Genomic DNA, 144179 nt, shown 5'->3' with positions numbered 1-144179 from the left:
GTCCTATCAAATTCTGTACCTGTGAACAGCAGTGTCCCCCAAGGCACTGTTCTAGCACCAACTCTCTTCATACTCTACATAAATGACCTCTGTGATATTAAGACCAATTGTGTTCTTTTCACTGATGATGTAAAGCTATTCAACACCACCGACAATATTGCTACACTTCAAAAAGACCTTGAATATGTATCAGAATGGTCAAACTAATGGCATCTTCAAATCTCAACAAATAAATGCTCCGTCTTACATATTGGCAAAAAAAATCAGAAAATAAAATACAAGTTGAATAATCAAGACCTTGTTGATCATTCAAATTCTGCCAAGGATTTTGGAGTACTCATCTCAAAAGACCTAAGTGCTAGAGCCCACTGTAAGTACAGTGGCCAAAAAGGCACTAAGAGTTGTTAACCTAATCCTACATAGCTTTTTCTCCAGTAATATCACACTACTAACTAGAGCATACAAAACATTTGCTAGACCAATACTTGAATACAGCTCATCAGTCTGGAACCCACATTATGTATTTGATATTAATACAGTTGACAAAGTCCAGAAATATTTCACAAGAAGAGTTCTACACTCCTCTACTTGTTGTAGAATACCTTATGCCACCAGACTTGAAATTCTAGACCTAGAAAACTAGAACTACGCCGCCTTCGGTCCGATCTAAGTATAGTATATAAAATTATATATTGCAATGTCCTACCTGTCAATGAATACTTCAGCTTCAACCATAACAATACAAGAGCAAACAATAGATACAAACTCAAGGCTAATTGCACCAAATTTGATTGCAGGAAATACAACTTCAGCAACAGAGTAGTCAATGTCTGGAATACTCTACCTGACTCTGTGGTTTTTTTCCCCAAACCCCAAAAACTTTAACCTTAGACTGTCTACTATTGACCTCACCCCTTTCCTAAGAGGTCTATAGGGGGCATATATAAACGCACCAACGTGCCTACCGTCCCTGTCCTATTGTTTCTTTTTATTTTTCTTATATGTATCCATTTCATGTATTCATAATCATGCGTATACTTATACCCGTTATCTTATAATTGCTTGACAAAATAAAATAAAAATAAAAATAATTTTCTAATCATTGATCTTTCTCACCAAGTAATCACTATAGTATCAGATAATTTGTGGTTCTATTATTCCATAGTTTTCCAAACTATTTTTTCCTCTTTTTGTCTTTTGAAATCACTTCATATCATATTTAAGTTAACATCATAGTCAAGTAAGCCTACAAGATTAATTTGAGTTGTGGAGTTGATTATCTGTTTCTGCACTTCAAGCATCCTCTATAATTGTGGTACCTTCTATTTTTCTATGTTATTTTGAGAAAATCTTCATTTCCTTTACTCAAAGAGTCATGAGAGAGCAACACATATCTTTTAAGTTGCAAAAGTAAAAAAAGAACAGTGCCCTGATCCATGTGGTTCCCCCCCCAATCATTTTTATGGGCTTTTTTTGGAGGGGATACATAAAAGCTGAAAGAGAACCGGAACTTATCCCTAAGTTATTTATTGTACCTCATTGCATATATGTATGTATTTGGATGTGTGTGTGTGTGTGTGTGTGTGTGTGTGTAGATGTAGATATATTTGCATAAACTATGTAAAGTAATGTACTGTATGTGTATACATATATTATTTTACATATGTACAACATGTGAATCACAAAGAATTGTGTAGCTACTTCAATTATTATAACATATCCATATGTGGATCCAATATGGATCTATATAGATGTTCTCTGTAGCCCCTTGTTAATAGTGAATGGATCATCCAATCAGTTTGCCATCAGTGCCGCTGCCACATTTCATTCCCATTCACAACACAAGATATACAATGCTGTAAGAGAAGAGATCGTACTTAGAACAAATGTCCATTACATCATGGTGAACTGTAGCTGTATCTATAGGGAAAAATTCCCATAAATGACTCTTCACAATTGCTGTTAATGACAGCAGTTTGCCAGAATGATTTGTATCTGTTATGAATACTAAAACTAAGAAATCATCATCATAACTAAACTATATTCTAAAAATAAACACATTTGAACTTATTATGTTATTTAAAAAAAATTAACAATGCCTAAGACGTAATACAGAAAATTTTCTGTAACATTACCTTCCTCACCACAACAATTACTTATATTGGCATAATGTAATTGTTCAAGGAGAAAGAAATTATTCACTGTAAAGCTAAGGTTCAGCAATGTGGTACTTGAGTCACAATGTACTTACACACTTCTCCCATTGCCTACCTATCAGCCTCACTCAATACTTTGCAATTAAAAGAATGAGAAAAATGACACAATATAAACAAAAGCCAGTTTGTCAAGAGCCAGTTTGGCTACACTGAGCTGGTTTGGTTTAGTAACTAAGGCAGTAGGCTAGAAACTATGAGTTCTAGTCCTGCCTTAGGCATGAAACCTGGATGGGTGACTTGGGCTCACAGGTTGTGGGGAAAGGGGGAAAAGAAAGGAAAATTAGTATATTCAGCACCTTGAATTATTTATAAAAATAATAAAGGAAGGATTTTTAAAAAATCTTTAAAAAGGTGTTGATCACAACAGCATATTTATTATGAATAACATAAGAATATAAGCCATACCTGCTAGATCAGTTCCATGGCCCATCTAATCTAATAGTATCTTTTTATTGGGCCCAATCAACTGCATGAGGACACCCATTAATTTCCTTGCTGCTGGTCTTCGGAAGTAGACAATTGGTCCCTATGACTCCATGAATCTAATAGTTCTTGGTCCACATGATTTCCTCAAACAGGTCAAATCAAATGCAGCCCAGTGTTTGGTATCCCAAGTTAGTATATTCCGGGTATCTTGTGTTACATTTTGCAGAACTGCAAATATAGGATTATTAAATTGCAGCTAAAAGAATGAACAGTTTTTCACATATTTGAAAAATAATAATTTGAAAGCAGAAGTTTCGGTAGCCCAAGCCTCCCCCTGCCCCCTTTAGATATGCATTAAATGGTGTCTCTAGGAGCAAAAAGAAGCTAAATTTTCCTCATTTTTATATACAAGCCTATATAATAAGGTTAGGCTATTATTATCTACATTGTTATAAATCTGTTTTATTACTCATGACTAGGAACATATGTACTTCATATACTATCTCCAGAGAGGTTATTTTGAGGATTCATAGTCTTAACTGATTAATTATAAGTGTACAAAGTCTATTGGTATCTGAATCCACTTAGGAAGTCAATGTTTAATACATGTGCAATGTTATAACTATTAAAACTGATTGTAGTATATGTGTGAGAGGCAGTTTATTGAATTTTCAGTTCAGGCATTAGTTCTTCTTCGAAACACTGCCTTTATATTCAAAGAAAAAGATCAAGATTAGGTAGATACAGAGTCTTTCTTGCAAGTAATCAATACATTGAAAAATGGATGTGTGAGAAAAGATGTCAAAACTGTGGCTTGGGATTTTGTTTGGAATATATAAAGCTATTTTGAAAAAAATACTGAAACTTGGAAGGACAATAACGGTTCCACTGTCCCTTTCTATCCCTTATAGCTTTCTGCTTCAGCTGCATAAGATAGCAAGAGTGTTGGATATTTTTTTAAAAAAGGAGTAGATTATGGAGTGATATTAGAAGATTTTAGAAGAAAGGGACTAATGATAACATTCAATTCTAGCCTTGAATATTTAGAAATATTATGTATCTATAACAATTATAATAGAAAGTGTATATGAAAAGCTTATAGGGAGAAAAAGTGTCTCTCAGCTGGAAAATGATATTGAAAAAGAATAAATTTAAATCTAGTTATGTATCTAGATTTAAGCACAAATTGCCATTTTTGTCAGTGCCCAGTAGAATCAGATTATGTACACAAGTTTTCTTTTTGCAGTTTATTATTGATGGTGAAAATATCTGGCCAAGAATTTGGATCAACTTTTCAGAAATTTTACAGAAAGTAAACGATACACTGACATTTTTAAAAAAATATTTGAAAAATATCAAAATAAAATTAAGGCAGCATGTTCATAGAAAGGCAATCCCACAAAGAAGATATTAATGAAGCAATAAAACAAATTGCAATACAAAACCATCACCTGAATAAATTTAAAAATCCCAGCAAATTAATAAGCAGTTAAAAAAACTATCATAGCCTGAAATGAAATAGGTCCTCTATAAAGACTTGTTGCAAAGCTGCCAAAAAGAGGAGCAAATGCAGGCTCCTTCATCATTTAAGGCCTACTAAAATAAAATTTTCAAAATGTTGCAAATGTCAGAAAGGAAACCAGCAAAAAGGCACTTTGTAAATGCATTTCAGAAGCTGTAATGGATTTGACCCCACATTGATCTTGTGTATACCCAGAGTCAATGGTCAAGGCACAGAATTGAGTATTGTGGAAAGAACACTAGAAAATGTGTCCTGAATTCTAAAACATGTGATGAGCACCTCTGTGAAGAGATGAGAGTCTCTATTTACTAGATGGATTTGAGTCTGCTGTATGCTATTGTTCATGTAATTCTTCCAAATGGAATGTAATAGGTTGGATCAAGAAAGAAAAATAGACCTATTGAAATATCAGGAGAATAAAGTAATGTTTCTAAATATTACAGTTTACACATTAATAGAAATATCAGTCATATTTGTTTCTCATTCTGATAATTTTTTGGGGAAATGTAGATTCTTTCCAGTGTCAAAAATGTTTTATTAGTATGACTTTTATTCATGCAAAATACTGTTATAGCTGCTTTCCATTCTTTACCTCAACAGATATTTTTGTTGGGTTATTTTCAGTGATATAGATTTATATAGTTTTATTCACACAGTTTCTTCCTATGGCTATTGGTAATTTCTTAAACAAAAGTCACAAATATACATTTGCTAGCAAATAAATCAGTCTCTAGAGCAGTATTTCTCAACTTTGGCAACCTGAGGATGTGTGGACTTCACCTCACAGAATTTCCCAATCAGGTCTCTGTTCTAGAGACCTGAAAGTAAATTCCATTGAATTCTCAGGAAGATAGTTAATTAAGACTTCCAGAATCGCCAGTTCCAGCATTAGAAAGCACCAGAATGCAGAAGGAAGAATTTCTTTGAGACGGATATAGGTTTATATTCAACATACAGATTTATGTTTTTACAATTGAAAGATCAATTGTAACATTCTACCAACGTTCTATCAAATATTGTAACCATGGTAGATATCAGTGATGGGATTCAAATTTTTTTACTACTGGTTCTGTGGGCGTGGATTGGTGGGCGTGGATTGGTGGGCGTGGCAGGGGAAGGATACTGTAAAATCTCCAGTCAGAGATGGGATTTGCCGGTTCTCCAAACTACTCAAAATTTCCACTACCGGTTCTCCAGAACTGGTCAGAACTTGCTGAATACCACCTCTGGTAGATAGGACTTGAACCCTTTTTTGAACTGTCTATTACCTTTCTAGACAAAATGTTTTTTAAGAATCTAAAGTTGTGCCCACAATATTTTTACTTTAACTTGCATAATAATATATTGTTCAATTCATGCAGGTATTGCAGTATGGAACTTAGCTCCATCTTGTGTCACCTTAGCAACCTTCAGAGGCATACATTTCAATTCCCAGAGTTATCATGCTGTCTGGGGAGTTGAGAACTACTGATCTAAGCTATCATTATCAGATCATTCCACGGAATCCCAGTGAGCAGGTCAGTACTAGAAGAACACATCTTGGGTTAAGTTGAACAAGTATGAAATGCCACCAACACTCCCCCCACCCCCCCAAAAAACACTATTTGAAGCAAGTAGCCAAGATTGCTTTACGTAACTTTTAAAAATGTGGGGTTTTACAGACCCACAAAGAAATCTTATTTACTACAGTGAAAGCAGTCTGGGGCAATAATCATCAAAGTAATATTTACCCCTTAATAACTGTCTATTTTTATACTGGTGCTAGAGGTTAATAGCACTGTTATTTACTTCTCTGCCAAGAAATACTGAAGGATGTGAAATGTAGCAGTCTATAAAGCAGAGCCATCAGATAAATAACATTCATATTATTCCCTGACAAATTCTTTTGCAACACAGGGATATAAATAACTCTAAGAAAGCAGTTTCTGCATTACAAGTTTACTGATGTGTAAAATGTAATTTTAAAAAGAGCCCAAAGCTCCAGAAGCATGACACATTGCAATCTGATATATAGGAGGAGACCTATAGCATATTTACCACCTGTGAGGGGAAGAACATGGGAAAGTGAGACATCTCTGCAGAAATATTTCAGCATGGTGGGTAAAACTGCACGGAGAGATACAACTGTATTGGTGCTTATTTTGGCTAGCAGCTTTGTTGGCTGATGGAGATTTTGTTTATATTTGTTTAAAACCAAACATAAATAAAAGTTGTGGCACTGAGGCTTCTATCACACCATATTAGGGTAATTGGGCATATGAGTTAATGTTAGCATGGCACTAATAATTTGAAAGAATCAGAGAGATGTTTTATATATATATATATGGTTTATGAGCAGTACAGATGGTCTTCAATTTATGATTGGTGGTTTAATGACCATTTGAATTTATGACAGGAAAAAGTGCTTTACAAGCTGTAAAGCAGAGGTGGTATTCAGCAGGTTCTGACCAGTTCTGGAGAACTGATAGCCAAAATTTTGAGTAGTTTGGAGAACAGGCAAATACCATCTCTAACTGGCCCCACCCCCATCTATTCTCTGCCTCCTGAGTCCCTTCTTTTGTTGCCCTGCAGGAGAACAAAGCTGGAAAGCAGGTTAGTGGAGTGGAGAGGGAATAGAGATTTTGCAGTAACCTTCCCCTGGAGTGGAGTGGGAATGGAGGTTTTACAGTATCCTTCCCTTGCCACACCCACCAAACCACACCATGCCCACCAAGCCACACCACGGCCACCAAGCCATGCCCACAGAACTGGTAACAACATTTTTTTAATAAATTTTATTGGTTTTTAAAAACAAACAAAACATAAAAACTTCAAGCTATCTTCCATATGTATACATACAGTGTGCCGGTTGGTTTACAAATTGTTTTGTGCTTCCATTTGATAGTCTTCAATTACAATTACATTACATATGATCTCATATTGTCAATCAAAAATTAAATACCTTAGTATCATTATTAATCAATTATTTGACTATTATTCATTCATGTTTTACAGGATAATCATAATTTACTTAGTTTATTTTATAACAGTTCATATTATCACCCCAAATCTATCCTAAAATCATTTTGTAGATATAATAAGAAAAAAGTACATCTTTATATATTTATTATTTTCTAAAAGTCTAGGTATTTCATTACTGTATTTTATTGTCTAACCATTGATAGAAAAGATCCCAAATTTTTTAAAATTGTTTATCCTCTTGTTCTCTAATTTCAAATGTCAATCTACTCATTTCAGCACATTCCAATATTTTCTTAATGATTTCCTCCTATGATGGTATTTTCTCATTTTTCCAGTTTTTAGCAAATACAATCCTAGCCACTGTTAATACATTTACAATCAGGTATTTCAAGTCTTTACTATATATTTCAGGTAAAATTCCCAATAAAAATATCTCTGGTTTCAAGTCTATATGTTTTTTTGTCATTTTTTCCAACCACATGTGGATTTTAGTCCAGTATTTTTAGCATCCGCACAAGTCCACCACATATGGTAATATGAGCCAGGTGTCTGATGACATTTCCAACATTTTTCGGATTTATTCTTGAACATTCTTGCTATTCTTGTTGGGGGCGGGAATGCCACCTGTAAAACATCTTATACAAATTTTCTTTATATGCTGTTGACATTGTCATTTTATAATTTTGAGACCACAATTTTTGCCATTTCTCTAAATCAATCCCATATCCAAAATTCTTCCCCAAGCAATCATAGTTTCTTTAATTTGTTCTTCTTCTAGTTTAATTTCTAATAAATATCCATACAATTTTTTAATCACCTTTTCATCAGTACCTGTCAAAATCTTATCTAAGTCAGTCAGTTTATCATAGAAACCTTCTGTTTTAGAATCTTTACCATACCTTGAATTTATTTGCGCATATGAAAACCAATTCATCTTTATACCTTGTTCCTCTAATTTTTGCATAGATTTAAGTTCACCCTTTTCATTCAATATTTCACCATATCTAACTGTTTGTTCCTTTTTGTATATTATAGGATAAGAAAAATGCTTCAATAGTCGATAACCAGACTGGAATTTTCAAATAGCATTGTCTTTTAATCTTCTCTCAGTTTAACCACAGAGACTCACGTATATAATGTCTTCTAAAATACCCCTGTGTTTTAGTTCCTTTGTACCATAAAAAAGCATGCCACCCCAACAACAAATCATGTCCTTCTAATGTCAACAATCTAGTATTTCTTAGTATTATCCATTCCTTAACCCACATCAGATTTGTAGCTTTATAATACAACTCCCAATTAGGCAAACCAAATCCTCCTCTAATTCTAGCATCTTGCAAAAGTTTTAACTTTATTCTCACTTTCTTACCTTGCCATATATATTTCAACACAATTTTATTTAAATCTTCAAAGTAGTCTTTCCAAACCTAATTGGAATTGTTTGAAACAAATGTAAAATTCTGGGTAATATATTCATCTTGATTGTTGAAATTCTCCCTATTAATGACAGTTGTAAATTTTCCCATTTCGCCAAATCTAGCACTATCTGCTGTTTAAGTTTGATATAATTATTCTCTTTTAATGTACTACATCTTGTTGTCAAATATATCCCCAAGTACTTAATCTTATTCGTGACCTGAATTTTCAATAAGTCTGCCAGTTCTTCCTTTTGTCTTAATAGCATATTCTTTGTCAAGATCTTTGTCTTATCTTTATTTATTTTCAAACCAGCCACCTTCCATATGTCTCTATCTTTTCTATCAATTTTGATGCTGTTTCTAAAGGGTCTTCTAAGATGAAAACCAGATCATCTGCAAATGCTGGCAGCTTAAATTCTTCCTTTTTGATTTTCATTCCTTTTATATTCTTTTCATCTCTAATATTTCTGTTTAGCACTTCCAAAGTTAAAACAAACAACAAAGGTGATAGTGGGCACCCTTGTCTTGTTCCTTTTCTTATATTGATAGAGTCTGTCAGTTCTCCCTCTATCATTACCTTTGCCATTTGCTTATAGTATATAGCTTCTATTGCTTGAATAAATTTTCTAGCAAAACCCATCTGTTCCAACTGTAATAACATGAATCGCCAATTCACATTATCAAATGCCTTCTGTGCATCTAGAAATATCAGAGCCATTTGTTTTTCAGGATGTGCCTCGTAGTATTCCAAGGTGTCCAAGATTACTCTCATATTGTCTTTAATTTGTCTCTTTGGCAGAAATCCATTTTGATCAGGATGGATAAAATTATTTAAATATTTTTTAAGTCTTTCTGCCAATATTGAAGCAAAGATTTTATAATCTGCATTTAGTAGAGAAATGGGTCTATAGTTCTTAATTTGTAATGGGTTGGCCTCCTTTTTTGGAATAAGTGTAATATAGGCTTCTGACCATGATTTAGGTATCTTCTTCTTTAACATAACTTCATTCATAACTCCTAGCAATGGAAGATTCAACGATTCCTGTAATGTTTTATAAAATTCTGCCGGAAGTCCATCTGGGCCTGGTGCCTTTTCATTATTTTGCTTCTTGAGTGCTTCAGTTAACTCCATCATCGTTATATTGCTTTCTAACATTTTTTCAGTCTCTTTAGGTATCTGAGGTAAATTAGCATTCTGTAAGTACTGTTTAACTCTTTCCTCATCAATATTCTCTTGCATATATAATTTCCCATAGAAGTCTCAAATGATTTCCTTCTTCTCTTTGCTACCATGGCAAATTTGGCCTTGGTCATCTATTAATTGCAATATTTTCCTTGATTCTTTCTCCTTTCTCAATTTGTATGCTAACCATCTACCTGTTTTTTTTGCGTATTCAAAGTAGTTCTGTTTAGCACCTCTAATTTTCTGTGCTAATTCTTCTTTTTCTATTTGACCCATTTTGTGTTTAATCATATCCATTTTTAACGATGTCCTTTTTCTGTGGCATTTTCTGTAGCTCTTTTTCAAGTCTTTTAAGCTCATCCTCTAGGGCCTTAGAGGCTAGTCTTTTCATAGTATTCCTTTTCCTTGTATAGTCTATTATCAAGCCTCTAACATATGCCTTCATTGTATCCCATACATTCTGAATTGATGTATCTTCTTTTTTGTTTTCTCTAAAGAAAAAAGCCAATTCTTTCTCCATCCACTGTGTGAAGTCTTTTTCCTTTAAAATAGGATTATTTAACATCCATCTAGATCTTTTTTGTCCTTTCCATTTAATTGTCATTGGATTATGATCTGCCCAAATTTGTTTCAATATTTATTTCTTGAATGTTAGGTATTAATTCTGTTGACATCCATATCATATCTATTCTGGACCATGATAAGTGTCTATTTGAATAGAAGTGTATTGTTTAGTTTTAGCATTTCTTTCTCTCCATGTATCTTTTAAGTTTATTTCATCTACCATTTTAAAAAAAGATTTAAGGAGAGTCTTTCTGTTTTGCTTTATTGTTTTCTGTGCTGTATAGTCCAATTTATTGTCTACAATTCCATTAAAATCTCCCATCATAACTATATTAGCATAGTCCAGTTCAATTATTTTCATATGTAATTTTTGTAGAATTCTTCTTGTTTGTCATTCGGAGCATAAATTGCAATCAGGAGTGTTTTCATATTATTGTCCATTATTTCCACCATTAGTATTCTTCCATCATCATCAGTATAGATCAATTTTGCTGGGGTGGTCTCTTTAATATATAAAACCACTCCACTTTTCTTACATTGTGTCAAGGAAGTAAATATTTTCCCTAATTTTGGTTGTACCAACAATTGTTCATATTGTTTTTTAATATGTACTTCTTGTAGACAAATTATATCAAATTTTAATTTCTCTAATTTATGAAAGTTTTCCTTCTTTTAACGGCTGAGTTAAGTCCATTTATATTAATTGTAATCAATTTTTTCTCTTCCATGGTTATATTTTATAGTTAGGTTTAGCAGCTCTAGTAGATCTTAGTTCACGTTGTTCTTTGGCTTCCACCTTTCCACCTACTGCACCTTCTTCTTTTTCAGTCGCCATTTGACAGTCCTCTTGGAATTCAATTAGTGAGATCTCTTTTTCTGCCTCTTCCTTTTTCCCTCCAAAAATTCTGTATAAAATAATTCCGCTTTCTCAATTGAGTCAATTCTATGTCTCTGTTCTTACCATGTGAACATTAAACCTTCTGGAATCAGCTATCTATAATTCACCTCTTTTTTAAGTAGCATTTTAGTCAGGAATCGGTATTCTCTGCTCATCTCTCTCACTCTTCTGGGTATTTGTTTCAAGACCACAATCTCCTTGTTTTTGTATTTCAATGTTTTATCTTTTGCCACTTGCAATATTTGCGCTTTTAATGGCTTTCTTTGTAAATCTAATGTGAGCTTCTCTTGGTAAGCTATTTCTCATTGCATATCTTGTGAAAACTCGATAAACCTCATCTATTCCATCCATCATCTTCTTTTGAGTTATTTCCAAAGCTTCAGCCAGTATTTCTATCATTATCTCAGCTAAGTTTTGTCCTTTTTCTTCCTCTACGTTTTGGAATCTAAGATAGAATTCTGATCTATCCATCTCCCATCTCAACATACCACTTTTATCTTGTTCAACCACCATTAATCTATTATCAATATCTCCAATCTTCTTGTCTCTTTATTTATCTTCTTCTTCAATTTTTTGGAATCTCTCATCATACTTCAACATCATTTGTTGGATGTTCTCCACTTTTTCATCGGTTTTCCCTGTTCTTTGTTCAATGTTCTCTGTTCTTTGTTCAATGTTCTCTGTTCTTTGTTCAATGTTCTCTGTTCTTTGTTCAGTGTTCTCTATTCTCTTTTCAATATTCTCTGATCTTGCTTGAATATTTTGAATTCCTTGCTTAATCATCTGCAGAGTCCCTTTTTCTTGTTCTTTTTCTTGCTTTTAACATTGTCTATATTGAACGTTGTCCTCCAGATGGTGGAGAGGAAGAAGTAGAAGTAGAAGAACCAGGAGCTGTAAATTTCCTACTCATTTTAAGCAATTCAAAATCTTCAGGTTCTTCTAAACCTTAATCCAATTGTGAAGTAACCAATTATAGTTCAAAATAAAAATAGTAAAAAAAAGAAGCCCAATAGTAATAATAATAATAAAAAGAAAAAAGAAGAGAGGACAAAATTTCTTCAGGTTCTTGTATACCTTAATCCAATCAATAGTTAGATGAAAAAAAAGGCTTAAGGAAAAAAAGAAAAGAAAAAAGGAAAAGGAAAAATTCTTCAGGTTCTTCAGCACCTTAATCCAATTGAAAGGTCTCAAATAGAAAAAAATACATAAGAATAAACCAGAAAGGTAGATGAAAAAACAAAAATACCAGGAAAGGGGAAAAAAAAGACTTTTAAGGCTTTCCCTTTAAAATAAAAAACAAACGTAGAGATTGGACTTCCAAAGAAAAAAAGAAAAACAGAGACGAGCTCCAACAAAGCCAAAAATCCATATAGTTATTACAAAAAAAAAAAAAAAGAGAGAGATAAAAAGAAATACAATAAAGCTAGTGAGGAGAGATAGCACAACTTAGGAAAAGTAAAAAGGGCACACTGCACTTTGTTTAATTATCCAAGGCTCTTATTATAGCTCTCTTCTCCAAAAACCTATCACCTTCCCCCCCCTAAATTTCAACACCAGACTCCAGCTGTTGATAGAAACCCAGAAGAGCACCTGCAATAATACTCTCCCATGCTCTTCCCTCTATCTTATCAAATAGCAATGTCCTTGAAAAAAAGTCTCAGTTCTTTCTTTCTCAGCTTTGTCTGATCACAGGGAAATAGAATATTTTCAAGCCTCTAGTTGGCAGAGTTACAAAGTTTCTTTGCTCTCACTTTCCCCCTCCTTTTCCGAGCAGGATATAATAAGAATTAATAAAAAAGAAAGAAAAAGATATTTTTTAAAAATGAAATAACTAAAGGGAGCCTTGAGCCTAAAATATCACAAAATCAAAAAGGAGAAGAAAAAAATAGATATAAATGAAAAAACCAGTCCAGTTTCAAAATACAAGATCATATATAGAAAATCCAGCAATGAGAAAACCTTACTTTAACAAAACCTTACTTTAACATTCCTGTTTAAAATCGCCGCTAATCACTTCTGTCAAAACTTTTACAGATTCTTTCTTTTCCTTAGGGTGTCCTTTCAGATCTTAGAATAAAAAAAAAGTTCTCACCAAACCGGCACACTTTCTCTTTCTGTTCTCTTCCATTTCGGACCTGTCCCTACTTCAGCAGCTTTAATGGCTGCCTCTTTGCTGCTGGCAAGAGGAGCTTCTCCTGGATCTACCAGGGACTTTGCGGTATCCCTGGGATTGACAGGATGCGCTCTTCATTTTCACTGTCTCTTTGGGACGGTTTAGATCCGATAGGACCGTCCAGGAGCAAAGATAACGGCAGCAATCTCAGACCTCCAAGATCACAGGCTGTATCATCGCGACGCCAGTTCCGCCCTCCCCCAGAACCGGTAACAACCTTTTTGAATCCCACTACTTCTGTAAAGTACTTCCAGCCATTCTAAAACATCCTACCATGCACCTCGTGATTGTGTAATCATGATCTGGATGCTTGGCAACTTGTCATTCTTATGACTGCTTACAAGGCACCCTGTGATCATGTAATCTCTGTTCTGTATTCTGTACAGTGGTAGATTTTGTCTTCTGTACAGATGCAGATAGATAAACTCAACAAAACATTCATACAAAGTCTTTATTATTGGTTCATCAGGTATCCTCATAACTCACATTTGTGATGAAATTCTTCTTAATGTCCAATCCTTTGCATATCTGTCTTGTAGGTAAAAATATGATTATCTCCTTATCCCTTTCCTCCCATCTCGTAGTGGTAGAGGTAGAGCAGCTACCACGAGTCCGTGAGTTCAGGCAAGAGTGAAGAAACCTTCCTCAACCCATCGAGTGTCAATTTAGTGACCAATCAGGATTACAGGTGTGGTCACGTGACATGGACTACATTTCCCAGGATACCTTAACTACATTTACCATGATGCATTCCCTTAAGGGGGCAGCTCACAATTGCTGACTAACTATCCAATTCCCATACACTGGCTGGACAGCACAATCTCCATTTGTAATCTTCTCTAATGGCTTCCTCAGAAAGTCAATTTCTGGGGAAATTGGAAAAGCCAGCAGGGAAGGTTGCAAACACTGCTGCCTGCCAGGGTAACTTTTTGTCATTGGGGGGTTGACTGAAAGACCTGCCTACTAAGGGGAGCTGTAGAGTGGAGAAACAATGCTCAGAGTGTATGTATGTCTGTACATATATATATGTATGCATGCATGTATTTATTTATTTATTTGTTGAATTTTGATACTTCTATGTCACTCTCAAAGTGATTCTGGGCAGTTTGTTTATTTATTTATTTATTTATTGGTAGCACACATTTATTATAACTTTTTGTTCTTATTGAGGCCAATAGAAGGCAAAAGTACAACTTGTACTTCACTGAAACTTTATTTAGCATTTTTCCCACCCATGCATCAATTTTCAATGGGGAGGAAAATTTTAATAAAATTATCAGAATGAAATGTCGGTTAAGGGGCGTGTGAGGGTTCTGACTGTAATTGCAACAACATGGCACCAGCTTTCTGCAGTCTCCATTATTTTTCGCTCTTCAGTTATGTCTTAAAGCAGGGCTCCCCAAACTTGGCAACTTTAAGACTTGTAGACTTCAACTCTCAGAATTCCTCAGCCAGCAAAGCTCTGTCTTAAAGGAAGATGTGATGGAGGAATGCCTCATATTCATTTTTTTATGAGTACAATGCTGGAACATTCGGCAAGGCTGAAATGTGAGGGAGGTAGAGAGGATGGCCCTTGGCATTTTGCAGCAATGGGAAAAGCTCAAAAACACCTCCAAAGGAAATCAGAAAAAAAGCATTGAAAACAGGGGTGGGATTCAATTTTTTTAACAACCGGTTCTGTGCGTGTGGCTTAGTTGGTGGGAGTGGCTTGGTGGTCATGTTATTGGATGGGCGTGGCCAACTCAATTTCACTCACATCGAGGCATGCATCTCTTGCCTGGCCTCTCATGACTGTGGGGATGCTGCAACAGTCATAAGTATGAAAAATGCTCATGTCACTTTTTTCAGTGCCATTATAACTTTGAATGGTCACTCCACATAAGCAAAGTACCAGCAAAGGAGGGGAAAAAAACTCCAGAGAAGTTCCTGAGACAGGAAGTCTAGTCCTGCCAAGAATGTAATAAGGGTTAACAGAGAGGAAGTCTCTGTAAGCAACACCAGAAAGTTTCCTTCCTGCCTTTAGGCCAGTAATTTCTTCTAACAACCGGTTCTCCGAACTGCTTAGAATGTTAACAACCAGTTCTAGAAAATAGGGTGGTAGAATCCCACCCCTAATTGAAAACACTCCTACAACAAAGCAGAAAAACACGTCTATTTTGCAGGGGAAGAAAACATTGAAGCAATTAAAAGATAAATCCAATTTATCAATAAAACATTAGCAGATTGGTGCAATTCATTAGCTTGAGCAAGGACCATCTTGGGGAAATAAATGCAATAATTCATTAATCTGATCAAGCAATCAGATTATTGGGGAATCAGATTTATTTGAGAAATAAATCCAAGGTCCTAACCTACTTCAAAAATCTATTGACTTTTTAAATTTCTCTTTTTATTTTATATTTTGATAAACCAATTAAAAAGTTTAAAAAATTTTCTGGCTTTCAGTCAGTGTTAGGGATTCTTTGGCTGACTCCCAGCCTATATACCAGACAATGTGACACATTAAACTTAAAACAATAGTTTCCGAATATTCCATCACCAAGTTGAAAAGTTAAGGCCAAAAATATCTAATGATCAGAGCTGTGAAGGTTTTGCTTTTTGTTCCCAAAATGGTAAAAATGTGAATCTTAACAAAGATTCTTTGTTAAGAATCTTTGATTCTTAAAATGTCATAGCAAATGAAACTGAATGGTCTGTATTACTTAAAGTAGTGACTACAAGATTTAAGGAATGAAATAATTTAAGCAAGAGTTGAGAGTGAAATAGCTCCATTGTGCATTGCACAATGGTTGTCTTGCATCAAGAGTTTATGAGGCTCAAATGAAATTAGAGATAACAGTTCTCCCCATCATGTCTTTGTAATTCTAAACGTAAATTATATTTCTCATTTATTGCTTGTCCCCAGAGGCAGTTTTGTATTTTTGCCTTCAAGACACATTTATAATCTAATTAACAGGATCTTTAACTAATTTTCTGATTAATCTAATTACTTAACTTTAACTAATTTCCTGCTTCTTTGTCTGAATAGTTGCAGCTGCCATTAAAAAATCAGTGTAACAATAGAATATTGTCCTTTCTATTAAAAAAAAATCAGTGTAACAGTAGAATATTGTCCTTCCTTTTCAAGTGTATTTTTGTACTTAAGAATATGAAAAATTAAGGGAGGATACCATATTCAGCCTTGTTTCAAGCATTTTAAATGCAGACTGGTCTATATGCTCATCCTGTATTTAAATTCATGAAAATTCTTTTTAAACAATATCATATTTGTTGGAAAACCAGTCCACAAATTATTTGTTCTTACTTCTGAACCAACAGAATCCTCAGTGGTGCTCAGCAATAAGACAGGGAACACTCCAAATGCTTAGGAACTGAATATGTCAGAGAACATCTTCTCAAAGTATATATCTACTGGAATAGTTGAAGGAAAGAAAATAAATCTAAGAAATCTAACAATTAAACAAACTCCATCCTACCTTTTGGGTAGGAATAAAACCCAGCACATCTCATTGTCTAATTGCATTAGTCCCAAATTGACAGGAATATCTGAGGGCCAGACAAAAAAAATAAGGCATAGAAGCTTAGCAAAGAAAGATCCGATACAGAATTAAGGAGAAATTTCCTGTCAGCGAGAACAATTAATCAGTGGAATGGCTTGACTCCAAAAGTGATGGGCATTTCATTCTTGGAAGAGAATTAAGAGGAGATTAGACAGGATCTCCTGTTGAACAGGGAGTTGGACTAGAAGACCTATAAGGTCCTTTCCAACTCTGTTATTCTACCTTCTGTAAGTTAATACTCAAATCTAGGTTTAGCATTAGGAACTGTGATTAGAGGACCCTACAGGACCTTTCCACTGACTCCTTGGCCTTGGTTGTTGATGCTGTTGCCTCTTCATCTCTCCTCCTCTGCTTATGACAGTGATAAGAGTGAAGAAGAAAGGCAACAGTTTCTGTTTGCTTCTTTCCTTTCTTCTAGGAACTGATACAGACTGAGATCAGAGCAAGACGATTAGCAAATGTGGGAGGAGGGAAATGAATGGCAAGAAATGGGCCTATTCAAGGAGGTAAACCAGCAGAAAATGTTTCAATCCCATCATCAAATCTGAGATTGGCTTTGTCTGTAAATAACACGCAATGTGCTGGAACATATTCTCATAGAGTACCAAGAAGGGGTTCTTTTGGTTTTCTAGGCATTTTTTGATAGTTTGTTTGATAAACTACTCAAATTACAGTTTCCCAAAGGTAATGTTAATTGATAGATCAATTGTCTGTACCTATCTATCAATCTATCTATCTATCTATCTATCTATCTATCTATCTATCTATCTATCTATCTATCTATCTATCTATCTATCTATTTGTTTTCTAAGGTTTTCATGCGGTATTTGTATGTGGATCTTTGGTTATTCGGTTTTCTCCTGCGTTTGAAATACTTCCAATTTTATACGGGAGAAACCCGAATAAAAAATAAATAAATATATATATATATATATATATATATATATATATATATATATATAAGAAATCTAACAATTAAACAAACTCCATCCTACCTTTGGGTAGAATAAAACCCAGCACATCTCATTGTCTATTGCATTAGTCCCAAATTGACAGGAATATCTGAGGGCCAGACAAAAAAATAAGGCATAGAAGCTAGCAAAGAAAGATCCGATACAGAATTAAGGAGAAATTTCTGTCAGCGAGAACAATTAATCAGTGGAATGGCTTGACTCCAAAAGTGATGGGCATTTCATTCTTGGAAGAGAATTAAGAGGAGATTAGACAGGATCTCCTGCTTGAACAGGGAGTTGGACTAGAAGACCTATAAGGTCCTTTCCAACTCTGTTATTCTACCTTCTGTAAGTTAATACTCAAATCTAGGTTTAGCATTAGGAACTGTGATTAGAGGACCCCACAGGACCTTTCCACTGAGCTCCTTGGCCTTGGTTGTTGATGCTGTTGCCTCTTCATCTCTCCTCCTCTGCTTATGACAGTGATAAGAGTGAAGAAGAAAGGCAACAGTTTCTGTTTGCTTCTTTCCTTTCTTCTAGGAACTGATACAGACTGAGATCAGAGCAAGACGATTAGCAAATGTGGGAGGAGGGAAATGAATGGCAAGAAATGGGCCTATTCAAGGAGGTAAACCAGCAGAAAATGTTTCAATCCCATCATCAAATCTGAGATTGGCTTTGTCTGTAAATAACACGCAATGTGCTGGAACATATTCTCATAGAGTACTAAGAAGGGGTTCTTTTGGTTTTCTAGGCATTTTTTGATAGTTTGTTTGATAAACTACTCAAATTACAGTTTCCCAAAAGGTAATGTTAATTGATAGATCAATTGTCTGTACCTATCTATCAATCTATCTATCTATCTATCTATCTATCTATCTATCTATCTATCTATCTATCTATCTATCTATCTATCTATCTATCTATTTGTTTTCTAAGGTTTTCGCGGGTATTTGTATGTGGATCTTTGGTTATTCGGTTTTCTCCTGCGTTTGAAATACTTCCAATTTTATACGGGAGAAAACCCGAATAAATAAATAAATATATATATATATATATATATATATATATATATATATATATATATATATATATATATATATATATATATATATATATCTTCTTCTTCTTTTCTTCAGCGTTTGTCTCGCGCTCTGGCGAGGTCCGCTAATGTCCTTGAGTACTGCTTCCACGCCTCTCTGTCTGCCACGTATGCCGGGTCTGCCTTATGCGATCTCTAGATCGGCCTTGATCGTGTCCATCCAGCGTTGCTTAGGTCTACCGCGCGTCTCGCTCCTCCGACAATCACCTTCATCCATGGATTTGATGATGGATTCTTCCTTGGCGCGACTCACATGGCCGAACCATCGTAGCAGGGACTGCCTCATGACCGTGGGGATGGGCACGGACGTTGAACCGTCTGTGCACTTCTTCATTCCTGACGCGATCGAGTAGGGTGAGGCCTACCGACCATCGGAGCATTCGCATCTCCATTGTCTGGAGTCTGCTTGACTCGACTTCTTTGGTGCGTCGGGCCAGCACTCTGCGCCATATATGGCCACGGGCGCACCACAGAGTTATAGATTTTCGCCTTCAGGCGCATCGGCATCTTCTTGTCACAGAGGACGCCCGTGACGGACTTCCATTTGCCCCACGCTGCGTTGATCCTGGCTGCCACCTCAGTTTGTAGTAGGCCTTCTTCCCAAGAGTAGTTCCCAGGTACTTGAAGGTGGAGGCGCGCGGTAGCTCCTGCCCGTTCACGTGGATGGAGCCTGTCGTTTCGTTGTCAGTGGTCAGGTATTCGGACTTCTTTAGGTTCAACCGGAGCCCGAACTGCTCGAGGCGGTCGTGCCACTGTTGGACTAGGTGCTCGAGTTCAGCCTTGCGCAGGTTGGCCAGGAACACATCATCGGCGTAGAGCAGCGTCCATGGGGCGGGCGTGTGCAGGTCGTGTGTAATTGTGTCCATCACCAGAATGAACAGCAGTGGTGAGAGAGCAGAGCCCTGGTGTACGCCGACGGTGATATTGAACTCCTCTGATATCCCAGCTGCCGCTTTTACACGTCTTTGTGACATCTGTATAGGAGTTGGACCCATTGTACGAGTAGCTCGGGCACGCCCGTGATCTCGCAGTGCGTACCAGATGAGATCGTGGGACTCGGTCGAAGGCCTTTTCCAAGTCCAAGAAGCGGTGTGGAGCGGGATTTTCTTCTCTCTCTGTGAGCTCCATCAGCATCCGCACACCGAAGATGGCATCGGTGGTGCCGCAGTTCTTGATGAATCCGGCCTGGTTGACGCTGATGTCGACGATGTCCCGAATGCGCTTATCGAGGACGCGTTCGAAGATCTTCATAGTGTGTGACAGTAACCTGACCGGTCTAGTAGTTGGAGCAGTCCGCTGGGCTGCCCTTTCCCTTCCAGATCGGAACAGTGGTGCTGCGGTACCAGTCGCGGTGGCACTATTCCCGTGGAGACGATGTTGTTGAACAGCTCGCACAGCCACAATGCCGAGCCCGGTAGTGCCTTTTTCCAGAAGTCAGCAGGGATGTCGCCTGGTCCTGTTGCCTTACCGCTTTTCATGGCCTTGATGGCGCCGGTGACCTCGCTGGCATGAATGCCTGAGACTGGGCCTTCGACGGGGTCACCTCGCGGGGTTCGTGGGTGTGGAACTCCTCGGTGGAGATCTTCTCAAGTATTGCCGCCACCTCTTGGCAGCGTCTCTGGGGTTGACGATCAAATTTCCCTTTCGTCGTTGATCCCATGAAACTGGTCAATGTCCAGGGTCTTCCTGTGTCTGCTTTTGGCTAGGCGGTAGATCTCATTCTCGCTTCTCGCGTGTTCAGCTTCTCGTAGATGTCGTCGTAGTGGGAGCTTCTGGCTGTCGCTACTGCTTTCTTGGCTGCCTTTTTGGCCGCCTTTGTACGCATGAGCTTCTCGCTGGTCTTGTCCTGAAGAAAGGCCTTGTAGAGCCGTTTCTTCAGGTGCACGGCATCTTGTACTTCCGGTGTCCAGAGCCATGTATCTCTGGATTCGATGCGTCTCCGTCCTGGCTTGGTACAACCTAGCTGTTGGCAGCCGGCAGTGTGAACAGTGCTCTTCAGCATGGACCACGCTTCCTGTGGCCCGTCGACCATCTGCAGGAACTGCTTCGGTTTGATGAGGGGTCCCGCCATCTTCTTCTGGTTCCACCACTTGATTCGTGGCTGGTCTGCATTCTTTTTGTCAATCTTGGTCTTGGGCTTGTTGATCCTGATCTTCGCCATCAGCGGCCTGTGCTGACTGCTCGATTCGTATGCGGGTACACCTTGGCGTTGAGCACGTTTTTAGCGGCTCTTAGGTCGCACGATGATGTAGTCGATCTGTGTGGTGGTTCCCATTTCTGCTATGGTAGGTGAGGAGTTGGGGTTCTCGCCTAATGAAGCAGGTGTTCGTGATGGTCATATCATGGGAGTCGGCAAAGTCCAGGATCCTCTGGCCATTCTCATTCATATCGCCCTGTGCCGTGCCCACCGTGGCACTGGTGTCCGTTTTTTGTCCCGCCCTACATGACCATTCAGGTCGCCAGGGATGATGATGTCGTCTTCATATGGGATCTGCCTGAGTTGGATGTCGAGCAGTTCCCAGAAGGTATCCTTCTCCTCCTCGTGACATCCGGTCTGAGGGGCGTAGGCGGACAAGATGTGTAGGCGCTGCCTTCTCGGTCGCTACGACGATTATCATCAGTCGCTCTGTGAGGCGCTTAACTTCTGCAACAGAGCTTTGCCAGCTGGGACTGACAACCACAGCTACACCGCCGCGGTTTTCCTTACAGCTGGTGTATATGATCTTATAGCCGTCTATAGTCGTAGCCTTGTTGCCCTTCCAGCGAGTTTCCTGGAGGCAGCAGATGTCCAGCTTCCTGTCCCGCATGGCCCTGACAATCTCGGTCGAGCGTCCAGTCAGCGAATCCACGTTCCAGGTGGCCACCTTGAGCGTCTGGCAATCCTCTGTTCCCGCTTGCGATTTTTCACATGGATCGGGTAGTCTCCGTGCATTACCGTCAGACCCAGACGCGGCCGTCATAGCTTTCTCACACGGTGCAAGTGCGCCGTGCTTTCCAGCGTGGACCATTTCGTTGATTTTTGACGCAGGCCAATGGTCTCCTGCGCCCGCCGGTTCCCGAACGCGGTAGCATTGGGCGTGTGTTCAGTAGTGGACGTTTCCACCATGTTGATGCGGCATTTGAGTACTCCAGCCGGCCTGTCGCATGGGCCTGTCGTCGGAGGGTCTGCTCTCAGTTACGGTCAGCGTTTAACGAAGCCAAGGCATCCAGGGGACACCACTCTGGAGGTGGCAGACCGCTGTCGTCTATATATATATATATATATATATATATATATATATATATATAGTAAAAAGGGGTTATTAATGTTCACTATCATGTGGAAGGAAAGGGAAAAAAATTCAGGCGACTAACATATTGAGTAGTTGCAACACAATGCAGTAGTTTTATCATTCATCTGTGTTGTAAAGATTTTAGATTTATGTTACTTTAAAGTTATTTTCAACCTTCTTAAAAATATGGATTGAAATATTTGGCATTAATCTTGTTGCAACTTGGTGTTTTTTTTTTAAAAAAAAGGTCTCTGCTTTGGGATTACATTTAATGATGAAAAAGCAGGTTAGACTTCTCATAAATGAACAGCCCACTATATGGTTGCAGCTCCCCAATTGATCTCCCTTCCATTTGGATGACCAAAGCTTTCTTTAGAGGAATAAAGCATGAAATACAAATAAAATTATGCAACTTGCAGATAGCACAGTACAAACAAAAGGATGATGATTTCAAAGTGAAATGTAGTTTCTAAAATGCCATAGGCTATCTTATCCAATTAGAAATAACAACAGAACAATCCTGGCAATGTAACAATGGAAATAAACAACTGTACAAATTAATTAGATTTATAGGAAATACTAATTTCACATGAGCAACAATTCATTTAAATGTGTAACTGTATTATCTTCCTTTCATTCGTCTGTTTTTATAATCAGTGATCTGAAAGCTCAGTTTTATAATCTAAACATCTTTGTCTAAATAAAAGTTATAATCTACTAATATACACTAAACAAGATTGTGATGGTGATGATGATAATGATTTTTCAGCCCAAAGCACCCTACTATCTTATTTACTTAAAGCTGTGTTTTAGACACAAGGACTGCCATAGGCAAAAGAATACATTTTGCAAACCTTCTGAATGTATCCATTTGGGAAGCAAAAAACAAATATGCTGTAGACCCAAATTTTGTCATAGATAAATAGAGCTTTATGTAGCAAGCCCAGGAGTATTTAGAGCAACCTTGCAACATCCAATGAAATGTCAGGTTAAGATGGCAGAGTGATCATTTATTGTCAGCTAAGCCTGTCATCATTTACAGCCATCATTGGAAATATTGCCAATGATTGATACTGATGGCAATAATGATTACTTGTACAATAAGCTTAATTAAAATAATGAAGTACTTTTGCACGTAACTTGGTTGGTGCTCAGTCAGGATAATGTATAAAACAGTGCAAGGAAGTCACAAGCTCAGGGAGTGCTCATATTTTAAAGCTGACAAAACGAAGAAGCCAATGAGATGCTGCACGTACTTTCCATCCATTCCCCATATGCATACATGTAAACATATTTGCTAAGAAATGCACAACTAGAGAACTACATCAATATTAATTTTATCACAACAAAGCATATGAGTAGTTGTAGATTGCTGTGAACTAATGACAGTCAGCAGGTTTTCCGAGTTTCTGAGGTGACATTTTTAAAAGCAGATTGAGTGAAAACTGCTTTAGTTTGAACAGCCAGCATGCATTGGTTGCCAAAAGTACACAGGAATGGCAGAGATACTTCGTTCCTCAAGTCCAAAGTAAACATGAAGCTAATTATGTTAGTACAAGGGATTCCCAAGTTTTTCAGAATGGCTTATTTGGAATATCCAATCAGTGTTTTGGGTGACATTTTAATATGGATGTCCCGCCCAAAATATGGCAGCCTTTCTCATGCATTCATGGTCAGTATATCATTGCTATGTTCTCCTCCTGTTGAAATACCACTGTGGTGTGCTGATGGGACATCTGTCTACAAAACTGCTGTAATTGTGGATAAGAACAACCATAAAACAATATGGTGAAGATAAATAAATAATTAAAAAACCTTGCTGAAGAAGCTAATTAAACTTTACATTTATATTTCACTAAGGTAATATCAAGTAAGAATCACAACTATTTCAATAAGAAAAGTGAAATCTATAAGATATTTAACTGATTATGACTAAAATGCTATAAAATCTAAACATAATATAGGGATAGGACTGCATTAGATCTCAAGATTATCATTTCGAACACATCATTTTCTTCCCCCAACATAAAATCCATTTCAAAAACTATAGTTCAAACAAAACTATTTACTTATAGACATGGGTAAGTTACAAATATCAACCCATTTCTTCAAGATTCTTGTCTCTCACTGATGTCTGAACACACACACACTAATCTACTTATTGCAGGTGTGCAAAACTTTGAAACATTCTTTGCTTCCAAAAAAGCTTCCTGTAAAACTGTTTCAGAATTGCTCTATGAAGCAATGCACTTCTTTGCAACGCTCTTAAGGCACTCACTTGGAAGTTAAAGTGATTGAAAGAAGAAAATTGTGTTATTTTCCATAGTGCCTCATGGAGGTGAATTACTGCTATATCACAATATCTCATAATTATTAGTCATTTCTTTTTCACATACACATCCACACAAACACACACATGCAACTACCACAAGTATGCATATATGATAGAGGCAGATTTTCTCCTCACATGTTGATTTGCCTCATAGTCCCACTAACCCATATACTGTAATCGCTTTCTGTAGCAATTTGTATGGTTAGTATAGTTTTTTGGCTTTCTTCCCTCATCTAGGAGCTCGGCATCTATTTCCGCCATTTGCTATGTTGGATGATCCCAGTGTATCCCAGATCATCCACAAGTTTTGGTTGCTCTGTTGCCATTTCCAAGTTACCTCCCTCTTTCCATACAGATTGATTGCTTCTTTTTTCTGGTTATTGAGGAATGCTTCAAAGTAAAGTGAGACTTCCAATTCTAGACAATCTTTATTGTAGAGCAGGGGTGTCAAACTCAAGGCCTGTGGGCTGGATCTGGCCCATGGGGTGCTAAGATCTGGTCCATGGGACTGCCCTGGAAACAGCAAAGGACTGGCCTACAGTGCCATTGCCAGTAAAAATGGAGATCAGGAGAGTCCACCCAAGCTCCGTTTTTGCTGGCAGAGGGTTGCAGGAGGCTGTCCCAGCCAAAAATGGAGCTTGCGAGCCTGTTTTTGCTGGCAGAGCACTTGAGCCACCACAGGCACCCCTAAGACGAATGATGTCAAGATGGCCATATACACCCTGGCCAAACCTACCCTGGCCACCCCAAGGTCAAACACAACTCTGATGCAGCCCTCAATGAAACCGAGTTTGACACCCATATTGTAGAGGAATGCTTCTACATTGATGTGTGTTGTTATGCATCCTAAGCAATAAAGATGGCAACCTAAACAAAGTCATGAATAAATGCAGGATGAATAGTCAAATTAAAGAAACTAGAAACATATTTAATGCATGGCTCACAGGGTCATTACGCTGGCTACCTACAGCTACTCCTATACCTATCATCCCCAGACAATATGGCTAAATATTGATAAATATTGATAAATTAAGTCCAAAAACATTTGAAAGTCTCATGTTTGCCCATCTCTGTCTTACTTTGGCAACCCATCCTTCTCTCAATAATGCATTATAGAAATCAGTTCTCTGAAAATAAATAAAAATAAGATTAAGACCATATTTTATTCTGTTTGATGGTATGAAATTTACTGCTCATGTTCTTGACCCAGAAGTGTACTTTATGCATATGCTTGTATGAATTTAGTTAGCATGCACTATCAATCATGTCTATGCTTACATAATTTAGCAAATCAGAGCCACAATATATGTTAGATATTGATTTGTGGCCAAGTTGTTATTTATAAAATAAATTTATAATCAGTGCATATGGTCACTGGGTCAGAAAGAAAGCACTCTGATGCCATCCTGAAATTTGTTACCGATTTTAAGAATACAGAAAAGACTCTTATAAGGTGTACAATATGGATAAAATGCATCCAGGATTGGCTTTTTAACAAAACCAAAAGGATTTTTCATAAATTATAGAAAAGCTTCCTGGGAAGCTCTGTAATTGTTTACTAGAGGTGATTTAATCAGTGTTTAAATAATAAAATGTAAGAATTGAATGTTTAATATTTAAATTGAATTAATTAATTTATATCGTAAGTGATATTGCACTGTTTTAGGATTAACACTATTTAGAATAGTCATCAATATATAAAATTATTCAAATCTGCTAATTAAAACCAGTAAATTACAACAAAGGAAACAGATATAAACAGATGAAATTCAAATTGTCAACTTGTTACTTTGGGGGCAATTCTTCCTTGTAATTGCTACAAAAAGAATTAAAAGACTGAAATGGAAATAAAGATGATCAGCTTGATTACATAGCGGGCTATGGATTCCTACAGGTAACAGAGGGAAAATCTGCAGGTACAGATCAGATAGAAAGTCATGCATAGCTTATACCTAAATATTGGAGATCAATCTTTCATCTCAACTTATACATGTCTACTTCTTGAACATTGAAGGGGGAATTATTGCATGTAGGTATAGTGATTACATTATTTATTTCATCAATTCAATTTTAATGTTTTACTTTGATTTCACACATACTTTTGATTTCGCTTCACCTATCTATCAGGACAGCACATTTAAGGAAAAGCAAAGGATTTGGATATATTGAACCCAACTTCTACTATAGTTTCTGGAATAAGGAAAATTCATGGAAGTTTGTTGGAGATGAACTTATTTAAATTCAGTGAAACTGAATATAGTACTAATATGGATTGACTGGTCCCCATTATGATACTATTTAAATGGGGTTTTACAGAAAGCTAAAATTAGTTTAACAGTGCCTGTAATGAGAAGGAATTGTCCTGCAGAAAGTGGGGAGAAACTTTTGAATGGAAATGGAGATAAGAAGGCTTTTATGTTAACTTAAAATATGAGGAATCAAACATTGGGTTACAGCCTCACCTCAATATCTTGGGGCCACAGAAATTGTGTGGCCTCCTCCTCTTAACCTAGAGCATGAGCTATCCCTTATGACTTCCCATCAATTTCCAGAATTGACATTTTCAATGCTAAAAAAATTCCTGTACCAGAAAAGCCTAAAACTGGGCACATGGAAATTGGCTAGGCAAAGAAAATCTATGGGTCCAATGGACTCCAATGACTCTTTTCCTTGTGGTGGTTGCTTTCAACATTTACACTACCCATTGAGCTGTTTTAAATATATTGAATTGCTGGTAAGTGTTATGTTAGTACCTTTGGGAAAAAATACAGTGGGATCATAGTAACATACTATACTTTTGTGAATTCTGACATGCTATCTATCTGCTGATAGGGCTTGCAAAAATGTTCCACCACAAGTTTACTAGGCTATAATGTGATTGGGATGCTGCCCTCTTGTGATCAGGAGAAAAAGCAGAGCAAATAGCTTTGGTAGGGAAAACTATGCATCTAAAACAATGACGACCTCATTTGACATCTCTCTTTCAATGGGCAGGACTTGTAAAAAAAACCAGCAAGTTACTGCATATATTGGTGAACATTAACAGAAGAGAAGTTTCATAATAGGAAAAAGAATCAATCAGAAGAGAAGATGTGGAGAAATCAAAGCATCAGGGACAAAAGTGAAATCTTCCTAGTGTAAATATTTATTTATTTATTTGATTTGTCAATCGCTTACAAGATAATAGGTATAAGTATAAACATGAGAAGGAATACAGGAAATAGTTACGAATAAATGGGGACAATAGGACAGGGACGATAGGCACGATTGTGCACTTATGCACGCCTCTTAGGAATGGGTGAGGTCAATAGTGGATAGTTTGAGATTAAAGGAGTGGGGGTTAGAGGATGTAACAACAGAGTCAGGTAGTACATTCCAGGCATTGACCACTCTGTTGTTGAAGTCGTATTTTCTTCAATCAAGTTTGGAGCAGTTTACATTGTGTTTGTCTGTTGTGTCTCTTGTATTGTTGCGGTTGATGCTGAAGTAGTCATTGACTGGTAGAACATTGTAACAGATAATTTTGTGTTCTATGCTCAAGTCCAACCATAGTTCAAGGTTGTCCAAGCCCAAAATTTCAAACCTGGTGATATAGGTTATTCTGTTGTGAGCAGAGGAGTATAGTACTTTTTCTCGTGAAATACTTCTGGATTTGCTCAATTGTATTAATGTCCGATATACAGTGTGCCTTCCAGACAGATGAGCTGTATTCGAGTATTGGTCTAGCAAAAGTTTTGTGTGCCCTAGTTAGCAATTCAACATTTCCGGAAGAGAAGCTTCGTAAGATTAGATTTGCAACTCTTAATGCCTTTTTGGCAATGCTGTTACAGTGAGTTCTGGTGCTTAGGTCATTTGATATGAGTACTCCAAGGTCCTTGACAGAGTGAGGGTTGTCAATGAGGTCATATCTGCCTAGCCTGTGTTTGGTGTACTGATTTTTTTTACCAATGTGTAGGACAGAGCATTTGTTGGTCGAGATTTGGTGTTGCCAATTGTTTGACCATTCAGACACATAATCAAGGTCGCTTTGAAGAACAGTAGCATTGTCGGTGGTGTTGAATAGTTTTATGTCATCCACAAAGAGGACGCAATTGCTTATAAGGTGATCGTAATGGTCATTTATATAGAGTATAAAGAGTGTGGGTGCTAGAACGCTGCCTTGGGGGACACCGCTCTTAACTGGAGCGGGATTTGATATAGCGCATATGCTCAGCTAATAGAATATCCACTGTGATATTTCAAAAGCAGTCATAATCATAATGATCCATTGGGAGCTTTTAGATTTTAGATTTAAAATTTTTAAAGGGGGAATACTATTATTAGGAGTAACAAAATAATGCAAAAGGATATGGAAACTTTCCAGTTCTCTGAAAAGTTTTATCAAGTAAGAATACTGGAGAAGTTGAAAATATCCCCATCCTTTTTTTATTAAGCTGATGTATCTTAATTGACATCTAACATTTAAATCACACAGAGACATAGGAAAGGGTAAAAAAGACGTCCTTTGTGATAAATTGTATGCTGGAAAAATCTTGTTTAGAGAGAGCGTTAGCGGTCCAATTAATTAACCTGTAAGTGTCTGATGATAGTATAGTATATACACTGTTATAATCTGCTGCTCTATATTCTGTCTCATGTCTAGTATCCAATAATGGGTTTTAAGATAAAAGCTGTCCACTTTTATTGAAACTAATCAGAAGGCTTGAAGAAAGAAAATTACTCACATTACTGCAACAGTTCAGGTTTTTTAGCATTCTCAAAACTGCTGGGATCAGATCAAATCTTTAAAAACTTCATTGATGAGTTCAATCTAATTTTTGAAATATAGATTAGTCAGAAGGGCCTGAATTCAGCATTTCTAAGTAATGTTGCTACATTGATTTTCAGGCAAGTTGGCCTTAATTTTAGACAGATACTAAAATAAAATATTTTAACACTTTACTTAAAAAATAAGAGTCTTTTAAATCTTTCAAAAACAAAGGCTCAGCTTGCCTTTTGTTCCTTAAAATGTTTGTCCTTTTTAAAAGAACCTTGTCAACTCTCCAACTATAATGTTCTTAGTTTTCCCCTTGAGCTATTCACTCCTCTTTCCTAAATTTGTTTTGCAATTCAGTCCTTTCTCAATATATGACCAATCCACCTTAATTTACTTCTTTTCTATCGCCATTCATTTTTGCATTCTATCCACCTTCATTTGCTACCTCATTCATTCAGGAATGACTCTATTCTTCTTGAATCTCCTTCTCCAAATATATTTCTTGTGTTCCACTGCATTCAAGTTATATATCTATGTTTCTTCTGACATACCCACCATCATTTTGATATCATAACTAGGCAGAAATATTCTGTCATGACTAGTAATTTTTGCTTCTTTTTACAAATATCCGTTTTCTTCATACACTCCATCACTTAATTTTCCAGTCTGATGGAATTCTGTGCTTAGCCCTCTTTAGCTGTTTTCCAAAAAGTTTTAATCAAAAGTGTTAATTTTCAGATCCCACTGATATTAAGAACTAAGTTAATGGACTCCTATGAGGCATAATTACAGTAAATCCACAGGACTTACCCATACCTAATTTATTTTCAGTTGCTTTAATTTTTTCTACCAAATTAATGAAGTTAGATCTATCCTGCTGCATCTGTCACCATATTAAGGAGAGTGAGTGAGTGAGTGAGTGAGAGAGAGACAGAGACAGAGAGACAGAGGGAGAGAGCATACCAGCCATTTTTTTAACAACAAATCTATCTAATCTAATCTAATCAGCAAAATCCTAAATCAACATTTCATTTTTATCCATCTCAAGCCCAAATCCAGAAACACTTTCCAAGTAGAAACAAAGTTAAAAGTATTCTTTTCTTTGCTTATAAAACAAATAATTTACCTCATCACTGCTAGTTTCATCAGTTTTTCCAGCAATTAATCAAATTTTCCTTTTTAATTTTTAATGCCTGTTTTTTTCTTATCATATTTAATATCTCTATTCAAAACTTCCAGCAACCAATAAAAACAACAAGGGAGATAAGGTACGTCCACGTCTCATGCTTTTTTGAAGCTTGAGAGTTATTTTTTTGCCTGACCCATTCTATTGGCCAGTCCTGATATATAAAAGCTTTTGAGGAAGTGAACGAAGTCTGAACAGAATAACAGAGTTGAAAGAGACTTTGGAGGTCTTCTAGTCCAACCTCTGGCTCAAGCAAGACTCTATACTATTTCATACAGATGGTTGTCCAGTCTCTTTTTTAAAACCTCCGGTATTGGAACACCCACACTTCCGAAGGCAAGCCATTCCACTGGTTTATTGTTCTCCTGTCAGGTCCTTGGCAATGGGTTGGACTATTGTTCACCTGGTTGGAAATGAAAGTAAAGGCAATGAATGTTTTCTGGGACACCTCATAGCACTAGGGAAAATGTTGCAAAACAATGTTTCCTCTGGAGCAGATGCATATTTAGATAAACTACATAGCATCATAGAACCAAACAGGCAGTACCTAATATGACTCCATCATATCTACTTCTTAAAAAAATAAACCCATTTGTGTTGACCAGCAACCATGAAACAAGATGCCTGAACTGAATTGGAAAAAAAAGGGGGGAGGGGGGGAATGATGGATTCAGCTGATGAAGTTCAATCGCCAACTGCTTCAAGAAAGACTCAAAGCAAGTGAACTTTCTTGCCACATAATCCCTCCTCCAAAAGAGGAAGCAGACAGATCTTATGTGGCAAGTTTCCACTTCATGGTAGCTGGCAGAAGACATATGTTTAATTGGTGCTACCTGCTTAACTTCACCATACTTTCAAAAGCCAAGAGGCTACTGAATATTGTATATTATTCGGGCCTTCTCCATGGTTTCTCCCTCTCTCTAGAATATCATTCCCCCAGAGATTAGAATGGCCCCCACTTTAACACTCTTCTGGAAGGCACTGAAGACCTGGTTCTGTCAGTAGGCCTGGAGAACACAGAGTGAGATGGCCCATTAAATGGCTCAGGTGATGTATTGTCACTGGGGCAGGGGGTGATTTTATTATATTATTATATTAATTTATTATATGATACTCTCTTTTATTAGTTTTATTGTTTTTTATATGAGGTTTTTATATTCTTCTAAGCTGCCTTGAGTTGCCATGTGTGAATAGGCAGCAATATAAATTTCCTAAATAAATAAATATTGACTAACAAACTTAATTTTCAATGGATTAGAAAGAGGAAATTACATTATTGTTATGTTATGATTGACATTCAATTATATATTGCTTTGACCTAGTCCAAGCTGCCTTTGAATAAGGTCTCTGGCATGGGTTTCTAAGGATGGTTTCATCTCACCAGGATTTTATGCAACCTTAGTTTAAATCAGATTTATGCCATCAATAAATGAAACCTTGACTAGGGTACCTAATCTGAATTGCAGACATGTGGATCAATACTAGATATTGACAAAAGGATAAAGTCATAACTGTGTTGTCATCTAGTGGTCACTGATAGCTGTACAATCAGTAGAGTAATTCAAAATAAAGCCAGTTGAATGTTGTCCTTCTCATGTTTTATCTGAGTTGCACTCTATCTTCTCTCTTTGCTTCAATGGCTGATATGTGGTGGTTGATGACAAGTTCCTACCTGCTATACATAGTTCTTGAATTTATGTACCGTGTTTCTCCAACAATACGGCCTCCACCAATAGGAAGCCCCAGCATGATTTATTGGCATAAAATCAAATTAAGCCCCTCCCCCCAAATTAAGGCCCATATTAAACATGCGAAATGGGGGGGGAAATGGCGGGGGGCTTGCCGTTAGGAAGTACTTTGTTGCATGCCCGGATATGGTGCTGCCTGCGTTGGTGGAGCACTTCATATCGGGAGACCTTCCGCCACCGTTAATTTCCCTTCTCCCTTGCTGCCGTGGCGTTACAGCAACACCGCGGCGTTTGGCGCAGCCACGTGCAGCCAGTCAGGGCTCCTCCTGCAACCGGAGCCCTGAGGAGACACTGGCTCAGGCGCTCCTGTGGCCGCTTCCCTTTGCCTTCGATGGTAAAGTGAATTATTTTAAAAACCTCCGCTCATCCTATCAGGGCCGTGCGAGCTGAGCAGAGCCGGGAAAGCAAGCCGGGGTGTTTCCTGGTTCTGCCCAGCCCGTACGGCTCTGCCGCGCCCTGGCGGGATGAGCGGAGGTTTTTAAATAATTCACTTTACCTTCTAAGGCAAAGGGAAGGCGGCCACAGGAGCGCCTGAAGCCAAGTATACCAACAACAAAAGGCAAATCCTCAAGGTGGGCTGGAGGGAGGTGGCTACGTGCCCCCGGGCTGCTTCAATGCAAGGTCCTGACTTGCAGCATCCTGCCGTTGCGCCGCGTCCTCCCTCTCCGACTGCAAAACTCGTGTGCCGCCAAACGCTCCGAGCGAGGTGAGCTCTTTCATACATAGAGAGAGGGAAAGACGCCGGCGTGCTCTGAGAGGCTGGCTCTTTTCTCTAGCCGAGGCTGACAGGAAGTGCCTCCAGGACCGTGGCAGGCAAGCCGCGGGTGTTTCCTGGTTCTGCCCAGCGCGCGCGGCTCTGCGCCACGGCCCTGGCGGGATGAGCGGAGGGCCCGGCGGGGAGGCACTCGTTGCCTTGGTGACATTTTGGTGCCTCTGCCGCCTCCTCGCCCATTGCAGGTGGCGGGTAGCAGCGGCGGCGCTTCGCTGAGGGGAAAAGAAGACAGCGCAGCCACCTTGCTTGCTTTCCCACCTGCCTGCCCCAGATGGGCTCAGGAGCGGCGGCAGTGGCAGCAGGCGCGCACACTCCTGCCGGCGAAGGGAGGAGAGGCGAGGAAAGAGAAGAGGAGTGCGGCAGCAGCGGCTGTCACAGTATCGTCTCATAGCGGGCAAGGCTGGCAAGCTGAGGTGGTCGCACCAGAGATCGTCACTGCCGACCCCTTTTCTCTAGCCGATTCTGACTGAATCTCTATCCCGCTCCTTAATCCTCACGACGGGTCGGCAGTGACGCTCTCTGGTGCGGCCACCTCAGCTTGCCAGCCTTGCCCCGCTATGAGACGATACTGTGACAGCCGCTGCTGCCGCACTCCCTTCTCTTTCCTCGCGCTCTCCTCCCTTCGCCGGCAGGAGTGTGCGCCTGCTGCCACTGCCACCGCTCCTGAGGCCATCTGGGGTGGGCAGGTGGGAAAGCAAGCAAGGTGGCTGCGCTGTCTTCTTTTTCCTCAGCAAAGCGCCGCCGCTTGCCGCCGCCACCGCCACCTGCGATGGGCAGGAGGCGTCGGAGGCACCCGAAATGTCACCAAGGCAACGAGTGCCTCCCCGCCGGCCCTCCGCTCATCCCGCCAGGGCCGTGGCAGAGCCGCGCGCGCTGGGCAGAACCAGGAAACACCCGCGGCTTGCCTGCCACGGCCCTGGAGGCACTTCCTGTCAGCCTCGGCTAGAGAAAAGAGCCAGCCTCTCGGAGCACGCCGGCGTCTTTCCCTCTCTCTCTATGTATGAAAGAGCTCGCTCACTCGGAGCGTTTGGCGGAAGCACACGAGTTTTGCAGTCGGAGAGGGAGGACGCGGCGGCAACGGCAGGATGCTGCAAGTCAGGACCTTGCATTGAAGCAGCCCGGGGCACGTAGCCACCTCCCTCCAGCCCACCTTGAGGATTTGCCTTTTGTTGTTGGTACTTGGCTTCAGGCGCTCCTGTAGCCGCCTTCCCTTTGCCTTAGAAGGTAAAGTGAATTATTTTAAAACCTCCGCTCATCCCGCCAGGGCCGCAGCAGAGCCGTACGGGCTGGGCAGAACCAGGAAACACCCCCGGCTTGCTTTCCCGGCTCTGCTCAGCTCGCACGGCCCTGATAGGATGAGCGGAGGTTTTTAAAATAATTCACTTTACCATCGAAGGCAAAGGGAAGGCGGCCACAGGAGCGCCTGAAGCTAAGTGTCTCCTCAGGGCTCCGGTTGCAGGGAGGAGCCCTGACTGGCTGCACGTGGCTGCGCCAAACGCCGCGATGTTGCTGTAACGCTACGGCAGCAAGGGAGAAGGGAAATTAACGGTGGCGGAAGGTCTCCCGAACATCCAAGCTGTCGCCGCCCGCCCACCCGAGGATGCAAGGGGGAAATAGTCACCCCGAAAAGACGTCCTAGCCGGTTTTTCGGGGGTCAAAAAAAAATAAGGCCCGGCCTTATTATGTGAGAAACACGGTATGTATTTATTTATTGACAAAAACATTCCTTACAGTACTGCCGGTTACATACTTTTATTCTTGGGCCCATTTAAGCCAATCTCAATGGAAAACAGTTTATTTGTTTAATCATACAATTAGAATCACATACGCATTGAAATCACCAGCAACCAATTAGCTCCCAGTTATGGGCTCTGAAATAACACGCAAATGTTACCTCCACTGAAAGCTATTAATAGCCGTATTTTAAGATCAAGTTGACAGTGATTGATTTTAAGAAGGAAGCAGTAGATAGCTTTGCATTTGATCAAACTGAAAGAGGCTGCTGCTTTAAAGAGATTACTAAGGCTCTCAGGAATTTAATAATTGTCTTCAATATCATAAGAAAATCTGATACATTTGTCCAAAAAATAATTTTAGATTTTAATACTATAGATACACTTTTCCTTCTTTTTCAAATGCAAAGAGAATAATAGCAGACGAAACCAAATTCTGAAACTGTCAGGGTTGTATTCCAGCATATCTTTGAAATGCCAACATGTTTAAAAAACCTCCATCCAATAATTTCATCAGAATATGTCTGCTATGTCTATTTCCTAGAGTTGAGAGAAACTGGTCCATGGTCATTCAGTTGATTTTGTGCCGAAGGCAAGACTACTGCTTATGGTCTCTATAGTTTCTAGCTTGATGCTTGTAACCACTAAATCAAACTGGCTTTCCAAAGTAGCTTTTGAAAGGATCTCCTTTAAAAAGATTAACTTCATCTACACACACTCACTGCTGTACACATCATTGTTCTACCTGCTGAGATTTTATCTCTCCACAAAATATGTTAACTGTATTGCTGGCCAAAGAGTGACCAATCCATGCTTTGTTTGCTCTATGGGTACTATACAAAGCTCTGGTGACATTACTGGTATAATTCCAGTTTTATATAAGGTATTGATTTGGTTCCCAATTAGCAAGTATGCACCTGAGGTGCTCAATACATCTGTTTTTTCTTTTTCAGTCTATGGATCAAAAGAGCATAAACTTTTATAAATTTTCATTTCTTGTTTGTTTTATTGTTGTTCCTGAGTGTATTTAGGATTTCCAAAGATATTTACAAGCAAAGAATCATGGAGAAAAATATACAGAAGTCTATGTTTGTCATTCTCCTCACTTGCTAATATTTTGATTGTTCGTGAAATCATGTTTAGCTAGCACTTTTACTTATATAAGAATGTTAGATTTATTTGCAAATGTATTGTATACATTAGAAAGAGTTTTGTATGGTGGGCATCTGTGGTGCATAATGTAGAAATTCAGTGTATTAAAATGTGTAGTTCTTAGAAGGAAAAATATTCTGGAAATATGAACTTATGAAACTGATGAGCTATAATAATTGTAGTTTGTACCCATTGTTCTACCTTTTGGGTGGGCAAAATCATTGTCAGTCACATGTACAAATTTCCTTAGGGCAATTTTGGACTGATCTAAATGATTGGTTTTACAACCAACCCAATTGGCCTCTGGGAATTCAAGAAAAGCTGTTTCATCTACAAGAATGGCTGTTTTCACTTTGGCAGCCCTGTATCCAGATTTATGGTATTCCATTAAGGAAGAATGCATTAAACCTTGCAACTGTCATGACACCCTGATGTCAACAGAAATGCACTGCATGGCTTTGCAGACTTGATTGATGGCATGAGGTCTAGGATCTCTCAAAGAAGCCGTAGTATGAAAGGCAAGCAGCTTGATCCCCAGCAAAAAGGGAACACTGATTTTCATTCTTGGCAAATACTCGTGATATTCTTTACAAATATAATTAAATATCTCTTTTTCTGCTCAGAAGAAGAATTTACAATTTGCATGTGTTGCGTTTGTTTAATGCAAACATGAGCAATATTTACAAACCGGGAACAGATCCAAATGTCAGGGTAACTGTTCATACCACATAACCCCACTGATGGCTATCTCTCTTCTAGCATCATGCTGATCTACTTATTTATATCTGAGCTGGTCTTTGCCAGGCAAGAGATAGCAAAAGCAAAATGCCTGGTTAATTTCCATCCCAACTTTTCATTTTGCTTGTCATTATCCACCTTGCATCATTTGATGCTGTTAACACAAGTGGCCATCTCATATTTGGGGAAATTATTTAAATGCTGTAATATCCTTGATGCTTTCTAATTTGATGCTTTGCTTGCAGAAATTTCACTACCCTTATACTTGGTAACATCATTAATGCTAGTGAATGTGGTGTTTGCTCCCTATTTATATACAATAGCTTGCTCTGTTAGTGTTAGTAAAGCTATGAATGTCTCCATGGTAGTTCCTTGATTAGGATATTGTTTTCTGTTTGATTTTTTTGCCTGATGTTAATCCATACTTATCTGGATGTTGGCTGCTGGGCAGCATTATATGCTTTCTGAGCTCAGAGAAAATTTGCTAATTATTAAATCACACATTCTATTGTAAAAGTTCAGAAGCAGGACTAGACAGTCTTGGCTCAATATATTCCTACAGCATTCAGAGAATTTTGTTCATAGTACCTGCATGTTTCATTTGAATGTATTTACACTAAAACCACAATTTCTTTCCTATTTCAGCTGAACATGGGAAAGCCAACATTCTTTTCATTATTAAAAGTTTATAAAGAGAGAAAGAAATCATGTCTCTGGTTTATCCCAAACATACATTAATTGTGCTTGCATTATGCACTTGTACAAGTGTAGACACACCAGTGGGGAAATCTGGGAGTCGAAGTCCACACATCTTAAGGTGCTGAGACTAAGAAACACTGAACTAGACTGACTAACTCTTTATTTTTGAACCTCTATGACTTCACTATAAATGCACATTTTAGCTTCAGTTTCTAGTTCAAATAAATACTCCAGTAGTTCAGTGTTGCTTACTTCATACAGAAAATAAATAAGTCAGAAATAGATACCATATTGCTTAATGTGCTATAAGATGCTCTACACCATAAGACATGCCTAGCTTTTGGGAAGGAAAACAAGAAAAAAAATCAGCCTCTGCCTCCCGGTAATTTGCCTCCTTGCAGCAAACAGCCTGGTCAGCTTCAGCATAGCTTGATTTAGCATGAACAGCTGATTGTCAGTTGGATCGGCCTGAATACTGCCGATCAGCTGTTACAGGCTGTGGGATCACCACCACCCATCACCACCCGCTGCCAATTATCGCTGCCTCAGAATGTCCTATTTTTGGCCTCCACGTGCCCCATTTTTGCCTCCACTTGTCCTATTTTCGGCCTTCATGTGCCCCATTTTCAGACTCCATGTGTCCTGTTTTTGGCCCATTCACAGTGATTCACTTAACAATTGTGGCAAGAACTGACATAAAATGGGACAATATTCACTTAACAAATGCCTCACTTAGCAACATAAATTGCGAGCTCAGTTGTGGCTATAAGTAAAGGACTATCTGTAGTCCCAATTTCCTGGGCAACCACATTTCACACAAAGTGACAACCTGAAAAGAAAAGGGAAATGTGATGTCAAGCTGCTTTGCTGATTATTCTTGTAAGATTAAACTGTGGTTTATCTGTAGTTTGTAGTTATCTTTGAACGAGCCCCCATGTAATTATTTCAAACCATGGCCATCTATAGGAAATCAGGGGAGTGGGGAAGAAACACATGATAAATGTGGGCCATGACATAAGATTCCTTACTTTCATTAAATCTTTCATGCAATGGTTAGGAATGAAAGTTTATGCTTCAAGGTAGCATGTCTTATTGATCATAGTCCATCTAATTTCAGAACCAAGGAAAGGTTTACAGCTAATTTATTTTAGATAAAAACTTTGTGATGTGGGAAAGTCTACCTGCTTCAATTGCATTTTACCAATTATTACAGTAGATTGGCAAGATTGAAATGATTTGTATTTTTTATTTTTGCTTTGAGTATAATATTTCCCTTCATCTGACACAACAAATGGGTTACTTTTTCTAGTGCCTGGTTGTTGAGCCCCTTTTAATTTCTTTGGTGTAAAGTAAACATAAGAGCATTGCTTCAGCATGAAATTAAAATCATTAACACATAAACTGGGATCAATAAATTCCATTAACAATTTTGTTATTCTTATTGCCTGTTTAATTTCTTTAAGCAGAATCCATAACATAAACTACAAGGCAAAGTATGGATTTCAAATGATAACTAAATTATAGTCAAGAGACAAGATAATTATTCATTCTGAAACTCCCAAAGCCACAGTAAGAAAATGTCTTATTAGAAGCAACTAAATAGGCTCAGAATGGTAAGAAAACTCTCCATTTTTTTTGTAGTTTGTTAAAGAAAACAGGAGGAAGGGAGTAGAGGAAACTCATTAAGAAAACTGAATTAGCTGCTTTGTGTGTTTGTGCCTGAACAGATGGAAAACTAAGCCAAGCATTTAGTAAGTGTCCTCTGATCTACCAGACAGGGCAGTTGCCTTATACATCTGAGGCAATTGCCTTATATATCTACACCAGTTCTCTGAAGTGGCATCTGTAGGATGCCTGTTTAGCTGATAACTAGATGGTAAGTAGTGACAAAAGTATGTGTGGAAAGGGAGTGCACAGTGAGAAGGAACCACAGCTAATTTCCCCTTCTTCAAGTGGCACATCATTTTTCCTTCCCTGTGTGGCTGAAGCCCCAAAATGTGCTGACTATAATATTAATAATTCATGCACTATTACCAATTGAGGGTTAATTTGAAGCAAATAAGTGTTACTTTACCAACAAACAGAACTTATGTGCTGCAAGGCAAATAATAGCCAGAGGCTTCATTAGTTCTGAAGTATGTCCTCAGTATTCTGACAGACCTATGAATCATGTATCTGATGTTGTTTTATTTTCCAATCTGTTACTAATGTGCTAGACTCTATTTATAGTATATCTCTTATTGATGTTAAAAGGAAGGAAAATAAATGCTTAAAAGTAAAATGTCTCTCTATCTGTTCAGTTGGCCATATGAGCTACTTGGGTATAATAAATGGTACTTACATTGCTACAAAAATCCTGCAGCTACCTCATCTTGTTCTAGAGAACAGATGAATTATTATCTGCATAATTCTAAAATGATATTCATTTCTTCCCAGAATTAGTCTCAGTTTCAGACCAGAAGCCTAGTTTCAGACTGAAAGTAATTAAAAACTAATGACTATTCATTATACTAGAGTTCCCCAACCTTTTCGGCTTTGCAGACGGGTGGAGGGAGGGAAGGGAATGGTTCCACGTGAGATGGTGGGATGAGTGCATCCACACACTCATCCACCACTTCTGTGGCCTGGTTCTAGAAGGTACAAGGCCTGGTAGTGGGCCATGAGGTTGGGGACCCTTACACTATACATTACTTCCCAGTACTGATATTGATAGATTATACTTTCCTCATAGAAATGGAGGCAGAGGTTTACTGAAAATCAAACAAACTGTTGAAGAAAAGCATCCATTGGTTAATTACATAAAAGACAGCCAAGATCAAGCACTGATGTAAGTTAAATATTGGAACTTATTAAATGTACAGGAAAGAAAATGTGAATATTGAAATAATGTAATGAAGACAAGAACAAATTGTTGGCAAGGAAAAGTATTATGTGGTCAATTTCAAATATATAGATAAATATATATTGATATATTTATTATATAAATAATAAAGATAAAACCTGGCAATGGACCACAAGCAGAACCTTTGGAAAAAGAAACAGAAGGCTTGATTTTTGAAGCTCTAGGGCAAGCTATTCTGCAATCAAGGCAGAAATGAAAAAATGTCAAATGATTCAAAATGCAGACTGTGCAAAAAGAGAAAAGATACCATAGTGGTCATTCAATGGTTACCAACCCACTTGGTGTCATACCAAAACAACGTTGACAATCTGTACATTGATCAAAATTCCAACTGTTAATTTAAAAAAGCACACTGCATATATAGTATATATGACACATCCTAGGAAGAAGTCAATGCAAATGTGTGTAGGTGGATAAAAATGCTTCATCCAGTCTAAATATCTGGCTGTGCAACCCATCATAATAATTAAAATATGTTCCATTAGCAATAAAAAAGACTTCAGGATTTCTGGGATAAAAAAAATACTGGTAATGGTAAGTTAAAAACTCCTTTGGCATATTTTCTAACCATTCTATTCTAATAAGATTGCATCATTTTTACCAGGGGGAATTTTATTTTGATAAAATTCTCAAGGATGCATATAGATTTTTATATTTATCTTACAAGGTAACCAAGAGATGAGTGCAGGTAATGGCAGTACTATTGGAAGTTTTATTCACATTTATTTTTCATACAGTACAAATAATACAATGGAATAGAAACACATTGTAAACTATCTTTAAAAGCTATTTGAAAAAATGGTAAAATTATATACAAAACAATACAATACTTGAACATGGTAACTGAAACCATACAGTATTATATTGTCCAATCTTGACACTCTAGCAGTACAGTCAATTCAAAAGCTAAGAATTAGCCAATTTTGTTCAGAATGTCTTCAAAGATCAGCACTCATTCTTCCAAAGGTGTATTGTTCCTTATCTGTAACAAAAAGACATTCAAGACCCAATGCCCATCATAATAAATACATTTTGAAATTTTGAAATATAATTCAACATTTCATTATCCTTTCATTTATCACTCTTCAAAAGTGAAAAGTTCTGGTTCACTTTTATAAAAATATCTAATCCAAAACAAATTACTGGTGGACATGACCAAAGTTTATGGAAAGAAGATAATAACTGATATTGGGTGAGACTTGGGAATCCTCTGATCTTGTAGACATTAAAAAAGGTCAATTTGAAAGATATAGGTTCTTCTGATGTCCAAATCATCATGGCACCAAATGATAGAGCCTAGAGACCAAGAAGATAGTCTCACCCATTTAAAAAAACATTGAATCTGGGCCAACCTCACACTCAATCATGCCTCCAATAGCACAATTGACAAAGATGTCAAATTATATACATAAATACATATGCCTGGATAAAAAGAGAAACATTCCTTTGTCATCAGAATAGTTATGGGGGACTTAAGGCTGCTTCTGATATGGCTTGGTGACTATATGAAAACAACATTATTAGGACTGGCAGAAAGAAGAGATTGCTGATGCATGTTGTGCCATAATTCAGTGCAAGTAAGTGAAAGCTCTGCATCATCAACATGTACATTTATTTTTTCTTACTATCAAGTAATTATAACTGTGGTTATTTATTCTAGACTCAAACATTGTGAAAAATATCATGAAAGAGATATAGTGTTCACTGAAGTACTTACTACTTCAGTTATTTTGTTGCTTCTGGTACTGGATTACAATAGATTTATTATCTGGTTAATGTGGTGCAAGGCCTTTAAAACTTCTCAATTATCCAAGTACAGGTCATACATAACACAAAACAAAACCTTCTAAACTACTCATCTGTGTGCCCAATCCACTCTAGAGTTAATTACCATCAACAAATACTCTTGAAATAATCAGAATGTTACAGTACATAAAAGATTAAGGTTTTAACCTTTGTTGGCAGGAAGGCAGGTACCTGTCTGTTTTAAAGTAATGCTTTAGCTACCCAATTTATGGTGGATTGATGCCACCATAGTTAATATGAGAGAGAAAGAATTTGTATAGTATACTTTAAAAAGGATCATTAAAGTGAACTGAATATGCTTTTGAGCCTTCCTAAAAGTTCTGTGCTAAAATTCCCGTCTTTAAGAACGAAGAAGCTGAAATGGTTTAGAAGTGGAAACAAGCCATGTGCAGCAGTGAAAAGAGCTGTTATGGTAAATAAAGGCATAATGCTTCAACTTACAGGTCCCTGCCAATTACAAGAAAGAGGATGTCTGCTAAGGAATGTGCCTCTGCCTCCAATTTATGACTCATATGTCTTTCTTCTATCCTCCAGCACCAGTTCCCTTGTTTTGCTCTGGAGACCTGTTCAAATGAAAAAAAGAAAAAAAGAAAGAAAGGAGGGGGTCTTTATATAGCTCTAAGGCTAATTAGCCCCTTCTGTGTAAGTATGATGGCAGCTCATATATAATTACCACTATCTTCTGAAAAGTGTTTGGTGTTTCCTCTGGTGTTTGGCAAAAGCCACACATCTTTCTTCTCTATCTGTAAGCCACATTTTCCCACAGTAGTCATTTAGCAGCTGGATTACAAAGATTAGCTTGGTTTACTTTAAAGCAATTAGAAGCCATTGTTGCTGTAGAGGTGTATAACATTTACATTGGAATGTTGTAGTTAATTTCTGAGAATTTTGCATAGATTAGCAAGGACTTCCCACTTCTGTTGCTCTAATAGGATTTTTTTTTCACCCTAAAACAAAATGACTAAGATCAAGAAAGATTGTAGGGAATAAACATATGTGTGGACAGATTTTTGTTGTAATGATAATTTTTGGAAACAATTTCTAGCACTGATTGTGGACTCAGGAGCACCTTATTTTCAGGCCTGTCTCAACTACTATTTAGTTCTTGGCACCATCAGTAGAAGACATTTGAGTTCTGATGAAAAATAACAGCTCATGGAAGTAAAATATTTGATCAATCCTAATAATATCTCCATTCTTTGGACCTAACAGAGAAATAGAGAGTTCCATGAATTTCCTATCTCATCCAATGTTTAAAAGTGCACTCTCCACCCGATAAAAACTTGTTTTGTCAGCAAAGATTGTTTTCTTAAGATTGCTTTCATACACTGTAATTAACAAATTATTTTGTTTTTGTAAAAAGTTCTCTTCTAAACCATCTTGAGTTCTTTGACAATAAAAGACTTGAACAAATCGTTGCTTGAAACCTAGATTCAGACAGTCATCTAGATATCAATCATTAGAAAGTTGTGAAGTTCTGGTTTGTTCCAGCCACTGCGATTATGTTGATAGAGGTCTGGCATGGTTCTGGTTTTCTGCAATGTTGACAAGATAATTTTCAGGGAGTTGTATCCTGTTTCTTTTAAATTGAATTTATATTGTATGGTTGTATTTTATTTCTGTTTACTATCCAGATTTCTTTTAGTAGATGGAAACAGGGCTCTATAAATTTGATAGATAAATAAATAAATAGTACATATATACTTTGTCAACAGGAATTCCAGGGTTAGAAGTACAGTTAAGAATAGTAAGAAACTTGTATTCTTGCTGATTGGAACTACCTGTACATGACTGATAAATTGATTAATTGGAGAATGAAGAAAGACAAGCAGCTCTCCAGACCACGTGAGGAGGTTTGGACTACAGATAGATTTGGGGTACACCTGTGATATAGATAAGCCACACAGTAAATTAGTCTAGTCATTCTTATGAAAATTGACACTTGTTTCAATTTAGTTTAAACACTATGGATTAGATCAGGGGTGTCAAACTCAAGGCTTGTGGGCTGGATTCGGCCGGTGGGGTGCTTAGATCTGGCCCACCCTGGAAATAGTGAATAGCCACCCTGGAAATAGTGAAGGACCGGCCCATGGTGCCTCTGCTGACCCTCCTGGGATCTGTTTTCAATGGCAGAGGGCTGCCAGATGTCAAGCAGGCCACGCTTACTCTGACCATGCCCACCCCTGATGCGGCCCTCAATGAAATCAAGTTTGACACCACCTATATTAGATAATTATGCAATCACATCCTGAGCTACTTATTAGGACTTATGTTATTATCATCTGAAAGAGAAAGAAAAATAATTCATAGGTGTCCTTTTGTCTTTCATGACAGTATGGTAACCATTGCTGACATATTAAAGATGAGTTAATACTGAAGTTTAGAGTCTGGCTTAAAGTTGGAACAATGATCCAACTACAGTGGAGAATACTCATGTGAAGATTGTTTCTGTCCTTTTGCTTAATAAAAAGGCACCATCTTGAGTGGAAATTGCAATAGATCATTGACCTGCAATGACATAGAAAGAACTCTTGGCTGTGTATATTTTTTTTTACTATGCCAACATTTATATCAAGCATTTTTAACTTAGAAAAACAATGCTTCCTTTCCCCACAATACATTTCTCTGAGAATCCATACACATGGTTTCTAGCAACTGATCTGCTTTCCCACTTAAATAAATAAAATAATTTGGATTGAGTTTCAGTCACATAAAGGCTTGCTGTTTGTGTGGAAAAAAGAACCTCTGGTAAAATAAAATGTACCTTTAATTCCTTGTCAAAGTTTTAGGTATCATTAAATGCTAGTCTTTAGTTTTCCAGAAGACATGACCTCTGGCCAAGCTCTCAATGATATATTCCTCACATAATAAAAGTGTCTATTGGGATTTGACTGGCTTACTAGAAAGATGATGAAAACAAAGAACTGAATTCAATCATTCTGCACTTTCCACCTCATACACAACCGTAAAAAAAATAATATCAAATAGTCTGCTTTTCAAAGGCACTGGAAGATCTCTAGCCAATGGCTTCCTATTGAAATTTAGGGTTTTATCAATAATGTCATGTCCTGGAAAGAAAGAGGGTATGAGAAAGAGATAGCATTTCAAAATTAGTGTAGCGGCAATTTCATTTCAAAGATTTCAATTCAGATTCCATCACTGCCACCCTGCCAGTCCTACCAAGCGGTAGGACTTTTAAAACATTTTATGGCACCCTTCTCTAAATTGGCAACTTTCAAGAATCCCATCCTGCACAATCAGCATAGTAGTCTGGAGTGATGGGAGCTGTAATACTGCATAGTAGGAGGGTGTTAGATTGGAAAAGGCTATTTATGTGTGTGTATGAAATACATCTTTCTTCCATTGCTAGTATCATTTCTCATTATGACTAAAATAAAATTTCAAATGTTTCCTATTGGGAGATAAGAAATCTTCCCATCATCTTGTCCAAAATGTTCAACTACCATATGCTTAATACATTCTTTTAAAAAAAAATGAATTGTTCTGTATAATTAAAGCAAAAATGCAAACTTCTAAAAAGCAAAAATTAGAAAAACAACTCATTGAGATCATGAGTCTTTAAATAATCAATTATCAGTTTATTTACATATTTTTTAATGGAGTCTGGAGGCCATTATATTTAGCTTAAGGATTTTCAGTTCACTCAGGCAAGGAATTCAAATTCTGAGCATGAAATTATATAATAATAATGTCTTTATTGAGTAGCCCTTGGGCCATATCAAAGTGCGAAGTTCAAGCAACAATTTGTTACTAAAATTTAATAAAAGCAATTCAAAATGAAATTTGATAAAATACTATTTAAAATGTTACTTGATAAAATACAATTTAAAATGGAATCTAGACAAAATACGATTTAAGATGAAATAGTAATAAAATAAAATACAATCCAAAATAAAATTGTAATAATGTACAATAACTTAAAATATAGATAAAATATATATATTATATTTATATTATATTTCGGAGTCGTCCTTGCAATCTACCCCAATCAATCCCACATATGCAGATCTCAACCAAATCATTTTGATTTGTTTATTTTGTTTAAATAATATTATATAACAATTATATATTTTCAGAATGAAGTTTTAGTGTAACAAATAAGTTTATTCTCAGGAAAGAATGAATAGTATTGCATTCCAAACCTGCATAGGAGTGAAGTGTAGATTTTGATAAGCGAATTTCTATGCTATTTTTAGTTTGCTCTCTCACAAAGGATGTAAAAAGCCAATTTTTCTCCCATTAGGAAGGTTTTTTATGATTCCCAATTTCGTAAGTTTTTTTTACAAAAATCCAGCCCATAGCTGGATTTCAGCCTGATACCTTTGTAGTGCTTTTTAATTTTAATTTAATTTAAATTTCATTACACAGCAGTTTAAATTTCATTACACTTAAATCTTCTGTATTGCAAGAAACTTTAACAAGGTTGAAAAAATTAAAAAAATAAATGGACCATATTAAAATTTATCTATTTATTATATATTTATAAAAGGGCTAAAATACCTCAAGTATCATAAAGTACAAATCACTAAAGTCTAGAACTATGTTTAAGATCTGTCTGTTGGTTTTATTGAAATCAAATGTCTTCACCAGCACAATAACTACAGCAATTATTTCATTTAAAAGAATGTTAATAAAAGAAGCATGCTTAATTGGCATGTCATAGAAAATAGGCAAGATGCTGGACAGAGTTTTAAATTTTAACAAAATATATGCTTCATACAAGGTCAGACTACCTACACAAACTTTTAAAGAATTTACTTTTTACCCGAGTCTAAACTTATTAGAATCTGTGCATAGAACCCAAAGTGAGCAAAACCAACTAAAAAATTCTCATATTGCCATAAAGGCTAACATATTCATTATAACATACACTTTGTCAATTTTTACATAAAATCTTTTGGAATATTCTGTTGCTTCTGATACAATTTAAGCAATGCTTATATTAGGTACATTAAAACAGCAAGGTTCTTCTTAGATTGGATTTCAATTTTTCATCTTTACAGTGCTTGTTCTGAAAAGAGATGGGGCCAATATATGGCCACAGACTGCTTGTCCATGGGCAATTCCCTCTCTGGATTCCTTTGTCAAATCTAGAGAATGTTTATCTACTTATTTTAGTATTTAGTATTTATTTGATTTGTCAATCGCTTACAAGATGCAGGTATAAGAATAAACATAGTTTTGAATACATGAGATAGATACTTAAAATAAAAAGAAACAAGAGGACAGGGACGGTAGGCACGGTTGGTCCGCTTATGCACAGCCCCTACAGACTTCTTAGGAAAGGCGTGAGGTCAATAGTAGACAGTCTAAGGTTAAAGTTTTGGGGGTTTGGGGAAGAAACCACAGAGTCAGGTAGAGTATTCCAAACATTGACCACTCTGTTGCTGAAGTTGTATTTCCTGCAATCAAGTTTAGTGCAGTTAACCTTGAGTTTGTATCTATTGTTTGCTCTTGTATTGTTGTGGTTGAAGCTGAAGTATTCATTGACAGGTAGGACATTGCAATGTATGATTTTATATACTATATTTAGATCAGACCAGAAGTGGCATAGTTCTAGGTTGTCTAGGTCTAGAATTTCAAGTCTGGTGGCATAAGGTATTCAGCAACAAGTAGAGGACTGGAGAACTCTTCTTGTGAAATATTTCTGGACTTTCTCAACTGTGTTAATATCAGATATGTAATGTGGATTCCAGACTGATGAGCTGTATTTGAGTATTGGTCTAGCAAATGTTTTGTATGCTCTAGTTAGTAGTGTGGTATTACCAGAGAAGAAGCTATGTTGGATTAGATTAACAACTCTTAATGCCTTAATGGCTATGTAGTTACACTGAGCTCCAGCACTTAGATCATTAGAGATGAGTACTCCAAGGTCCTTGACAAAGTTTGGAGCCTCAACAAGGTCTTGATTATTTAGCTTGTATTTTATTTTCTGAATTTTTTTGCCAATATGTAAGACAGAGCATTTATTTGTTGAGATTTTAAGTTGCCATTTGATTGACCATTCTGATACATAGTCAAGGTCTTTTTGTAGTATTGTCTGTGGTGTTGAATAGCTTTACATCATCAGTGAAGAGAATGCAGTTGCTCTTAATATGATCATAGAGGTCATTTATGGAGAGTATGAAGAGAGTTGGTCCTAGAACACTGCCTTGGGGGACACCACTGTTGACAGGTACAAAATTTGATAGGATGCTCCCAATTTTGACCATTTGCTGTCTGTTTGACAGGAATGCTTCTATCCAGTTATGTAGGTGTTCAGAGATACCATAAGATTTTAGTTTTAGTAGTAGTTTGTTGTGTACTACTGAATCAAAGGCTTTACAGAAGTCTATGTAGATTGCGTCTATTGCTTTGCCCTGGTTGAGTTGTGTAGTCCAGTGATCCCCAACCTTTTTGACGCCGCGGCCCGGTACCGGCATCAGCTGGGCGCGCGGCCCGGTACCGGCATCAGCTGGGCGCCGCCATCTTTTTAATGAAAAAGTGCTTCCGGTGACTCACGGAAGCACGTTTCATCAAAAAGATGGCGGCGCTATCTTTCGTGAGCTTTTCCAGGTAGAAATGGCTTTCTACCCGGAAAAGCTCATCGAAAGCTAGCGCCGCCATCTTTTTGATGGCGTGCTTCGGTGAGCTTTCTACCCGAAAAGCTCACCAGAAGCACTTTTTCATGAAAAAGATGGCGGCGCCCAGCAAGCCAGCGGCCCGGTAGGAGTTGTTCCATGGACGTGCACGGTCCGCTGGACCGGTGGTTGGGGACCCCTGGTGTAGTCCATATGTTTTTGCAGTGTAAGAGTTGTACATTGCAGGATAGTTTTTTTCTGAAACCAAATTATTTATTAGAGAGTAGGTTGTTTGTCTCTAAGTGGAGGATAATGGATTGATTAATAATTGATTCCATGACTTTACAGGTGATGCAGCATAAGGAGATTGGTCTGTAATTTTCAACTAGGCTGGGGTCTCCCTTTTTGAAGATGGGGATGATTGTGGCTTGTGACCATAGTTTGGCAAGGAGCTGGTCCTGAAAGGTTTTTCAAAGAGGTGCTTAGAGGTTCGGCTATGGCAGTAGATAGCTTTTTTAAGAAGTAGGCACATATTCCATCCGGTCCAATAGATAGGGATGGTTTTAGATTGCGTAGTGTTTTTTCAACATTGTCTTATGTAAAATCAATATGTTTTAGATCATTGTAGTTGTGTGTGGTTTGACTAGGAAATACTGGGCTTGACCATTGCTGTTTACAAATACTCAGCCAAAGAATGTATTAAAGAGGTTTGCTTTGATGGTGTCGTCATTGCAGTCTTTGCTATTAGGTCCTTTCAGGGGTGGGATGGACCTTGAGACCTTTAGTTTGTTGTTTACAAAATTGTAGAAAGCACAGGTGGAATTTGTGCGTAGGTTTAATGTGATAATTAGTGCATTCAGTTTTTATCTGGTGGCATAGATTTTTGTATCGGCTTTTGAAGTTGGCAATGTGACCAGATTTGTTTTTTCACCAAAGTGATCTCTTTTTGGATTGAAGCTTCCTTATTGTAATGGGTAATCTGTTTTTCCTGGTTTTGGGAGTTGTTATTGGTACATATAGTTTGATGGCTCTTTTGATTTTTAGTAAGAATATGTTGTAATGGTCTTCAACAGTATTGCATCCAGTGAATAGAAATTGCCAATCAAAGGAAGAGAGATCGTTGATTATAAGATCATAGTTGTCTGTTTTGAAGTTATAATTGGGGATTGTCGTTGTGATGATTATTGTGTGGACGTATGTTGAGACAAAAGTCAATCATGTTGTGGTCACTGTTGGAAAAGGATTCTTTAATTTGTATTCCATAAATTGAATTCAAACTTTTGCAGAAGATGAGATCGAGGCAGTTGTTAAGCCTAGTATTGTTGGTTACTAGTTGTTCCAGTTATCATTTATCACTTATCATTTAGCCTCACCTGCATCAGCTGAATGCAGATACACCTACACCTATGTGATATGAACATAGTTTAAATGCAAGTTTACACATAAGGACCTACAATACATATAATTAGGGAGTACAATTTAAAAAGTACAATTAAAAATTAATCAGTAGGTAATCCATGGATTTCTTGAATAGCAATAGACTTATATATCACTTTACAGTGCTTTATAGCCCTCTCTAAGCAGTTTAAAGAGTCAGCATATTGCCTCCAGCAATCTGGGCCCTCATTGAATGTCGATTGCTTGCTTTTCCTCTGGGTACCACCACTATAGTCTGGTTTCTTTCAGTTTCTTGTGTGCTACATTTTGATATTTGAGGCAAAAATGCAACTGCTGTGCTGACCTGAAATCTTATCTAGCTGTCAGTTTGAGAGGAGTCCATATTATTCTACCAAGGGGACAAAGGCTGTTCTGAAGCAATTTTCTGAGTGCCACTTTCCAGTCATGTTTTTAATGAAGGCATTTTTTGAAAATAGCAAAAACTAAACTAATGGTACATATGGCTCACTTTTATACTGATATTGATATTCATCTATTGTTAATACATTAAATCCTTTCCTACAAACTGTAAAATGTGCACACTTTATACTCACATGTGCCATCTATCAAAAATACGTAACTACTATGGTTATCATATGGTGTAGTTTCACCACATTATGCTCCTTGGGAATTCCAGCAGATACATTGTCCAAATGCATTTAGTCTGAAGGACACCTATCATAGTAAGGTTTAGGATAGAGCCTCTTATGTTGAAGGAGTCAATTGGAGAGCCCCAAAGAAATGTCAAAAGAATTACATTGGATTTATTTTTAGATGCTGAAACTACATGTTATTCCTATTTCTTTATATATTTATTGTTGTAAATTTTAGACTGCTTAATTCAAAGATTGTGCCACTAATGTCCATAAGTCAGATATAGAGGGTTTTTAATCTAGATTGTCATTGTTCTACCACATGGTGCAAAAGTGAATACAAACCCTATTATATTATTATGATTCAAAATACTGGAATCACTCTCTTGTAATGATAAAAAATCTAAATGAATGGGGCAAGTTGCCATTAATATCACTCTGGATTTTCTATTGAATGGAACAAAAATATCAGCTTTTAATATTCATATTTTATATATTTTGACATTTTTAATATTTATGGGTTTATTTTAATTATATTTTTGGTTTTCCGTTTTCCTTGGTTTGATCTAATGAAAGAGAGAGGCATAATTTTTTAAAAAATCACCATGCATGTGAGCAACAGCAGTCTGAAATGGCTGAATGACAAATTTAGTAAATACTTTCCTAGTATTATTTGAGCAAGTTGAAAATGGGAGTTAGCAGCTTTTGCATCCCAGCTATTAATCTCAGCTCAGCAGGTAACCATTTTTACTTAAAGATACTATTATCACTGGAAATAATGATAGAAAGTCCCTTATTTGTAATGGTTTTAATAAACTACTGTAGACCAGTGTTTCTTAATCTCAAGAATTTTAAAATGTATGAATTTCAACTCCCAGTATTTTTCAGCCAACTAGAGTTGAATTCCACATATCTTGCTGAGGTTAAGAAACACTAAATTACTCATCTCTAATGATCTAAGTGCTAGAGCCCACTGTAACTACATAGCCAAAAAGCCATTAAGAGTTGTTAACCTAATCCTATGTAGCTTCTTCTCTGGTAATACCACACTACTAACTAGAGCATACAAAACATTTGCTAGACCAATACTCAAATACAGCTCATCAGTCTGGAACCCACATTACGTATCTGATATTAACACAGTTGAGAAAGTCCAGAAATATTTCACAAGAAGAGTTCTCCAGTCCTCTACTTGTTGCTGAATACCTTATGCCACCAGACTTGAAATTCTAGACCTAGACAACCTAGAACTACGCCGCCTTCGGTCTGATCTAAATATAGTATATAAAATCATACATTGCAATGTCCTACCTGTCAATGAATGCTTCAGCTTCAATCATAACAATACAAGAGCACACAACAGATACAAACTCAAGGTTAACCGCCCCAAACTTGATTGCAGGAAATACGACTTCAGCAACAGAGTGGTCAATGTCTGGAATACTCTACCTGACTCTGTGGTTTCTTCCCCAAACTCCAAAAAACTTTAACCTTAGACTATTGACCTCACCTCTTTCCTAAGAGGTCTATAGGGGGGCATGCATAAACGCACCAACCGTCCCTGTCCTATTGATTCTTTTTATTTTTCTTATTTGTATCCATTTCATGTATTCATAACGATGTTTATACTTATAACTATTATCTTGTAAGCGATTGACAAATCAAATAAAAAAAATAGACAGGTATGTATGAATTAATCATTCATCAATCAATCATAACCAGTTTCTACTCCAAAAAAAATGTAAGATAGAAGGAATAAAAATAAAGCAGACTTTTTAAAAGGTCTGTCATCCCATAATCTTCTGAGTGTTTTATAGAAATTCACAATACACAGGTACACAATACACAGATTCAGATTCTGGACAATTTTCCATTGTTCTTTTAAAAAAAAGACATTTATTCTCAATACATAATGGGGTATAAAGAGAATGATCAGTCCAGTTATACATTGACTTTTCATGCCTAAGTTGGATCTAGAATTCAAAGTCTTCTGGTTTTTACTCTGGTCACTTAATCATAGACCAAACTGGCAATGATATCATATACAAGTGATTTCTTGTTCATGGGTAGGGGATATAGATCTTGGTGAGAATAATGAAGTATTTCAACAATTAGAAACAGAACATGAGTTTATTTTTAAAATGTTTCCAGTTTTTTTAAAAAATCAAATGAAAAATCAACAGAATATATTTAATTATACCAGCATGTTCATTTAAATTCTCAAGTGAACAGTAGAAAAAGTAAAACTAATGTAATGATATATTGTAAATAAGATGTGAAATATTCGATAGTGTTATAATTTTTCTATACCATGGCAAGATAACTGGTATTTTTAAAAGTCCCTTCTTACTGAATCGGACAATAGCTTTTTTAAAAAAAGCTGAAAAAGTAAAATTGGGGGCACAATTTTCTGTGGTAGGTGTATTTCTTTTGCTTCTGTTTTTCAATGAAGAATATAAAACGTGCAGACTACATGCCATTTCAATGGGGAAGATAAAGAAATTGCTTAGCTTGGTTCTTTATTATGGTCACTGAGGTGACAGAATGAAACTCTGTCATTAGCTAGCTGATAGGTATGTTTCATACAGCTGTTACTCTTTGCATCAAAAGAGTTTGTCATTGTGCTAAAAAAACATATTAGCTTCTATTTCCAAATCCCAACACAAGCACAAAAGATCAAAAAGACCAAATAGAAATATTCTTTTTAAAAAAAACACTGGAACATGTGAGTAAAATGGAAAGTAAACAACTCTTGTCTTAAATATGCCTATTTAACTTTGAGTGTAATTACCTAATGGCCATTTTTAGCTGACGGAAATCTGCAGGACATTGCACAGCTTGTTGAGGCTGGCCAATAGGCTAAAACATACCGCTTTAAATAAAGTAAATCAGAGCTACTGAGTGTTTAAAACTAATCTGTTTACAAACCAGCACAGCTGGACAGGCCTTAGCAACTTCCTATTAAAGAAAAGAATCCGCTTTTATGGGCATCTGGTTGTTTCTGAAAGGGCAGTTTAACCTTGTACTGCTGCTTCAAAGAAAGATCAAAAGCATTTATTACTTCTTTTCAGGACCTAATGACCAATATATTAAACTTTTTGGTACCATGTTTGTATGACATTTTTCTGTATGTTCAATTACGTGCGTAATTTTTAAGGTAAAGACTGTAGTATAAATTTAAAGTATGCAATCTAAATTGCTAGAAACCTTTGCCAGAGTTAGAATTGTTTAAAAATTGACCTAAACTAAGTTATCTTTCATCTCTGAATCAGACTACTGTAGCAAAAGAGAATTCAACATTTAATAGCCCAGAGTCTTGGTTTTGTGCATATTTATTTTATGAAATGAATATCTCATCTCTCATCTCGTATTTAAGAATCTTTTAGATTATTTTAGAATCTAAAAGCTTCCTTCATGTGTACTTGCTTGGTCCAAGATCTTTATCTCTATATAATAATGCGCCTGGAATCTGGACTGCTCTTTGTTTCACGATATGTTTTTTCTGCTCCTTTCTCTTTCAAGAAACTATATCAGAATTGAGTTGTATGATGTCCTGAGATCCTGCTGATGACAGGAACTCAATTTAATTGATCCAAGGCAAGTAACTGGAAAGTAATTATGATTCACACTAGACAATATTGGGCTAAATTGGCAAATAGCCAGACTATCATAAAGCAAATTATACTATAATGCTGTGAAGTTCAAATATTCTCCACCACCCAGTTAAGAAGCTCATTTCAACCATTTCATTTCACCTTGAGGTTGAAGTTCAATTTAACTTAGATTCATATCAACTTGAATGTGATGTCCTTCCTGATTGAAACATATATGAAATTGGGTTGAAATGAAAACAAGCATTACTACTGTAACAATCTGAAAAAGAGTTATTGTTATTCAAGGCACTTACAACTGCTGGTTCTATGGATACAGTATACGATTTTTTAAAAAGATATGAAACTCAATTTGCACTGTCCAGTACTGCTTAATGACACTTAGCGTGAAATATAGCAGAACCATGTGTGTGTGTGTGTGTACACATTTGCACATTTTATACTGATCTGGTATCTAGATTTTCCAAGTATGATTACAAGAAAAAGGAAACCAATGCCAAGTCCTGCAAATATTGTATATTTCCCCGCTTCCCCACACTAAATTGCATTGCAGTGTAGGTGAAGAAGCATAATTCTGGTTTTTCATAATTGTGAAAAAAAATCAGAGAAATACTAATATCAAAATATTGCTGAATCATATGCAAACATAACTTATCATGCAATCCTTGTGGGAAGTTTATTTAATGATACATTATTCACAAATGACATCTCTACTGAAAAAGAAAAAAGACAAAAACTTGCTCTAACTCATATCAGAACAAGTTTTCCCATGTATCTTTTTATTTTCCTTTGAGGGGTCAGAGATAATTTCTTAACAAGTTCTCACTGATCTTTCCATTCTTTTGGCTCACAGCAGATTGAGTATCAGCCATTTCCCTGCCTGTCAGAGCTCCCCTTGTCTGTTTAGTCATATAATATGCAAAACAGTCAGATAAACAAATGTCAGCTCAAGTGGAAACCTGGAGAGCTACATTAGGTCATAAAAGCAGAATTTAACCAACCACCAGGGCCCTGGCAATAAAACTACAAAAACCACACTGTGCTGCCAAAAACAGAGCCTCAGGGGGCTTCTGTCAAATCTGGACATATTGGCACAAGGATTTGGTATCTCAGATTGCAGTCCTAGTTGGAAAGACTTTTTTCTTTTTCTGTCTGATTCACAGAATAGCCCACGTGTGTTCTCTTGCAGTAAAGAAAAAAAATAGTAAGGATCAGTTTTCTTTGTTTCAGTAGAGCGAGAGATGTAGTCTCAAAAAAGTGGGTTTTTTAAAAGTACCCTTCTATATATGCTTTAAATCTTACATACTGTTTTTAAAGAGATTACTCCTAGATAAGCAGAACAGAATTGTAGTCTTATTTTATAAAAGTCCCAGAATATATAACTTTCTAATATATGTAATCCTTGATTTATAATCATTCATTTAATGACTGTTTGAAGTAACCACAGCACTGAAAAAAGTAACTCACGACCATTTTTCACACTTTTTATTATCAACATTTTATTATCCCCATAGTCAGTTATGTGATCCAAATTCAGACGTTGGGCAACTGGCTCATATTTACGATGGCTGCAGTGTCCTGGGGTCATATGATCCCTTTTTCAATCTTTTGATGAGCAAAGTCAATGGGGAAGCCATTATCAATCATGTTACTAACTAAACAAGTGCAGCGATACTTAACAAGAAAGTGTGGCAAGTGTGGCAAGAAAGATCGTAAAATGAGACAAAAGTCACTTAACAACCGTCTTACCTAGCAACAGAAATTTGGGTTCAATTAGTTGAGGACTACCTGTATAACATTAATTGTTTATGAATAACCATTCATGTTAAAATGAATGAAAATCATTATTAAAGCTGTATAAAGTACATAAATTTAAAATATAGACTTTATGCACAGGAAACATATATTTTGTTTGTATTGAATTAGAATTTGGGAATGTTTACTTTTAGATATGAAATTATTCTGAACAACAAAGTATATTTTGAAAGCTTGGTTGTCCATTCTTCCATAGAGTACATTAAACGTTCTTTTCAGTAAGAGATATATAGTATTAATGCAACAAAGCCAATAATTTAATGTTTAAGAAAAATTTAATTAAAATAATACAAGTTGAAATGGAACCTGAAATTGATTCATTCTGGCACGAATCATTTTCCAAAACTGAGCTTTACAATATTGCTTCAAAGTATGAAGGAATGATCTAACCTGCTAGTTACATTTCTAATATTTAGATAATGAATTATTTGTTTTAGCAATATAATAATGAATGTATTAATATAACGAGAGATCTTACTGTGTTTGCCCAAAAATAAGGCCGGGTCTTATATTAATTTTTGTTCCAAAAGACGCATTAGGTCTTATTTTCAGGGAAATACCATTCTAAATGCATCCGTCTGGCTGACAATCTTAACTGAGGCTTATTTTCGGGGAAGGGCTTATATTTCAAGCACCCTGAAAAATCATGATAGGGCTTATTTTCAGGGAAATAGGGTATTTCAATTTACTTTAAATATCACATTTGGACTATTCTTCTTCAACTGAAATTCCAGTTGCTGCATATCTGTTATTGCATCTAAATTCTTTATCCATGCAATCATACAATTTTTGACTTTTTGGTTTCCAAATCATACACTATCAACAATTTATAAATAAGACTCAGCAGATGTTCTAAGTTACAGGTTATAAGATTTTCAAATCTAATACTTTTATTATGTTGTTTATTTGAAGATAATGAAACCAGTCAGTTGAACTAGACTATTGTGTCTCAAAAGACACAATGGTCTAGTTATTAACAATCAAATCTTGCAATCTAACCTATTATATATCTACCGAGTAAATTTCTTTACAAAGCAGGGAAGAGGAAACATAGACTTATTTCTTTTCTTATATTTATCCTTGGCATTCAATACCTTCCTTATTATTTCATGATCTTTAATAGTTTCTCTTTGCATTAGATATATTTATGCAGGCTGCCTGAAAGTCACTGTTTACATAAAGGTAACCAAAGCATGGGATAATTATCTTTTCTATGCTGGCTTTCCCTTTTGAGAAATTGATTTAACAAGAACTTAAGCAACTTAATGATTTCTATGTAAAATTTTAATTGAATGGTGAAAATGTGAACTTTCTTTGATTATATACCATGTATTTTGGATTTGCTTTGTTTTATTTATTTCTTGATTTTGTTCAGTTACTATGATTTTAAAATTGTACAGCTTCCTTGCTAAATAATGCTATTTATCAAGTGTGGTTGATAGGTGGTTATCAATATCATGAATAGTTTGAAGTGCTGAAGCTGTTAAATTGTTGATACCTCATAAGAAATTCTCAAATAAGAACCACAACCACAATATTTAAGACAATTCCAATGATATACAGTACTTGGTATCTCTTGGTATCAGATTAGTTTGTTCCAAATTATATCTCTTCTCCACCTGAAATCTAAATGTAATTCACATGCAGATTTAGGTTTATTAAACTGTACTCTTAACTCTCCTGCAGGATATAGACCATATAATCCCTACCTTCATTTATAATCAGTCTCTTTTTTTCAGATGTTCAATAGTCATGTGAAACAAGAGAGTGACTGACTAAAGATCCTTTCTGGTTTTGAATTTGAATGAAATCTCCTTGATCTTCCCTCTATGTAATAGTTCCCCATATGTCATATTGAAAAAGCAAGAAAATATTTGCAGAGGTTTATTCTATTCCCAGATAATATAATCTTTCTCAACTCCAATGGAATGGTTGCTGTAATTCAGCAACTGATGAGTTCACCTTTATTTTCTGTAAGATTAGGTACATTTTCTAATTACTTGTTAGTTACTCACAAAAGCCTCGCTTTTTCTAGGAACTCAAGACTTAACAAGTAGACATAACTTAATTAACTCTGACTATGTTATATTATTTGCAAGATGAAGAGAAATGAAAAATCTTTTCTTTAATTCCATCTACGAAATTCAGTAGTCAAAGCATACTTTTTACCCTATATATCAAGAAATAAACAACATGGTTAAAGAAATTGCAGAAATAAGGACTAAGATTTGAAACCTTCAATATAGTTTTATATATTTAATAAATCATGTGCTTCTGTTATGATACAATTTATGATAAATTATAAAATCAGACACAAGAGTGATAAATCTATTACAGAAATGTTCTATTTTCTGAGTGGTAGCCATTTTAAGTATTAATTTCACAATTTAGTTTAGGTTTCAAAGAGCTGTGAAGAGATTAAAGTCATCCAGTACACATTTTTATAATATGACATGCTTAAAAAAAAACTTCAGAAACTAATTGCTCACAAAATGTATAAAACTTCAGACAGAAATAAAACCATATTCTCTACACTGGGATAAACAAGATGGCATCTCCAGATATTTAACATAACAATTCACACAATTTGAAACCACTATCATGCTCAAAACAATTCTGTTGCTTTATATTGTGGATTACAGCCCTTTTTTGTGACTGCCAGCCAACAGAATACTTTGCAAATTTTATCTGCTGATTTATTTAAAATTGCCATCTACACAAACTGTTTTCATAATTAAGCAATGACAAGGGGATTTTTTTTACATATTCCATTCCCCTTTAATTCTGCCTATAGGACCATATAAAACATTGTGTGATGTTATAAAGCACTGAAATATCATTTTTGTCCTAGCATTAGTTGGTGTTCATATATCTACACTAATATTTGGGCTTTTTCAGTTTTTGTCCACCTACTTTTTCTTTAGGTAGAACCTATTGCCACAAAACTGATGGTGTTTCAATTACTAAATCGTGCAATTGCATATATTGACCTGGGATGGGAACACAGAACAGAACTCAAAGAAATTTATGTGAGTAAACATCCCAATTTACTTATTAGTAGACATAAGACTAAAAAATTTTCATGTTAAACTGTTTAGCAACAAAATCTATGCTATGTAACTAACTGCAATTATCCCAACAAGGCTACATAGCCATTTCTTTTAATGAAACAATAATATATATCAGGATTTTTTTCTGGCTCTATTCCACCAAATGGCTTTGGAAAAAAATTTCAAACTCCAGAAAAAAAAAGTTGGAAAATGTTGACTGGAAGAAGACAAACTCTTAATCTACTATTTGTAGTTTTTGTTTTTTTTATCATACCACTGTAGAAAATTAAGCACTTAAAATTTATTTCACATTTATAGCTGATTGTGTAGAATGCCTAATTATAAAAAAAATAGAAACAATCCCACGTAGTGCTTGGGAAATGAAACCTAGTACTCCAATCTAGTAAGGAATCCACTCCATGAAAAGGAAGTCTTCTATCTCTGTTCTAAGTACCTTTAATTAACAGGCTGTATTTTCCCCCTATAGCCTTGTCTATCAAAATGAAAGAGGAAGCTTCACCCATTTCATATTTCTAGCATTCTTAGTTGGAACACTTTGACTGCTTACTGTCCAGTATGTTCTATGTGTTTATGTGCGGTCTTTATCAAATCTGCCCTATCATCTGTCAGATCTACAGAACCAGCAGAGAACTTTCTTCAGTCTTTTTGACTCTATATTTTAAATCACCCAGCAAATTTTCTGCTGCCGTATTGTTCATTTTGACCACACTTAAACCCTCACAAGAGTGATCTGAAATCAGTTGAATAATTATAGCTAATTATAAAAAGGATTATATAAAAATGTATTACTTCAGTTCTAGGACAAATACTAGTTTTAGGACTCATGGTGACAGTAACAAATATGGGGAACATGTTCTAAAGGGATCCAATTCTGTTGGTAATTCATTACATTTTTATAGGAGTATTCATAATTTGTAGGTTGATCAATTGCCCTGTTAAAAGCTATGGTGATCAGGCAATTCTGATTAATGTTTATTATTTCTCTTCATGCAGAGTTTCAAGAATTACTGTAACAATAAAGAAGAATGGTCTTATATATTCTCTATCGTAGTTATCCATTTTAATAGTTTTGACTGCATTCTTAACAAACCAAAATTGAAATTTAATAACACACCAATCAACAGATCTTTACACTATGTGCTCTCGTTTAGGCAAGACAGGTCTTTAATTCTCTTATGTAGTTTTCAAATGCATTTTTATTGGTAGGACCATGAATAGAATCTGATCATAATAAAAGCAAGAGAATACCCCCTCACAATAAGCCCATATATTTCTTCTTGTGATCATTACCTTAGATTTCAAAGGATTTATTTATTTAGATGTATAATAATACAAAGATATCTGTATGTCAGTAAAGGAACTAATCATGAATCTGTTGAAAAGATGACAAAATTAAAAATATATAAAATTAGGCTATTGAGGAAAAAATGTGAAACATGTTATTTTTATTATGTTATTTTTACTATGACTTTCCAAAACCATAAGCACCAGATTTCAAATAAATTGCAACAGATTTTTATCATTAATTCTTGATTATAATATTTTTGTTTTAAAGTAAATTGGAATATTACTTAGGAAGTTCAGGATCTCTTTAACCGTTATACTTATTCAGTTCAGAAAAACTGTTCCCAAACTAGTAGCCATGTCCATTTTGCAATCCAACTTAAAATTCATGCCAAATTCATAACAAGCTTGGAAAAGGATTATTTGGAAGTAGGTAAGTAAATACAAATATACTGAGTTTTCTTTAAATCTTGCTACTGCACTTTTTAAAAAGCAAGATATATAAATTATTAAAAAGAATTCCACAGTATTTGAAATGATAGGAAACCTTGGGAGTTAGCTGTGACTTTAGAATACAGAAAATGGGTGAGATCATGATTAAATTTAACCTTTGATTAAACTCATGTATTTATTGATTAATCTGAAAGAGGCTCTAAATACATATTTTTTTAAACAATGTCTCTAGTTAAAAGTCAACAGAGATTTCACAAGTTTTCTTCTTCCCGTAAAAACTGGAATACGGATGAGAAGTCTTTTTGGGCATAACCCTTGGCACACATGATCCTGTAAATCTGATGGGCTAGGGATCCAAGTGGGACTGGAGATTTGGTGTTGGTGGCAGAAATCTGGGCCAAGCCAAGATCCTAAAAATAAGGAAAATATTTTGAGTGAGAGAAGAAAAAAAAAACCATATATTTATTACAGAGTAATATATATTACTAAATATGATAGTAATATTGAGGTCCACTATTCCTTAGAAAATTATTTAAAAATGCATGAAAGGACTTAAGTTCAATATGTAGCTAGAAAAATTCCTACTAAAAAATTGAAAAGCTTGCTCATCATGGCCACTTATATATTAGATGAAATGAAATATATTGACAAAATGAAATTAGATTAGTTGGATTACTGCAATGAATTCTACGTGGGGATACTTCTGAAGACAATCAGATGTGCAACTAATCCAGAATGCAGTGGTGCATACAGTTTTTGGTACCTTGTAGTTTGTCCAAGTTATTTTCATGTGAGTTGCACTGGCCCCCGGGTGCTTTCTGCATTGAATTCAACATGCTGCTTATCATCTTTTAAACTGTATATGGCATTATTTGCCAGATTACCTTGCCTTCAGAATAATGGCACATCCTATTATGTCAGACAGAATGAATATACTCCATGTCCTTTCCCTTAATGTTAGTAGATCTGTGCCTTTTTTGTAGAAAGCCCAGCTTAGAATAGCTTCCAACCAGAGATATGTCTAGCTTTCCAGAAGGCAATGGAAACTTGAATTCGCTAGTTCTAACTATGCCATTTTATCATTTCTAGAAAAAGCTGGAATAATGAACATATCTCTGAAGGAAAGCAATGTGATTGTCAGCTTCAAGGTAAATCAGACTAGGAATCTAATGTCATGTAAGCTGATACTACTTTTATTGTAAAACTACAGTAACAGAATCTTGCAAGTTTCCCTGCCTGTCTTTATCTTTGTGAGAACCAGGGAGAGGCTTGTCTGAGATGTTTATTCGGGTTGCATTCTTACCCTTAATCCAATCCTCTTTTACTTAACTATTGTTTTGATAGAAGCTCTTCGGAAAACCAGCAGAAAATCTACAGAAGACTAGCATGACAAACTTTACTCAGTTAGATCCCATGGAATTTAAGTTAAGACTTGTAATATCAAAATGGAGTAAATTTTCTCATGTTGAATGTGTTCAGAAATTGGGTTGGTGTAATAATTGCTATGTATCATCAATATATCTGTATGTATGTGTGTGTATATCTACCTACCTACCTACCTACCTACCTACCTATCCACACAGAGATATACGTACATAATACATACACATGAAGATCCATTACCATGATCATTTTCTTTTTTTAAAAATGGTAATTTTTCAACACTCTCTAATGAGAATGAATTGCACTAAGACTGGATGTTTTCGTGTATATGAGATATACTAAGCAGAATAATGACGGGCCACAAAATATAAAGAAATAGATATTAATTCATCTTAAGTATGTCAGCATAGTGGAGAAAATTCTACATATTAACTTGAAGTTCAGAAGGAAATACTCAGAGGAAACATTTGTTTGAAAAAAGCAACTCTGTTTATTACACCAATATATATTATTTTTGTATAGATATAGATACATACCTTAGCCATAAGGGTTGTTCCAAAGCCACCTTGATAATTATTAGCAGAAGGTACCCCATCCATTACTCCTGGCACAGGGTTGTATGTATCACTTGACCAACAACGGCCTGAACTCATATTTAAGATTTTGGCCAGAAGCTTTGGGTCAAGCCCTAACCTGTCAAAGGTCAAAAGAAGAGAAGTGTTCATGTCAAAATTCACATGTCATGAATGACTTCTTTTTATATGTTGACACTATGTTGTCATTTCTCTACATTCATTGGGAGACTTGAAAAATGATCTAGAGGGATGATATTGAGAGGAAGAATCTTCTTTAAATTAAAGGTCATCAATCCTTCATACTGGTCATGCATGTTATTAGATGAATTGCCAGACACAAAATAAAGATTCTTCAGAATTAATAGCTCCCTTTGGTCATTCTATATAAGAAAATATGATTCAAAAGATATTGTCAGAAGCATAAGCTACCATATTAAGACAAAGGGAAATTCTCCCACAGTAAGCTTCCTTTTATCAAACAGTTATTATATTCAGATGTTCAAGAAATAAGTCTCTGTTACATATGTTCCCTATCTATTCAGAGACATGCATTACAGTTCTGGGTCAACTGCTGAGGTTACAGATCCTAATAAAACAAAACTTGTCCAAGCAGAAACATCATTTGTTCTATTGCTCTCACCAACTGATGGCACAAACCCCAGAGCAGTTGAAACAGACTGAAAATATAGTGAAAAATATTTCAGCAGATTAGGCTAGTCTTTTTTTAAACAATCAGGCATGACGGTGGCTATCAGCTTAACTGTGTGCAGTTTCATAAGAATTATACTCCCTATAATGAAAAGCAAGAACATTTTGAAATTGAAATATAACCAACTATACAAATGTAAACATTTTTAAAGATGGATATAAAAATAATTATAGAAAGGAAATGGTATAGGATGCAATTGAATATATAAACTTGGAGGAAAGTAAATTAATTAGGAGCTTATTTCTAAATGTACACATTTATAATTTACTTCACAAAAAAGCAATGCATTCATATCATTAATGCGATATAGTAACGAATGGAAGTTACAATGAAAACTTCTTTCACTATTATACTGCTTGCAACAAAATAATGCCTTTTTCATTTTAAAAGATGGATTTTTCAGTGACTATGTTTATAGGATGCCATATAAGAAGCAGCAAAGCTGAAACACTAGAACAATAAATTATATTACCTCTTATTCTAACAATTTATTTTTCTACCTTAAATGTACTTATTGCTTGATTTCCAATTATTCTTTCCAACAGAAAGAATATTAATTATACCTTGTTGCTATTGTTCATAATGAATGATATTGTTCATTGAATTGTTCATTTACAACAATTATCAATATAAAATATAAAGAAAGTCATGATCTATAAGCAAAAATAAACACTATGCAGAAAATTTCGGTCGTTGTCCCTATCTGTTCTGAAAAACATTCTGAAAAGAAATCACTTCTGGAATTTCTTTCAAAAGAGAGAATTTCAGTGAATTGAGTGGAACATGGTATTCTCATGTTTTTTAATGTAGTCAAAGAGTATGCTTGTATATTACTGTTCATTATAATCTAAACAGTCTGAAGCTTCCCTTGCAGGTCATTCTTCAATTAATTCCCCAAAGAAAACATTTCTTCCATTGGCCCTTTTCATATTGGAAAGCCATAGAGATGCAGTATGACAGAAAGATCTATAACAGATAATATCAACAGTAGTAGTGTTCTTCACTACTGCTATATATTTACTAAATAAAAGTCATCACGATTAAATACTTCATTAAAAAAAATCAGAGAATAAAATAGAAGTCTTTTTTGCAGAAAACTTTTCAGAAATTGCAAGACAGATATAAAAGCTCTTTATCAAATGTCAGAAGTGTTCCAGGAAATCCTTCCTTGTGTAAGAAAATTCGATGAATGAAGCACTAGATTTGGCAAAGTTTCTTCCACTTCTTCATTCTGATAAATAGAATTCTGAAAGTAATCCTTGATTATCTAAATGAATAGGAAGCATATGCTAGTCTTGATGGATATACCTTTCAAGAACACATTGAAATGGACTAGTGCATGTGAAATGCAGTCTTAAATGTTCAGTTCCAGTAACACAAAACAGATGCCAAGTTAAGGATGGATCCCACAAAAGGAGTCTTATCTTAAATGTACATAACACAATGCCTGTAAATGGCTTCCTGTTTACATTTTATTTATTTCTTTAATGTATTGACTGCCTGGTTCCAAAATGCTCTGCACTTAATAATTTATTAAACTTGTATGGCGTCAAACTTCTAATGACTCCATATCAACACAGTTCAAGGATCTCACAAAATTAGAAATATCTAGATACCCATAGTTAGATTAATGGAATATAGTTTAGCATGACTTGAATGCTAACAACAACACTTGGAGGTATCAGGATGCTTTTACTCAAGTTTGCAAGTTCAGAATTTAACTGTTTGGGCATTATATTTTTCCCCAGAAAAAAAATCTATTGTAAAAGGATTTAAGACACCAAAGACCCTTTACTGAATTTCAGGACTTAGCAACATTATTTCCAAGATCAACAAAAAAAATATATAATAGTCTGTCAATAATGCTTGTAAACTCCATATTTTTACTGATTTTTAAAGAAGGATGTAGTTCCATGACATGACCAGATCTCATGTTAAATTTGGATTTATTTTTCTGAGATTTTGTATAAGATTGAAATCTTATGAGATTTCACAGGATAGGAATCTCATGAGATTTTGTTAATTGGAGGGGGAGGAACAAAACATACCTAAACCATATGTGAAATCATGCAATATACCAATACATTCTGTGCATGGTCTAAAGTTCAGAGTACAGTGAAGCCCTCACTAGAAATATGTAGCCCTCAGCCAAACAATATCCCAGGTACACTTTTATAAGTGAGGTTAATTTACACTTGAAAATAACAAGATGATCTAGATATAGTCAATATATTTCCAATATCTGTTTCTAGAAGAAAAGGTCAAAAATAAAATCACCCAATGCAGTTTCCTTCAAGATATTCAAGACCCTTCTTCTTTTCCGTCCCCCTCCCTTTTATCTCTTGTAGCAAGTATATCATTAAAAGGAGCAAGTTGGAGATGTTTTGCATTTTATCTTTCTGAGGATTCATCTACTGGTGCGTAGATAACTGACAGCTAAAATTAGACACATATAAATCTGTTATTGCAGAAGTCCTCTGTCTTCCACTGTGCCCATAGCTGGTAATGGTTTGAAAGCAGATAGAATATACCGTAATTGCCATTCAGTAAGTCTATCCTCAAAAGTCATGCTTCAGTGGAGAAGACTGAGTTTCCATTTGAAATCAACAAATTAATCCAAGACAGGTATCTGAAAGGGCAAGCTTAATAGGAAGCAGCTACGGGGCTCTCAACCATGATAAAATGTTATTGCTGTTTCCCTGTAAATTGGTTCAGAACATAGAATACTTTCTGCATAAGAGCTCTATTCCTGTTCAAGAGATATACTGCTCAAACTATCAAAACAATGACAGTCTGTCAATCTACATAATAACTTGCCATTGGACATGGCAACAGCATGAGCATGCACACATACATTTTGCAACTGCCAAGGTATTCCACGTTTTGGCGTGAGGAGAGAGAGTCTGGAGAGAAAGTAGGAATTGGGACACAAAATCAACACTCACCTTTTAAATGCTTCACAGGACAATTTCCCCCCTCCTTTAAGCTTCATGTTTTAGTTGTAAAACGTCAAAAAGCATGAAACACCAGATAAATGCAGAAGTGACCAGGTTCAGACATTTGTGTTAGGATAAGGCTTGTTTTAATCATGGGTGGTTTAATAAGCAACAACTGGATTATTTTGAAAAGAGTTACATGGACTCATGCAATACCTTAGCCCAAATTAAACAATCTTTTAATAGGTTGTTAGCATAATGTAGGAATTTAAATATTATGATTTAAAGTACTATATGGATTATTCAATAGATTATTCAACAGAATTTAATTTTACTGTGTTTATGTCTTTATGCTAGTTACTTCATAGCAAACTTTTGATGATTAAGAGACAAATTCATACATTGGGGGCAGGAGGGAGGAGAAACAATGAAGGTAACCATAGTGAAAATTGAATATATCACATATAAATGGGCAGGTCTACAATTTTCTTTTTTTATATATTTTTGAAGGAGATAGGAAATTCTATTTTCTGTGTTTGTTCAAATTTTCTACTTTAGACATGTCCTATCTCAAAATGATGGAAGCAATATCAAAACAATGAATTAAAAATTTTATTGTAAACTGCCCAAAATTTAGATAAGACAGGCAGTATAGAAATGTGGTGGATGGATGGATGGATAGATGGATGGATAGACAAACAGAGATAATAGATAGATTAAACATATATTATTTACAATGCCATCCACCTGAAGTGCAGGCCAGCCACAGTAAAGAACTAAACAGTAGTAAAAATCACATTAAAAAGAATAAGATTAATATATACTAATATATTTATAATATCAGTGAAAATACTAAAAAAATTATCATAGGCAATGGTAAAGGTATTTTCTTATTTTACACAAATTTTTAGTACAATAAGACAGATCATAATTCAAACTATTTATATATACTTATACACCTTAATTTCTGCCAGACATGAGCAGCAGAAAATACGTTGGAGTATCGTAGAAGGTTCACAGAATTATAAAAGAAACCATGCTAAATAAAGATTCATGGTTAACTATAAACAGGAAGTTGGACTGCTTAAACAGTATATCTGTATACTGTATATCTGAGAATCTCTTTCTGTTTGTTGGAAAATAAAATGGCCACTGGGGTCCACTTCTGCAAGTGTAGCCCTATATAGGGTGTACTACAGTAGTTCAAATTGAGGAGGATCAGAGGATGAATGATTGAAGAGCTTCCTGACCCAGGAAAGTTTGCAGCTTGCACACACACAAAGTAGAGCAAAGGCCCTCCTAGCCATGATTGCTTGAGGAGGATTTCCAGATTATACACTGTATGTATCTGGGGCATCCAAGACCAAAGAGAAGAACCCCAAATGACAAAAGTCCGCTACCCACAGCCTTTCTATCTCAACCTGGGTTCAGTTGGAGCCTGTTCCCCATCTAGAGCAATACTGTCTCCAAGCACTATAAAAGAATATCCACAGCATCACTTAGTTCATCCAAATTGGAGATATACAATTGGGTATTGTCAACACACTGATACCTCAAACTGTCGTAATGGATGATCTCAGTCAATGTAATGGTATGTAGTAAGGAAGTAGATTCCCAGGAGGCAGAGATACATTCCAGAGGAGTGACAGGTAACTATGTCTGGATGTTACATGTGAGAGAAAGAGGGTTAAGACAGCCCCTCCCTACTTTAGATTGTAGATGAAGACCATACAGTCCTAAGTCTGGAAAGTTTTGGTCTATAGGTGTGAAAACAAAGAACTCAGTTGGAAAAATTATAATGTATCATTCTTGGTTTTTGGGCCCAACACCAGCAGCCTCATGTATATGTTAAAAAGGAGTGGGAAGAGCATGGAGGTCTGTGGCACCCCTCAAAAGAGGGCCACAGACTGGACTTCTTCCTATCAACAGTTTGGGACTGGCTTCGGAAAAATGAGGTGAAGCTGCACAAAACTATGTTGTTGGATGGGCAGATAGAGGCCTTGGCTCTATTCTGCCTGGTTCACTAGTTACAACTTTTCCTATAGCAGGAGGACATTACCAGACATAGCAATGTGCTGTATCTGTATGAATGTGTTACTGCTTTTTCCCCTTATATTCCATGTCTTGTGTATATGTGCAACTGGAAAGCACAAGGTGAGTTGCATGTGGCTGAGTCAAACTACCAGAAAAAAAGATAAATTAGGAGATAATTTTCTGGAATATTTTCCTCTTCAGCCCCAAGCCATTTTTTAACTTGATATTTATTTTGTCAGGTTCTCCCACCATGCCAAATTTGGTTTTGTTGTTTTATTTTTAAAGTTACTCTGCTGACAAGACAGTTCTAAACCCTTTCCCTAATTACTTTCCACTATTCTGTTATATTGAAAAAAATACAAAAGGAAAGTTGCTATATTGCATAGTGAAATGACAATTCCTAGAATAATTTTTATTTGAAAGAATGCTTCTGAGACCCAAATGGGCCACAGCATCATCCTTAGAAAATAAACATGGAGGGTGGTTACAGCTTAATGCATTATTTAGAAGTATATCCACTTGCCCAGAAAAATGGCAGCATGAATATTGCTGTTGATTAGGGAAAAGAATATAACTAGTAGTATTCTGATAAAATATTATATTAGTACTTGGTGGATTTCCCCCCTCCAAATGGCTTTTTTTTCTGGACACATCTCCAGCATATTCTCAAAATTCTAAATGTATGTGTTATGTTGTGGCGTGTAATTATGATTATTTTTATTTTTTTAATCTAAAATTTATCTCACTAGAAGAATGCAGCAATGCAAATATGATTTTGGAAGTTCTTTCGTTTAAAGCAGCTTCTGAACCAGGAAATTAGGAAATGATGAATGGGACAGCCACACCAGTTTCACCAGTTTGTCATTTGCCAAAGTTGGGATATTGGCTGAACCTACTTTGCAACAGCTGAGATTTTAAAAGCACCAGAAAATACTCTAAAGGGGAACTAGGAAAAATATGGGAACAAAGAGGCAATTTGAGCCCTATATACAGGTAATCTTCAATTTATGACTATAATTTTTGTTACTAAGCAAGGCAGTTGTTAAATGAATTGTGCCTCATTTCCTGACCTTTTCCCACAGTTGTCAATTACTGTAGTTGTTAAGTGGATCATACACATCTGGCTTTCCCCACTGACTTGGCTTATCAGAAGCTGGCTGGGAAGGTTATAAAAGATGATCACATGGCCCCAGGACAGTGCACTTGTCATGAATACATGCCAGTTGATCATGTGGACATGGAAATGCTGCAACAGTTGTAAGTAGGAAAAATGGTCATGAGTCACTTTTTTTCAGGATTGTTGTAACTTTGAATGGTCACTAAACGAATGGTTGCTAGTCGAGAACTACCTGAAGTAACTTCTTACTCTGGATTAATGGAGCCAGAGGGGACTATTTGCTACTTTACTATAAGTTGCCATAACTCAGATACAGATATTCTCTTTACAATTATTTGTTCAGTGACTGTTCAAAGTGCTGAAAAAATACACCTACAAGAAGTCCTGAAATTTACAATCGTTGCAGTGGCTTCATGGTCATGGGATAAAAGTCTGGCTGTTTGGTAGCTATCCACACTTAATGAACACAAAGGCACTTCAATTCCCTCCATCCCCATCAATACCCTTTTAGCTTTCTGCACTCTGTGGCCCTTTCTGTCTTAGCTGATCTTTACTGCCTTTTTGCTCTAACTGGTGACCAAGCATACCTGGTCTGGCAGTTTGTTGATGCAGTTATTGATCACACTGGGTCTTTCAGAGGCCACGTGCTTGAATTGGATGCAACATACAAAGCCTCATGAGACAGTCACATGCAATTACAAAAAGGCTGCACATTATTTGGAAAAAGTGTTGGGGCTTTCCAAGCCTTTGATGCTTCCCAGCGTGAAGGAGCTTTGCACCTCAGCCAGGCTGGCAAGCCAGCTGTCAGCATTGAGGCCTATAGGGTCACAGGCACTGCAACTCCTGGGCTCCTTGCATGGCACACCAAAAAGATCCCGAGCTGCTGTGTATTCTTTCCCTGACCTCCATGTGCTTATGCCACACACCCGCAACTTGCACCCAGGTTGCACTGCATGTCCTAGGACCTCCAGCACTCATCTTGGTTCACCTATGCTCCTTACCTGGGATATCTTCCACTTTCTAGTTAACAACCTGCATGTCTAGAGTTAATAGACCAATCCAGAGTGCTGGGATTGCCATTGTTATGCAATGTGGTCATATGATATCATGTGTTATGATTGCATTATGTAGTGATTAAAATTTTGTCTCAATTGTAGTCATAAGTTGAAGACTGCCAGTACAGAAATTACTTGCTGTTTAACCTGAAAGGCATAAGGATTTTACTAATATGTTGTTAACTTCCTGAATTACAAAGTGCTCTTGGAATACATTGCAGATGCAAATCAAACTGTTCTTTTAACTTTACAGGTTGCTAATAATTATGGATACAATGCAACTAAAGAAATGTATACAATGCAACTAAAGAAATGGAACTACTAGAATTCAAAGACCATTCCACTATAATTGAAGAGAATAGTATTATTAAATTATAAATATATCTACCCATTCATCTGTTTTGTTATAATCTTAATAACTTTAAGATCTTGGTAACTTCATTGACCATGTTTTCCATTGACCATAATTTTGTCTCAATGAAGTGTTTTATTACACCAAAGGAAGGCAGGAAAAATTATTTTGAGCAAACCTTTCTTAAATTGTTTTATTATGTCAAATTCACCATAATTACTGGCTCTATAACCACATCAATGATTTTCTTGTTGATGGCAGTCATTCCCTCCATTTTTAAGCAATTTCAATTTTAGTGCCCAGTTTCAAATTCATAATCATTTCCCAATCTTTTTGTAGTAACAAAATGAACAGTGAAATGAAGACTGCGCATCAGATGATAATGATTTTATTTCACTGATAGTTTTTCTTCAAATTGTATTATTTGGATAATAAAGATGAGCAAAATTATGTATTTACATAATTAAATCTTAAGATGTGTATATTTACAACTTAATTTTTAAAATTAAAAAACAATTTAAAAATAAATACATAAGAGTTCTATGGAGATACATCAAATTCTCCATAAACAAACTTCTGCTTTCCTTCATTCTGTCTATCAGAGCATCCTAAAACTGCGCTGAGAGATGTCCCAAGCTGTAAGTTGCATGATGGACATATTCATAAGACTCCTGTTCTTTTAATAGACGTTGTTCTGTAGTGAACAAGCGTTGCAGGATATAACCTTCAGTTTTCAAAGGAATACTCTCCTAGCTCCATTTCCAGCACTTCCTATTCTTATTCCCATATAAGACCTGTAAGGATCTGCCATTGGACAGAAATTTCACCATGTCATGGGTTCATGCAACAACTTTCAACTTTCACAGGCTAAAAGTATGTACTAGCTGCCATAATTTATTATATACATCAGCAAATCTTATGCTGACAACTATATCACTCCCTTCTTTTAAAAACACAATGCATTAAAACTGTGTTTTAAATATGAGCCTAAATATCCACAAAAGGTATATATGCTATGTTATGCTTGTAAGTGACAAAAATAATACATTACACTCTTCAAATATTAAAATTAAAAAAGCACACATTAAAGATGAAGAAACAAAAATGATTCTAAAAAAGTCTAATTTAATTAAACAGTCTACTGACATAAACAGGACTGAACATGAATATAGTCATATCATGATAATTTATTCATTCCAGAAAGAATTTACTACAGAGAAATTCATACTTGCAAATACAATTTTCTTTTTTCAATCTTGTGAAAGCTCTATAAATTGTAACTGCTACATGAATTTTATTAGAGGAGAATTCTGTCACTTCAGAAACATAGTTGTCAGACTGAAAATAAATTGATAGCAGAAGGCTTCATTTCTCAGTGGGCTTTGAACTACTTGAAGAAAGTAGGTGAGTGCTCAACTTACTGGTATTCATGGGCATAAATGCACATTAAACTATTTTTCACTTATTTTTCTAGCAAAGAACATTATCACATAGAGTGCTTTCTTAGAATTAGAGTAAAGTGCAGAATCAAAGTAGTTTTTCTAACATGGATCATTTGTATAACAGCATTCTTTCTCCTCATTAAGGCCTACTATTGAATTCTGCACTTTAATTCATCCATGCTTCTCCTCAGCTGACACTACCATCAAAGAGGTATTTGGCATTTTACAATGAAAAACAATGACTGCATGGAAAATGCACATAAATGGGAAGAACTATTACTCAGTTTTGCAGACTGGAAAACATAGATTAGTTTTGTAGACTGGAAAATATAGATTAGAGATGTTAAGTTTTTATGTAATAAAAAGAAATACATTAGAAAAATTACAATCACTGGCATTGCAACAATTTCAACACAAGTGAATTCCAATGTGAAAATAACTGAGGAAAGCAGAATTTAGATTTCAGAAAAGATTCCTAGTGATATAGATAGGTTCTATAGCATGTGTGTCACCTAACACTGGGATGAATAATTAATCATTTAATTCATTCAGAATTTTAATAGACTGTTGAATTCAAAGCATTAATTTAGATAATGGAGAGGGAAAATACACCTCGTTAGAAAATTAAAAGCAAGAAAGATCCTGCATGTTGCAGTAGCTGCAAACATCAATTAAGATTGCATATGAGGCTGTCAGATCTTTTAGTATTCTGTGCTAGCTGAACATTTTCTTTTATAGCTGACAATATGAGTTTCTACTTCAGTTAAATACATTGAAGTCATAGGTGATTGATTTTTTTTATTAAGCAAACTATGACTTAAAACTATGATACAGCTTTGCAATTCTCAATTACAGCAGCAGTAAACCATCTATGGGTTTTGTTATGGCTTGTTAAAGATACGTTTTCCTATCTTACAGATGCTCAATTTTAAAATGTAAATGGTACAGGATATTGATAAACCAATTAGCACTGATGCAAAGCAAATTCCTCTTTTATCTCAATTACAACATGACAACTTAATAGGTCAAGATAGTCTAACATCTGAGACAAGGGCAATTCAATAAAACAACTGCATCTTGATATGGTAATTAAAAAGAAATGTGAATCCATTATCCTGTCTTTTGGGTGCATGTCTGTTTCCATGTGTTTATCACATTCATGTATCTTTTTAAATAAATAAACAAACAAACAAATAAAGCCAAACCAGATATTTATTCTTTAGTATCAGACTTCACAGTGGTGGTAATGTGTTAGTCTCTAGCAAGTGGCTGAAAGGATGCACTTAAGTGTACTAAAATCATGCTGTGAAAATCCAGAGACACAAAAACTAGGGCCAAAATGTCCAACAACAAATTTCAAACTGAAATGTATATTATGTGTCTATATACAAATTTATATGAAGAAAAATTAATTATTTTTTCAAATATAACCAGCCTTTTAACAACAATATAACTTTTCAATTAAACACCCAAAAGTTGCTTTTAAGAGTAAGAACTTATTATAGCACGTTTCTTTTGGTACAGTCTGTTAAGTCTATGGTTCAGACTCTATATGGCCTGTGAGCTATGTTTTTTGGCTCAACTGGGTACCTGCTAAACCCTGATCTTGCATTCAAAAGATTGGTTCCTGATGGATTATAATACATGAATAAACAGTATGGGACCTATACAGAGCTACATGTTTCATTTGATAATAAGAAAAAGGAGTTACTACACATAACCATATTTTTTGGTGTATAAGACACCCCCCCCCCCAAAAAAAAGTGGGTGGAAATGTCTCTGCATCTTATACAGCGAATGCTCTTGAAGCCCAGCCCACCCTTCAGTCCCCACCCTTCAGCCTCTGCCTCCCAGCAATTTGCCTTCTTGCAGCAAATAGCTTGGTCAGCTTCAGCACAGCCCGATTTGGTACAAGCAGCTGATTGTTGGATCTGCCTCCCAACAATCAGCTGTTTCAGGCTGCAAGGATTGCCATCACCTACTGCCGCCTCCGCATACCCCATTTTTTGTTTCCAAATCCCATTTTTGGCTTTCATGTGCCCCATTTTCGGCCCGTTCCGATCCCCACCATCTGGAATGGGCTGAAAACGGGGCATGCGAAGGCTGAAAAGGGGCACACAGAGGGGGCAATAGGCAATGGCAATCCCTGCAGCCTGAAACAGCTGATCGTCGGGAGGCCGATCCAATCGACAATCAGTTGCTTGTGCTAAATCAGGCTGTGCTGAAGCTGACCAGGCTGTTTGCTAAAGGAGGCAAATTGCTGGGAGGCAGAGGCAGTTTTTTTTTTCCTTGTTTTCCTCCCCAAAAGCTAGGTGCGTCTTATACTTCGGAGCATATTCAAAAAAGTACGATATTCTATCAAAATACACTTCTATTTTGTAGCCCTGCAAAGAATGTCCCTGTTCATTAAAATTTCTAAGTTAACAATGGTTTTAAAAAACATTAAATACTGAACTTGTGCTATGTTTGCTACTCTAAATTTTTGAAACATTATTGTACCATTATAAAAGGGCCAGTCACTTAAATGTAATCAAAATAAAGCAAATGTAAAATTCAACACACCTGATTCCAAGATTCATGGTCTCAGCAGTTCCAATCATGCTGATGGCTAACAGCATATTATTGCAGATTTTTGCAGCCTGAAAATAAATGCAATAACTCATAAATTTCTCTACTTTACAAAAATGATCCATCAGGAACCTAATTTTATTAGAAACTAGTTAACCTATGCTCTGATGCATCATCATTTTAGGAATATTTTCTTACCCAGACAGAGAAACAGAAGCTCCAAGGGTGGGAAAAAAATTATGGAAGAAGACTTCCAATATCCTACTGACATCTCCACTGGGAAGCTGCCAGGGACCATTGGAATGCTACCTTCCTTCCCATTCCCTCCCCTTCTCTTCACCTGCCCTCCTCTTCCTATAATTTAAAATTTTCATGTTGAATTCCATCATTATAGACTATACTCATTCTCAATTCTACACTGTCTTAAGAATCCATGAAGTAATTTGAATAAATTTGGGTTGTTGATTGAGGTCTGGCATTAAATGTTCAATATAAAGAAGGATTTCCCATTGCATAGTCACAGAAGGATTCTATTAATTCCTTGCTAGAAGGGTTCTTGGCACCAAAGGATGTCACTTGGAAGATATAGTTGTATTTGTATTGTCTGATATTTTTCTTGAACTAGTTTGCAACAGGTAATTTGAGGAGTTCATTAGGTAAGTTACAAATTGTCTGTCCTTTCCCTTAATACACAAAAATTGGCATTTTTGTCCAGGGACCAGGAAAGCATGAAAGTGAGGAAAGATTTTGGCCATGGCACCAACATCAGCAGAAATATTACATAATGCATGTCATGTATTTTGCTGTGCTCATTGTGGATATTGTAGCATTGAAGAATTTTTGCAAATTAGTGTTCGCCACATATTCTTGAGCTGAACTTTCCGTTCATCCTCCAACTTTTCTTGTGTCTTCATTCTTCCTTGTGATTTTAGAGATGTACAGCATGCTCATACTTCATTTCTCGTTTTCCTTGCCACATCCTTGAAGATAACTTTGATGTCATCTTTTGACCATGACGTCCCCCTTTTTTTCCCCATGACATAATTATGCTGATATTTCATTTTAATTTAATATTTCTGCCACAATGTTGTATGTTGTTGTTCTCACCAGAACAGTTTAGACTCCCTGCCAGATTTTCTACTGAGTTATAAGAAGCTGTTAAAAATAGGATCACATGACCTCCTGAGGGCCGGGATAGGACCAGTCTAACTGATCTCTAGCACCTGAAAGAAAGGTCGGTTTAGATTTAATTTCAGAGTAGGAAATGGTTGGAAAATGAAACAGAATGAGCAAAGATTATAGTGACTACTATATTTGTCTGATATGAGAGAAAGATTCGGTTTCTACTATATCACAGCACCTCACTTAGTGACTTTCTGCCCAACCTACTCCCAGGGTTATGAAGAAATGTAAGAGGTTGGAGCATTGTATTTGTGCCTTGAATTCCTGAACAAAGATATGATATAAATACATGTACATGTTTGTGTGCCTGTGAAGGGGACAATAAAAATATACAAGATATTCTATAGGCACCTTAAGGTTGTTGCTTCTTTTACAAGACACATGATGCATCAATTTGTTGCTGTTGGATGGGGGAGGAAATAAGGGATAGCAAGAGTGGCTAGGAAACCATCACATTCAGAATGAAGATAATTTTACCAAACTGAAGATTATTTTAGTAAGGTAATTTTACCACCAGCCCACAAGTGTAGCAACAGCCTGAAGCAGCCACAACTTTTCCAAATTTCATTTGTTCAGGACTCATGGATCACAGATTTTGGATGAACTATCTATGTCATCCCATCTGAGGCACTTCGGTACACTAATTATTTCTATATGAAGGACTATTTTTCCCAGTTAATGCTAATAACAGCAAGATTTTTAATAATACATAGAAGTTTTTGTTCCATAACCACTCTTATAGAGCACAGATTGACAATCTTTTTGGGGTCACATAAATGCTCACCTGCACTCAATTGCCACTTTTCATGGATTTGGGGAAGTTATGTGGTCTCGTTTTCAAAACAAAGTAGTTTTTAAAAATTCTATGTCACTTAAATTAACCAATAATATTGAAAGCTCTTGAAACCACAACTATTATCTTTTTGTAAGGGCTGCCCAGTGCAAGAGATTTCCATGGGTTATCACTACTAAACATCTTAATTTAGAACCTTCTACATATGTAGAATACATACTTGTATTATTTGGGCAGGTGAGGCATTTGTGTCGTGTCGTGTCTCATCCTGTTCTATTAAGCAATCAATTTTTCTTCTAATCTGCAGTGCTGGAATCCTTAATTCTTGCATTTGTTTTTAGAGTTTAGTTTCATAATCAAACAGAAGTATACAAATAATTAAATATTCAGTTGTACCAGTTTCTAGTAAAAACAGCTGTTCTGCATTCAAAATGATTTGCAATTGGTGCAATTTTAAACAAAGAATACAAAAACATTGTAATCGTCCCCATCTCAATGATGCCACCATTTATAAACCAGCCTAAAAAAAGTAGTTAGCAAGTCATAACAAAATAGTATTCATAAACTAAGTTGGGGTGGATACCCTTTGGTTATTACAACTATGTTTTAAATGTTTTTGGGGACAAAGCTATCAGAGCAGCAGTATGATAACACAAAGCAGATACATACACAAGAACTTATTTTCTACCAGGTTTTAGACAATGTAGTTGGATAATATTCTAGGGGGAAATACACACACACACACACACAAAATTTGGTGCTGCATATGGCCTTGGGGTACAAATTTCCTACCTATTGAAAACCCAAGGAGTTGAAAATATTATGAAATTTGATGAAATGAGTTCAGTTGTATATAATAAAAGGGACTAAGAAAGGCAGAAAGTGTGCATTTTAGATGTAATGTTCCACATTTTTGTTCTGGTAACTTGGTTTATTTTTCATTTTACATTATTTCAGGTTGCTGAAGAAGATGGAGCCTTTTTCTTATGACAAATCACTTTGCATACACTTGATTTACGAAGTACTTTAGGATTTTCCTGTTTTTTATTCATTTAGAAATAGTGTGCTTTTCAGTAAATCTAAGCAAAATAATTTTTAAGATAAGTTAACATTCAGAATACAGATGAGTGACACGTAGCCCTCCAGAGGTTGCTGCACTCTAATTTTAACACAAACAATTTGATGGGTTTGAGTGGTTAATTTAAGTAGTTGCAATCAAACTTCTAGAATACCACATCTACATACCTACCTTCTAAATAACTAAATCACAAATACAACTGAAAGAAAAACAATGTGATACTTGCCCGCAGCACACTGAAAAAGACAAAAATGTCTGCAAGAAAATGCAAAACTGCATTTTGCATATGAAATTTGCACGTGAGTCCTACAAACTCACAAGAAAAGTTTCAGTTTTCTTACCTATGCTTCAGATAGGGTGGCATTTTAAACAGGGCTACAGTAGTATATCTTACTGGAAGTGGAGAGAGGATAGAACAAATGTCAATTAATTACCAGTTTAATGAAGAATTTCACTATGAAAATAAATTTCAATAAGTTTGGAAGGTATCTGGCTTATGAAGCACATTAATTCAATGTGAATGGGGAGTACACTAAAGCTTATAACATGCCTAGGAATGATCTGCATTTACCTGTCCAGTTCCAACTTCTCCACAATAGACCACATTGGAACCCATACATGTGAGCAGCTCTTTTGCAGCATCAAATTCCTGCTCTACTCCCCCGACCATGAAGGTAAGATTTCCTGCACGAGCAGCTCCAACACCTACCATTAAGAATAACATAATCATTAATGATTTTTAAGCTTCTTTTCATATCACTTGAATGTGACACTTCCTTTGTGCTTATCATCTGTATAGGAATGAAATTAAACATTTGAAACTTCCTTTGTGCTTATCATCTGTATAGGAATGAAATTAAACAGCTCTCACTACTTCCTTTTCCAGTCCTGTCCTGTATGTATTTATATGTTGATCTTTGAGTTCTCTGAGGCTTACAATGATATACATCTCTTCTGTTAGTATAATGGTCTCTTTCTCTCTATTCGAACACACACAAATACATGTATATGTATGCATACATGCATACACATTTACCCATACACACACAAACACATTACTGTAGGTATTTTGGAAAATAGTCAAAGATGTCAGAATATCCATTTCAGATGAAAAATAATGCACTAGTGAGTTTATTTGTGAATTGAATATTAACTTAAAATTAAAATTGTCACAGTAGACTGTCATCTAACAGCAAGTAATAATAATCCACTATGACAGTCATTTAACAGCAAGTAATAATGTCACTTTTTAATGAAAGAGTATATTCATACTTTCTCCTTTTTATAAGGCATTATTAAATGGCATTTGCTATTAATGCTGAATCCTGGCCTCGTAGCAATGAGTTAAAAGTTAACGAATGCTCTCCAACATTAAATATTATAGTTTCCAATTATGATTTTAATTCCCACCCCAGAAAGTCATTATACATCTATAAGAACAAAACAGGAGTGACAATAGTTTTCAGCTGGTTAATATTTTGACAAAACCCAGTTTTGTATTTGTGAGTTCAAATACTACCTAGGTCGGGTGTTGGCAACTCGCAGCTCCAGAGCTGCATGCAGCTCTTTGGGCACTCTGCTGTGGCTCCATCCTATCACTGGCTGGCCCCACCCCTCGCCCTCCCTTCCCACGCCTGGCCTGGCCTGAGAAGATAAGGGCAATGGCGGGGGATGGAGAAGCAGCCAATGCTGATTCTCTAGCACCTCACACTTGCTGCAGTTTCTTCCAACCCTTGTTGGTGATGGGCGTGCCTTGGTCGCTTGGGAACCTGCTCTCCCAACCGAGACATTGGCCCAACCTGGTCATGACCGACGGTGGCCTCGCTAACATGAGGGCTGGCAGGGTGGGAATGGGATCCAGGAAGGGATGACGGAAAGGGGAATGGGCCCACAGCAGGCCCGCAGCACCCAGCCATGGCTTTAAGAAGCTTAGGGCAGCAGGAAAAAGGGGCTGGCCCTGCCGAACCTCGCACACCCACCCTGGGGGTCAGGGTTGGAGAAAGCCAGAGTGCCCTCACCAAAGATGCTTGCCATTAGCCAGTTCCCCCTCTCTGTATCTCTGTGTGTGTGTGTGTGTGTGTATGTGTGTCTATGACTGTCTGGAAGGTCTCCCAGTTTGTGCACACTCTCTCGGCCTCGCCACAGCTGGCCAGAAGGTCACAAGAAGAGGAGGAAGGAGGAGGGAAGCCTCCCCTGTGGCTTGTGCTCCTTCCTCAGCCAGTCCGGATTTCCAAAAAGAAGAAAAGGAGTAGCCAAGAGCCCTGAGGAGAGCTTGAGAGAGGGGGAGGGGGATACAAATACAGAGCGAGACACAACACACACACACACACACAGAGGGGGGGAAAGAGAGACCTAGAGAAACACACCCAGAAAGAGGAGAAGGAAATACAGTGAGAGGGAGAGAGACACAGAGGGGGAGAGGGAGAGAGACAGAAAAAGAGGGGAGAGATAGATAGAGAGGGGGGAAAGGGAGAAGATAGAGAGGGAGATGGAGGGAGCGAGGGAGCGCGCGTGCACGATAGAGAAGGGTTTTGTGGTTCCCAGTTCTCTGCCCTAATGACCGATTGGGTAGGCATGGCTCAGGACTCATGTGACTGGGTGGAAATGAGTGATGTTGAGTTGGCTACGCCCACCCAGGTTTTGTGCCTCCCTGTCGTTTTTTTTTTCTGTGGGAAACAGGTCCAAATGGTTCTTTGAGTGTTTAAAGTTACAGACCCCTGACCTAGGTACAAAGCCAGCTTGATGACCTTGGGCCAGTCACTTTCTCTCAGACTCTCAGATCTAGGAAGAAGGGAAGATAAATCATTTCTGAAAAATCTTGCTGGAAAACTCAAGGATTTGTCCAAGCAGTCTCTGAGATTCGGACATGACTGAATGGAGGAATATAAAATATTGTAAAGTTACTTTCCATTCTGGCTAGCATATTTTGTATTTCAAGTTGGCACAAATACAGCATTTAAAAAAATTAAAGTATTTTGTTTAGAGGAATTTCCAAGTTTTGTCTGTTTTCCTTATCAAATTAGAGACATCAGGATAAATTTAAGGCAAACTCTCACAATGAAGAAGAATGCATTCAAATTACAATTAGTGCTTGATTGCATGTTATGCTGCAAAAGAATAATAACTAGGGTGTGTAACTGCTCAGGATTAGGAAGATTTTGTCCTCTCAGTTCAGAATTGATGAAAAAACCTTGTCAAGTTTCTTGACTACTGCATTTCTATGCCAAGTGGAAAGATGCTGCTGCTGCTGGTATGTGGCGGATTTATTTTTCTCAGCTCAGTTCATCTTCTTTGCTACCAAGCCAGGAAAAAGCCATTCAATCCAGTTTAGGGCAGAGATGCAGGTCTGTCCTATTGTTTTTTACAAGCAATGTTTCCCAATTGCCAAGCTGCATAGTAACAGAAATACTAGATGAAGTGAGAAAATCGAACTTCAAACTCCACTAAGAATATGATTCATTGGTTAATCTGATATTCATTCTACCTATCTGAAAAGTTATTGGGAAATAGAGCAAAGTTGTGCATTATTTGTTGAGTTTTTAGAGGAGAGGGAAAATACTAATTAGATAAAATATCATAATGTATATAAACTGGAGTTCAGTACAAAATAGTGATCCAAGATAGAGAATACATATTCTATAGCCACCACAAAAAAGTGTCAGGATATCTATAGATTAGGAATTAGTTTTTTAGTCTCAGAATTGAAATTAATGTCTTTGTACCTATCGAACCATTGCTTTCCCACAAAGTTTCTGGATTCTAGCAACTTAAATAAGGATAGAAAATAGGGCTTTCTGATGTATCCATGTAGTGTTAAATCACCAACATTCACAAACCTGCATGGAACTTCTCCAATCATTCTGAATCTAGATGTCATTCAATTATCTACTGTCAAAGGCATCGTTCTACTTCAAAGTGCTGCCAACCTCTTTCAAGCAATCCTTCTTAACCTGACAATGGAGTGTGAGAAGGAATAAGGTCAGATGAAAAGAGCCTGAGATGAGATAGGCCTGCTGCAATAACAGTGCACAGTTGTCAACTGGCCCTCCTACAGAGAAATGAACAGCTCTCAGTCTGCTGAAGCACATAAGAGTCGATCTAAGATATGAACCTGGAGATAGACAAGCAGATATGGCTTGAGTCTTATAGTTGGCAATTTCCGGCTCTAATTAGGCTTTCATAGTATCAGTAATAAAACTAGTTTATCAAAGAACTGTGTACCTGAATCTCCTCTTGTTTGTCTTCACATTCAAGTAATGGTCTGGGTGAATGAAGCCTGATAGATAGTATGCAATTTCCAGAATTTTAAAGGAAGCCCAACACAAGGCATGCTATTTGATGAAAATGCAGCATTTCAGCTTTGAATTTATCTTTATACTACAAGCCTGTGTACTGTTTCTTTATTATAGATCTTGCTATAAACCCTCTTCCTATCTCAAGTTCAGTGGCTGAAGTATTTTTAGTTGTGGCATGCTATCATCAAGAGGGAAATGAATATACTGAGCAGGACTGGAAATGGAAGAAATGACATCTGCAAGGAGGAAAGCTTAATCTTATCTCTTTCTAAGTAATCAAACATAAAAAAACACCATCCAGCTCTGCTCACCAGAATTCAGCCTTTTCTAATTCTCCATACAGTACAATTTCCCTGTAGCCACTGGTCCTTTTCTGATCATAAGACATGGAGACATCAAATAGCATTGGTGACTTTCCATATCTAAGCTCCTTTTGCCTAGTCCTTGGGCAAAATCAGTCCAGATGTCCTCTTTCATATTATCTGGTAATGATGTTTACTTTATGAAGATAATACCCTAATAACATTTTTTAATTCATTTTAAAGTTAATGGGAAACACTTTTTAATATATGTGACACAGACAGGAATAGAGAAATAATGATAGCATTTATAGAATAATTGATCAAACTGGGTGTCTAAGTGTCTATTTAACTATAAAAATACTAATATAGTGGTCTTTCGTTAGGTTGGTAACTCTCTCCCCCAATTTCATCCCTCCCCCCCAAAAAAAAGACTGTCTATTTTACCAGTCAGAGTGGGGAAAAGGTACAAGAATCACAGAAACTGAATGGAAAGGGATGGCCTTACAACAGGTTAATTAGAACCTAGTAGGTTGTTGACCTCTCAAAGATGATTCCTGCATACAATATAGGATGTCCACATGGGAAGTATTACATTTTTTCCTATGGAAAACACTTTCCCATGGATCTTGTTGATGACCCAAGCTCTGTAAAGGACCTTGGAATACTCACCTCTAATGATCTAAGTGCTAGAGCCCACTGCAACTACATAGCCAAAAAGGCATTAAGAGTTGTTAACCTAATCCTACGTAGCTTTTTCTCTGGTAATATCACACTACTAACCAGAGCATACAAAACATTTGCTAGACCAATACTCGAATACAGTTCATCAGTCTGGAACCCACATTACGTATCTGATATTAGCACAATTGAGAAAGTCCAGAAATATTTCACAAGAAGAGTTCTCCACTCCTCTACTAGTTGTAGAATACCTTATGCCACCAGACTTGAAATTCTAGAACTAGAAAACCTTGAATTACGCCGTCTTCGGTCTGATTTAAGCATGGTATATAAAATCATACATTGCAATGTCCTACCTGTCAATGAATACTTCAGCTTCAACCATAACAACACAAGAGCACACAATAGATACAAACTCAAAGTTAACCACACCAAACTTGATTGCAGGAAATACGACTTCAGCAATAGAGTGGTCAATGTCTGGAATACTCTACCCGACTCTGTAGTTTCTTCCCCAAACCCCAAAAACTTTAACCTTAGACTGTCTACTATTGACCTCACCCCTTTCCTAAGAGGTCTGTAGGGGCGTGCATAAGCGCACCAACGTGCCTACCGTCTCTGTCCTATTGTTTCTCTTATTCTTTTTATTTTTCTTATATGTACCCATTTCATGTATTCACAACTATGTATACACTTATACTTATTATCTTGTAAACAATTGGCAAATCAAATAAATAAAAAAATAAAATAAATAAATGGATAACTTTGCTCCCTCTTCAGGCAAACTCAGCAGCAGCCTGGCATTGAGAAGGGGATCTCTTAAGAGTGACATATCTCCAACAAACGGTATGTAGACTTTGTAATGTTCTCAGGAACATTAAGCAGAATTTTTAAAAGAACCATCAAATTGTATTTAAAATTAACATGTCAAGTATTTTAGCCAGTTTTAGGAACAAGTAAGCTTGTCAAATTTAATCATGGCAATTTGCTTACGTATTTTTTAAATAAAAGTCCACATTAAAAATAAATTGGAATGATTTCCTGATCCAATCTTAAGTCATACTGAGATCTGATTAATTTTAATATTAAAAAATAAGTTTCGTACATTCTACCTGAACTGTTTTCTTGGGAAGGCAATATCCATAGGCCTCTTTTGAAATGGATTACAAACTTAATGTTTTAGTCTAGTTTTGACCATACATTTGTTATAGGAAAAATCAAGAAATTGAGATAAATTTTAATTCTTTCCAATGTTACAAAAAAGAAAGTTAAAGTAGTTCTCTTTGCTATGGTTGTGGAAACAAAAAAAGCACATGATAGTTAAAACACATTTGTAAACAGTTTATTAAAATTAGTATGACATTACTGTTTATAAATAACAACTTACTCCTTTCTAAGTGAAACTGCAATTATCCCATTACTTAGCCAAACATTTTGCACAAGGAAATCAACAATGAAACATGAAGTATTTAGAATTATGCTTGAGGAATTAATATGTAATATGGTCCAGATCTAATCCTTCATTACACATTACTATATGTCCATAAGGTATTTTTAGATTTAAATGTGTGATGCCTTTCATTTTGTGCTGAAAAGAAGCATGCTACAAAACATGATTTAAAGGTTTTTTTCATTCTTCCATTAAATCATTAAATGTATTAACATGTACTAATATATGGTTAAATGTTTTAAACAGTCTATCCTAAAATGAGATAAAGGAGAGGCTAAGGGGACCAGGCTGCTGGGTGTACTACCTTGAAAATGCAATTGTTTTAATCATTTTCTACAGATGCAGCCTCATAGGGTCTGCTGTCACAGGGACCATTTACGACTTGTTATGGTGTCTCTATTGTTCACCGAAGACATTCAGCTAAAAAGGTGACAGCTGGGACAGAAAGCTGCTACCCAAAAGAACAATATAATCCTGTGAAAAGTAATCAACAAATTTAAGAGTGTTAATTAACTTTACACTTTATCATGTTCAATTAGTTGTCTTTTCTCAGAAAAGATTGCCGTGCACAATTGGTTTAGAGCATGCCATGTTTGATTTGTAAGTGATCACTGTTTCGGTTTCAAAGTCGATATCAGCCACTCTCTTGGGTTTTGGTGACACAGATGAATGGTGCTACACATGTTTCAGGGGTGATTTGGTTTAATATAAAGTAGCACAACATAACCTCTTGTTAATATATGGTGGTTTCACACAGAAAAAAACCCAGCAGCTTATGCTCCTTCTCATCTGGGTATATGCAAATTTATTTTTACACAAATACAAAAATGATGGCTCTCCCAACAATAAAATCAAAGTTAATTTTCCCCTGGAACAGAAAGCCTCTTAAATGAATAATTTTTCATCATTATTTCTTAGAGAAAAGTTTGGCTTTTTAGGACACATTTGAGATCACTTCTTTTCAGCAAGATTTCTAATTTGGTTGTATTATGTAGTATGCACAAACATTCTTTTTACATTACATATAATGTGTGCTACCTTTAATGGCAGCTGAAATAAATGTTGCATACCTACAGTAAGCACTGCAGGCATAAATATGATGATGGTACAGTGGGACTTTTACATTTCTAGGATAAATTTTTAAGTCTAAAGTTCTTCTAAGAAATGTAGATTCATCAATGATTATAGTCTCTTTCTACCTATTTCCTTTACTATGGTCTTGCTAATGGGACATGGGAAAACATGACAAAGTGATGATGTATTTTTAATGAACACCACAGCAGTTTTTCAGTAATGACAAGCAGGGTTGCAGATTATAATATTTCTCACTTCACTATTATACCCAAAACTTTAAAGGAAAAAGATATCTTCAGAGTTTGTACTAACACTGTGGAAATATGTTGTCATATCATTAAAAAAGTCACTAGTTATTGCAATTAGCTGGGACACATTTATATTCCTAAATATAAATATAGAGTATTTATATACTCTAAAACAGTGCTGGAATTATCTACAGAGAAAAAAGTAGCCAGATGAATATTTCCATTATATCAAAATATATAAACACAGTAACATGCAATTATAATTGTTGATCAAATCTTTCTCCTAGGGAAAAAAAAGTAATTTTCCAATCAGAAAAAATAAATTCTGAAAGCTAACAATTGAATAAGTTAAAATTTTAAAGAAGAAAATTGTACCATATTTCTACAAGATCTGTTGTGACAAAACGCAACATTAGATAGTATTACATTTCTGCAGATCTATAGAGAAAAAAGAGAAGCAGTCAATAGATCTTTAAATTGGGTAGCAATAACTGTTCTTCTATCCCAAGTTGGCAGCTGCTACATTTGCAGGCTTGGTTCATTATTTTCCCATAATGACCATCAAGCTCCAGTCAACGTCAGATCACAACAACTGTCAGCAGCTCTTTTAATTAGCCTTCTTTGAATTCAGATAAATATCACAATGGCCCAACTTTTGCTGAAAGAGCAACACAGCACTGTAAACAATGAGCTATTCTGGCTTGAGATCTATCCACACAGAGAAGATGTCTAACGAGCTATGCTGTACAAGCAAATTTAATTAAATCCCAGATAAGAACAGTGAACATCACAATTCCAAAATGGTTCTTAGTTTTCAAAAATACTTATGTCTCAATCTCTTTTCAATAGAGATCTTTAAATTACAATATATTGACAATTTCCCCCAAAAGTACAGTATATCTTTAAATCTAAATACTCATAACATTTTCCTTTAAAAAGCATAATTATCAAAATTAATCAAAAAATGAAATATATTAATTTCATCTTGCTAATTCTGTTCCTTCTTAGAGATTATAATGTTCTATGGTATGATAAGTGCTCATGCCATCAGAATAATAATTTCCTTACCAGTGGTGACCCAACTCAAATTACGACTGTGTCACCACCAAGACCTAGAGAAAACAAACATTTGCATAAAAGTATCAAAGGCAAAAAAAGATCATTATATGTAAGTTTGTGCATATGACAGATTCTGATGTTAAATTCACTGAAAGGTGCTGACACCTGACAATGTAGCCATATAAATTATTTGCAGTAATAATAGCACCAATATATTTTCTATTTTAAAAATTCCCTTTCTTACCAGTACTGGTGTTTCTTGGGGAATTCTGGGGCAATATCTACTCTATTATATAATTGCCACTGTAAAACACCAGCTTCTTAATGGTGATAGGCTTCTATGTCACCAAGATTTTGTGTCCGGATGTAAACAGTGCTGTAGGAAACCACCTACAAAGTAAAAGTGTAGCCAAATTTTTAGCAAGAGCCAACCAGAACTTCATTATTGATTTTCTAAGTAAAATATTCTGGAGTATATTGCTTTAATTCCAGCACCATTTGGTGTATTTTGTATTCCAAGAATAATTTATATATGATTTAGATTACCATTTTGCAATGGGTAGCTCAAATAGGAAAGTGCCAGCTCTCATTAAAAAACCACTGCTGCAGAATCTCTAAAAGCTGCATAAATGTGCACTCCTATTTTATACTTTTCCAGTATATTTTTCTAGTCTCGGGTGGGGAAATCTATGAGACACTTCAAAGAACTAGGGAATTTGCCTTGCAATCATTACACCATGTAGCCTAAAAAACCATGAAACTTGTCATTCAGTATAGCGCTCATGGGAGGAAATTTCCTGACCCATGAGGAACAAGAATGTAAGGATTTATGCTTCAAAATAAGGTGATGAGTGTTTGTAAGAGTTTAAGTATTTGAACTTGGCCATGGGCATAAGTGGGGGAAAAATGTAGAAAGGAAAGCCAACAAAGCTGCACGGGAAGTTAGTTGTATCTTGATCCCTGGAGACAGAAAACAGATCTAGGGAATGAAAAATTCCAAAATTAACATGAGACAAAAAAAAATAATTCAGCAGACGAATCAACTCTTTATCTTTGTTCTAATCTATCCTAGTCATGTCAGATAATGGTAAAAAGAAATTGTAGCGCTCGAAGTTACTGGATAAGTAAGGAAAGCCAAGAGAACTGGATATAAAATTATTTTGACTAGTAAAGAAAAAAAATCTGTCTGGACTAGAATAATATCCTATTTTAGAACTGTGGTCCTTTGTATCATGCCCTTGTTGGAGTCTGATTCTGAGGGGGAGATTGAGCAGCTGACAGGGAGTGGAAGTGTGGATCCGGTGCCTACGGAAGAAATGGAGGAAGGGCACAGTCTGGCTGGGCATTCAGAGGAAGACCCAGAGCCATCCCCTCTTCATTCTAGAGCACGCAGGGAGGTACGGAGAAGGGAGCAATGTGGCTTACGGGAGAGGAAAGGGCCTTGATCCCCTTCATGGGCTGCAGCTGGGAAGACTGTTTAAAAGAGCAAACTGCACATGGCAAAGTTGCTGGAAGCAAAGCAGGCATTATCTTTGTTGAGGCTTATCTGGGTTTGGCGGATGCTGCATTATCTTTTGAAAGCCTGCAATTTATCATCCTGGCCTGTCGTGTTAATTACTTCAGCGTGGTTTGTGTTGGGTTTTTTATTTCTAATTGTTACGTTCCAAAAGGTCTTCACTCCGGTCCGTGCTTCCAGCAGGAACATGGACCACTCCTATTGGCTGATGCCGTTTGACAGCTGACTATAAAAGGGAGCTGTCAAACGGCATCAGCCATTGCCCGCCAGCTGGCTGCCTTGTTAGCGCGGCAGTTGCGGCAACCCTTTATTGTTTCAATAAAGTTTAAAGCTGAAGTTGCTCCGCATTCACCTCAGTCATTCCGCCGCTCACACTACACTAATTATCTTTACTTTGGGTTCTGACTGCATTTCTTCCCTTCGCAGATTGTTTTTGGAAGAATCTGACCTCCAGCCAAGGATAACTAAACGTTGGGGGCCAAGTTGGCGGCATTAAAGGGAATTTATCTACTTTGGTGACTTTGTTATTTTTGTGCCACACCCCAGGTCATCACACCTTTGTATTCCCCAATGTTGGAAGTTGATCCTAAAATAAGAAAAACCAAAATATTTTCAAGATTAGCAGAATTAAAAATATATATTTTTCAAAATAAACATTACCAATTAAAGCTGGTTAAACAAAAATATTTTAACAAACACATGCAGTCATTTAGAAATATTCAAGGACTAGATATATATGCATGTTGACAGCTTTAATATTTTTTTCAGCAGTACTTCTACAAATTATTTTAGCAGTACTTCAAGGATTTAGTAATAGAGTGTCTGAAAGTGAAACTGATAGGAAAAAAATTACAATGTAAATCCAGGTAGTTCTTATCTAACAACCCTAATTGGGACTGGAGTTTCTATTGCTAAGTAATGAGGTGAAATACCACATGATTGCAATACTAAGCAATGGCAGGTTAGATAGTGTTGGTTGTGGTTGTTAGGTCAGGACCCGACTATTATTAGCAAGGGCCTCATACTTCTCTTACCTTGTCATCTTTGCCTCAACTTCAATTCCCCCACTCATCAATTCCCTCTATCTCTTCCCTCAGCCCTTTCAGCCACCTAACCCTCTGCTCATTCACCGTTTTTATCCTTCTGCTACTGCTGCTGAAGCATGCCTGGCCCTTTGTGAGGTAACTGCTGCCTTTAGAAGGTCTTTTTGAGTCCTTTTTAAGAACCAGAAGGATGCACCCCATCATCAGCAGGAAGAGAAAGACAAATGGTTGGTGGATGGTGGTGGTGTGCAGGATGGCAGAGGGCAGGACAGATTCCAGGACACCAAGGGCAGTAGAATGCAGGGTGATCAAAAAAGCAGAGATCGGGAGGACACAGGCAGATGGGGGAATTGAAGTGTACCCTGTCTATGGAGATTTTCAGTCATCCATGTTATGGTTGTCCCAAAGGTGCTTTTTTTTAAAGAGACAACTGCACTTTCTGATTTTTCTTTTCAAAACAAGCGCATTCTGTGGTCATAAATGTGGGGAGGCTGCCAAGAGCCCAAATTCCGATCATGTGACTGGGGGGGAGGGAAATACCGCAACAGCCACAATGTTGAGAACCAGGCAAAAACAACATTCATTCAGTGCCATTATACAACTCCTGCAAGTGGGAAGAACCTCACCTTATACTGCTTTTCACAAATTTTGAAGACATTTCCCATTTCTGATACTCATTTACCTTTCTGACCTGCCTTACACCTTTTCCCCTTAGCCAATGAACTACAAAGGAGGGACTGTTTGTTGTTTATTGAAAAAAGGCTTTGGAGAGCTGCATTTTATTAGATAGCTTGTTCTGCAATTTGTGCATATGATCAATAGCATTGTTTTGACAATAAATTTTGATGGTATTATTCACTTAAAATATGCAAGATTCACAGAAGTTCTTGTTTATCCAAAACTTTCATTAGTTTAGGGAGCAGCCCTACCATTTTTCTCATATAATAAGGCCGGGTCTTTTTTTTTTTTTTTTTGAGCCCCGAAAAAATGGCTAGGCTGTCTTTTCGGGGGTGACTTAATTCCCCTTGCATCTTTGGGCGGGCGGGCAGCGACGGCTTGGATGTTGACTTCGGCATTCGTGGGGCACTTCGTATCGGGGTCAACGCAGGCAGCACCATATCCAGGTGTGCAACAAAAGTACTTCCTAATGGCAAGCCCCACCATTCTCCCCCATTTCGCATGTTTTAATATAGGCCTTAATTTGGGGGGAGGGGCTTAATTTCATTTCATGCCTATAAAACATGCTGGGACTTCCTATTGGGGGAGGCCGTATTGTTGGAGAAACAGGGCATCATCTAACAGATATTCTTGTAAGCAACTGCAGTGCTCTTAATGAATTGTAACTGTTCACTAATTTCTTTTCTGAACTTTTAAACCATTTTTGTGTGGGTCTGAATTCAATTGAGCTTACTAGCATTATGTATACTACCAAAGGCTTGTAAAATTATTTTTTCTTCACAGATGCTTACATAAGATTACTTGTCAAATTATCATACACAAAATTGTATTTTTATGAATGGAAGTGCTTTAGTTCTATCTACTCAATTGGAAAAGAAAGCAGTTTTTATAGACCAAACTTATTTAATTTGTGTATCTTTCCATATTAATTTTAATCACAATATTGAAAAATTCAAGTTATGGTTCATCATTTGAAATCCAATCTATCATTTCAATGTATCATATTGAAGATATTTTTTGTATCTACCCCATCATGTTTTTATTTTGTATCTATTTTATTACATTGTTTAAAAGTTCCTTTTATATCAAATGTTTTATTATATAAAAAAATCTAGTTTGTTGATAAGGTGGATGCTTTTTCTGCTGGGAACAGAATCAAGAGGGTAACAAAGTTAATTACTTTCCATAATAAGTAATTATGACTAGATAAGAGACTCTTTGGTAATGACCTACTATATGATTAAAGACCCACCTCTAAAGAAATATAATAATATATGAGCATAACTATATATGCAAAGTACATAGGACCTACTGCCTCACTTAACTTGTCAGTGAGTGATTAAATAGGAATTCATAATTAGGAAAGTCCACTGTGTAATTTATTATCTTTTTTGATAGTTCTGGTTCGTTAAAGGTTGATTACCAAAGACTGACCTCTAGTGGCAAAGTAATCTCTGATGGTAGTTTGCATTTCTTTATGGAGAAACAACTCCATATGGAGTTAGCATTTATCCCAGAGGGAGAATACAAATTGTTAAATCTGTATCTTTTCTACTGAGCAGTGAGATCAGTTTTTGACACTGCAGTCATACAATGAAGGCATCAAGTGTGTATTTCAAATAATTTTTAAAATCTATAAAATTGAGTCATATTGTTTGACTTCCAAATAATAACCGTTTTCCAAAATCCATCCATCCATCGTATCATAAGCCAACCAATTAAGGCTATTAATTTGTTGTTGTCTTTAGAAATAAGTTCAACATAACTTGCTATGAAGTCACATATATATATATATATAAAGCACATAAAATGTGCCCTTTGCTGATGGTACTATTTTTCTTTCACCTATTAGATTGAGGTTCAAACATCTACTTGATGCACTAGTTAAATATTACCAAGAAATTCTAGTACAAATCAACTCCAGTATGTCAAAAAAGAAAAAAAGAAAAAAAAAAGAATTTAAAAAAGTAGAGCCTAAAATTTCAATTTTATCTGATAACGTGGAACTTTTTAGTTATTTGTGTATTTTATTTAATCATGCCTATCCTGGCAACATAATTGCAGTGCAACACTTCTGATAGCAACATCTACTATGATGGCCTTGCTTCAATATTTTTTATTCAAAGGGAGATTTGTTCCTGCAGCAATATAAGTTTTTGATGAAAAAATTGCACCTCAAATTCTATATGGAGCTCCAATTTGGATTATATTTGCTAATACAAGCAGTCCTCAATCAGCAATGAGGAACCAGAAGCAATGTCACCCTAAAGTGCAATATCACAAGATTGCATTGTATAGTTTAAAATCCCTGCATTTTCCAAAGCTGTTGCTAATTGAGGACCTCTCTGCAACTCCCTAGCAGCTTCCAACAAGCAAGGTCAGTAGGAAATTCAGCAGAAAGCTGAAAGAGCTAGATGATTCGCAAGCGGGCTATTGGGTCTGCTGCCAGGTGCAGAAAAGTGTTTTGAGGGGTCAGTGTCCCGTGGCATGAGAATGGTGCAGTCTTATAGGGGCTACTTCAGGTGGGGTGTGTATGAAGAGCTAGTGTGACATGACACAAATGCAATAGGGCTTGGGTGGCTGCTGTAAGGAGCTGGAGAAAGACCATCTTATGGAGGCTGAGGCAGGGCGCACAAGGAGCTGAAGAGGTATAGTGTGAGAGTGTCTGGCTTGTGCAGGAAATATAAGGGTATGACACAGCATAGTGCGAACATGGTGGGGCTTGTGGTGGCTGTTGTGGGATGCAGAAGGTTGTTCAAGGGGGTCAAGAGGTACAGCATGAGTGTGGGGGGTTAGGATGGGTGGGTGGGTGGGTGGGGCAGATTTGCAACAAGCAGTTTGCAACTTTCCCTGCCAACTTGATCACTGACTCTGTGGAAAACTGGCAGAGAAGGACGAAAATGATGATCAGGTGACTGCAGGATACTGCAACATCTCTAAGTGCAAATTAAGCACCTGATTGTGATCACATGACCAGGGGGTGCTGGGGCAGTCATAACTTTGAGCACCGAGTGTTAAGTACCACTCGTTTAACACCATTTAACTGAATGAGTGGTTGTTAACTGAGGACCCCCTGTAATAACATAGCAAACTACAGGTGAAACTTTAAAGATTTTTAAAAAGTATATTAAGGCATGTTCCAAATTGTTATTTTCCTGGAAAATGGGCAATGCCCTTTGAAAACAAAAGCTTAGCTAAAGACTATTAAGTTTTGTTACATATATACGTTTTAAAAACAAGGAAGGTTTGTTTCAGGAAATATCAAATGAATCTTTTGTAGATGTGTGGGACAGGTATTCAGCGATATACAACCAAAACAGAACCGAAAATTTCCATTGCTAAGCAAGACAATTGCTAAGTGAGCATTTTATGACATTACTTGCCCCAGGTGTTAAATGAATCATTGCAGTTGTTAAGTTAGAAGCACAGCTGTTAAATTACACTGACTTTCCCTTTGACTTTGTCGGAATTTGCAGAAGGTGATTGCATGACCCAGGCACACTGCAACCATCATAGATACAGGCCAGTTGCTGAATGTCTAAATTTTGATTACATGACAGTGGGGCTACTGCAATAGTTGTAAGTCTGAAAGATGGTCATAAGTCACATCTTTAGTTACATTGGAACTTTGAATGGTTGTAAGTCGAGGACAACCAGTAAAAATAGATGATCCATAAGATCAGTCAGGTATCAATTCTGATAATTTATTTTCCAGAGGCATGACATCAGCATTTCATTATAATATACAAAGTTTATGGGATAATTCAATACAGGAATTAACGGCTAAAGCTCATGCTCATCTATAGCTTTTAATTACAGATAAACATTACAGCTCCTTAAATAACTTAATAGTTCATATTTAAGTAAATACAGAAATCTTTGTACCATCCAATAGGCTATATGGTAGATTTCAAAAACTTCCCATCTGTCAAAGATTTTATCTCTATAATGCTATTAACCTTGAAACAATGGGACCTATTTTATTGTACTGTGAGTAAGAGTCTTCAACAGAATATTATTTGGCCTAGTTTAAAATCAAAACCAGGAAGAGGTATTTCTGAATATGTCACCATTTTACTTATAGATGATAATCCAAAAATTACAGATGCAACAGCTGTATTTTTATCTTTTAATAACACATCAATTTGTTTTTTTAAGTGTATTATGTAACGTTCTTCAAATATTTTGGTAAAGTGTTTTATCTAAAGCCAAATTTTAGATTACATTTGTAATTTGCTATTTTATCCTTTTGCATAATAAATATATTTATTAATAAGTTGATAGTATACAGAATTATATGTTGGAAAGCCAATGTAAGATATTGCAATGTATATTCCCAATTTACTAAAAATTTAAAAAGTTAATAGAAAATAGAAAATTTATATTAATAAAATTAACAGAAAATTAATATTGTTAAATATTAAAAATTAATAGAAGTAAAATAACTTTGTATTTTCCAACCTAATTCTATTTAGCTTAAGACTTATTTGTATAAGTATTTATACAAATAATTCTTCATGTAAGAAAAGATTAGCTTGGTTTAACTAAAAGAACTGCTATTGATAGGGCAGTTCTGATGTGTTCTTAAAGATGGAAGCAAGATACAGATTCAATGTAAACAGATACTTGTTACTTTGGAGGTGTGCAAAACAGATGGGTAAAAGTTCCAGTTGTTTTTCATGATGATTTAATGTACTGGCTGAATAATGAGTGCTGCTTTCCACAGCAACCGAATCACCATTTAATACTTATTATCCTACATTCATGACCCACCAGCATGAAATGTCAACCTGATTAATCTCAGCTCAACATGTCTGACCTCAGGAGAGAGAACGAAAGCCTGCTAGCAGAATATTGTTATTAATGATCACTCTGTGTTCATTTCTGCCGATCTCTCTTCTCTAAAATAATGAAATTGGTAAAGGAAAACTCTCAATATATAACTGGCATTTTCTTTTAATTTTAATTAAGTTAAGTTAAGTTACATTTCTTGCCAGTCACATCTACCCAACCCATTAGAACGAGGAGGCAGGGAATGTTGCGGGTCCCACCCCTGTGAGAGATACTGTTAGGAATGTAAGTCACCTAATAGTTGGGTTGGAAAATAGATAAACCAGGATAGACATTTTAATACTTTCTCTTTAAGAGAATGCTAAAACTGTAATTGGGTGTGGTTCCTCAAACGGCCATAAGATGGAGCCAGAAACCTGGCTTGTTCTTGTTCTGTTTTTCTGGAGAGTGTTGCCGTTCCTAATTGACTATTGGCTGATCATAGGTCTTCTTGGATTTGATATAAGTCTGTTACTGAACTGTTTTTGATACTGGACTTTGTTATTGGATTATCCCTGGACTGAAAACTGACTGTTTTAACTGTGAATGACTTGGACTGCTTGTTGGACTTTGCTTAACCGTTTTTATTGGAAGTAAAAACCTACATTTTACTATACAGTGTATCTGTGTGCTAGTTGTGTGTTATTCTTCACCACTCTCACTACGTCTCCCTGTGTGCGCTCATTCTCCTAACGGGGAATTACCTCCAGATACACTTGGTGGGACCCAGAAGAAGGGCCTTCTCCATGGTGGCTCCCTCTTTCTGGAATATCATTCCTCCAGAGATTAGAATGGCCCCCCCACTAATACTCTTCCAGAAGGCATTGAAGACCTGGTTTTGCCAGTGGGTCTGGGGAACCCAGAGAGGGGTAAAGCCCATCAAATGTATAGTGTGATCTGCTGTTGTCGGGGCAGGGGCATGGGAGTTGGTTTTTGTTTTCCCAAACTTGGTTCTATTGTACTTGCCACAGGAACCACTGGAGGGATCTAGTGTGGAGCTGGGTCCAAGGAATAATAGATATACATGAGATCATCTTGCCTAACAATTTTGATAGATCAGCTAGGGACACCCTCCTTTGAACCCTTACCTCCTTAACTAATTGATGAATGCTGTTTTGTCTATATGGTGACAGGAAAACTTTGCCTTCCACTATATCCATGACTGCCCCCAGATGAATTAATCGAGTCGAAGGTGTTAAATGACTCTTTTCCCAATTGATTGAGAACCCGTGTAGTTGTAGGGAGTGTAATGTGGTCTGAGTATCTATAACTGATTGATGAACAGAAGATGACAAAATTAAGATATCATTGAGGTATGGGGACACCCCGGAGATGAGCAGCGAGGGCTGCAAGAACCTTTGTGAAGGTCCTGGGGGCAGAGGCTAGTCCGAAGTGAAGAACCACATATTCAAAATGGAGATTATTATAACAGAATCGTAAAAGTTTATAGTGGGAAGGCCGAACTGGAATATGTAAGTATACCTCCGTCAGATCTATAGATGTAAGGATGTCACCTTTTCTGATACCAAGTAAGATTGCAAGGTGTGCATTTTAAATTTGCGATATACTAAAAATTGATTAAGGCATTTCAAATCCAAGACTGAACTTTTGGGAACAATGAAAAGATGTGAATAGAAATCTCGCCCTCATTGGTTGGTAGCTACTGGTTGGATGGCTCGTATGTCCAGTAGGTGCTGAATAGTTGTTTCCATAAGATTTTGTTTAACCAGATATCTGGAAAGAGGGCACGACATAAAGAAGTCTAGGGGAGCGGATCCCCTAGATCTATAGATGTAAGGATGTCACCTTTTCTGATACCAAGTAAGATTGCAAGGTGTGCATTTTAAATTTGCGATATACTAAAAATTGATTAAGGCGTTTCAAATACACCCCCTGAACTTTTGGGAACAATGAAAAGATGTGAATAGAAATCTCGCCCTCATTGGTCGGTAGCTACTGGTTGGATGGCTCATATGTCCAGTAGATGCTGAATAGCTGTTTCCATAAGATTTTGTTTAACCAGATCTCTGGAAAGAGGGCACGACATAAAGAAGTCTAGGGGAGCGGATTGAAACTCCAGCACGAGGCTGAATCTGATTGTGTCTCTGACCCAGGAATCAGATGTTGAGGAGTCCCATTGGTCTGCGAATAATTTAAGGCGGCCGCCAATCGGAGCTGGGTCCATGGGGTTACCTTGGATGCCGGAAAAATTTATTTCCCACTCCTCAGAAGGATTTCTTGGGTTGGCCACCCTTATCCCCAAAGTCTGACCTCTCTGGCTGTTGCCCTGGTTGGAAAGGTGGGGGTCTCTGGTATCTGGTTGAGAATGGTCCCTGATAAAAGGGCCGAAAGGATCCCCTCCGAAAGGACTGAGGGTTTCTAGGGTCTGACTTCCGAAAAAGGGAGGGTAAAATTTTCTCTTTGTTTTGAGTTTCGATGAGTAGCGGATCGAGGGAAGGGCCAAACAGCCTGTCTCCCGCTAGAGGAGATGAAGCAAGCTTGCATTTATGTTTAATATCCGCTTGCCAATTATTTAACCATAGCAAGCATCGCGCTGTGACGTGAAGTGATGGCTCTGGCTGAAAACTTAACTGCATGAAAGGTTGCGTCAGCTGAGAATTCGGCAGCTGCTATAAGCTTTGCAATTTCTTGGTGTGCTCTGGTGTTGGAATTGGGGACATGCTCCCGTAATACCGGAGCCATCTAAGGGAAGAAAGGGTAAAGAAGGAAGCAGCCGTGGCCACTCTGATGGCCCACGCATCAAATTGATGGGCCCTGCGTAGGGCTAGCTCGGCCCATTTGTCCTCCGGCTTTAATGCCTCCAGCGCCTCACTGGGAATGGAGAACGAGAATGCTAATCCCACAATGGGTTCGTCTACCTCAGGAGTATTCAACAATTTTAAGAAATCTGGGGCCAAATTAAAGAATTTCCTGTCGTAACCAGTGGGGGCCGGGTACACTACTGCAGAAGCCCAGTTTCTGTACCAGGTCTGCAAACATGTGAGGGACTGGAATCACGTCTGCCTCAACTACAGGTTGGGTGAAAATGAGATCCTCTGGTCCCTCGTCTGATGGAGTTGGAATGGTAGAAGGGGTCGGCTTGTCCAGTTGCGCAGTGTTTTTGGCCTTGAACAATAGAGATTTGAAAAGTTGTGGCCGGAACACGCCTGTAAATACAGGTTGGTCGGGAACGAGGCCCTCATCCTCAGACATCCCCCTTTCTAAGGGGTCTGCTTCCGATATGGCCGGGTCAGTATCATGCATTGATTCTGATCCACTCTGGTCCATGTGCTCAATGTGTTCCACCTCTTCTGCCTCCTCCTCCTGCTCCTTCTCCTGCGGCTCCTGTAGGAGCATACCCCCTTGACACTGTACCTGGATATAGTGTAGCTCCAACCTGGTCAATGACCGAATTGATTGCGAATCATACTCAGCGGGTGAGGGATGATCCCTGGTCAGAACCACATGTTGCAGGCCTGCTGCGATTCCCTGACGGATAGCCATCTCCATCCAGGTCTTCATATGCTCTGGCACATCGTCTGGAAGAGATTGTTCCTGTCGAAAACCGGCAGTCGCTTCGGGGATTCTTCGCATGGTTGGTGATTGAGCTGACTGGGCCTGTTGACTCAGGGGAGCCACGCTGCGCCTGGATGAGATCTAGGGGGGTAGGAGAGAGGAAAGAGGAGGATGGCTCTGAACTGTGGGGTGCGAAGGCTTGAGAGGTTCTGTGTGCCTCCCATGTGCACTTATCTATTTGTTTTTCCAGTGCCTTGTGGTGCCTGTTGGCATCCTTTTCTGATGCCTTAGAAGTCCCCCTTTTTTTTGCTAGGATTGTGTTGAGATTTGGACTTGCCCCTTGAAGTTGAGGAGAGTGAACCACTACCCCCTGCCATTGAGATTGTGGAAGGACCAGTGCACTCGTTATTTAATGCTATATTGTGTAGGCGGTTGGCGCACCCAGGGACCTGGTCAAGAATGGACAGGGTGCCCTGAAATCAAATCCCCTGGGGGTTTTTTTGTCTTTGGTTTTGTTTTTTTGTTTTTGTTTTGTTTTGTTTTGTTTTAAATATGGATATCTGCTTCAAAATTGAGTCGTATCTCAACAAATAATTTATTATTATTATGAAATTGCAAGTATTATTATATTGGTATGATTAATATTATCAGAGCGTATGGGTATGCAAATATGTATCAAATTTGGATGTCCCAATCAGCCAAATTGAGAACGCCTAGCAGGCCAAATTATCACTCACAGGCCTTCAACAGCTTCCCTGCACAGGCGGACACTGGCCTAGGTGCTCGCTGTTGTGCCACTGGATAGGGAGAACTGTGAGGGTTGAGCCAACAACATGAATTAACCAAAGCCTCAAATATGTTGGAAATGAGGTTGTAATGATTCCTCGGGGTATTGTGTGTAAAAAAATCCCTTCAATCCGGAATAAGGATTACCTCACACAGTCTATTGAATTAGCACTCAACGTGGCCACGCAGTCCCTTTACAGTAAAAAAATGACGACCGGACGTTATTTGTGATGCGCGTGCCAGCAGCAATCTCCCGCCGAGAAAAAGAGATAAGCTCCAACAGCCTTCCCTTGGGGCTAAACCGGCGGGGAGGGATGAAATAACAAGGCGATTACACCTCCTACCCTAAACGGCGTTCTTGGGGGGAAAAAGAAACTGTGATACGACTCGGGAGAGAGCGAGAGAAAAAAAGGCCTCGCTGTTTAAATGATAAAGCGGCTCGGCGATTGTAATGGCAAGGGTAAGGCTAGCTGTTGGGGGGGTGAAATGAAATCGAAGCCTCCCTGCGCTTAGGAGCACAAGGAGCATTTCCTGATAATGCGATCCCCGACAGCCAGATGGCAAGGGCAGTGTCGGTAAGAAAAGAACAATTGACTATCTGCAAACCTTAAAGAGAATTCTCTTTTTTCGGCCAAGGATTAACGAGAAGCACTGCCTATCTCTTATGAGGCTGAGCCAAAACTGGGGAACGCTGGGGAGGAAGTCCCATGGAGGAGGAGGAGCATTCCACAAATTAAGCCCAGCCTAGATAAGCAGAGACTGAAGCACCTCCCACTACTGGATGCTCTGAGCAGCTCGTGGGAGAAAAATCTATACTATAATACTCTATACTATAATACTCTATTCTATATAATTGAAATTTAACTTGACACTTCTTACCCTAGAGTACTATTTTAATGAAGTCAGTTTACTTTGGAAATCTTAAGAGTAAACTCATTTATCCCATTTATCCCTTAAGCAACATTTTTAAAAATTCTGTGTATGTGTCATTAGCTCCCAACATCACTAAAGTTTCCAAGACCCAAATAGTTTAATGTGTTGATGAACTGAAAAGTTTCTCAAGCAACATCCCTGTTGCATCAGATGGGATGAAGACTAATTAATGTGCTAACTAAACTCTAGTTTATTAAGGAATTTCTGAGAAAATATGACGTTAAAACAATGAATAGTTAGTTCAGTGACAACAGGATATAGCACACAACACATATTCCAGCACACAGGCAGAATCTATAAAGGAAACCACCACAGCTTTTTGATACTAAACAACTAACAACTATTTCACATGTACCAAAGTTTAGGAACAGATGGTTGTATCGTATTTAAAAGATTAGCACTCAGGATCAAAAGTCACAGCTGCCTTATATTGTTGATGTCTACCAGTGTATATGTCTGCTTTAAGTGAAAAGCATTAACAAAGCAAGTATTTAATTATAACAACTTCGAGAAGTTTAGAGTTTTAGTATTTTGAGATAGAATTTTTTTTAAAAAAAACAAACAGGATGACCAGATGATGATTCTTGGTTGGAGGACAAGGTTGGAGGTCAGAGACACTTACTTTGAAAGTGTATACATTTTGCAATCTATTACACACATTAAATACTTGAAGAGAAAGAGTAATGGTGTACGATGAATAGCACTTCATAAACCTGTTGAGAAAACTATCCCCACCATGAATTAAGCAAAGATAAAACCTGAACAGGATAATAACATGTAACCAGAAAACACTTTCTTTTTATTCATTTTGCGCATGAATTAATATAATACAATTTCTCAAATTATACGATATATTTTAAAAAAAATGATATGAAATTTATGAAACAATAAATCTAGCCTATTCTATATTACAATTAGGGCATTTTTTTAAAAAAAAATAGTACTTTATCCTACTCAAGAGAAAAAAATAAATGATATTCTTTTCTAACTACATATGGATTTAGGCTTGCAGCTGCCAATCTTTTGGGCACCTGGGACTGGTTCCATGGAGAGTTTTTTTTTCAGTGGATCAAAGATAATATGGTTTCAACTGCTGTCTGTATCCTGCTGATGGCACTTTACTGGTTTGCATGGCCCGGTTTTTGGTATGCTGTGGCCCGGTTCTGGTCCATGGACTGCAGGTCGGGGATCCCTGAATTAGATTGCTTATTTCAATTACAAGAGATGAAGGTCAACATCTTTGGGATGACAGGCCTTTGGCTTAGGATAGGCTGATGTAGCAATATCTCCTTTTCAAACAACTGGTTTAGTTTTGATGCAATAGCCGCATTCAGTGAATTGATACATATAGAGATAATAAAGTTACATTCAAATCTGTCCTCTGCATTTTTAATGGAGAATTGATTAATTAATGTAGGGTGCACATAATCTATCTAACCACTCAGATATGGTCAGTAGCATTGCTTTCCGTATATTATTTATCCATCTGCAGTAACATCTTGCACTATATGTCCTATATTCAAGACTCATTACATTATTTTTTTCGCTTATAACAGTGTTCTGTACAATGTTAGACAGAACTTTTGCATTCTCTCACATACACACATCACACTGTATAGGTCTTTACTGTCTGATTTGGCAAAACACTTTACGGAGGACCAACTTTATATTGGATAATTGCAGCATTTCTTCATCAAAAGTAAGTTTAAAGAGAAATCTTATTTTTACACACTAAGTATTCATTTTCTATACCAACACATTGTTACTTCACATTTTACCTCTCAGTCCAACAATCAACAATTATACTCTGCCTATATACGAATGTGTTCAGATGATGCTTCAAAAGTTCTTATCAGAAGCTGCAATAAGGATTTAATTTTAAAAGAATATTTACTTTTTTTGTCATTTCTTTCAATTTATACTTTTCTGCTCCAAATGTTTCTACAAATAAGATACTAGCAGCTATTTTAAATCAGGCTTGGTTACAATGCCACCTAGTGGTGCAAAATATGAATGAATTTCTTTTGAAAAGATTGAAACTTCCAAGATTGGAAAGAAAAGAAAAAAAAGCACATTAATCTCCATTACTTACAATCCAGAAAAATGTCTGTATATAGGAGATACCAGTACCAGGAATTCCCAATTAGTTCAAACCTTTTGAAGTTGAATACCTGGATCAAATGGGGGGGAAAAATTTTTTCTTCATTTAAAGGAAAAAAATAAAAATGTTGAAGCCTTAAAGAAGGGTTCCTGAACGGCTTTGTAAAATTACATTGGATAATTAATTCCATAGTAAGAATGTTTTTATGGTGTGTTTTGGTGACCCCTTATACCTTCAAGTTCACAATGCTGGTGGGCTGCCTTTTAATCCTTTTGCAGACAAAGACCCTAAATAAACACAGATCCCTTCCTGGGAAAAAAAGTCCATTCTGGTTAAATGGTAAGGAAACGAGTAAATCATTAGTAATCTTTAAAGCCAAAGCTATAAACTCAAGTTACCTTAACTTAAAATGAAAGTGTCCTGCAAGAGTTTCAAAGTTCTGTCACAGATAGAAATCTCTAGCTTTTGACTCCAGACTAGGCGCCAGCTGATAAACAAATAATTTAAGTTAAGAACTGGAGAATTCCCAGCTTTTGGGTTTAATGGCTTTGACCAACAGTATTTATTGCTTTCAGTTTTATTCTCACTTAGCTCTAAGAGGAAATTTAAACTCATCATCTTAAAATTCCATAGGGGAAATGGTGAATTCACCTGATATAGTACCTTTTACCATGTAACTTTTAGTCCTCAGTTGAAGTGAGGTAATAGTGCAAACTAATTGACTGCAGTTTAAGGCTGACTTTATAATTAGTTAAATAAATTTTGTTCAAAATGGTTTAACATCACTTTATATTAATGCTGAAGAATGTAGCTTTATCTAGCTTTTCAACCTAGCTTTCTAAGCTTGAGTAAGTTCTAGCAGTAGCGACTCATAAGCCTTGGCTAGGAATAACCAGTAGATTAGATTTTGGTCTGGAGATAACCCGGTTCAAAGACCTTTCTCACCATAAGACTCACTGAGTGCCTTTGCATAAATTTCTGGCTTTCAACCCAATCTACCCCAAAAGGATTATTTTGACAGAAAAATTAAAAAAGAAATAGGGGTGGAGATAGCTGTAAGCTCCTTAGAAAAATCCTACTTTTGTATGTTAGTGTGAAATCTTGTATCTGGATCACAATTACTTCTTTGTTGTGTCTTAATATTCATTATATGCTGACTGAAAATACTGATGCCTTGCCTTTCTTTTATACACATTAAGGCATTCTGCAACTAACATAACTGAAATCACCAAGTTCATACCAAGCAAGTCAAACAAACAAGTAGAAAAAGATAGATATAGTGCATAAATGTAACTTTCAGCTGGCTGATTCCAGGTTATTTTGTGTTTTAAAATATAATGATAAATACTTCTGGTTTTGACTTGGGATGTATCACCCATATAATTCTGGATTGACTGGAAACAGTGAATGAACTGAATTGATTTGCAACTATGTATATCATAATAACTATAACTTGCAATAGTGGCTTTATTTATTTATTTATCTGGAATGATAGATGGTTTTCTGCTCCAGAAGTCAGTTGGACTAGAAGACATCCAAGTCCTTTCCAATCCTGTTATTCTATGTTCTATATTCTAAATATGGCCATACAGGTAATGCCTGGCTTCATCAACTTCAAGCGATAATACTTGACTAATAATCAAGAATTAGAATCAATTTCAATACATGATGGTCAGCAAGTTGCCATCCATGATTAAACACTATTAAGTGTTACAAATAAAACCTAATGAACATTTATGGTAAAATGTACATAAATTGTTAATATTGATAATCTTTCCCAAGAAAAAAAAACATACCAAAGTAATAAATGCTACTATAGCGTACGCGCGCACGCGCGCACACACACACACACACACACACATATATATATATACATACATACATACATACATACATATACGTGTGTGTGTGTGCGCGTGCATATAAATAGATAGATAGATAGATAGATAGATAGATAGATAGATAGATAGATAGATAGATAGATAGATCTTAATATTCTTTAGTTAATGCACTCATGTTTTGTTCTCAAGACTGTGGTCTATTATAAAGAAATGCTGCTGTTGACAAAAATGGAATGGTGTTTGGCATTCTAGTTTAAAATTTTGGCCATAAAATGTTGAAAAGGATGGGATTTTTATAGATAGATCGATAGATATAGATACACACACATACACACACACATCTGAAAATTCAACCATTTACTCTGCTATACAGAAATCAATCAGCCTCACTTAAGTATTGGTAAAGGATAGTATCCTCTACAGGTGGTCCATAACATCACTGATTCAGAGACTATTTCAAGTTACAAGGATGCTTCTGTGCCCAAAGTTACAGACCTTCTATGCAATCAAAATGTACTTACTGCAGGCTCTGAAATCTCCCTACCTTCCTTCCTTCCTTCCCCCATGTATGGCTTTTGGCTCCCTCCCACCCTGCACTCTATCCTCCCAACTTACTTTTTTCACCATTATCTGCCAGGCTGTGTAAGACTGGCTTTGCATTGTGAAAAAGAATAACAAGCACAAAGCAGTTCTTCTGAGCCAGAGTACATACCTGGCTACCAGGTACAAAAAATGCTAGGAGCTGCAAAAAAAAAAAAGGAAAAAGCCAAGAGCAGAGTGTCTCCCTGTCAGCCCAGCAGCTACGCTCAGCCGCAGCAAGACCAGGAAGTTGGCAGTGAAAATCAGCTAGAAGGGAGGAACATAGGGCATCAGGGCTCTCAAGACTGTATGGTGGCAAAACCAACTGGGACTGGGCTAGAGGTGTGGCATGCTGTCTCAGGGCTATACAGGGGCTCTTTGCTGCCCACAAGGCAGAGTGTAGGGCAGTCCAAAGGGCAAAAAAGGGGGAGGGAGATAGGCAGGTGGAGGGGACTGGAGGTGTTGCCTTATTTTGAAGCTTGGGCTTGGGAGGGACTAGACTAGTGTGGATTGGAGCAACTCTTTGGCTAACAATTGATAAAGTTCACTTAACAACTGTAATGGGAATTGCCAGGATTGCAGGCATAAGCAATGTAATAACATTGCATCTTGTTTTATGATTGTATTGCTTAAGGACTGAAATTCTGGTCCCAATTGTGATAGTAAATGAAGGACTACCTTTACTACAGCTAAAGTTAACAGTCCAGATTTGTGATGCAAGTCAGGGCGCATTTGCAGGTAGTTCATTCTGGCCCCTTTAAAGAATGTATCATGCAAGAGTGGAATAAGATATAATTATTGCAATGTTCTGAATATCCATCCATCCATCCATCCATCCATATAGCTGCCAACCTACCCCAATGAATTCTGGCTGAGGAACAGAATAAAAATAATTCTAAAAACAGACCATTTAAAATAATAAATAAGGAAAGGCCCTGCTATGAGATATAAGATTTTGAATTCAGCAGCAAATTGATAATTCATGTTAGATTAGTGAGCAAAGTGAGGAATCACACAATTCGTTTAATATTTTTTCCTACATTTGACAACTATGATTGCAGTATGTTACATGTAACAGTACTTTTGCATAAAGAAAGAACTTCTACATTTTAAATGAAGCTCACACACAAGCCTGGATAGCCTGTTTTTCACTGATCTTTTTATTTGTCCATGCAACCATTACAAGGTTTATAAATATCATATAGATAAATATTTTCAGCATAGAATGTTTTCAGCCGTTTCACTTCTTTTCTCAGAAGTTTCCAATATTTAAACACAATTATGTACACAAACTCAAAATTAAGGTCCACTGAGTTCAACAGACTTTGCTCTGAGGCAGAGATGCCCAAACTTTCTCAGTTCATAACACCCTTAGTATGTCAATAACTTTTGTCACAGGACTCTAATGCTCTGCAAACAAGGTACAGTGGTACCCTTAGGCACCACAGCTACCCTACTATCAGTTCATGTAATTATTAGTAAAATATTATGCAGCACCTCTGTGAGTTTGTTAAAATGCCTTGTGGCATGTAGTTTGGGAATTACAGCTTTAAATGGGCTTATGTTTTCTGCTAAGGTGCAACCTAAAGACTGATCCACTTGAGTGACAATAACTTGAGAACTTAAGAAACTAATTTAAAACTTAGAATTTGAATTTCATTTAAAAATGCTCACCATTGGCAAAATAATATTTTACACTTTTATTTGTGACAAAATGTACAATTACTTTATATTAATGAAAAAAATAGTTGCATACAGATATCATTTTCAGTTTTCCAGGAAAAAGCAGAACTGGTTTCAGATAAACCCAATTGATCTTTCATGTATTAATATATAAGCATATAGTTTGTTTTCTGAAACTAATATTAAAAATGGTTGTTTTGGATATATGTATGCATGTATACACACACACATGCAAATATACAGTTAGCTTCTTTAGACTACAATATTGCAATTCTTACAAACACTAAATATCTTCCAAAATATTAATCTCAGTCATAATAGGAAATATGATTCCATCTGAACATCTTAAATTTGTCAGATAAAACTATTACAATATTTCCTTCTTATCCAATGGTTGGAGAATGAAAGAAATAAGCAAATAAAGAAAAATTGCCTTAGGCTTCCATTAATAATTCCCCCCAACCTAATTTCCAAGAAACATTTATTGTATCAGTTGACTTTCATTTTACTTGTGCATCATGAGAGTAATGTAATAACCACTTTAAGGCATTATGGAAAATTACAGTGGCAGTACCCTCTGATCCAGTCTCTACCATTGCAATTATGTCCATCAAAAGTACAATTATCAGACTTCCGGCTGACATCGCAGCAGGATCGGTCACGGAGAGTGGGTTTCTGCGCTCCCATGCCGCGTTTTCCCTGTTGATGGGCTCTGAAAGGAGCCAAAGCCACCCTGTAGGAGCGGCGAAGCAAAGTTGGGCACCATGTGAAGTTGCAGAGAGCTGCATCTCTCCTGCCTGACCCTGGCTTTCTTTTCCCTCTCAGCCATGACGAGAAGAGGCAGACTAAAGATGGCTGCCATGAATCTGGGACAGCCAAAGAACAGTTAAGACTGGTGCTGGAGTGTTAGTGAACAATGTCTGGAACTGGATGAGAGGATTCCTTTTTACTCAAAACCTAGCCCCAAAAGGAAAAATCCAGGACATTTACTCAGAACAACTTGTTAAAGCAACGAGTGAACATTTTGAGAAAAATACTAGATTGGAAAGAAAAGATAAAGGGGAAAAAAAAAACAAAAAAACCATTAAAAATACAGAAAATTGGATTTTTAAATTGGGAAGGCATTGTTTCAGAGAAGGCATTTTAAAATGTTGGAACTATTTACTTAAAAAGTTAACCCTGCTTTTATAAATTGAATTAAAATCAAATTGGATTGAAACTGGTTGGTTTCGTTATAACATTGAAATTTAAGCTAAGAGCATTACCTACTGATGAAAGGAAATACAACATATATTTTACAAGCCTGGCAAGATTTTTGACATTGAATAGCCAATACTTATCTGGAGGACTGTGAAGATATTTACTGAGTTATATGCATCTACCCTATGACTACCGGAGATTTAAATGTGAGAACAAGGAAGATGTCTAATTAAAGTGACCCCTGAATGTCATGATACATGATTGAATTTATAAAGGGGATTTAAAGAGATTTTGAACAACTTCCTGGACTCCTTAAAGGGAACTGAACTTAATTATGGGACATAAGGAATTATGATCAGTGTATTTTTTTTGAAGAGCAATCTTAGGCTTGAATATATGGTTCCTGGAGTACTGGATAAGAGCGGGACCTATTAAAACAAGACGAGATGCTCCATCAGGGGAAAATGAAAGGAACTTTGGAAGATATGGCATTGATGTATCCAAGGATAAAGGATAAGAAACCACAAGGAGATTAAGAAAATAATGCATGGCATAGAGAGAAGGCTGGAAAATATAATATAAGGGACAATGAGTAAAGATCAAGATGCCCAGGAAAGGGAGGAGCCAACCAAAAGAATGGAGGAAAAAAATAGAACAGACAAACCAACAAATAAAAGAAGATAAGTAAAAGACAACAATAAAAATAACAATGACTTATGAAATAAAATTAAGGGGAAAATCCTTTAAGAGATTTAAAGAGACCTGAAGACGCAGGAAGATATTTTTGAAAGGGAGACAGGGGCATGGGTAGATATTTTGAAAGCTAGACAGTGGAAGAACGTAGAGATGGGAGAAATATTTGGATTCAATAGTCATGATGTGGATGCAAACAGAAACAAAGAACTAAGAGAGGAATATGGGAGGCGAGTAAAAAAACGAATAAGAATTAAAATACTAATGTGGACAAGAGAGATGGTTATAAAGGAAATTTCTTTTAATATAAGGGTGGCATGATTAAAAGCTAGAATAGAGATAGAAATAAAAAATGGGGAAATATTAGTATATACACTTTTATATACTAAAATAAAATCAATAATAAGGCAGGAAAATCAAGAGATTGAATGGTGTTATGTTTAAATAATATTGTGATTGGCATTGGAATAATATATTGAAACATTGAAATAATTAAATAATGGAATAGCATAACATAAACATAAATATGTGTATTAATATTAGAACCATTAGCTTGATGAATTTAATGAATATGATTAATATTACTATTATTTCTGTATTAAAATGAAAGCTAATAAGAATTAAAGTATTAACAGGGGTACGAGATAAGGGGTAAAAAGGAAATTATTTTTAAATATAATAGTGGCATGATTAAAAATTAGAATGGAGATAGGAGATTATTAATATACAGATTTTTATATAATGAGATAAAAACAATAATTAGAGGGAATTGAATAATGGAATTATCATTTATGTTTAAACAATATTACGATTGGCATTAGAATATATTGAAACATTGAAAAATTAAATAATGAAAGACTATACTTAATACAAATATGTGTATTATTAGAATTACATAAATTTGATGAATGTAACAAATATGATTGTTATTATTATTTGCACCAAAATGCATGATACCCAGACGCCACTCTATTCACATATTGATGTGTATATCTAAAATAAATAAAAAACTTGACAAAAAAAGGTAGAATTATCAGAGCCTTCCTTCCCACCAGCAGAAGGTCAAATCTTTTTAAAGAAACCAAACTCTAATTGGATACTCCAAAAAAGAGGTTAAATTTAGCATTTCTACTTCCCAGAGCTGCTAAGTAATAGCACTATATGCTTTCTAGAAGTTCCCATCCAAGTTAAAGTGTACATATTCAAAACTGTCCTAATATTAAAAATACACTCTATCCTTTTAGGGCAGGGGTGTCAAACTAAACTTTTTTTCTTATTAACAGACCCCAAACTGTTAGGATTGACAGCTATTTTTCCTCCACTCTTGATCTCAGCACTGGCTCTCCACAGGATTGTGTGCTGAGCCCCCTTTTATATTCACTCTACACCTATGACTGTACTCCCTCTTGTCCCACTAACTCTATAATAAAATTTGCAGACGACACCATATTGGTGGGACTCATATAAGATGACAAAACGGCCTATAGGTCAGAGGTTCTCAGACTGGTCTTGTGGTGCAAGAGTCATAGCCTCGCCCTGAACATCAAAAAGACCGAACAATTGATTATAGACTTCAGACGATGCAAAGCAGAACCTCTCCCACTATATATCAATGGAGATTGTGTGGAAAGAGTTCATTTAAATTTCTAGGAACTCATATTTCCGACAACCTTACTTGGTCAGTCCACACTATGGCCACTGCAAAGAAGTTATATACTATCTGCACTTTCTGAGGCTGCTGAAAAAGAGTGGTCTGGGTGAAAAGTTGCTGGTTACTTTTTACCGTTCTATCATCGAGAGCATTTTGGCATTCTGTGTAACAGTGAGGTATGCTGGATGCTCTGTAGTACAGGGGTCCCCAACCACCGGTCCGTGGACCGGTACCGGTCCGTGGAACAAGTCCTACTGGGCTGCTGCTTTGCTGGGCGCCGCCATCTTTTTTTGATGAAAAAGTGCTTCCGGTGAGCTTTTCCGGGTAGAAAGCTCACCGAAGCACTTTTTCATCAAAAAAGATGGCGGCGCCAGCTAATGCCTGGTACCGGGCGCCATAAAAAAGGTTGGGGATACCGGGCCGCAGCATAAGAAAGGTTGGGGATCACTGCTGTAGTAGATAAGATGATGCTCCAGAGAGTTATAAACACAGCACAAAAAATCATCGGTTGCTCTCTTTCTTCTTTGGAAGAGAAGACCAGACTCCTCTCTAGAGCACTAAAAATCTCCACAGACCATTTTCATCGTGGGCATTCATATTCGAATTGTTACCATCAGGGAGACATTATAGGTCTTAAAATGAGGACTAATAGACTGAGAAACAGTTTCTTTTCCAAGGCAATAATTGTCTTGAATCAAACAGTACATTTGTGATTTAGTTCTATGTATAAAGTGGCATTTTTAAACTAACTTAATATATGTTTTAAATAGGTTTTAGACTAGGTTTTTATTATTATTATTATTATTATTATTATTATTATTTATTTATTTATTTATTTATTTATTTATTTTAATTATTTTACTTTTTAAATAGTGTGATTGTGATGTGCTGTTTGGGGCACTGTGCTGGAGTAACTTTCAAATTTCATTGTATTTTGAATGCAATGACAATAAAGGTATTCTATTCTATTCTAAAAGCCCACAGGCCAGAACCAGCCTGCAATGTGATTGAGGGGCCATCCTGGTGTACCCGCGTTGCTTTAGCCCACTCTACTTGCTTCGCTTTGGCCTCGTCTACCCAATGCAGAGAGGAAAGATCAAGCCAGGGAAGCTTTGGCCCAATCTACCTGATGCGAAGAGGAAAAATCAGGCCAATGCAGCTTTGGCCCGGTCTATCTAATGAGGCCAGCATGGCTTCAGCCCAGTCTTCTCAATGCGAAGAGGAAACCTGCCAGCAGTTGGGGAGTGGTGTCAAGCTGGCCACGCCCACCCAGCCAGCCAGCCCACCCAACCAGCCACATCCACCCAGCAGCCATGCCCCCCGAGGTCAACCACAGCCCTGATGCAGTCCTTAATGAAATTGAGTTTGATACTCGTTTTAGTTTTGTTTTTTTTAAAGAATCTACCTTTAAAATTTTTCTCTTTCCTTTTGATCTTTCTAAAACTCTTTATATTTGCAAAAATGCAATCCTGTGACTACTTAACTATCTTATATAACTGCATTACAAGTTGAAGAGGCATACATAAAAGCCAGCTATTTAGTAAGGATGGCATTGCTATGTAGATTCCACATTCTCTCTATTTGGAAGGATAGAAGCTGAAAGTTTCACAATGAATCAATATACAAATGACACAATATTTCAGGAGACCCGTGTTAGGCAATGAGTTTTGGCATTAATTCTCGGATTAAAACAGTTGTTTTCTGAGCTTGGTAAGCTTGAGCAGAAAAGGAGTTGCAACTGTAGTTGTGTACCAAGTTCTATAAGTAGGAAATTCTTTCAATACGTGTGGACGAATGTTGCTTTAAGTCAGATAATTTAAAGCTACACTGCTACCTGTTATTAGTTATTGTAATATAAAATCAAATTCACTTCTTTGCCAAATTTCTTTTGATCTGGATTACAATTAATAATGCTAACTATCATTTTTTGAGATACCTTAAGCCAAATAATTATTCTAATAATCTGGAAATGGCTGAAAGTTTAGAGCTGATGTTAGATTTACAGTACAATTTTACTGCTTTTCAAATTTGATTATGAATCAGATCTTCTTGTAGAAAAGTGAATGTTGTTGACTCAACTGCAATTTCCTGCTATGGCTATGCTAGATATTTCGAAGACAATAAAACAATCTGGATCTTAATCAGAAATTATATTTTCCTCTTTTGGGGGGAAGCTATAAAATAATTATATTACTTCAATTGTTTTAATGTTTAAGATGGCTACATTGCAAGCTATATACCACATGAAACAGTAGAAATACCTTAATTCAAATGTAAAAGGTGGATGGAATAAAAAGTCCACAAAAAGGCACCTTCAGATACCCCCCATTTCATAATTGTTACTTTAAAAAATTTACTACACTGGGCAATTGGTTAATTAAAGAGTGAAATATGAGACCACATTAGGAAATGTATCCTCTCTTTCAATACTGTAAATCTAATCCAATTTCACAGCTGTTAAGTCAGTTTAAAAATAGAACATAGAGTAGAAAAAATTATTATCTGAACAAATTCTTTGTACCTGGCATCTAATAGCAAAAACCCCTTGGAGCATGGATAGAAGATACAGATAACCTCTTATTGCCATTATAGCTATGTGACAAACATGTTTAAAAATATAACTGGTTTCAGATCATTTGTTCCTATGGGGAAAAGGTTCGATTTTCCCCTTCACTTATAGCTGGGAATATTAGACTTATTGAACTTAACACTGATCCTAACACCATAGTTTAAATATTTGTAACCATCTTGTTCTAATATATTATATAAAATCCAGGCCCAAGTTTATATAGTATCTCTACTTGCAAAATGTGAAGACAAAGAGGCAGCACTGATTTTCAGGGTGAGTAGGTTGCAAATAGGTGATGAAAAAAGACAGGACAGGAAGCAAGAGTTATACAAATCATTGTTCGCTGACCTGAGAAATCCAGAAGAACAGATTTGAACTTCAAAATGCTCAGATATATCCTTGTTGTCTGATGAATTTGGAGATTTGAACAAGTAGTGTTCAACTTAAAACCGATCATTTAAAATTATGACAGATTTCCCAAAGGGTATTTATGACCCAGTTTTTAAGTTCCCATGACTGCCCCCTTGAACTCATATGACTGCATTTTGGCACTTGGCAACTGGCTCACATTTACCACCATTTACAATATGACTATCTCCAGAAGATAGAAATAAAATAATCTTGATAGGTTAGAGAAAGGGGCTGAAAATAATGGAATGCAACCTAGGTTTAAAAATGCAACCTACCAAGGTTTAAAAATAAATTTTACTGTGAGACAGGAGTCCCCAACCCCCAGATTGTGACTCACTTTGGGGCTTTGAGCCGATTGGAATCAGGCTGCAGAAGTGGAGGAATACGTAAATGCATGCATGCATCCCCTCTTGTGCAAGCAGTGGGCAAGTGCACACTCCATTTGAACAAGTGGCAGGTACTCGTGGCCGCCACGAGTAGCATTCCAGAAAACCTCCACTCCAACTAATAACTCCAAGACAGACATCCTCTTCAAAATTCTTTTTATTAAACTGGCACATCTGGGAAATCCCAAATCTGAAAGTTTCGGGTTTCCTTGTAATAAGTAAAAACTACAAATCAACCCCCTTCACCCCCCCATAACATCACATGCCCCAATCACCATCCATCCCAGCTTGAGACGTCCTCTCAACCAGGTGCAGAAATAACATGACCTTGACTTAGAAGAAGAATGCTATTATGTCTAACCACATACACTCCAAGAAATTCCCCCCTCCCATTTTCCCAGGCTCAAGAATGTAGCAGTGTGGAAGCATCTGATGCTAATATGGCTTCCAAAGCTGACAGCAGCAGGCACACATCCGCTTGCCCGCTGCTTGCAGAAAACCATCCCCTCTCCCCCCGCCAGTCCACAAAGGCAAAAAGGTTGAGGAACTTTGCTGTAGAACATCAAATACACAGTTATAAGAAATGATTTGTAAATGGTACTTGAAAAATCAATCTTAAAATAATAGTTAATTACAAACTGCATTATGAATCAGGGGCATTTGACTGAAAAAAAGGGAATTACAGATTCCAAGGCAAAGAAAATTATGCACTCATCAGATTCCAATTTGAAATTTGTGTCCACTTCTGCAAACCAACAATTTAAAGAAAGTTCATATAAACTGGAACTGGTTGACAGGATGGCTAGAATGACAGGAATCTGAAAAATAAGTTCTGTGCAGAGAAGCTGAAGGACTGAACATGTTTAGTCTTCTGTAGCATAGATTAATGAACAGAATTCATTAAAATATCTGAAAGGACATTATAGAAAAAAAGGTAAAACATGTTTTGTACTTTACAAAATGCAAAATACAGAATAAGATATTCATTTTAACAGATTCTAATGGAACATTAAAATATTATTTTGGATGATATCTGAACCATTGTTAATATGAATGTGCAAAAAGAACACAGTTTAAAGATAAATATGTTGAAAAATATACTGAAAACTTGGGATGTATCAGGAAAGATGTTTATACTTGAAGTATAGCCAAACAGATTATTTTATTTTCTTGGAAAGAAAATCCTTATTTACAATCCTAGACTGAAGATTTGCAGTTGCTTTCAGCTTTGAATTGGCTCTCTGTCAACAAACTTTTATATGGACAAGATTTAAGTCATTGTTTAAAAGCAAGATCACCACTTGTCAACCCTTCAAATTAGGCCAGTCAGGAAACAGACCGTGTAAGGACTACAGTAATGACTATTACTATGGATATAATAATAGAATCTTGAAGCCTGTCAGGGCTTCTATCTGATTTCTTATACCAAACAGAATCAAGGGAGGGGGAGAATAGGTTGTATCTGTTTCTTATTATCCTTCTTTTCCCAGAACTGAGTGGTGATTTACTCTACCTCAGCAGTTTATCTAACAATTCTTGAATACTTTTATGAAGGCTATCACAACATTCCCTACACCGATATGTATAATATGTATACAAATAGTCCTCGACTTACAACAGTTCATTTAGCGACTACTTGAAATTACAATGGTACCAAAAAAAGTGACTTACTCATATTTTTCGGAGCATAAGATGCTCCAAAGTATAAGACACACCAAGCTTTTGGAGAGGAAAACAAGAAAATAAAAAATCTGCCTCTGCATACCAGCAATTTGCCTCCTTGCAGCAAACAGCCTGTTTCAGCTTCAGCACAGCCTGGCAAGCAGCTGATTGTCAGTGGATCGGCCTGCCAACAGTCAGCTGTTTCAGGCTGCAGGAATTGCCATCCCTTATTGCCACCTCCATGCCCCCAATTTTTGGCCTCCGCATCCCATTTTCAGTCTCCAAACGCCCCATTTTTGGCCTCTGCGCAGCTCATTTTTGCCCTGTTCTGGGCAAAACCTCCCTTTTACTAAACTTCCCTTTTATTAAAACTGAAGAATTTTAAAATACTTCTTTATTTAACTTTGCAAACTTTCCCCCAAGTCCACACTTTGAAAACCAAATTACTATTTGATTAAATAGTACTGTCTATACAAAAATCTATCTGGACCCATGGGTATATATTTGATGTATTTTCAAAAAAATGAATTAATTTTAAATTTAATACTTATTAAGGTACAAGACCAACCACATGGCACACCATGCCATAGATCAAAAACATTATGGAAGCTTAGAATGCAGCTTCTGAGATCTTCAACTGGACATCACACTCCACCCAGATGCTATCACATGAGGACAAATTATGCACTGTAAAGATCGCTTGGAAGTGGAAGATACTTCCAATGTAATCTACCGAATGACCTGCATGGATTGCCCCTGTGACTATGTAGGACAGGCTGGGAGAAAGCTAACCACCAGATTGCAAGAACACAAGTGAACAGTCAGATGAGGAGACCCGAACTCATTCTCACACTGCAATGAACAAGTACACACATTCAATTTTGCAGTGACTAAAACTGTTGGACGAGCAGGCACAAAACAGCCAGGGAAGTGATTGAAGCCTGGGAAACAGGCTCCTCGTCAATCTACAGGAGAGCTGAGTTACCACCAGCCTATCAATTACTTGGAAGGCAAGGGCTGGGCAACACAAGCAAATGACAGCTGACAACTTAAAAGAAAGCCAACGACACAACCCAATCAACATACATCTAAAGAGCCACATACAAAGGTACTATAAATACCATACAAAGCACACACTCTTAATATGCACAAGTCTGAAAAATTGGAAGATAAAACCCTCTGGTCCTGGTTACCGACCCATATTGGATGCTGCAACATTATCCTGAGACATGTATATTTACCTTCATCCCTGAATACTTATTAAATGTGATTTCCAAGCTTAAGAATTTATCCAGAAAAATGGAAATGTTAAATTGAAATGTTTTCCCAGAAAAAGTGATTACACAAATAACTATGCCAATTTGCAATTCAGGGAAGGTTCCAATTATTTTAGATAGCTACAAGAGTTAATCAAATACTTACAATCAGTGCAAATTAAATCAGCAAGATTTGTGTCAAATATAGAAGTGACCCAATCTTACTGAAATTAAATTTTGAAACAAAACCAAACCCACAGCTATACTTGGAAACAGCATGCCTAGAACTTGAAGCTAAGAAAAAAAACATGCCAACTTATAAATTTCTCCAAGGGAAGGTTTATAATGGAAATGGCAACAGACTCTTAACTACAGTGGTGCCTTTTTATGCCAACATATAAATAATTTTAGCTTTTATAGTCACATCATAAATTAGATTTAGTGCAAGTAGAAACAGTAGAGTGCTGATTCAGTAAATAGAAAGACCAGGAGCACATGTTTGCATTTTTAAAAGACAGGCACTGACTTGATAGTGAGTCTGAAATGAAGTCTGTAAACAGGTTTGAGTTCTTTTTTTAAAATACTTTACTATAGACAAGCCATGAGTTTTTTAAGCTTATAAAAATAAGCATCTTTTACAAGTTATAGTGTCTGTTTCAAATATTCTAAGAATCATTTCTAGGTTAGTAAAAATGACTCCGTTCAACCCATAGTTTCTCCATTGTGGGGAAAAATACACACAAACAATTATTCAATGTTTTTCAACCATAGCAATCTTGTATGGACTTCATGGCTGGCTGGGGGAATTCTGGAACTGAGGTCCACACAACTTAAAAGTTACCAAGGTTGTGAAACACTGCTTCAATCAAAAGGAATTAAGTATAGTTTGTGGATAAGGTGCTTTAAAAAAAATGAAACAAAAGCCCTGATGACTTTTCTTAAACCGTTCTTAAACGGTTTTCTTAAACCGTTTCTCTCTCTGTCATAACTTTGAGTGGTTGCTAAGTAACCAATTGTAAATTGAGGATTTCTGGCCCATAGGTAAAGTATAATAGTAAAACAATAACATATAAAAAATACATGTTAAAAAAATCAGAAGTAGGGTTCTTAAAAATGTATTCATTCAGCGCCATCACAACTTTTGAAAGCTGAACAAATGGTTGTAACCCAAAGACTAACTTGTGAATTCATACGAATTTGTAGGTGGACTTGAAAAAAATGTTTTAAGATTGGAAAGATTTTTTTTTTCATATTTGGCAAGCTATATGCCTCTTCACAAAGAACATGTTTGGCCAAACTAGTATTCAAATAGCCAAAAGGAAGCAAGTGAGAAAAAAATGAGAAAGACTTACCACCAGAAACAGGGGCATCCATAAAAACAGCTCCCATTTTTTCAGTTTCTTTAGCTAGTTCTTTTGAAACTTCAGGGTCAATTGTACTGGAATCTATTAATAAAGAACCTTTCTTCACTTTCCTGAAGCAAATGAAGACAAAAAAACAAAACCCAGAGGTATACTCACAAAGTAGGTAATTACCTCTTTGATATTGCTACAATTTGCTCATAAAATTTAACTCCAGAAGAAGTCACAATATTCATGCCAACTTGTAAAACTTTTTCATGATACTTTTTGATACTGATTTCATACATTCACAATAAATTATCTACACCTTGCCAAAACATATACTTAAGTTATTTTTACAATTATTGACAATTTTTTCTTTGAGTAAAGGCTCTATTACCAGGAATGAAAATGCTGCACAGCTTTGTAGAATTTTTATTTATTTATTAAATTTATATGTCACCCGTCTTTCCAGTGAGAGATTCTGGGTAGCCATTTTCAGCCAGTTTTTTCTCTCAGCTCAAATTTTCTCACAAAACTGTTATAGTGCAGATACACGTAAGTCCTCAAATTGTGGCAATTCAGCCCAAAATTTCTGTTGCTAAGTGAGAGAGTTTTACAACTTTTCTTGCCACAGTTGTTACTGCAGTGGTTAAATTAGTTACATGGTTGTTAAGTGAATCTGGTTTCCTTATTTACTTTGCTTATCAGGTTTCAAAAGGTGATTACATGACCATGACACTGCAACCATGAATCAGTTGCCAAGCATCTAAATTTTGATCACATGACCAGGGGAATGCTGCAATAGTTATTAAGTGTTAATAGTTATCACTAAATAAATGGTTGTAAGTTGAGGGCTACTTGTAAAATTAAGCATGACCTCTATATATGAACTCTCAGAAAAAGTAGGATATAAATGTAACACAAAACAATATAACACATCTAGATAATGTTAACTCCAATCCCCAAGAATCCTAACCAGCATAGTCATTAATAAGGTATGCTGGGACTCGTAAGACATCAAGTTGCTCCAGAAAACTGTAACAATAATTAACTATGTACAATGAAACATGCACACTTCTCCATGATGATAGCTGGAAACAAATACAACATATTTGAGAAATTACTGAACTGCTACAGGATTTAATAACATTCAATAAAAATACAAGCAGAATATTAATATAAAGAAAAAGGGGAATCTTACTTGAGAATTCCATTGGTACCTATGTAAACCTCTATTGCATTAGGATTAGATGGAAGCATTGTAATAATCCTATCTGCTTTATCTGCTACATCTGCTGGAGAATCAGCCACCTTTAAAAAAAACAAAAAGGAAAGAATGCTTTTGAAGAAAGATTTGAAAAGAAAAACTAGCGATTCGGAACAAAGAAGTGTGAAAAGGGAAAAAAGAAACCTAAAATACAGTTGGATAGTTACACTTAAGTTTCACACAGGTTAAATGGCAACACTGACATAGATTGAGTTTCAGATGAAAAGCTTTCAAAAAGAAGAAAAATGATCTGAAAACGTATTTTAAAAAAGAGATGTACTCAAAATACGTTTTAGAACTACTAGTTCAGAAATAATTTGTCATCAAGATTATGATGCTTAATTCTTAATTATAAACTAATTGGACCCCTTCCAGTCAGGTATCGGGTCTGATTATGGGACAAAACAACACCTATTAATGATCTCTGGCGTAGGATGGGATAATGCATCCATCCTTGCTATCCTTGATCTCTCAGCTTTCAATACCATTATACCCTTATTGGTATCCTTATTGGGTTGACCATGGTATCCTTATTGGGTTGAGTTCAAAATTTGGGGCTGAGTGATGCAGTTTTGTACTGGTTACTACTGGTTTTGTAGAAGTAAGAGATCCAGTCAATGGCTACTCCTTTGTGGGGTGCTACAGGGCTCTGTACTCTCTCCACTCATTTTCAGCATCTACATGAAGCTGGATGAGATCATCCAATACAATGGGATGAAGTATCATGAATATGCTGATGATATCAACTTTGTATCTCCATGGTGGCCCAAGTTTAGTTTACTTTATTGTCATTGCACCTCGTACAACGAAAGCAAACACCATCTTCAATGCACATCATGACCATGAAAATCAACACAAACATCCTTCACACTCCACATTGAATTGAAAACCCTGATACTGCACCAACACTGCACTATACAGTAGAATTCAAAAGCTACTGTCCTGGGATAGAAGCTATTTTTTAGCTATTTGTCCTGGTTTTTATTATTTTGTACCATCTGCCAGATGGTAATCGTTCAAAAAAAGGGTTCCCAGGATGAGATGGATCTTTGAGAATGTTTTGAACTTTCTTAAGGCAGCGGGAGCTATAAAACTATAAAGCTCTTGCAAAGAGGGGAGAGGGCAACCAATGATCTTCTGGGCAATGACATTAACCCTCTGGAGTGCTTTCCTATCTGCCACTGTGCAATTGGCAAACCATACAGAGGTGCAGTAAGTTAAAATATTCTCTATGGTGCAGTGGTAGAAGGTCACCAGCAGTTTTTCATTCAGTTGTTGTTTTCTGAGAAGTCTCAGGTAGTATAATCTCTGCTGGGCCCTTTTGACCAGGGCTGCAATGTGAGCACCCCAGGTCAGGTCCTCTTTTAGGGTAACACCCAGAAACTTAAAACTGGCCACCTGCTCCACTCGGTCTCCATTGATAAGCAAGGGCTGGATGTCTGATCTGTTCCTTCTATAATCCACTATAAGCTCCTTGGTCTTATTGGTGTTGAGGACCAAGTTATTGTCTCCACACCACGAAAGTAAACGGTCCACCTCATCTCAGTAGGCAGACTCATCCCCCCCGGAGATGAGTCCCACCACTGTTGTATCATCTGCAAATTTAATATATAAACCAAATATTGGTGTCACTGCACTGTCATGGTGCCTGGAGACTGTGGGGCCTTGAACAGGGACAAAATAAGTCTGGTACTCTGGAACTCTGGTAAGACAGTAGCTATATGAGTCACAGGATCTGAGAGTTCAACATCTTTTACTCTTGAATAGGGTTGCATTGTCCCAGACAGGCCCAGTCTTCAACTTGGGAGTTCTCCTAGACTCACAATGAAGAACAGGTAGCTGTCATGGCTAGAAGAGCCTTTGTACAACTTTGTGTTGCACCCTGTCCTGCATCATGAGACCCTGCGCCAGTGGTGGGATTCAAAATTTTTTACTATTGATTCTGTGGGCGTGGCTTGGTAGGTGTGGCATGACTTGGTGGGCATGGCTTGGTGGCGTATCCAGGGGAAGGATACTGCAAAATCTCCATTCTCTCCCCATCCCACTAACCTGCTTTCCAGCTCCGTTCTCCTGCGCAGGGCAACAAAAGAAGACCCAATCAATCAGCTGGGACTCAGGAGGCAGAGAATAGATGGGGGTGGGGCCTGTCAGAGGTGGTATTCTGAATTACTCAAAATTTCTACTACTGGTTCTCTGAACTACTCAAAATTTCTGCTACCAGTTCTCCTGAACTGGTTAGAACCTGCTGGACACCACCTCTGCCCTGCGCTCAGTTACTCATGCCCTGGTCATCTTGCATTTGGACTACTGTAATATGCTCTATATAAGGATCCCCTTGAAGAGTATTCAGAAGTTGCAATTCACATAGATGCAGTTATGCAGATAGTTCTAGGGGCCCCTAAGGTGATCCAGGTAACACTACTATTGCACAAGCTGCACTGGTTGCTAGTTCGCTTGTAGGTACAATTCAATGTTGGTTATTATCTCTTAGGCCCTTTATGGATCCAAGCTACCTCAGGAACCATTTCACCCCAAACAGAGATTGGTCCATCCCACTTGCTTCAGCAAAAGGGGAATACTATAGACCCTGTCAGCTAAGGACATTTATTTGGTGGGTCTTTTCTGCCATGGCTCCTACCCTTTAGAACAGGGGTCCCCAACCACCGGTCCGCGGAACAAGTCCTACCGGGCCGCTGGTTTGCTGGGTGCCGCCATCTTTTTTTGATGAAAAAGTGCTTCCGGTGAGCTTTTCCGGGTAGAAAGCTCACCGGAAGCACTTTTCATCAAAAAGATGGCGGCGCCAGCTAATGCCGGTACCGGGTCGCGCCATAAAAAGGTTGGGGATACCGGGCCGCGGCATAAGAAAGGTTGGGGATCACTGCTTTAGAACATCATGCCCCTCTAGTTGAGATCTGCCTCCACCCTCCTGGCCTTCTGAAAGAGTCTGAACACATGGCTCTGCCTATTGGCTTAAGGCTAGGGATGTCCTACTAAACCTTAACCATTGTTAGTAGACAAGAAGAGCTCACTTCCACCCTGTTTATACATTTGTTTCTATTTTACCCAAAGTTTTATTAACTTGCAGTGTTCAATGTTTTAATCTTTTATGTTGCTATTTTTATGATACTGTAAGCTGCCCAGATTTGGTCATCTGTGAGATGGGTGGCATAAATAATAATAAATAATACTCTGATATAGGCCCATGCAAAGGTCTGTTTCAAGGAACTTGTAATATGATTTTTATCAAGCTAGGTTTGTGTTGAGTTTTCTTATAGCATTCAAAGCAAGACATAAAGTTATATACTATCTGCAAATAAAGATAAGAATGAGTAGAACTGGCACAGAATTGTAGAATTTTCATTGTTACACCTATTAATCTATGACCATTTAAAGATGATTCAAAGTGATGGTGGCCTTGGAAAAAGTGACTTATGAACCATCCTCAACTGTCATACCATCCCACTCTAGCGAAATGATCGCAATGTGCACACCTGGTACCAGTTCACATTTACAATGGTAGAACATCTTGTGGTCACATAACAAAATCAATGGGGCAGTGTGATTCACTTAACCACCAGATGGCTCACTAAACCAGTTATTTGCTTAACAACATGGTAAAATGGTCATAAAACTGGATCATGTCACAACTTACTTAATGACTATTATCACTTAGTGACCAAAACTCTGGTGTCAATTGTGGTAGTAAAGGACTACCTATATCACATCATACTTTACATCAGGGGTCCCTAAACTTGGCAACTTTAAGACTGGTGTCAATTGTGGTAGTTAAGTAAAGGACTACCTATATCATCACATCAGGGGTCCCCAACTTGGCAACTTTAAGACTTGTGGACTTCAACTCCCAGAATTCTCCAGCCACATTGTGTTTTTATAGATAGCCATTTATAGTTTTTAACTCCATATTTTCATCCTCGTACATATTCAAAACAATTTCAAATAAGGCTCAGTATACATCATGTAGATTAAAAATCTGTAAATTTATCAGCTTAAATTTACATGGTGAATATCTGGCTTCCAAATTATTTTGAAATGTGAAGCTAATAGAAACTACCGTGTTTCTCACAAAATAAGGCTGGGCCTTTTTTTTTTTGACCCCCCCCCCCCCCAAATGGCTAGGCCGTCTTTTCGGGGGTGACTTAATTTCTCTCCCTTGCATCCTCGGACGGGCGGGCGGCGACGGCTTCGTATCGGGAGACCTTCCGCCACCGTTGCTTTCCCTTCTGCCCGTGCTGCACGGCATTTGGCGCAGCCACGTGGGGCCGGCCAGGGCTCCTCCCTGCAACCGGAGGCCAGCGGAGACACTCAGCTTCAGGCACTCCTGTCACTGCCTTCCCGGGCATCGTTCAAAGGCAAAGCCCATTCTTTTAAAAACGACGTCCTACTACGACAAAGCCTCCCCTGCCCAACCCCACGTGGGGAGGCGAATCTCCCGGGGCCACAGCGCAGGAGCGGCCCACCCCAGGAGAAGCACCCAGCCGCCATCACTGCCTGGGTCTGGGCAGAGCGCGAAGAGCTTCGCCTGGGGTGCCCAGCTCAGCTGACAGGCGGGCCCTCGTGCCCGGCGGCGGACCTCTCACCAAGGCAGCGAGCGCCTCCCTGCGGGCCCTCCGTTCATCCCGCCAGGGCCACGCTGGAGCCAGGTGGGCTGGGCAGAGCCAGGAAAGCGAGCTGCGGGTGTGCGCCCGCCTGCCAAGCAAAAGAGCCGGGCCGATCCGAGCGGAAGAGGCCGCCCAAGACAATGATAGTGCGCACCCATCCATGGATATGGAGGCGAGGCAACGGCCCGCGCTGCGTCTTCCTCTGAGCTGAGCCCCGCCAAGTGAGCACCTCTGCCTGATGCCCGTGCCACTGCAGCGTTTGGAGCTGCCAGTGCGTTTGGAGATGCGTGGGGATGGGGACGGGCTGGGTGAGGGGTGAAAAGGACCGGGCGGCTTCGGGCTCTCTCTGCTGGACCCGCTGGCCAGGAAAGCAGCGCTGCCGTCACCTCGCCTCCCTGTCCGTGAACGGGTGGGCGCTATCACTACCTCGGGCAGCGTCTCCCTTCGGGTTCGGGCTGGAGGGACTTGGGAAGCCAAGCTCGGGTCGGCCCAGCTCTTTCACTTGGCAGGCAGGTGCGCACCTGCAGCTTGCTTTCCCGGCTCTGCCCAGCTCGCCCAGCCCTGGCGGGATGAACAGAGGGCCTGGCAGGGAAGTGCTCGCTGCCTTGGTGAGAGCTCAAATTGTCTATAGCAAAGGCACAAAATCAGGCTCACCAAGGCACCCAAAAGTTTTCTGTTAGTGTTTCATTCCCCTTTGGTTAACATGCTGTTTAAAAAATTGGAGAAAAGAATAATTGGATTTTTGTGGCCTCTTTCCATCATATCAATGACGTTTCTTATATTTGGTGTCCTAAATAAAGGGTGATTTTAAAAAACAGTAATGCTGATGATGATAAGGGAATTAAGAAATTTCACAATCACATTTCTTGTAAATTTCACAGTCACTTTTAAAAATTAAAATAGCAATGAAATGTTATTATACCTGGGTACCCAGCTCTTGGAATTCCTTACATGCTTCTGGAAATACATCACATGCGATAATGGGATAACCATGTTTCACAAGGTTTTTTGCCATTGGATTTCCCATATTTCCCAAACCAATAAATCCAACTGGAGTTTTGGAAGCCATTGCCCTAGAAGACACTAATTGAAATGCAAACATTTCAGTTAAAAGTTTTCTAATCTTACATCAACTGCAATACACACTTTTCTTTTCTGCTAGTTGCATGTCTTAAGTTATACTAACAGCAGCTTATATTTCAAGAAAGATAAGAAAATTGGCAACAGCAGAAACATTCACTGTTCATTTTATTAAGTAATAGATAGTAAAAATGATCAACACTGAATTCATCAATATTGAATTTCAGTGTGCTGCTCAAATAAGTGTTTGGTATCTGTAATCCCTCTACAGCAGAGTCCCAAATCAAAAATAGTACAACTACGCAATAATTTAAGGCTCTGTTAAAAATGCTTCAGATAATCAAGGGGAACCAATCTAACATATATCTCCATGTTTTAAAGCAGCTGTGTATTTTCCTAGTATTGAGAACTCCAAAGCACCAGTTTTAATTGAATCCAAAGCATTTCATAGCTATAATAGATTATGCAAAGGAGCTGACACAAAGAAGATATAAATTTGAATGGGATACCACAATAAAATTGTATGAAAATTTACCCTATTTTGTGCTTGAAATAATTAGGGCAAAATAAACTTTTACATACTTTGGTCTTTGCTTTTTTATAAATTATCAAAAACTGCACTACCAAAAATCACCATTCTTCCACTGCAACTTACAAAGCCACAAAAATCAATTGGTGAAAATCCTAAGGTGTTTTTGAGGTGCCTTACCTTTATGAATTCAAAATCAGCTTATCATCTGAATAGTTTTTTAAAATAAAAATAATCACAAAAGGGATGACTTGTTTAAGCTATTGCTTCTTCATTTTAATGGAAAGCCAGTTTGATCTTGTGGTTAAGACCAGGCTGGAAACTGAGAGATCATGAGTTCAAGTCAAAGCTTAGCCATGAAAGTCAGTTGGGTGATGTTACACCAGTCAGTTTCTGTCAGCCCAAGTCACCTTACAGAGTTGTTGTTGTGGGGAAAATAGGAGGAAGGAGTGTTATATGTTAGCCATCTTTCTTGAATTGTTTATAAATATACAGATGGGATATAAATAAATACATTAAATAAATAAAAGTATAATTTAGGAGTCTAAAGAGACCATGTCTATTTTAGTTTCACAAAATTTCAGATTTACCCTTTTATCCATTGTTTTTGCTTACAAAGCAAGCAGCATATATTCAAAGAAAATTTAGAAAATCAACTGTCCTAAAAAGGAAATTTAATAAAGATTCAGATTCCTTCTTTTCCTGTCTACAGATTCAGCCAGCTGCCAACAGCTGCAATCAAAGTAACAGCTGTCTACCAGAAATTGGGATGACTGCAAACTCTTATCACATGGCAAATTTCCTGGATCTAAAGATGATTTTTAGGGAACATAATGGAAAACCTTCACCATAGTGTGACTTGGTCAGTTTGTCCCTGGTCTGATAATTATCCTGTGATATTTACCTGATTATTTAAGCAGATGTTCATTAGAACAGGCACTTGGATGTGAACAAAAGAAGAAACTTAACATAATCCCATCTATACTTTGTGGGAGTTGTATACATATATGTTTTAAAGTTAATCATAAGCTATCATGCCAGGTGCAAGAAATGGCTGGCCTATGAGTTGAGAGAAGCACATAACATTTTGGAATCTAACTTGTAGCTTCTTTGGGGGAAGAAAAGACTTAAAGGGGGGAAAAGTGTTCATTGTCACATGCCCTGCCTCAACAATCAACTATTATTTAGTTTAGCAATGAAACACAGGAAAGGAATATAAAGTAGTATGCAAAAGATTAAAGATATGAGCTACCGTAGTAAAAAATATTGCATTATGCATTTTTGCTCCTTTAATAATCATTCATTTCTTGTATCAGTCCACTTTTGCCCCTCTTAAAATTTCTCTATCTAGTCTTTCTTTCACTTTTAATAAATATTCTATAAGATAAACATATATTCATATAGTTGCTCTAGTATTTTTACCATAAATGAACTTGTGGACCAAGCACTAAAGGTAGCCCATGACTCTTGAGCACAATTGGGACCAGAATTTTGATTGCTAAGCAATATAGTTGTTCATTGTATCACCTCCAATTTTATGACCTCATTTGCCATGGTTGTTAATGCAATAAATATTGGCAATTATATGAATGTGTATTTATTACGATAGCATCCCAGAAAATCACTGCAGTTGCTAAATAAATCATGCAATCATTAAGCAAATCCAACTTCTTTTGCTGATTTTGCTTATTTTGGGTGATTTTGGAAGCCAGATGGAAAAGTCGCAAATGGTGATCATATGACCCCAGGACACTATAACTGTCCATAAAAACCTTGACTAGTTGTTGAATGCCCACATTTTGATCGTGTGACCATAGGATTCTGAAATGGTTATTAAATGCGAAGACTGGTTACAAATCATTTTTTTCAGTGCTGCTGTCATTTCAAATAGTTGCTATATCAACAGGTCAAGGGCTACCTATATAGATCTGATATACAAGATCATACTACTTTCATCCTTACTATGTCTCACGCTCAATCTATTTATTTCTCTTTCTTTTATTCATTCATGCTATATAAAATGATTGAAAAAGTAATTTGCACCAGTCCTCACTTATGGCTCCTGCAGCACTCCCATGGTCATATGATTGTGATTCAAACGCTTGGCAACCAATAAGTATTTATTACAGTTTTAGCATCTCAGGGTCATGTGATTGCCATTTGTGATCTTCCCAGCCAGCATTCAACAATCAAAGCCAATGGTGGAAGCCAGGTTCTCTTAGTGACCACTTAATTCACTTCATAATCATAGCAAAAAAGGTAGGGGTGTGATTCACTTAACAGCCACTCTACTTACAGATGGAAATTCTCATCGTAAGTCAAGAACTAGCTGTAAAAAAAGATCCATCGTAATACGGTATATGAAAAAAGAGTTAACTTGGTCCTGTTGTGCAATAACAATATGCTTTTTTATATGGATACCAGAGAGGTCAGACAGTTTTCACTGCTATTTTTTTCTGGCAAACATAAGAAATATTTTTAAAAGATGAATAATACTAGGAACCAGAATCAATAAAGTTTACTGAAAAGATATTTACTGTGCTATTCATGCTCAGCAGCTAAGCTAAATAAAAATACTTAGACATGGCAGGGACAGAACATTTAGGAAATATTCTTCAACAAATTGGTTGCATCTGATGTTTTTATAGAAACTATGATTTTAAGCTTTTTGTCAACATAGATATATCTGCTTTCCACATAGGATTGTTAATGCCATAAGTAATGCAAATAAAAAAGTTTCATCATGATAAATTAGGCCACTGAAATGAAAAATTCTTTATGTAAACCCAGATTTCTTTGAGGATAAAAGATTTCTTGTTCAGTTATGACATTAAAATAAATACTATGAGTGAAGCCATGCTCAGAAGTACCACCCTGTTCATTTGCTACTTCTAAGTTTGGTATCTAAGATACTATTTTTAATGGGTTCAAATGGTAGATCTAAGAGAGATAGGGAGAATAAAGAAATAGATACTTTAAGTCTGCAGTCAGGTCCCAATCCAGAAATGTATATACAGTATGAATAAAAATCAGTCTGCATGAGTGGGTACACCTGTACTAATTTACCCAGCAGATGGTTTGAGTTATTAAACAGCAGCTGTACTGTGCAACATCTCAAATTATGTGTGCAGTTTCCAGGGTTTGGGTTTCTATAACAGAAATACACATGCAATAACTTTCTCAGTAAAAAGAAAAAAATTGCAGCAACAGATTGAAAAGATGAACCATATGAATTGTTTTTTATCAAAAGGAAAAAAAATCTTAGTATAACAAAAATTAAATATGCTTAACGACAATTATGTATTGGCTTATATTAATGTTAAGGAAATAACATATTAATTATAGATGCTCAGAGTCACTTAGATAGATGAGTGACATATACATTTATTAACCAGAATATTTAATATTCTATATTAAAAACTAGAAAGTGTGACACTGTAAATTCAATTTTCTGTCTTAGCCCAACTCATCTCACAGGATTATTGTGGGGAAAATATCAGAGGTTGGATATGTTTGCCACCTTGGGTCATTTGTGAAATAATAAAGATAGAATATAAATAAATAAGAATAATTGAATAATTTTCAAATAAGAAAATTGTTTAATTTATTGCTATATATGGAAATAATATATTATGGCATTAGTTTTTATTAACCCTCAAAACTGATGATTACAGCATTATTAACAATAGAAAAAAAAGTAACAAAGTACCTAGCAGAGAGCTGAATTTATCAACCAATGAACTCTGAAATAAAATGTTGCAATAAAGAGCACTATTTCCAAAATCTTAACACTTTTTTAATTCAGAGAAAAGTCTGATATGCTTACTGGGACCAATATTACCAATTGTATTTGATATTGCAATATATGCAGCCATAATAATTTTTATTAATCATTTATTAATTTATTAACTTGTTAATAGAAAGGGCATAATTTGGATCTATTTAGATAGCACAGTGGTTAGAATTTAGTATTGCAGTTAACTCTGCCTACTGTCAGGAGCTTGATTCTCAACACCTCAAGGTTGACTCAGCCTTCCGTCCTATTGAGGACAGTAAAGTAAGAACCCAGATAGTTGGGGGCAATATGCTGACTCGATAAACCTGTTAGAGAGGGCTGTAAACTATGAAGTGGTGCTATTGTGCTATTACTATAAAAGGTATGAGTAGATTAAGGCATTTAAGACATTATAATTTACCTTAAGTAGTCTAATAATTATGTAGAGTTTTTTCTTCAGTTGTAGACTGCACTATGTGATATATCACCTTGAAAAACACATTGATGCATTTGGACAACTAAAGGAATTTAAAAAAACCTTGCTTATACAGCAGCTTTGCAATGCTTCTTGTAAATTTCTAGATAGCCCTTACAAAAATGTTAGCATTACTCTTCACATGCTTAATTTTTACAAGCAGATGATGTATGCCACCCAAAACAGCATGTGATTTTATATCACAGATTACATTTGAATAAAAGTCATATTTTTCACTCTAAAAAATTTTATTGGAAAACAAATTTACTTTATTGTAACCAAATAAAGCCAATTGTTTTAGTTTTAAAAAATTTAAGATCATTTGGACTACAATACTAAGAACCATCAGGTTTTGAAAAATAATAGCATTCCCTGCTATTGAAGAGATTAATATACAGCTTTTGATGATATAGAAATATAATCCAGGGTATTGCTTTTAAATTCACCATCTGGAAGCAAGATCCATTAAACGTAGTAAGGACTATTTTGTGAATATATATATGATTCTATTTCAAACTAATTTATCCCAAACAATGAATATGTATACTTCAACACGTCTTACATAGGCAAAATAATTTGACTTTCCAATTAACCAAAATCTCCTTTTCTTCTTAGAAAAGCAAAAAAGTATTATGGGGAAAAGCAAATATGAACTGAAGCTAATATTAATCTGCTACTTTAGGATACAGATGTTACACAAACTTTTGTGACTTCCATCTGTTGTTTTAGCATTTAGCACCCAAAAAGGTCAGGTATGATTCCTGTATAAATGTTACAATTAGCGTGGCTTAAATAGATATGTAAAGACTTAAGAGTGGAAAACCCGACTTCTCTGAAGGCATTACACCGCGTGCCAAGGCATACTTGATATGAATATTTATTAAAAGCAGGCAGATTTGGAGAACCACATTCCCTCGCCCTCTTATTTCATGAGATGCCCCTTGCCTTACGGTGATCCAATTCTCGCCCAGGCGGATATCTACATATTGAAGAGCTAGCTAATAAGTTTGGCTACGGGACAGGAACCCCAACTTTTGCGAAGCGACAAGGAAAAGGGTTAACAACTGCAACATGTTTGTCCTCCTGGAGGGCCGAGCACCTTTTGGATTCTCCTACAAGACGCCACGAGCCAATTTACGCCTTCTCGTCCGGCGGCGCGAGCTCAAATTGCCTTACCCCGAGCGAGCCAGTCTGCACAGACTTTCCCATGCCTGTGCAGCAAGCTAACGGAGGCTCGGAGCATTAACGCTGCTGCCATGCTGCTTGCCCGCCTCCGTTCCGCGACCTCTACTAAGACGCCACCACCTTCTTCGCTCCCTTAGCTTGGCTCTACTGGCTGTGGCGAAGCACGGAAGAAGGCAGAGAAAAAGAGTGACAGCCAAAGCCACCAATCACCATTTCGATTGGCAGCAAATCCCCCAATCAAACCAAACGTTCTCCAGTCGGTGACCTGCCGCAGCTCCTCCCTATCCCATGATAGGCGTTGTTTTCTCCAGAAATATAAAACTAGTTTGTGGTGCTGCGTTTCTTCTTGGTTAACTAAAATCTTTGCTCCGAAATTGGTGTCGGTGGAATGCAAACCTGCCGCCGCAAGCAGGATTGTATTACAATTCCTATCAATCCCAGCCCTGGGAATTATGGCAGTAGTAGTTTATTGCAACTATTCGTGGACAGCTGTATAATTAAGTGGCAAGAAAACAGAGAAAGTGATTTTAAAAAATGGTTTAACTGTTCTCTGCTATCTCAATATGTGTACATTTTTAAAAAACCCTTTCATCTCCTGCAGCTGAGGCACTGCAAGGGGAAAAAGTAAACCGCCACTTTTACATGCAATTATAAAATATTACATTGTTACATTATATTACATAAAAACTACAAAAATGTAACTCTGAAAATGACAGGTAGAGAATTTTTCATCCATATATTCATTGTAAAAAAGCAATCCCTAAAGCACAGAACAATACAAATCAATGCAGGTGTGAACATAATATTTCAGAAGGAAAAAAAATAGAAGGTGCCGCAGCAATGATTTACTCAAAATTCCAGATGTCTTAAGCAAGTTCCAAGCTCCCAAGGATAACACCAACCATAACTGAATAGGGAAGGTATTCCATTCTAATAGCTGCAATCCATTCTTAAGATTGCCAGTAAAAAAAAATTACTAAAAAAAAAATTGCCAGGTTAATGCTATCCAGAATAAGAGAAAAAAACACTCCTTGCATTTTACTGCCATTGAAAGATAATATTTTACTTCCATTGAAAGTTAAAACTTCTTAGGAACACTTGTACTTACTGTGCATGCTAACCCTAGCCTTTTCAAAGCAGGGCATCTGCTTAATTCACATAGGAATTACATATTCATCATGCCTCCATTTTGTTGAGATTTAGCCTCGGTTCATTGATTCTCATCAAGCTTGCACTTAAGCAAATAGAAATGATGTGATTTGATATCCGAAAACACCCAACTATACTCTATAGTATTTTATTTCTTACAAAATGGCTTTTTGCTGATATTATTGAGAGCTCATTTGCAAATTTGAATACCAGACAACACCCAATATTTTTGAAGATATGTCCATGTTTGGAAGTTTAGGCATGTGGGGGGGGGGGGACAGGAGAAAAATAAGCCCATATTTTGCTACTATGACATATGGTATCATTGTCCAATTGACATGAAGCATGTGATATCATTTTACTTTCTCCACTGAAACTAAATGATTGGGACTTCCCTTTCCAAACCGAATCTGAGTTAAAAACAAAAAATCCTGGATATATATCTCTTGTTCCTAGGAAATAAAAACATAACTGTTATAAGTTGAAAACATAACTTATAAGTTATAAATAACAATTCATTTTCATATTGGCTGCCTTGTTTTGTTTTCCTTGAGTCACTAGCCAACCTAGTGACTCAGAAATGAAGCTTACAGCATAAACTCTCAAAATTTATCATTTTTTTTACTTTTTAAGTTTCAATTTTATTCTCAGTGAGACTTATAAAGTTGGTCCTTGGAACTTGAGTTTCCTAACTTGAAAATTATAGTTCTGATCGTTATTTCCAGATTACTGATTTTATTTGATTTCATATTTCTTTTGTGACAGTTTTGGCCTCCACATATAAGATACTGTATGTGAGAAATTGGGTCAAATTATCCTGACTTTTTCATTCATGGATGTTTTCCTGGCCTTTTGCTGTTGTTTTAAGAAAACCATATCTCATGAAAGCTGTGTGTTAAACTGACATTACAAACATTAAAAAAATACACAAAAAGGGTCAAGATAATTTTTGTACTGTATTGGTAAGGTTGCACTGGTAATAAAAATTCCCTAACAAAGTCGTTCATTTCTTTTCCCAGAAATTGTAGGATATTAAAATTAGAACAAAAGAATTAACTATTAATTGCACATCTTTTTCCACATTGTAACATTTCTGTGTCCCATATATTAAATACTAGCCGGATACCTGTACTTCGCAATGATACAATGTGATTGGGCTATGCAGGAGAAATCTGCATAGACAATCCATTGGGTCAGTGGTGGTCAGTGATTGAAACACATAGGGAATATGCTCCTTGAGTCCGGAAGCAGTTCCATAGTGCAGTACTGATATTTACAGCTGTGTGAAAAAGTCCTGCACGCTTTACGGTTTCTGGTTTATGACATTTTTTGGAGAAGCCATTGATTTTATGATATTTTATGCTAACTGCTATGCAAATATTATGATATTTAAATAAATACTGATGGTTTTTAAGTGAAAAGCATAAGATTTTTGCAATTTGGTGCTATTTGGATGGTGATTTTGAATTTTCTTGCATGTTTACAATGCATGCTTATGACGACTATGAAAACATTAACTGATGCATACACAGTGGCATACATGTTGCAATTACTAAGGCCGATGCTAGTGTTCTGTTAATATTTTGATTGTTTGTGGCACTGAAAAGGACCATTTAGGTAACCAAACATGGCTACTAATATGAAATTGGCCAGCTCTTATTGCTTATCACCAGGCAGCATTGCTTTGGCATAGACTGTATTAGCCTTGGCACGTGATCTTTGGTGACAATGTGGTGCCAGGCTGCAATAATGGATTCAATCAGCTCCTGCTTGGTCTTCGGATACTTCTTGCTTATTTCGTAACCAATCTTGGTCCACAAGTTCTCAACTGTGTTCAAATCTGAGTTCTGAGCTGGCCAATCCAGGAGTCGAACAACATGCTTCTTCATCCACTGCTGGACAGTTTTGGCTCAATGACAAGAGCGTTGTCATCCTGGAAGTAAAAGTCCTTCCCTACAAGTTGCTGAGCTGAAGGAAGCATGGTCTTTTCCAGGACTTCAACATACTGCTTGGAATTCATGATTCCCTGCATGATTTGTATCTGACCAATACCAGAAGCAGCGATACAGCCCCAGATCATCACAGGCAATGGATGCTTCACAGATAGATTCAGGCAGTACAGCCTAAATTCTTCAGCTGGCAATCTTCTGACATGCTTATTGCACTGATTCCCAGTCAAGTAGAAATTGCTCTTGCCACTGAAGATGACCTTGGCCCACTGTTCGTTGGTCCACTTGGCATACTTCTTTGCCCACGCACGTCGACAAGAGCGGTAAGCATCTGTGAGCAAAGGTTTACTTCGAGCCCTGCAGCCTTTGAGCCCTCTGGCAAGCAGTCTGCAGTGCACTGTGCATGTGTACACTTTTACATCACATGTTTCACCCCAAATTCTTGTAATCTAAGGTGATGTGAGCTTCCTGTCAGCTATCGAAATGCATTGCAGAGCCCAATCTTGCCGTTTTGTCTACTTTCTTGGTCTTCCAGAGCAAAGCCTTTTATCAACTGAACCAGTTATTTGGTATTTTTCAACCACTCTGCTCACTGTGATGAAATGGCATTTCACTTTCTTGGCTATTTTTGTATAGGAGTAACCCTCTTCATGAAGCACAATGATGCAATGCTGCTGCTCAGTACTGGTGAAAACAAAGGCCTCCATTCTTGCCCGCAGCCAGAGCTAAATTAAATTTCTCGATGCTTTCATGCCTATTTATAGTCAGAGAGTTTGACAAAGCTCACTGCTGATTGGCTACTTTCGATCCTAACATTCTCAAAAATGCAAGTTGTGTTTGTTTTAGCACATAAACTCACTCAAAACCTTAAAAAGACTTTGGTTATATTAATAAAAATTATGCATATCAATCCAACTACAGAAATTTTCATCAAAGTACTAATTTTGCATGGTTTCTATGAGTGAAAAGTTGATTAAACATGTAAATACAGCTTAAAACTGAAAGCGTGCAGGACTTTTTCACGCAGCTGTAGTACTGTAAGGAGCCCCAGATCGCTCCTGAGCTCTCCAGTACCCTCTGATGTTCTGCCATGGAGAAGATGGCTATTACATCAATATACCTCTGCGACGCAAAGACCAAGGGTCTTCTCAAGAAGACCATGTCTGCTGCTGACTTTTACAGCTACAGGATAATGGAGCATGATGGTGAAGAATGCTACCTACTGCTGTTCCGCAACCTTGTGAGGCAACTGGCAGTTGGAACAGAGTTCTTTTCAGGTGGGGAGGGGGAGTAGAACTCCTTAACATCAGAGCATGTTAATTACTGTATTAAGAAATAGTAATAATCTGATTGTCATTTCGCAAAATCCTTTCTTAGTGAGCATCTAGAAGCCAAGAGAAATATATGCGCCAAATTTCAAGTTTGTACGCTTTATGGTTCTGGAGATTCATGATGAGTGAATGGTACTTGGCATACATACATACATACATGTTTTCGTAGATTTTCACGGGGACAGGTATGTAGGTCTAGGTATGTTTGGGTCTCTTCCCGTGTAAGATTAAGAGTATCTTGGCGACATTTCGGCAAGGTCCCACTCGCCATCCTCAGGCTGGTGCTTTCGGCTTCATGCCAGTGCAAGCAGTGTGTGATTGGAACTGCCATCTCTCTATAAATATTGGTGGTGGGGGCTGATGTGCTGGGCTGGTTGGCTGCGCTGCTGCCTCTTGATTGGTTGATGGAGTTGATGTTGGTATAATGGGCTGTGTGATGGCCTTGTGAATTTTGTTGTGGAGATATCCTGGATCTTGTGCTGTAATCTCCTGGGTCATTTGTTTTGTAGTGATCTTTCTTCCATTAGCCTCTCGTGTTTTAACAGCTTGGGTAATGGGTTGTGTGATGGGCTTGCGAGTTCTTTTGTTGTGGTATCCTGGGTCCTGTGTTGTAATCTCCTGGGTCGTTTGTGTTTTGATCTCTTTTCCATTAGCCTCCTGTGTAGTAACGGCTTGGGTAATGGGTTGTGTGATGACCTTGTGAGACTTATTGCTGTGGTACCTTTGGTCTTGTGCTGTGATATCCTGGGTCATTTGCTGTGTTGCAACTTCTTGAGTTCTTGTGGTGTAATTTCCTGAGTTTTCTGATATGATATCCTGAGCGGTGGCTGTGATGTAGCATTCTGGGTTTTAGTCTGGCTTCGAGTTTGGGGTCTGGGTCTGTGTTCTTGGCATGTGTCAGCTTGTTCGGTTTTGGGGTTGGGGGTGCGACAGCTGGCAAAGCAGCCATGTTCTTTTTTCTGGATGGTGGTTGTCCTTCGTTTATAGGATGGGCTTGGGCCTGGGTCTGATGAGGGGGATTGGCGGTGGTATCCCGTGTTGTTTTGGGTCTGGTGTTGGTTTTCATGGCTGGGACTCGTTTGTTGGTGAGGGCTAGCTTCCATCATCCAGTCTATTCATGTTATGGGGGTGTTTCTCTATCTCAAAGGCTTCCCTGATTATTCTCTTGCTGGAGTGTTCAGTGTTGGATATTAATTTGGTTCCTTCAAAATTAATTTCATGTCCTGTGGCTTTAAGGTGCTGGAAGTGGGTGGAAGTATTTTCTTCTCTTCTGACTGCATTTTTGTGTTCTGCGATGCGTGCATTTATTCTCCTGTTGGTTTGTCCAATGTATGTGGCTGGGCAATTGTTGCATGGTATTTCATAAAGTCCTTGGTTTTCTAGCTGGATCTTGTCTTTGGGGTTTCTTAGGATGTTGGCTATTTTTTGGTCAGTGCCGAAGGCTGTCCTGATATTGTGTTTGTGGAGAATTTTGTCTGATTTTGTCTTTGATGTAGGGGAGGAGTGCAATACCGTTGTCTTGTTCTGTGTCTTGGTTTTTTGGGGGTATCTCTTTTCGGATTAGATTGGTGATAGTGTTTCTTTGGAATCCGTTGGAAATTAATATGTTAGTGAGGGTGTGTAGTTCTGTTCTCAGGTGGTCTTTGTCAGCTAGGCGTTTGGTTCTGGAGATGAGGGTCTTGGCTAGGGAGTTGATTTGTGCAGGGTGGTGATGGGATTGTGCATTTAGGTAGTGGTTGGTGTGTGTTTTTTTCCGGTAGATGGTGTGTCCTAGGGAGCCATTGGATTTTTTGTAAATTAGGATGTCTTTTGATATTCAGCTTTGTTCGGGTATTTTCCCACGTCATTATAGTTGTGCTTTTAAAGTTGTAGCAACGTTTTGGCAGAATCTCATCTGCCATCATCAGGCTTCTGTATAGTGTTCGTCTGTGACTAGGGTTTATTTGCATCTTCAAAGTAATTCTGTTTTGCACCTCTGATTTTCTGTGCTAATTCTTCTTTTTCTATTAGACCCATTTTATGTTTAATTATATCCATTTTTAACTTAATGTCCTTTTTCTGTGGCATTTTCTGTAGCTCTTTTTCAAGTCCTTTATACTCATCCTCTAATGCCTTAGAGGCTAGTCTTTTCATGGTATTTCTTTTCCTTGTATAATCTATTATCAAGCCTCTGGCATATGCCTTCATTGTATCCCATACGTTCTGCATTGATGTATCTTCTTTTTTGTTTTCTCTAAAGAAGAAAGCCAGTTCTTTCTCCATCCACTGTGTGAAGTCTTTTTCCTTTAATATAGTATTATTTAATGTCCATCTAGATCTTCTTCTTTGTCCTTTCCATTTAATTGTCATTGGGTTGTGATCTGCCCAAGTACTTGTTTCAATGTTTATTTCTTGAATATTAGCTAACAATTCTGTTGACATCTTTATCATATCTATTCTGGACCATGATAAATGTCTATTTGAATAGAAGGTGTATTGTTTGGTCTTAGCATTTCTTATTCTCCATGTATCTTTTAATTTTATTTCATCTATCATTTAAAAAAAAGATTTAGGGAGAGTCTTTCTGTTTTGCTTTGTTGTTTTCTGTGCTGTGTAGTCCAGTTTATTATCTACAATTCCATTAAAATCTCCCATCATAACTATATTAGCAAAGTCCAGTTCAATTATTTTCATATGTAATTTTTTATAAAATTCTTCTTGATTGTCATTTGGGGCATAGATTGCAATCAGGAGTGTTTTCATATTATTGTCCATTATTTCCACCATTAGGAGTCTTCCATTGTCATCGGTATAGATCAATTTCGCTGGGATAATATCTTTAATGTATAAAACCACTCCTCTTTTCTTGCATTGTGTCAAAGAAGTAAATATTTTCCCTAGTTTTGGTTGTATCAGCAATTGTTCATGTTGCTTTTTGATATGTACTTCTTGTAGGCAGATTATATCAAATTTTAATTTATCTAATTTATGGAAAGTTTTCCTTCTTTTAACAGCTGAGTTAAGTCCATTTATGTTAATTGTAATCAGTTTTTTCTCTTCCATGGTTATATTTTGTAGTTAGGTTTAGCAGCTCTCGTAGATCTTGGTTCACGTTGTTCTTTGACTTCCACCTTTCCACCTACTGCACCTTCTTCTTTTTCAGTTGCCATTTGGCAGTCCTCTTGGAATTCAATTAGTGACATTTCTTTTTCTTCCTCCTCCTCTTTCCCTCCAAAATATTCTGTGTAAAATAATTCAGCTTTCTCAATTGAATCAGTTCTATGTCTCTGTTCTTGCCATGTGAACATTAAACCTTCTGGAATCAGCCATCTATAATTCACCTCTTTTTTAAGTAGCATTTTGGTCAAAAATCGGTATTCTCTTCTCATCTCTCTCACTCTTCTGGGTACTTGTTTCAGGACCACAATCTCCTTGTCTTTATATTTCAATGTTTTCTCTCTTGCCACTTGCAATATTTGCATTTTAATGGCTTTCTTTGTAAATCTGATGTGAACTTCTCTTGGTAAGCTATTTCTCATTGCATATCTTGTGAAGACTCGATAAACCTCATCTATTCCATCCATCATCTTCTCTCCAGTTATTTCCAAAGTTTCAGCCAAAATTTCTATCATTGTCTCAGCTAGGTTTTGTCCCTTTTCTTCCTCTATGTTTTGGAATCTGAGATAAAATTCTGATTTGTCCATCTCCCATCTCAACATCCCACTTTTATCTTGTTCAACCACAGTTAATCTGCTATCAATATCTCCAATCTTCTTATCTCTCTGTTTATCTTCTTCAATTTTTTGGAATCTCTCATCATTCTTCAACATCATTTGTTGAATGTTCTCCACCTTTTCATCAGTTTTTCCTGTTTTTTGTTCAAAGTTCTCTGTTCTCTTTTCAATATTCTCTGTTCTCATTTTAATATTTTGAATTCCTTGCATAATCATCTGCAGGATCACTTTTTCCTGTTCTTTTTCTTGCTATAACATCGTCTGTATTGAACATTGTCCTCCAGATGGTGAAGAGGAAGAAGTAGAAGTTGAGGAACCAGGGGCTGTTAGTTTCCTACTCATTTCAGACAATTCAAAATCTTCAGGTTCTTCTAGACCTTAATCCACTTGTGAAATAACCAATCATAATTCCAAGTAAAAATAGTGGGGGGAAAGCACAAACAGTAATAATAATAATAATAATAATAATAATAATAATAATAATAATAATAATAATAATAATAATAATAATAATAATAATAATAATTTTCTTCAGGTTCTTATATACCTTAATCCAATAGATTGGTTAAATAGCAGTAAAAATTCAAAAATGGAAGAAAAGACCATAAACACACACAAAAAAAGAAAAAATTGTTAAATCCTGAAAAAGGCAGAAAAGTAAAAAAATAAAAAAATAAAGAAGAAAAAAGAAAAGTTCCTCAGGTTCTTCAACACCTTAATCCAATTAAAAGGTCTCAGGTATAAAAGGATGCATAAGAAAAAAAAGCTACAAAGATTAAAAAAAAACCCAATATGGAAGGTAAATAGAAAAAAAAATACAAGGGAGGGAGAGAGAAAAAAGAAAAGAGACTACTCCCTTAAAAAGAAAAAAAAGGAAGGAAATCATTAATACTAAAGCTTTTGCTTTAAAATAAAATGCAAACATAAAAATTAGACTTCAAAAGACAAAAAGAAAGAGAAAAACAAGTTCCAAAAGGCCAAAAATCCAAATAGCTATTACAAAAAGTAAGCTAGTAAGGAGGGGGTTTGTTAAAGTAAAAAATAGCTCAGCTTAAAAAAAAATAAAAAGAGCACACTGCACCTTGTTTGGTTATCCAAGGCTTTTGTTAAAATTTATAACTCTCTTCTCCAGAGTCTTATCACCTTTTTTTTCTATAAACTTCAACACCAGACTGCAGTTATTGATAGAAACCCAGAAGAGCACCTGCAATAATACTCTCCCATGTTCTTCCCTCTATCTTATCAAACAGCAATGCCCTTGAAAAAAAGTCTCAGTTCTTTCTCAGCTTTGTCTGGTCAAGAAAAAAGAAATAGAATATTTCAAAGCCTCTAGTTGGCAGTGTTACAAAGTTTCTTCTGCTTTCACTTTCCCCCTCCTCTTCTAAACAAGATATAATAAAAATTAATTAAAAAGGGAAAAAGATATTTAAAAAGATGACTAAAAGGGAGTCTCTGGCCTAGAATATTATAAAGTCAAAAAGGAGAGAAAGAATAAGTGTAAGAAGAAAAAAACCAGTCCAGTTTCAAAATATAAAATCATGTGTAGAAAATCCAGCAATGAGAAAAAATATATATTACTTTGACTTCCTGTTTAAAATGGCCACTTAATCACTTCTGTCAAAACTTTTACAGATACTTTCTTTTCCTTAGGGTGTCCTTTCAAATCTTAAAGTAAAGAAAAAGTTCTCACCAAACTGGCACACTTTCTCTTTCCGTTCTCTTTCGTTTCGGAGCTGTCCCAACTTCAGCAGCTTTAATGGCTGCCTCTTTGCCGTTGGCAAAAAGAGCTTCTCCTGGATCTACCAGGGACTTTGAGGTATCCCTGGGATCGATAGGATGCGCTCTTTACATTCACCGTCTCTTCGGGATGGTTTAGATCCGATTGGACCATCCAGGAGCAAAGGTATCGGCAGCGATCACAGACCTCCAAGATCGCATGCTGCATCATCGCGACACCAGCTCTGCCCTTAGAGAAGGAATGCCTTGGGTCAAAAGGAAAGAGATCAAAACTTCTCTATTACATTTACCTGATATATTGTTTGTTTTAAATATAAATTTTACTCTCAATATGCAGAGATAAGGAAAGCTAAAGTTCATATCACAAGCTCTGTCTTTTTCTAGATTTCTACTAATAGGTATTAAAGCTATATCACAAAGTTAGATTTGAAAAAGAATAACTACTCATTGTTTCAATAATAATGTTTTAATATTCAAACATATTAATTAATTTTTTTTGGGGGGGTACATTTATATATATATAAATCTCAAATGGTCTGGAACAGGGTTGTCAAACTCGATTTAATTGAGGGCCTTATCGGGGTTGTTTCTGGAAAACATTAAACTCCAAATTAGATCATCTAGACAGCATGGCCTGTGTTGAAAAAAAAGGAGGAAACCATAATCAAACAACAGCTGGAAAACCTCATATTGCATACTCTCAGCCGAACTGTTTAAGAGGATTGGACTAGGACATAGGCATTTGCTTCCCAATCCAAATTAAGCTGTTTTGTAACTGATACTATGAAGTCTTAGATAACTCTTATCTGAGAGTGAGACTATGGCTGATGAGTCTACTATGGTAAGACTCAATAACAAACTATGATTTATTTATTTATTTATTTTTTAAAACAAGTTTTATTTTTCAAGACAAACAATACATAAATACACATAAACACAAAACATAAAAATATAAAAAATCTCTTTTCTGAAAGTTGCTTAATCCCGGGTTAAAACTCTTGGTACAGACACAAATTCAATTTCATATTCATTTTACATACCATTTCATATCTTCTTAACATTTTCAATTTTCTATATAACTTCTCCTCTCCTTTAAATTTTCTCAATTTTATTTTATTTTATTTTATTTATCTCCTCTCAATTCATATCGTAATATTTATTATTCTTTGTCTGTTCTATTCCAGCCAATCATTTGTTTTTCTTCTTTAAAAAAAAAGAAGAAGTACTTCTCCTATACACTATATGGAGTATGATGCCTTTATCTTTTTCCCCTATATTTATAGTACTTAATATAAAATACATAACATACATTGGGATTCTGTCTGGTACATTCTAAAATTATACTATATTATCAAAAATAATACAAATCTATTCATTAATATTGATATTCATTCATATCTTAGATGTTTAACTCATTACTTTTCAATTAAATCACATGCTTTTATGAGAGCCCTATTTTTCAAAATTATTCCCCCCACATCACATATTATAGCTCAATATTTCATTGAAATGTTCCTCCTTCTTCTACTTCAAATCTCATTTCACAAAGGGTTTGCTAATATACCATCTTCTAATTATTAATATTAACAATCATTTATATCTTAAACATTTTATCCATTTCAATTGAATATCATTCCTTTGTGGGAACACTTATGCTTTCCACGATTATTACCCCCCCATATCACAATCTTGAATCATATTTCATTACAGTACTCCCTTTTTCTTAACAAAAATTTCACTTGTTTATGTTAAATATTTTATCACATTTTAAACTACATATTATTTCTAATTTTCTATAATTACTTCTAAATACAGATATAAAAATGCAATCTTATGTACCTTTCTAGAATCCCATTAACAATAAGACTTATCCATTATCTCTGAAAAACTTTTGCTTCTTAATATCTTGCTCCCCACCATTAAGGCTTCTCATCCCTTCCTTTCTCCCTTGCTTCTTCTTCTCCTTGTCCTCTTTAACCCCTTGTCTCCCCACCTCCCTTTTATTCTGCTTTCCCCCTTTCTGTTGTTTTTTAACATAATGTCCCTTTTTCACCTTATTCTTCTCTTTTTGGGCTGTTTTTCCAGATCTTAAAGACCTCCTCTTTTTCCCTTCTCCAATCAAAGTCCTTTTCTCATCAAAGATGGCTTCTTCTTCTTCTTTGTCCCCATTATCCTCATTCTGCTTCACATAAATATAAACCGCCATTTCTAAGTATTGGAAAATAGTGCCGTCCATCTTCCCCTCCTTGTTTTTCTCTTTCAAATTTTTGATATATAAGTTCCAATTCATCCATAGATGATGCCATTGTGTAGAGAAAAAGTTTTTCCAAACAACCACCCAGATGATTTAATCAGAAGTAATTTCCAAAGGTTCCAAAATCACCAAACAATCCAAACAGACTGTTTCTTTTAGATACCTTCTTCTTCTTGACTTTCTCTTTCTGGGGTTAAAGTAATCACAAATCCTTTTCAAATATATTTTTTGGAAGTTTTTAAACTCTTTGCAATTCTAGGCAATCTTCTCCTTATTTTCAAATTTTGCTCAGATTTTTTTTCACTCTCCCTTCCCACTCACAGCCAAAAAGATTTTCCCGCTGTCACTTTAGGAAGGAGAGTCGAACAAAGAAAAAAAAAACTTTTCCTTTTAAAGTATTCGCAGCTTGTAACTCTCGCAAGGAACAATAGATACTTAACAGCTTTCAAGGTTCCAAGTCACTTTCTCCCGTCTTGTCCCAGTTAGAAACAACTTTCACTTTTCTTTCAGCTTTCTCCCTCCTGCACTTGCTTACCCGGCTGCAGCTTTCTTCGTGGCGGCCATTGCTGACCACCGTTCCTCCGCCTCGGGAAAAGGGAGTTTAGCCGGCTGGGGAGGGGTTTGCGGCACCCCAAACCCCTTGCCAGATCCCCTATCTTCCGCTGCCTCTACAGGGCAGCTGTATCCCCCAGATCCAAATGGATCGGGGGAACCTTGGCGGTGAACGCAGCAGGGATCGCACAGTGGCAAATCCCTGCCGCCGCCGAAGGCTAGCAAACCGGAAGTCCAACAAACTATGATTTATTGACTATAACAAAAATAGGTTATGTCCATCCCTGTTATTAGATTGCTTTTGACACACTAGTCCTCGAAGAACAAAGTGAGCAAGCAGCAAAGTCATTGTCTCCTCCATTCCTGTGAAATGAAATGTGGAAAAAAGATGAGAGGGAAGTTTTCAGTGACTCTGCACTCTGCTCCAGTAACTGCTTTTTGGAACTGGAATACCTTTCTGAAAGATGAAATCAGGATGACAAGAAAGGGCCAGTCCTGAAGCCTGAATATTGATCATTGTCAATAGTATGGACACAAGTTTTCAATCAATGGAATGACCCCTATTGGATATCATATAGACTACAATTTATAAAACTGCATCTTTGTGGGTAATATATGAGCCTATTACTCAAAACAGTGA

The 144179-nt window shown here is 36.9% G+C and overlaps 1 protein-coding gene across 1 annotated transcript; it reads right to left on the bottom strand.

The window, feature by feature from the left end:
* Nucleotides 1-60608: 60608 nt before the first annotated feature.
* HIBADH (3-hydroxyisobutyrate dehydrogenase) lies at nt 60609-131003 on the bottom strand. The gene is made up of 8 exons (XM_026673610.2): nt 130846-131003; nt 124733-124893; nt 119126-119235; nt 117934-118055; nt 78713-78846; nt 75083-75159; nt 62837-62993; nt 60609-61327 (listed from the first exon to the last, which is right to left on the bottom strand). The coding sequence occupies exons 1-8, from the start codon at nt 130925-130927 to the stop codon at nt 61169-61171; spliced, it is 1002 nt and encodes a 333-aa protein (XP_026529395.1). The 5' UTR covers nt 130928-131003; the 3' UTR covers nt 60609-61168.
* Nucleotides 131004-144179: the final 13176 nt, after the last annotated feature.

The sequence above is a fragment of the Notechis scutatus genome, chromosome Z, assembly GCF_049901735.1.
Source record: "Notechis scutatus isolate UNSWTSFEM ecotype Mainland chromosome Z, rNotScu1.2, whole genome shotgun sequence".
NCBI lineage: Eukaryota > Metazoa > Chordata > Lepidosauria > Squamata > Elapidae > Notechis > Notechis scutatus.
Note: the sequence above shows the minus strand (reverse complement) of the source record. Positions and strands in the feature narration are given on the sequence as shown.

Excerpts from the sequence above, each read along its gene's own strand:
- HIBADH (XM_026673610.2), bottom strand. The coding sequence starts at position 130,927 with ATGGCAGCAGCGTTAATGCTCCGAGCCTCCGTTAGCTTGCTGCACAGG. Across the intron at positions 62,994-75,082 it reads ACCATGAATCTTGGAATCAG|GTTAGGGCTTGACCCAAAGC; the intron begins GTGTGTTGAATT and ends GACCTTTGACAG. Across the intron at positions 61,328-62,836 it reads GAACAACCCTTATGGCTAAG|GATCTTGGCTTGGCCCAGAT; the intron begins GTATGTATCTAT and ends CCTTATTTTTAG.